We start from the raw sequence: 144,179 nt of genomic DNA, 5'->3' as shown, positions 1-144,179 counted from the left end.
TAGTTGATTTAGTCTCCTTACAATAAAATTTTTGATAGATCCATGTCGGATGTCTTTGTTTGTCCACATATGACTTCTTGTGATAAGTGTCTTTTTTTTTCTCCAGATAAGGATGAGTCTACGCTATAGAGTTTCAGACGGTTATGGAATTGTGGACGGAAGCGCAGCTGCTAAAGCATATGAGGTATAATTGGAATTCGAGTTGCAGATTTGTGCTAATTGCACCAATAACATATTTCTGTAATAAATGACGCGTACTGAATACATGTCACCTTACTGTACAGATATATCAGAATTCACGTTATTATCGTGGCTTTGTTTTCCAAGTAATTAATGATAAACACTTTAAATTAGGGTATGCACTCCAATTGTTTTATAACGCTTACAGGGGAACCTAATGATGAGGCAGCCTGTATTTTTGTATGTTTATATATGTATTATTAGGATTTCTTTATGTAAAGAATGACGAGGCGAAGTGAAGAGTGAAGAAAGCAGCTGGGCAGGTCGAGGATGTCTTTCATTCTCCCTGTGTGGCCCAGAGTATATGGCCCAGCTGTGCTGGCGTTTGAATGAGCCACGCTCCTCTTCTGCTGGTTTAACACTTTCACGGGAGGCGAGGGCGTCTGTCCGCTCTTTTCAAAAGGGAACTACTTCACCAGAAGCTGTATACGCACCACTCACGAGAATACTCATCACCTCCTATTAGCATAGAAAAACAAAAATGGCAGATTGAGAGGTGATGGTCTCTTTGCGGCACTCAAATAGTACATGCTATGTTATAAGAAGAGGCAGGACCTGATTTATGATTGAGTTTGAAGATTAAGAATGCTCCATCATTCCCGTCTTTACTTACAAGGGTAACCTGATCAGGAGGTGAAGATATCATCCAGGTGCCTGCCTAGGCCATTACTGAGCAGAAAACACGGTGACCGACATGTCTCATGCATTTGTCGATACACACTCCATTTCGACACACTGCTGTCATTTGCTGGGAGGCAGACCAGGCTGTCTGGATCTTGGAGACGCTTGATGTACGACACGAGAGGTTGAGCTGGTCACTGTCATCGCAGTTCAACGGTCCATCTACACTGAGATGCAGCCAAAAATCCTCTCAAATGTTCCTCTAAGTCGCCTGTTGTACGATTTTCCCTCCAATTGCCCTAGTAACATTCCAACGTCACCTACTGTAAGGGAATAGCGTGCTGTGAAATACGAATATAGCACAAATCAGGCTTCGTCTGAATAAAAGCGTATTTTGCTTGCAAAGTCAGTACTTCTTCTTTGATAGGTTAGGTTATTTATATACATAACTGTATTATTTGCGTGCTTCTGTGTGTTTGTAGATTAGATGTCCACAAACACACACTCACACATTTAATATACACTGAAGCGCCAAAGAAACTGGGGTAGGCATGCGTTTTTAAATACGGAGATATGTAAGCAGGCAGAATACGGCGCTGCGGTCGACAACACCTACATAAGACAAGTGTCTGGCACAGTCGTTAGATCGGTTACTGCTGCTAAAATGGTAGGTTATCAACATTTAAGGGCGGTACGACGTCAAACGGGCCGACTTGGAGCATGAGAGACACCACAGGATATTTTAATTTCCATTCTCTATACTTTTACAAATAAATTCATATAACTTTGTCAGCGTGACCAGAAAGGATTCAGGATTCACACTCACAGCAGTGAAAGTTCAAAAAATGTCCGCAGCTCGTGGTCATGCGGTAGCGTTCTCGCTTCCCGCGCCCGGATACCCGGGTTCGATTCCCGGCGGGGTCAGGGATTTTCTCTGCCTCGTGATGACTGGGTGTTATGTGCTGTCCTTAGGTTAGTTAGGTTTAAGTAGTTCTAAGTTCTAGGAGACTGATGACCATAGATGTTAAGTCCCATAGTGCTCAGAGCCATTTTTTTTGAAATTTCAAAAACGTAACAAAATATTTTTTTTACGTGTTAGATTTCGTTATTTTTTCAATTACTATTGGCTGCATTCTTCGATGAATTTTGCACAGCATACAAACCATACTTACAGGTGTATGGCACTCTACAATTTACTTAATTTATGAAAAAATGAATGAGATGTTACATTTTAAACTTTATATTTTTACTACCGTTTTAATAGATTTGGGAAATTGTAGAGCTTTACATTAAGGAGTTTGTGTTTAATAAGCAGTGCAAAATTCATCGAAAATCTCTGTTACTTATGAAGAAAGCAACACCTATAGCAACAAATGCAGCCAATATTAAGTGAAAAAAGGATGAAATTTCACATGTAAAAAAGTTTATTTTGTTATTTCTTTTAACTTCAGTTGCTATGAGTGTGAATTTTGAATCCTTCCTGTTTATGCTGACAAAGTTTTATGAATTTATTTGTAAAAATATAGACAGTGGTAATTAAAATGTCCTGTGGTACCTCTCCTGCTCCAGGTCAACCCGTTTGTCGTCCTATCCCCCTTTAAGCGAGTTTGAACATAGCGTTACAGCCGGCACACGAGCGACGGGACACAGTATCTCCGAGGTAGTAGTGATGTGCGGAATTTCCCGTACGACCATTTCACGAGTGCACCACGAATATCAGAAATCCCATAAAACATCAAATCTCCTGCAATAACGGGACCAACGACGACTGAAGAGAATCGTTCAACGTGACATAAGTGCAACCCATCCGCAAATTGCTGCAGATTTCAATACCGGGTCATCAAAAAGTGTCAGTGTGCGAACCATTCAACGAAACATCATCGATATGGGCTTTTGAAGCTGAAGGTCCACTCATGTATCCTTGATGTCGGCACGACACAAAGCTTAACGCGTCGCCTGGACCCGTCAATACCGACATTGGACTGTTGATGACTGGAAGTATGTTGCCTGGTCGGACGAGTCTCATTTCAGATTGTATCGAGCGGATGGGTGTGCACGGGTGTGGAGACAACCTCATGAATCCGTGGATCCGGCATGTCAGCAGGAGACTGTTCAAGCTGGTCTAGGTTCTGTAATTGTGTGGGAGGTGTGCAGTTGGGATGATATGGGACCACTGATACGTCTTGACACGACTCTGACAGGTGACAACTACGTAAATATCCGGTCTGTTCACCTGCATCCTTTCGTTTCCATTGTGCATTCCGACGGACGTGGGCAATTCCAGAAGGACAATGTGACACCCAAAAGGTCCAGAAGTGCTACAGATCGCCTCCAGGATCACTCTTCTGAGTTCAAACACTTCCGCTGGCCACCAAACTCCCCTGACATGAACATTATTGAACATATCTAGGATGCCTTGCAAAGTGCTGTTCAGAAGAGGTCTTCTCCCCCTCGTACTCTCACTGTATTTTGGACATCCCTTCCCTCCAGCACTACTTCAGACATTAGTCGAGTCCATGCCAGGTCGTGTTGCAACACTTCTGCGTATTCGCGGAGGCCGTACACGATATTAGGCAGGTGTGCCAGTTTCTTAGCCTCTACAGCGTAATTATACATATAGAGGGACTAATTTGTATTGTGTCTGTGACAAGTGTGTTTTTTCAATACTACTTCGTGTTAAACACTACACGTGTGGTGATTCTTAAGGGCCGGCCGCGGTGGTCTAGCGGTTCTGGCGCTGCAGTCCGGAACCGCGGGACTGCTACGGTCGCAGGTTCGAATCCTGCCTCGGGCATGGGTGTGTGTGATGTCCTTAGGTTTAAGTAGTTCTAAGTTCTAGGGGACTTATGACCTAAGATGTTGAGTCCCATAGTGCTCAGAGCCATTTGAACCATTTGATTCTTAAGGTGGGCTATAAACAGTCTCTCCGTTGTTTGCCCCTTTAACTTAGTTTAGATGCTCTTTTACTATGTAATCTAATTTATCTGTTGTGGTCTACGACGTGTGTTTTTCAGCGACAATCCATGTCAAATAACACACCAGGCAATGGTATTTACCAATTGTTATCATTTTTTTTCTTCTATATTATTGACCACTGCATAAATTGATTTTCTAATTAACTTTTTATGCCCACACAGCCAATTACCTTTGTAGATTCTCGATACTTCTTGTCCTTACACTGTGACCTCTAATGAATTATAGTTCAATTTTTCTTTATACACTTTTAATTTTTATTTGTCGTTACGTTCAGTATCTAATATCCTTTTGTGAATGATTATATGCTTTGTAGCTTCTTTTAGTAGTAACATCTGGAGACTTGTGTATCATCTTTTGAATCTCATAACCTTTATGCGCCGGTTCAACAAACTTATTGAACCATAATTATTTGTATACATTTTAAACTTATTTTTTTGTCCATGTAATTGACGTGTAATTCGTTTTAGACATATCGAGAGTTTATCCTTACATTCATAGCCAAAAATTTATGCATTGTAAAGACATTTGTTTTAGAGTAGTTATAGTTTTGCGGCCACTGTGAAAGAAACAAATAAAAATTACCTTTTTTGAAAAATGCTTGGATCTAACTTTCCACTACAAAGTAAGTTCCAGCATTTTTCTTTTCGGGGCATAGGGTGATGATAGATATGTCGGATTTCTCTCATATCTTTTTGCCTTTCTGAGCTACTCATTTGCTTTTCCCACTCGCTAAAAGTCTGCAAATATAACCAACATCTTGGAAAGGAGCGTGTCATTGTACTCTTATGGTGTGCGTGATTTATAAATTATAATCTGGATCCATACTCCTGACTCCTCTCCTAATCCAACTAATATGAAAATAAAATCCAAAAACGAACGACAAAGAGGCAACTTAATGAAAGGAAGACACTCACTCGTGTCTCACTACTTGTATCTCGAGCGAGACACTTGCCTGCTGTGATTACAAGCCGTTTAAGACTGTTTTCCATTATTAATTTTAGTGTGAGCATAAGCATATCAGAAGTAATTGCAAATTGTTAATTCGTTTTAATAGAATCTAGGTAGATAATTCGATACTCCTCTTAACAGTGCAAGTCATATTTTTATTGTAGTAACAGTGTCTTCCGTCTGTGTACGACCGAATTCTCACTTGAGTTACGTGCCAATAACGGCAGAGCAGCTTGTTGTGTCCTTCAGGCAATGCAGACCCTCACGTAACGTATGCAGGACCCTCCGTCTTGGATGGTCGCTTACAAGTTCCTTTCAAACCCACCAGGGATCCGTAATGGTTTTAGCTCAGCAGAACACACGCTAGAGGACACTTCGATGATTAACGGTGGAGTTACGCCTCCGTCACATGCACTGGCACCAGCCACGAGGAGACAACTCAGAGACTGACATACACCGACGAGCCAAATCACTGTGATCTGTTTAGTAGCGTGTTGTTCCACTTTTAATACACAGTACAACAGAGGGTCTGCTTGCCATGGGGTCTACAAGTGCTTGACAGAATTCCAGAGTTATGTGGTACCAGACGTCTACGCACAGGTAAAGTAATCCCGCAAATTACGGGATGGTGGTTTACGGGCACGCATCTGGTGGCCGATATGTCTTCCAGTGGGTGTATATCAGACACATTCGCTGGCCAAGACATCAAAGTCAGTTCACTATAAATCCCCTCGAACCACCGTAGCACGATTCTCACCTTGCGATACGGACAGTTATCCTGCTGGAAGATGTCACAGCCATAGGGAGAGACTTCGAGCATGAAGCGATGCAGCTGGTCCGCAATAATGTTCATTGCTGTCATGATGCCTTCCATTACCAAGACATATCCCACGAAAGCCCAACTCAGTGTACCCCATAGCATAATTCTGCCGTCACCGGCCTCCATCTGTGGCGCGGTGCATGTTTCGTCTGGATGACGACGTGTAAGGGCCAAATCATCGATCTGGTGTAACAAGAACTGCGATTCACTGGATAAGTGACACTTTCTATTGGACCACGAGGGAAACTCAGTGATGCTGCACCGCTACATCGTAACTGATGATGTCGTTGGGTCAACACAGGAACACGGTGGAATCGTGTGATGTGGAGCTCCATGGTCAACAATGTACTTTGAACAGTGTGCTCCGAAACGCTTGTGCCCGCACCAGCGTTGTAATCTGACGCCAGATCCGCCACAGATCGCTGCCTAGCCTGGATTACATAGCGGGAGATCCTCCGACTTCCACGTTTTGTGATGAAACGTGGTCGTCCAATACCATAAGACCTGCTGGTTATGGTTCAAATGGCTCTGAGCATTATGCGACTTAACATCTATGGTCATCAGTCCCCTAGAACTTAGAACTACTTAAACCTAACTAACCTAAGGACATCACACAACACCCAGTCATCACGAGGCAGAGAAAATCCCTGACCCCGCCGGGAATCGAACCCGGGAACCCGGGCGCGGGAAGCGAGAACGCTACCGCACGACCACGAGCTGCGGACCCTGCTGGTTATTTCACCATCCTCCAACCACTTTCCACAGGTGTTCACGACTGTAGTACGCCAAAAGACGACCACCCTCATCCTTTCCAATCGCAGGGCCATAACAACTCTTTGTCAGAACCGCTTTTATCAGCGTATTTGCAGCCGGTGTCTTCGTTGTAATAACTCGCCATTCGTCTCTCTTCCGCTTGCATTCTTTGCTTACTGCGTCACGTGCCCGCAGCACCACCAGGAGTTATTCAGTCTCGCTGTGGACAGTGGTCAAAATGATCTGGTTCACAGGCTACACAGGCTTCCAGGACCGGTATCGTGACAAAATTCTTCTTAATGTTGTACCGCTTCAGTGTATAAAATACATTAAAATACAAACTTAAAACCACGGTTTCTACCGTATTCCATGTGCCTTCTACTTGCGCCGTGGAAGGCTGTTGTAATATGGTCGAAACGCTGGTTTTTAAGTTTATAATTAAAGTATTTTGCAAGCTGATTCGGTACTAGACCCAGAAGAATTTTAATCATCACAACTTAGAGACTGGCGATGTGATACGCGAACGACAACCTAGCCGGCACCAGCTTACAGATGGCAGTCCGATGACCGTCTAGGACGTTACATCTCCAGCAGACTTGGCATAGCCAGAGGTGTTTTCAAGAAACGTCAGAACTTCTATGGTTTATCTGAATGGTAGAGGAAAACGCGAGCAATTCTTTATCGTCATAGGCTAACTGCGAGATGAGAACTCCCATTGTCCCCTAATATATGGCGTGGATCTTTCTGAGGTTCATAAGAGGAGAAGAGTCAAATAGTAAGTTTTCTCTCTTTTGAGAGGTCATCAAGTAACCATTAGCCCTGTTCGACAGACTGGGATTTACGGCGGAATTATTTTTAGTGAGACGCAACAGTTAGGGAAACAAAAGAACAGAAAGCATTCGGTTTGGGAGAGCGGTGGGTATGAGTATTCTGTTTCAGCGAGTAGCGGAGGACGAATGGGATTCTGATTCAGAGATCGATGGAGAGCAGTTTGCGAACGTTAGAAATCCGAGAGGGCAGTAGAATAGTAAGTGTCCTCGCGGCGGTGACAGAATTTAACTGATGTTAGCAGCGTGTGAAGTTCAGGAACCGTGCGATCAAGTTAGAGTCACTCTACAGCCGCAGCCATTGTTCTTAATTTTATGACTTCAACTCTTTTGTAATTCTGAATTCACCGTTTGTTACAGCGAATGTTGAGTTACCAAGCGTTGCTTGTTTCCTTGGCATGTACTGACTCTACTGTATTTCTAACATCTCCTTAATGGTCATGGCTGAAGCAGTTATTTCTGCTACATCATGCAAAGGCGATTCAGTCACGATCTCTGGCAGTAACGCATCTTTTACAGTGTTTCTCAGTAGCTTCTGAGCCCAACATATAGTCCCACGCCACTTGATTATAGAATAATCAAGGCCATCGGCCACACTTACGAAAGGCGTTCAATAAGTAACGCAACACTTTTTTTTATGAAAGCAGGTTTGTTTTATTCAGGATTCCAGTGCACCATATTTTCCCCAATCTTTTGGCTACCAAACTCTGTTTTTCAACATTATTTCCGTTCAATGCGATGGCCTTACGCTACCCAACTGGAAAGGCCTCTATGCCCGCATGGCACCACCAATCTACTGGTCGACGTCGGAACCAACGCCTTGCTGCATTAATAGCCTCCCCCTCATCCACGTACTGCTTCCCGCGGACGGCATCCTCGATTGGGCCAAACAGATGGAATTCGGAAGGTGCGATATGGCGACTGTAGGGCAGATGATCGGCAATGGTGCAGTCAAAGTTTGTGAAATCCTGTCGGGTGCGCAGACTGGTCTGCGGCCTTGCATTGTCGTGCAGAAGAAGTTCCTTTGCCTATGACAGTCTCCGATACTCTGGTCTTCAGCCACAATAAATTCAATGACAGCTCTCTGCTTGGAACGCACCTCCGTTACAGACGCCATTTTGAAGGCTACATACAGCGCTGCCTCCTATCGGAACTTCGTGAACCAATAGGGCCTGAAGCTAGAAATTCCACGATGTTCCATAACAAGTTCCACAATTTTCCAACAGAAATTGGCCGAGAAGGAAGATGTGTTGACTTATTTATTGAACGACCGTCATATACGTCAGGGACATTGCTTCTTATGGCAGTTCCGTGGTGCGAATCTTGTTTTAAATAGAAGATTGCTTCCAATCACGCTATATAACTTAGGATTTATTCCTTTACTTTTGTGCTAATCATTGGTGGTCACGCCTCTGGCAGTCCTAGTACTGAATCATTAGTTGAATAAAACAGCGGCTTATGTAGTTCCCCCTTAACAGACCACTTTTTTATTTAGTATTAACAGCTCTTCTGAAGAAGAGAAATTTGTTAACATCAAGTATAGATTTAAGTGTCAGGAAGTCGTTTCTGAAAGTATTTGTATGGAGTGTAGCCCTGTATGGAAGTGAAACATGGACGATAAATAGTTTGGACAAGAAGAGGATAGAAGCTTTCGAAATGTGGTGCTACAGAAGAATGCTGAAGATTAGATGGATAGATCACATAACTAATGAGGAGGTACTGAATAGAATTGGGGAGAAGAGGAGTTTGTGGTACAACTTGACTAGAAGAAGGGATCGGTGGGTAGGACATGTTCTGATGCATCAAGGGATCACCAATTTAGTATTGGAGGGCAGAGTGGAGGGTAAAAATCGTAGAGGAAGACCAAGAGATGAATACACTAAGCAGATTCAGAAGGATGTAGACTGCAGTACGTACTGGGAGATGAAGAAGCTTGCACAGGATAGAGAAGCATGGAGAGCTGCATCAAACCAGTCTAAGGACTGAAGACCACAACAACAACAACAGCCCATCTTTCAAAATACCTTAAAATGAAGAAAGCTCACATCTGTCCTAGCACAAACGTTACATAGTATTCAACATAGTTTGCTGCTTCCAAGGGAAGTATATGCAAAATCATTTCCATCCCTAGACGCACAAAATGTTTAGAGAACAGAGGTATTGTAGTGCTATAAATCGTGCGTTTATAAGATTATCGATGTCACTGAGTAAGTATCTGCTTCTTTGGAAACTACAGAAACCAGAAGTGCCGCTCAAACTCTGTTCCATGCATTGTGTGATCACTGGGTTTTGTGATTTTAGTGATTTTAGAGTACTGCCTTAAAAGATGTCAGCCATACTCAAAAGTATTTACAAATTCTTGGAGTCAGTTTCGGAATGTATATTACTAAGATGAGAAGTCCAAAGCTCTTTTCGAAAGAAAAGAGAAATTATCGGCTTGTTGACGAATTACTTTGACTTGCGAAGGACAGACGTGACGAAATCGGCATTCCTGCGGAAAAGTGTTCAACTATCAGGATGAAGATACTGCTGCCTGTTAAGAAAGCTACAGACAAGACTCTGGCTTTGCACCATAAACTGAGAAGGTTATTGTCAGACAGTACACCGACCTGGTTCTGCAAGAAATCGTTTCACGTTGCAAAAATGGCTCTGAGCACTATGGGACTCAACTGCTGAGGTCATAAGTTCCCTAGAACTTAGAACTACTTAAACCTAACTAACCTAAGGACAACACACACATCCATGCCCGAGGCAGGATTCGAACCTGCGACCGTAGCGGTCGCGCGGTTCCAGACTGTAGCGCCAGAACCGCTCGGCCACCAGCGGCCGGCGTTTCACGTTGCAGAACCATGGAACGTACATATACATTTTGTGGTTTCACACTGCAGAAATCAATTAAATCTGATTAAAACCTCAGAAACTCAGCTTCCATGGCCGTAAAAAGCTAAGTTGACAATAGTGATGGGATTTCTGAAGAGGGTAGCCTTTCAGAAATTCCTCGCCTAAGGAAACATCGGCAAGGTGTCAAAGCTGACAAAGAAGAGGCTCGTTCTTGGATGTCTTTAAGATTCTTACAGTTCTTGGCCGAATACGAATTTTTCGAATGGCTGCCCAATCTCTTTTGGCTTTCAGATTTTTCTCAGCTTTGCATGATCAGTTGGGCCATTAATTTTACCAAATTTAGAGTAAATAATTATTTTAGGTGCACTAGGACTGAAACACAGCTCTCTAGTTTGGAAATTTTGCCAATCGAAAATAGTACACCCTAAGTTATTGATTTTGATAAGATATTTTCAAATTTTGCAGCATAAAAAGTTAGAAATCAGAGATTCTATGACACGTGCTAGTCACGTATCATTTATAAGATCTTTGGTTATCTTTTCTCTCTCTCTCTCTCTCTCTCTCTCTCTCTCTCTCTCTCTCTCTCTCCCTCCCCCTCCCTCCATCTGAACACGCCTCGGAAGACCCAAAGATACCGAACGGCCCCCATTTCATCCTCAGCCAGTAGTCGCCACTTGATGCAGATAAGGAGTGTCATGTGGTCACCATATCGCTCTCCCAGACGACGTCAGTTTTCGTGACCCGAGGCGCTACTCTTCAGCGAAGTAGTTCCTCCATTGGAGGCCTCACAACGGCTGAGTGCACCCGGGTGGCCAACAGCTCTCGGCAGACCCAGACGGTCACCCATCCAAGTGCTAGCCAAGGCCGACAGCGCTTACCTTGGGCGATCTGAAATGATCCGGTGTGAGCACTGCGGCAAGGTTGTTAGCCTGCTTCGTTAATAATCAAAATGTGTGATTTATAAAAATGCATGTACTTATTTGTTTCCATTCATAAAAATGTTCACACAATAGTTAACATTAGTTCAAAAATTGCTTCCCCAGAAAAGCTATTTGTGTTTTCGTGGGGTTTGTAGGGGGGGTAGGGGAAGGGGAAGCGTGAAAAGTTAGAACTCTGCACAAGGTGCCAAACTACCTAAATACGCCATACCGTTGCAACTCCGTACACACGTTCCCGTAATTCGTAGGTCTATGTAATGTCATTTAACAAGCGTCACTGAAGGAAGAATTCACAATAGCTGGAATGCATGTAGAGATACCGAGTAATGGTAGCCAGATTGCTTAACAAATGATATCGATGTTCTTCAGTACCTGGCCCTGACCTACCAAAATGATATACTTGTGAAGTTGTACAACGCTGAGATGACAGTTACTTTGCACGAAGCAAAAAGTTCGACGATCTACTGCTGGAGACCACGATTGGCGAGAGAAATAATTACTTTTAGGTACGTTTAACATCACCAGCATGAGGTGAGGAAATGATGCACCAGAGCGATAACGATCGGTCAGTCAAAGCAGATATAATATCCCACTAAATGCAGTGATACATTACACAGACCAACGATGGAAAAACTTTTTCCCTGAAAATACCTTCTTTAGGGCGATAAAAAACTGTATCACCCACCATTCCTTCACATTTTACATTTAAATTTATTAAATTAAGCGATTTTTTAAAGAATTTAACAGCTTTTATACAGGGTGTTACAAATAGGTACGGCCAAACTTTCAGGAAACATTCCTCACACACGAAGAAAGAAAATATGTTATGTGAACATGTGTCCGGAAACGCTTACTTTCCATGTTAGAGCTCATATTACTACTTATCTTCAAATCACATTAATCATGGAATGGAAACACACAGCAACAGAACGTACCAGCGTGACTTCAAACACTCGTTGGATGAACCATTCGCAGAAGTGTACCCGTGGAGGCCAATCAGCTGCTGATAGTGCCTGCACACGCTGTACATGGTACGGAAACAACTGCTTCTCCCGTAGCACTCTCCATACAGTGATGTGGTCAACGTTACCTTGTACAGCAGCAACTTCTCTGAGGCTGGCATTAGGGTTATCGTCAACTGCAAGAAGAATTGCCTCGTCCATTGCAGGTGTCCTCGTCGTTCTAGGTCTTCCCCAGTCGCGAGTCATAGGCTGGAATGTTCCGTGCTCCCTAAGACGCCGATTAATTGCTTCGAACGTCTTCCTGTCGGAACACCTTCGTTCTGGAAATCTGTCTCGATACAAACGTACCGCGCCACGGCTATTGCCCCGTGCTAATCCATGCATCAAATGGGAATCTGCCAACTCCGCATTTGTAAACATTGCACTGACTACAAAACCACGTTCGTGATGAACACTAACCTGTTGATGCTACGTACGGATGTGCTTGATGCTAGTACTGTAGAGCAATGAGTCGCATGTCAACACAAGCACCGAAGTCAACATTACCTTCCTCCAATTGGGCCAACTGGCGGTGAATCGAGGAAGTACAGTACATACTGACGAAACTAAAATGAGCTCTAACATGGAAATTAAGCGTTTCCGTACACATGTCCACATAACATCTTTTCTTTCTTTGTGTGTGAGGAATGTTTCCTGAAAGTTTGGCCGTACCTTTTTGTAACACCCTGTATAGTTGAAATAATTTAAAAGGAGGTGTAATGAACGTAGATGACGTTGGTAGCACTGCTGAAAACCATTTGCTGTCAGAAAAAGGTCGATTCTTTTTTTGTGTTAACAGATGGTGTCTTGTTTACTGTCAATCTAACCTCACTTTACCATTTCCTGTACAAGTGCTCATTACAATGTCTGATCATGGTTGTAAACACTCTGATGACAGTTTTTGTTATATTTGTGGTGAATTTATGTTGAAAAACATAAAAGGAACATTACAGGCTTTGTGAAAAAGGTTTATCTATCATACTTTGGATCGGCCGGCCGAAGTGGCCGTGCGGTTAAAGGCGCTGCAGTCTGGAACCGCAAGACCGCTACGGTCGCAGGTTCGAATCCTGCCTCGGGCATGGATGTTTGTGATGTCCTTAGGTTAGTTAGGTTTAACTAGTTCTAAGTTCTCGGGGACTAATAACCTCAGCAGTTGAGTCCCATAGTGCTCAGAGCCATACTTTGGATCTAAACTTGGTGATCAAGATAAATCTTGGGCGCCACATAAGGTATGTCATGTGTTTGTTGAAGGTCTGAGGAAATGGTCCAAAAAGAAGAAAAATGCCTTTAGATTTGCTGTTCCTATGATATGGAGGGAGCCAAGAAATCATTCCGATGATTGCTACTCTTGCAGTGTTGATATTACTGGTCATAATTCGAAAAACAAGAAGGTAATAAGCTACCCTAGCCTTCCGACCACCATCCGACCAGTACGGCATGGCGTAGATTTGCCAGTTCCTGGACCATCAGATGATTTAAATTCTATTCCAACAGAAGTATTTTCTGATGTACACTCTGATTTAGATGAACCAGATGTTGATGAATTCCATTGTAATACAGAAAGTCTAGAGCCCAAATTGTTTACTCAGACCGAGCTTAACGATTTGGTCAGGGATCTGGGCTTAACGAAAGAAATAGCTGAATTGCTTGGCTCTAGATTAAAAGAAAAGAACTTATTGGCAGTTGGAACCAGTATATACATGTACAGAAAGAGAGAGCAGCAATTTTTCAAGTTTTTTCAACAAGAAGGTGATTTAGTTTACTGCTCAGACATTCTAGGTCTGATGCATGAGTTTGGTATTGAATACAAAAAGGAAGACTGGAGGCTGTTTATTGATTCAACCAAAACTAGTTTAAAGGCTGTTTTATTACACAGTTGTAACATGTACGCATCTATACCTGTTTGACATTCTTTACTCTAACAATACCACCACTTGCAAAGTAGGTTAGAAATCAGATTAATAATGTTGCTCACGTAGCATATGTTCGCTTTATCAAAAAAAATGGTTGAAATGGCTCTGAGCACTATAGGACTTAACATCTGAGGTCATCAGTCCCCTAGAACTTAGAACTACTTAAACCTAACTAACCTAAGGACATCACACACATCCATGCCCAAGGCAGGATTCGAACCTGCGACCGTAGTAGTCGCGCGGTTCCGGACTGCGTGCCTAGAACCGCTAGACCACCGCGGCCGGCTGTTCGCTTTATCGGGCAACAACAAAGTTATTGACTGTGGATGGTATCGTCAGAATGAAAATAATGAAGTCACTGTAAAAAAAGTCAGTAATTTTAGCACTTATCTTGGATTCCCACGTAGATTTCGTCGAAGTTGTTATGGCTCATCTTGTTGATTCTAGGGTGATTCCACTTTGACTGCTAGAAGGTCCAGATCTGTATTTTAGCAATATTTGAAGACCTAACAAATGCGTTTTTCAGGAAATTCTTAATGATCAAACAGTCCCAGATCAGAACAATGATATTGTAGAAATAATTTTTGACTTGGTGTTCACGATCCACATTTTTATTAAACTTCTTGTAAATTCACATATACTTCTTCTTAATTGTCAGATCATCAAGAAAACAGTTTTGCGTCAATCTCCATATATTTAATTTCCACTTTAACCAAGCACAAGACTTGACTGTTCTTTTACAAAGCGAAAAACAACTTCACTTCTCCAAAGTGAAAGAAGACTGTTCTGCGTGCATTCGCGCCAAAAACGGTTACAAGTAAGTCAAAGATTATAATTATTACTGTTTACAAGTATTTTCTGATTTTTCTAATAAATATTTATTGCATTACCGAATTACTTCACTTCACAGACACCATGTATTTTCCGCCATGCAATCCCGTTCTTACCAGATTGTACCAGATTGATGACAAAAAAGAGGTATGTACATTACAGTAGTCGTTAACAAGCGGTATTTTGGAGACAACGCTCAGCCATTCTCATCAATTATTAGCTCCATTCGGACATCCTGGTACATTTGTGGGCAAGATTGTGACTCTTCTTTCTCTAATTCTAGCTAGATTTGGACTTATATTCTGTCCTATATTTTGTAAGCGGACAAGGCTTTCATATATATTTTCAACATAGAAACAGCAGTGAAGTTTACATTTTAATGGTTTACGTGACTGTGTGCTGCCCGTGGTTACAATAAGAGTGTTGCACTTGATTCACAACAAGATAAGGACTCCTCCGATGCTCGTTACAGCAGCTGTCCTTCATTAGGTTGCAAGCCGTCTAACGAAATTTTCTCCTTGATCACTATGTAAATGAACAAATTAATTGCCCAGTTGCCCGCCTGCAGTCATCAACACGACAAGAGACAGGTTATTTAGCCCGCACTCGTCATACGGCTAGAGTGAGAAACGGTTAAACCATTCATGGAAAGAGAGTCATAATTGAGTTGCGCAGATCGGTTACATAACTCACCCTCATTTAGAAGTAATGAAGTCAGCGAAATGTCCCAGCGTAACGCGGCAGTGTGACCGGTAATGGGGCTGAAAATTTCCACAGTAGGCAGTGCGAACCGTAAGAACGCTGTCTCTCTCTCTCGTGGTCTAGCGAGAAACCTGCAGTCCCTAGCAGTGGCGAGAAAGCCCGCAGGCGAGGGAGCCTTCTGTTGTCACAGCCGCGCGTTATCATCGAGAATGGCAGAGTGCTGTTGGCGTAGACCTACTCGGGATTTTCCACTCTCCTCTGTTAATGCTCCGGACGGTGGTACCAAGAAATAAGAACTGTACTTTCAGGAACGTCACTGCCCTCGGGTCGACTGTAGCGTACGTTTGCGAGAAGGACCGTCTCGCAGTGGAAAGTTTAGGGTTTCAATTTTTTTATTCCCTTGCGCCAGCAGAACACAACCAACGAACTTACAGCTGTTGATGGGCGCATACGTCAAGCTTACTGAAAATCTGTTCCAGTTGTGTACGTTCATTCCTGTGGCTCTGCTTCTCCGGTAGTTACTACTACTGTCTACTGATTCGTCTGGGAATCTCTCTCTTGATGATCTGCTCGTCGTAGGCTGCATCAGTGTCAGAGGAGAAAACAAAATAAAAAGACAGGAAATACGCTGAATTTGTGTGAAGTTCACCACCACTTCATTTTATGTTTACTTAGCAAACGAAGGAATTGAGGTGAACATTTAATCTCCCATCGACGGTAAGGTCATTAGAAATGCAGCATTGCCTCCGATTTGGGTATAAATGATTGTATCTGTAGATTCCTGTTTCGTATTAATCACAATTTCCTAGTTAGCAAAGCTCCAATAGAAATATTTTCATCACTTTTATCACACTCTCGTTATCAGAAACTTTCGAATACCACCAAGGAAAGTACAATGTTCAGTCACAAAATTTTATAGCTTCAACAACTATTTGGATAAAAATATTATACATAAATCTCACAGAAAAATTCTATCTCCTTTCCGTAATATAATATGTCGAGCACCTTCTTTTGATGTGGTTCAAATGGCTCTGAGCACTATGGTACTTAACATCTGATGTCATCAGTCCCCTAGAACTTAGAACTACTTAAACCTAACTAACCTAAGGACATCACACACATCCATGCCCGAGGCAGGATTCGAACCTGCGATGGTAGCGGTCGCGCGGTTACAGACTGAAGTGCCTAGAACAACTCGGCCACACCGGCCGGCTTCTTTTGATATCCCAAAACTATAAAAAATTAATGGTCTACGTGGCACGTTAAGAATAATTCGAACGGGTACGTCTTCGGGTGACCGTTTGAACTGGCGAGTTCATTTGTACACACAATATTACGACAACTGATGTAATCATCTTCTTCAGAGACATCTGAATCACTAACCCGGAAATGTACTATTAATTAATCACGCCGAGGAAACTTTAGAAATAGTATGGTTAATCCTTGTTGTGCAGCCACGAATGTGTTTCAAGACAGCAGGTGATCTATGGCTAAGAACTTCGACAATTTTCGGGAATTCTTTACGAACTATTATCAGACATATCAGAGCGAAATTTATGGCAGTTGTTCCTGACAAGTCTGATGAAAGTAATTGCTAAAAGCTCTTACTCTGATTTGACGCAAGAAGAAGAACCTTTTTGCAACCATAGTCGAATAGCTATGATTTTGCGTGTATCCTCTCAGAAAGAGATACGTTATTCAACGACTTAGCAAGAATACATAATTTCAGCCACTTTTCTATCACTCTGTTCTTCTCTTTATCATTCTTCTTCATGATATTCCTCCAAATATGATACCGTATCCTGTTTTTGAGTCCACAGCTCGTGGTCGTGCGGTAGCGTTCTCGCTTCCCGCGCCCGGGTTCCCGGGTTCGATTCCTGGCGGGGTCAGGGATTTTCTCTGCCTCGTGATGACTGGGTGTTGTGTGATGTCCTTAGGTCAGTTAGGTTTAAGTAGTTCTAAGTTCTAGGGGACTGATGACCATAGATGTTAAGTCCCATAGTGCTCAGAACCATTTGAACCTGTTTTTGACGTTTACGTATTTCTGGTGTCATTACGCTTGCTGATGTTTGTTTCCCTGCCTCGACGCCTTTTGATAATTATTTGGGAGCTCTAAGCGTTATTAATAACCAAGTCCGCTGCCTTAGAGATATATGATTTTGATTCTAATTGTTTCTCTGCGATATACGTCGCTACTGTATTTTGGACTATTTTACTATCTTACTTAGTTTTCCGTCATCTGGTGCAAGATGCTGCCCAGCAGCAGAGCTACCTATTACCCATACCGATAGTGAACCCTTGAGGTCTCATTACAACTGTACTTTCTCCCTTACATTTGTCCTTGATTTTAGGTAAATAAAAATAAATAAATACGCAAGGGAAATTTTCGTCCCAACAGCAATGCCAAATAAATGATTTGTAATGAAACATGTACGAAGATGTAAGTAGGCTGAGCCATATTGTAATAATAAAGCTGTGTTTCCCAGTTAAATCAGATTTTAGGCGTAATGAAAAATCGGCAACAGCTGACAGGTGACAGCATTGCGTCAAAGAAAACAGAGACGGATCTTTAGATTTATGATTGTCAGAAATGAAAAAATTGCTATGGTAATTCGTATTCTGTACTGCAATGTCACGAGTGTTTACACATGCAGAGTGTGCTGGCACGATGTACGTCTACGGTCATTGCAGTGGAAATGTGTCGACTCTTGTTCGAGAATACCAACGATAGCTTCGTGAGTGAAGGGTATCCATAAAAGAAATCAAAGATTTACGACACGATGTGTGACTGAATCTAACCCAAATGTCCTTGTCGTATCGAAAATACAGGATGAATAAGAGGTAAATAAAGTCTAGCAACTGAAATCAGCCCAACGCACAGCAGACAACTCATCGTTCAACGTACATCAAATCATCGAAACCAGCACATGGAGCACCTTGGCCGGAATTTTAGGGCAGACAGCAGAAATTTTCTGAACGAGTTACTCTGATACCATAGATTATCATTACAAATCGATGTTTACTCGTGACACTCTAAACAACTGTCACACCACTCAGACAGGAGTAGGTGCAAATTCTACCACTACCTAGAACAGGAATCTTTAACATGGTCTTATTCAATGAGTGAATAATATCGTTTATTATACTGAAGCGTCAAAGAAGGTAGTATTGGCAGGAAAGAAACTCACTTGTCTGATAGAGTCCCTTTACGTTTCATTCGGTCATTTGTACAGTATCTCAATGAAACTTCTCGTTTTCGATCCTCGTTGACCTTCAAAGACCTTACTGTTACATATCATTGTATTCGTCTTGATAGCCGCTATCATAAAATAAGTACCAGACTGTGGCATCCCATTTAAAGAAACAAAGTTGAACTTCATATCTCTGAAGCGACCCCACGTATCAACAAAAAATCAACGCCATGTTATGGCCCCCTTTGTCTTATGCAACTTTTGTCCCACAAACTTTTCAGCTCCTATCATACTGTAGGCGGCATTCTTCGTGGCAATAGTTAGTGACACACTGTATAATACTAGCAATGTTTGTCAGGTGTTTATATGTGCGGAACTTCGATATATATACTGTCAATATTTGAAGTAAATTCGTCAAAACTTTTTGAGATTTAAGGTAACAACTTTTCCCCTTTGTATACTACATACATGTTCGTGTATTACATATATTATAAAATATGTCCTACGTCCCTCCAGTTGCTTGTCCGTGTAAAAATCTGAAGTTAACTGGCGAAGATATTTTAGAAATTTGTGGTAACATTTTCTCTTTATAAAATACAGATATAGTTTTTTACTGAAAGAACATTTACTGTATGTCCGCCCGAAAGTTGAGTAGAGTGTCATGTAAAATTTTTGATAACAGTGTTTCGCTTTTATATATTACGCATATATTCATATATTAAAAAATATATAGGTAATGTCCGTTTGAATATTTATTAGAGTAATGTGTGAAAATTTGAAGTAAATTAATGAAGAACTTTTCGAGACTTTTTTTTTCTAAAAAACTTTCCCATTTACACACTATATACTAATGTGCAATATAAATTATAAAAAAGTTTTTAGCCTATGTCTGTTCGCAAGTTTATTAGAGGATTTGTAAAAATTCTAACGTTTCGAGATTTTTGTTGACGACCTTAAATTACAACTTCTCTTCATTTTTAGGTATAGATTTTATAGTAAAATTTTTATTCAGAGACGATGGTAACCTCATAGTCACCTCGATTCATAATGACACCAGGTCATTAAAAACTTTTGATACGTGGTTCTTAATAGGATGTGTGGCCACCACGAATGTCAATGTACGCTCCGCAACGTGCTCCCACGCTGGTCGCAAGGTTGGAAAGATGTTCTTGTGGTAGGACATTCCATTTCTGTACCAGTGACGCTGACAATTACTGGATGAGCGCTGGTGCATGTGGAAGTTCTGCAACACGTCTCCCCAACGCATCCCACACGTCCTCGATGGGATTTAAGTAAGTGGAACGGGCAGGTCACTCACAACATTTGTCGAAAATCTTCTTATTCCAAGGAACCTCCACCTGCACTGTTCGATGTGGACGCGCACCGTCAGTCATAAAAATGAAGTCAGGGCCGACTGCATCCGTGAAGCACGTGGGGAAGGAGTACAGTGTCACAAAACGTTGACTAGTAAGTGTGCGTGTTGAAAGGTTTGGAGGTCAGTACGACTATGCAGCATTTTGCCTGTCCAGACCATAAAACGTAGACTACGAAGACGATCATGTTCGTCAGAGTTGGACGTACCTTCATATGCCGAGAGTGGGAACATGTAGTGCACCAGAGGAAATTGTCCAATATGATCGGTTTGGAGGTCCAGGTGTTATGGTGCGGGGAGGCTTAATGTCACATTTGCGCGCTGACTTCGAAATCCTTGAACACGTTATACTTACCAGTCAACTAATTGTGACACTGCGCACCTTCACCATGTGACAGTTTTCAGGGGTGGATTCGGCCGTGACACCATTTTCATGGTTGACAATGCGCGACTCCATTGGACAGAATAGGGGTAGGAGCTCACGTAACAAGACGATGTTCGGCGAATGGACCGGCCTGCCCGTTCCCCCGACTTACATCCCGTTGAGCACATGAGGGATGCATTGTGGCGGCGTGTTGTGGTGCGTCCCCATGTACCAGCGACCATCCAGCAGTTGTCAACCACGCTGGAGGAGGAATTGGGGGGGGGGGGGGAGGTTGTTTTGGGGAAGAGACCAGACAGCGAGGTCATCGGTCTCATCGCATTAGGGAAGGACGGGGAACGAAGTCAGCCGTGCCCTTCAAAGGAACCATCCCGGCATTTGCCTGGAGCGATTTAGGGAAATAACGGAAAACTAAATCAGGATGGCCGGACACGGGACTGAACCGTCGTCCTCCCGAATGCGAGTCCAGTGTGCTAGCCACTGCGGCACCTCGCTCGGCGCTCGGTGAGGAGGGTTGGAAAGCCGTGTCACAATAACTCTTTCCCAACCTTGTGGTCAGCTTACGAGCACGTAACGTAAAACACATTGCCGTCCGTGGTATCACACACCCAATTAAGTACCAAGTTCTGCCTTTTGTAACGTGCAGGGGACCATCATAAATCGCGATGACTTCGTCGTAATTCTTGTGTTCAGATAGAAATGTCATTTCCGTTAGTCTCATCGTGTATTTCTTTCAGTTATCTTCTGTAATATACTCTACCATTTCTGTCTATGTATAGACAGTTAGTTAGTTACATGTTTCATAGATCATATGAACGATTCTTTTATCTAAATGATAATAAACAAGTTAGTTTACTGGGCATATATATATCTTTACTACTAACATTAATGAAAACGTTATTATTTTATTCTTACCAATGTAAGTACACTTAAAAACAATTTTTGCTTACTACAGAAATTTTTCAATTGAAGGGAATGAGTTGTCCAGGAGGAATGGTTTTAAATTATATTTAAAACCTACTTCGCTACCACTCAGACATTTTATGTTATTAGTTAAATGCTCAAAAATTGTTATTACTGCGTACTGAACTCCTCTCTGAGCTACTGACAGCCTTAACAACGGGTAAATAAGGTCATTTTTCCTTCTAGTGTTGTAGGTACGTACATCACTGTGCTTCTCAAATTGTTATGGATTATTTGTGATGAATTTCAGTAGTGAAAATATGTATTGTGACAGTGCAGTTAATATGGCTAGCTCCTTGAAAAGGTACCAACATGACGTCCGTGGGTGAACACCACATATTATTCTTCCTGCTCGGTTTTGTACAACCAATCTTTCTAAGTGATGAATTACCGCAGAAAATATTTCGTCTCTTTGACAAGAACGTTGGAAGAACGAGGGTGATTTCTTCTGCAGTAAGTCTTAAAATTTAAGCAGTGACTGGCTTCGAACCCAGGGCTCCTGACGGTTTCATTATCAGTCAAAGACGCTAACCTTTTTCTTTCCTCGTCATTGTTTGTTGCAGTTGGTCGTGGTGGACGTCTCAGGACACCCGTCGAAGTTCATCGTTGATCTATTCACGCAGTTTTTTTTTTTAATACAGAGAACAGCCAGCTTTCTGATCAAACACGTTGAGCTACCGTGCGGCGCTGCTAAGCCACTTTAGAGTGTGTTGGTAACATACTGGGTTACCGAATTTCAGTATTCACTGTTAATGCTATGTGAATATTTGGGCTGATTCCCTAGGAATACACGCATGCTCTTTAAATCAACTGCATTTCGGAGCTCTGATTCCCAGACCACCATACAGCACCATAACCACAATCATTTGAATAGCTCGGTCGCTAATGAAATCCATCTCTACAAGATGGCACAACGTGGCACTACACAAAACTGGAGCTAATAGCACAAGCACATAGGGGACACAGACGACAAAGATCTGTAAGTCATCGGTATTGGTGATAAGTTGAGAAAACCGTCCCGAAACACATGTGCTACAAAACACCTCTGTTTCCTGTGCGTGTACCCCGACATCAATATGGGATATGATCACCATGCACACGTACACAGGCCGCACAACGGGTTGGCATACTCTGGATCAGGTGGTCGAGCAGCTGCTGGGGTGTTGTTGTTGTGGTCTTCAGTCCTGAGACTGGTTTGATGCAGCTCTCCATGCTACTCTATCCTGTGCAAGCTTCTTCATCTCCCAGTACCTACTGCAACCTACATCCTTCTGAATCTGCTTAGTGTATTCATCTCTTGGTCTCCCTCTACGATTTTTACCCTCCACGCTGCCCTCCAATGCTAAATTTGTGATTCCTTGATGTCTCAAAACATGTCCTACCAACCGATCCCTTCTTCTAGTCAAGTTGTGCCACAAACTTCTCTTCTCCCCAATCCTATTCAATACCTCCTCATTAGTTACGTGATTTAGCCACCTTATCTTCAGCATTCTTCTGTAGCACCACATTTCGAAAGCTTCTATTCTCTTCTTGTCCAAACTGGTTATCGTCCATGTTTCACTTTCATACATGGCTACACTCCATACAAATACTTTCAGAAACGACTTCCTGACACTTAAATCTATACTCGATGTTAGCAAATTTCTCTTCTTCAGAAACGATTTCCTTGCCATTGCCAGTCTACATTTTATATCCTCCCTACTTCGACCATCATCAGTTATTTTGCTCCCTAAATAGCAAAACTCCTTTACTACTTTAAGTGTCTCATTTCCTAATCTAATCCCCTAAGCATCACCCGATTTAATTTGACTACATTCCATTATCCTCGTTTTGCTTTTGTTGATATTCATCTTATATACTCCTTTCAAGACACTGTCCATTCCGTTCAACTGCTCTTCCAAGTCCTTTGCTGTCTCTGACAGAATTACAATGTCAACGGCGAACCTCAAAGTTTTTACTTCTTCTCCATGAATTTTAATACCTACTCCGAATTTTTCTTTTGTTTCCTTTACTGCTTGCTCAATATACAGATTGAATAACATCGGGGAGAGGCTACAACCCTGTCTCACTCCTTTCCCAACCACTGCTTCCCTTTCATGCCCCTCGACTCTTATAACTGCCATCTGGTTTCTGTACAAATTGTAAATAGCCTTTCGCTCCCTGTATTTTACCCCTGCCACCTTCAGAATTTGAAAAAGAGTATTCCAGTTAACGTTGTCAAAAGCTTTCTCTAAGTCTACAAATGCTAGAAACGTAGGTTTGCCTTTTCTTAATCTTTCTTCTAAGATAAGTCGTAAGGTTAGTATTGCCTCACGTGTTCCAACATTTCTACGGAATCCAAACTGATCTTCCCACAGGTCCGCTTCTACCAGTTTTTCCATTCGTCTGTAAAGAATTCGCGTTAGTATTTTGCAGCTGTGACTTATTAAACTGATAGTTCGGTAATTTTCACATTTGTCAACACCTGCTTTCTTTGGGATTGGAATTATTATATTCTTCTTGAAGTCTGTGGGTATTTCGCCTGTCTCATACATCTTGCTCACCAGATGGTAGAGTTTTGTCATGACTGGATCTCCCAAGGCCATCAGTAGTTCTAATGGAATGTTGTCTACTCCCGGGGCCTTGTTTCGACTAAGGTCTTTCAGTGCTCTGTCAAACTCTTCACGCAGTATCTTATCTCCCATTTCATCTTCATCTACATCCTCTTCCATTTCCATAATATTGTCCTCAAGTACATCGCCCTTGTATAAACCCTCTGTACACTCCTTCCACCTTTCTGCCTTCCCTTCTTTGCTTAGAACTGGGTTGGGTTGCCATATGAGCTCTTGATATTCATACAAGTGGTTCTCTTCTCTCCAAAGGTCCCTTTAATTTTCCTGTAGGCAGTATCTATCTTACCCCTAGTGAGACAAGCCTCTACATCCTTACATTTGTCCTCTAGCCATCCCTGCTTAGCCATTTTGCACTTCCTGTCGATCTCAATTTTGAGACGTTTGTATTCCTTTTTGCCTGCTTCATTTACTGCATTTTTATATTTTCTCCTTTCATCAATTAAATTCAATATTTCTTCTGTTACCCAAGGATTTCTACTAGCCCTCGTCTTTTTACCTATTTGATCCTCTGCTGCCTTCACTACTGCATACCTCAAAGCTACCCATTCTTCTTCTACTGTATTTCTTTCCCCCATTCCTGTCAATTTTTCCCTTATGCTCTCCCTGAAACTCTGTACAACCTCTGGTTCTTTCAGTTTATCCAGGTCCCATCTTCTTAAATTCCCACTTTTTTGCTGGGGTATAGCCTCCCATTCTTGCACCATTGCCTATCGGAACTCCTGAAGTGTCGTAGCGGTTTGAAGACGTGCAGCGATACGTCGACCGAGAGTATCCCAGACGTGCTCGATGGGGTTTAGGTCTATAGAACAGGCAGGCCTCTCCATTCGCCTGATATCTTTTGTTCCAATGTACTCCTCCAGGATGGCAGCTCGTTGGAGCTGTGCATTATCATCCAACAGGAGGAACGTGGGACCCACTGGGCCCCTGAAAAGGCGGACATACTGGAGTCGTTACAGTTCCTCTGTCAAAGACATGCAGGGATGTACGTGCACCAAACATAATCCCACCCCACACCATTAAACCACAACTCCATACAGGTCCCCTTCAAGGACATTAAGAGGTTGGTATCTGGTTCCTGGTTCACTCCAGATGAAAATCCGTCGAGAATCACTGTTCAGACTGTAGCTGGACTTTTCCGTGAACATAACCTGGGACCACTGTTCCAATGACCATGTACTGTGTTCTTTAAACCAGGCTTTACGGGCTCTCCTGTGACCAGGGATCAGTGGAATGCACGTTGCAGATTTCCAGGCGAATAAACCATATCTGTTCAGTCGTCTGTAGACTGTGTAGATCCCGAGCAAGGCTATCTGCAGTACTCCGTGGCCGTCTGCGGGCACTGATGGTGAGATATCGGTCTTCTTGTGGTGTTGTACACTGTGGAGGTCCCGTACTGTAGCGCCTGGACACGTTTCCTGTCTGCTGGAATCGTTGCCATAATCTTGAGATCACACTTTGTGGCACACAGAGGGCCTGTGCTGCGACCTGCTGTGTTTGACCAGCCTCCAGTCGCCCTAGGATGCTACCCCTCATAACGTCATCAATATGTATTCTTTGAGCCATTTTCAACACACAGTCGCCATTAGCACGTCTGGAAACGTCTGCACACTTACTCGCTGCACCGTACTCTGACATGCACCAACACAGCTCTGCGTATGTGGACTGCTGCCAGCGCCACCGTGCGACGACCACAGGTCAGATGCACCGCATGGTCATACCCCGAGGTGATTTAAACCCGAAAACCGCCCACCGGAGCGTTTTTTCACCACGTATCAGCATTATCCTTAATTTATGAGCATGAGTGCATATATCCCTCATCTTTAATCATCATGTACTGAATCTATGGTACAAACTTCATTTGTCTCACAGTTGTCACTTTTTGTTTCAGTTTTCTATCACATTGTGTTACGCACTTGTGCCCAAGCGGAAGTGTTTATGAAGGAAAGAAATGTGTTTCCAAATCTACAGATATCTAATTCCGAGCACAATCTTTCCCAAAGCTAAATCGCGACTTCGTACTCTGGAGCAACATCCTGTTACTACCGCGACCGTAGTAAGCGCTTCCGCGAGACGACTTCCCTGTCATCTCTTGTGTTGTCTTCTTATCCGCATTCCGTGGCGCGCTATCCGGCTGTTTCCTCAGAGAGGCGAGCTGCGTTGCGCCAGTCCTCGGGGTCAGTCGGCTTGGCCGCCGGCGCGTCCCAATGCATGCACCGCACGCCGTTGCATCAGCGTCGCGAGCCGTGCCGGCCCTGACACCGCCGTCGTCGTGGCCGCAGGCACAACACTAATGCAACCGACTTTTAGCATTTCAGCAGCTTGTACGTACTCAGCCTGTGATTAAAACTGCAACACCACGAAGAATAGCAAACAACGAAATCTTACTTGAGATGGCTACACGGTACAGTATGATGAATACATGACTAAAGACTAAAATGATAGGTAAAATGGGTGGCCAACGGCGTTGTCGTAGTGGTAACACCGGTTTGCGTCAGATCAACGAAGTTAAGCGCTGTCGAACTTGTCTAGCACTTGGACGGGTGATCATCCACGTCTGCCGAGCGCTGTTCGTAAGCAGGGTTCACTCAGTCCTTCTGTGACCAATTTAGGAGCTACTTTATTGAGAAGTAGTGGCTCCGGTCACGAAAGCTGACAACGGCTGGAAGAGCGGTGTGCTGACCACACGTCCCTCCGTTTCCGCATACAGTGACGGCTATCGATGAGGAACGACACGGTGGTCGGTCGGTACCGCTGGGACTTTCTAGGCCTGTTGGGTCAAAGTTTATGATTTTGTGTGAATTAGGTGCAGAGCAGCCAGCTCTGGCAGCAGCAATGGCGGCTGGGCATCCAGTCGAACTGAATTTGGATATCAGACGTCGATACTCCGTTGATCCTGCGATGTCGGAGCTCAACAGCAGTGGATGGCGAGCGGTGACGTGTCAGTCGGTGAGAGATCAGTAAGTGCTATCCAGTGCAACAGCCGAATAACCTCTGCGATTCCATACTCCTAGATTTCCGGAAAGCGTCGGACAGCAGACTGTTACTGAAGAAACGAACGTAGAGAATAGGTTCTCAGATATGTGAGAGGCTTGAAGATTCCTTCAGTAATAGAACACAATGCGTTCTCACTGACGGCAAAGGTTTTTCAGAGGCAAGGGTGTCCTCAAGGGTGATCCAGGGACCTATGACAGTACCGCTCTTATTCTTTACTGGGTATTGGGGAATTCCAGTTACTAACTTCTAGGGCTTGTAGAGGGGAGTGTGTACATAATATATTGAACAGGAATCCAAATCCTGAAACGTCATCCAACGACGCTACCGAGCGTCAAAGTTACAGGCACCGGCGCCGGCAAATGTATGTAAACACAGAGTGATTCTGTGATGATGTTACAAACTATTTAGGATGATGCAGAAGGATAAATGTATCAATCTGAGGTAAAGGTCCCTCCACTGGAAATGAAAAAGTCGAAAGTTATTAGCGAAAACCGTTCTCATACGTCTGACAGGGAATACTGGTATTGTTGCCGCTAAGATTGTAGGGTAGGCAACCTTCAGAAGTGACAGTATGGACCAAAACAAGGAAAAAACCTCCAGTAAACATGGGCTGTAAAATGAATACCTGTGGAGCTATGAGCACTTGTTCATCTTCAAAAAAATGGTTCTAATGCCTCTGAGCACTATGGGACTCAACTTTTGAGGTCATCAGTCCCCTAGAAATTAGAACTACTTAAACCTAACTAACCTAAGGACATCACACACATCCATGCCCGAGGCAGGATTCGAACCTGCGACCGTAGCGGTCACGCGGTTCCAGACTGTAGCGCCTAGAACTCCGGGCGGCTGTTCATCTTCCCTAATGTAAAGCAGATGTCCTCTACTGAACAGGTCATAGTAAGGTATGCATTTTAGAAACCATATTTGCTAGACATTTTTTTCTTGTTTTGGTCCTTACTACCACCTCTGAAGCCGGCCGCGGTGGTCTAGCGGTTCTAGGCGCTCAGTCCGGAACCGCGCGACCCCTACGGTCGCAGGTTCGAATCCTGCCTCGGGCATGGATGTGTGTGATGTCCTTAGGTTAGTTAGGTTTAAGTAGTTCTAAGTTCTAGGGGACTGATGACCTCAGTAGTTAAGTCCCATAGTGCTCAGAGCCATTTGAACCATTTGAACCACCTCTGAAAGTTACTTACCCTACAATCCTAGCAACAACAGTATCCGTATGTGTATTCCATTATTGGGTTTTCAGGACGGTTTTCGCTTGTAATTTTCGAATCGTTAGTTTCCGGTACAGGTACCTTTACCTAACATTGATACATTTATCCTTGTCCATCATCCTAGAAATTTCGTAACATCATCACGAAATCAGCCTGCATATACATAACATTTACAATCGCCGACACCTATACCTTTGACGCTCTGTAGCGTCATTGAATGACATGGCTTCCTGTTCAAAATATTGTGTACTCTGCTCTACAAGTCCCGCTAGTTTCTAACGGGAACATACGAACACCCATTATAAAGGAGGGAGTGCTGAAAACCTATGCCTCCCAATTATTTACGTGAAAACTTAAAGTTTCCTCCATACAGTCGCAACTCGGCCCCATCATATTTTCATCTGTTTCAAAAACTTAAAGAACAACTTCGAGAATTCACCTTGACGATGATGAAGCGGTGCAAACACAGAAAGTTTGTACATCCATCAGCAAAAGACAAATATCCCACTGCGACGGTGTCAACAAACTGGTGTCTCGTTGGGAGAAATGTGTTCGTCGTCAGCGTAATGATGTTGAATAATAAGGATGTAGAATGTTACTAACGTTTGTTTTATTTAAAACGCTTTAAGTAGTTGCATATAAAAAGTTAGGGGGCATTACTTTCCAACATTCCATCGTACCATGAGATGGGCTTAATCAGCCAAAATTGTCATATAGTACTTGGCAGTAATGAGACCTTGCAGAACAGTTATGAAGCCCATGGCATACCAAGACATGGCTGTCCAAATCATCACTGAACCTACACCATGTTTCACTCTTGGGACGTTAACGCTGCTAAAACTTGGAAACTGTGTGAAACAAGACTCAAATTGTTTACTTTTCAGACACCGTCGTATATAAGTAACTTGATGCAAAGAGTGAGCATCAATCTGAATGACTGCACAAGTAAACGAGATGACTCGGACAAAATTTCAAGTTGATGTGATGAATGGCAGCTTGCCCTAAATGTAGAAAAATAGACGTTAATGCTGATGAGTAGAAAAAGCAATCCCTTTACGTTCGAAATCAGCATTAGTAGTGTTCTACCTGACCCAGTCACATCGATTAAATATCTAGGCGTGACGTTGTGAAGCGATATGAAACGGAACAAGCACGTAAGGACCGTAATAGGGAGGGTGATTGGTCGACATAAGTTTATTTGGAGAATTTTAGGAAACGGTGGTTCACCTGCATAGGAGACCGCGTATAAAAAGCTAGTGAGACCCATTCTTGAATACTGCTCAAGTGGTAGGGGTTCCCAACACGTCGGATTAAAGGAAGACGTCGAAGAAATTCAACAGCGGACTGCTAGATCTTTTTCCGGTAGGTTCGATCAACAAGCGCTTGTTACGGAGACCATTCTTGAACTCAAGTCGGAATCCGTAGAGGGAAGACCACGTACCTTTGCCGGTATACTATTGAGAAAATTTGGACAGTCGTCATTTGAAGCTGATTGTTGTACGAATCTACTGCCGCCAATGTAAATTTTTTGCAACGACCACGAAGATAAGATGCGAGAAATTAGTTATCGTGCGGAAGCATTTATATAGCCATTTTTCCCTTGCTCTACTTCGACTGGAACAGGAAAGTAAATGACTTGCAGTAGTGCAAGGTACACTCCCCCAACACAATATGATGACTGGCGGAATATGTAAGTAGATGTAGATGTACTGAAATAGGCCTGGGAAGCACGGGCATCATACCGTCTTGTGTTGTCTTGTTGTAATATAAATACCGTCTATACGAACCAGAAGTGATCTTTTTGAGCACCCAACGGCACAACATATCACGTCACACGCTGGTCTTACAACAGTAGACCCTATAGTGTCGTTGCGTAACGTTTATTTACAAAGAGAATGTTGATGATGTTACTCCCACTTACTTTGTGTAGTGTCCTGAAACATCAATCATTTTCATCTCCATATGCACAGAGTGGCTGGGCAACAAACGAACCATGACTTATAAGAGAACCTTGATGACAACGTTTCGAAAGATGTTGAGAGATGTGGTTTGGATTCCTTTAGAGCGAACGTGCAAAACACTGAGAATGTCTTCTACTACGCACTGGAGCACATGATCATTATAATTAAACTTTTGCATCTTGAGAGGGCTCCCTTGAAAAACGGGTGATCGTAGGATTATGAAGCCTTACGGAAACATTTGTAAGGATATGTGGAAAAGAAATACCGAATAAACCATTGAAAGAAACTGCAATTTCACATGACAGTGTAAAATTTGTGAATTACATACCACATTTACATTCCAAGTTATAAACGTTGCTCATTGTGACAATCATCTCTATCCATGACAGCCCGGAACCGCACTACATTGCTCTACTGGTACGCGAAACATCTCAGGGGGGATATTGGCTTCATCCTTCGCTATGCTCATCTTCAACGTCCAACTTGTGTTAGTGTACCGTTGATAAACCCTGTCCTTTAGGTAACTCTAAAGCCGGATATCACACAGGTTAATATCTCGTGATCTTTGTGACCACGCAGTTTGGAACGATCAACCAATGATTCGGTTTCCTCCAAATGTGTTACAGGGTAACCGAGCGACTGCATTAACAATGAGAGATTGAGCTCCATCGTGCATCAAAACAGTTGGTTCCTAAGCACCTCTCTCGTGTAGAGCGGGAATCACATGCTCGCGTTCACGCTGCACGTCCTTGAACCATACAGTCCGCAATTCTCAAAGAAAAATGGCCCAATCATTAACTATGCAATGAAGTCACACCACACAGCTGAGCGTTCACTTCAGCCTACTTCTCTACTGTTCCAGTCCTGAACGGCGCGCGGGAAAAACGAGCAACTGAATCTTTCCCTGCGAACTCTCATTTCTCTTTTTTTTTGTGATGACCATTTCTCCCTCTGTAGGTGGTCACCAACAAAATATTTTCGCAATCGAAGTTCATGAAAAAGTCCTGCCGCAACGACAAACGCCCTTGTTTTAATGATTGCCATCCCAATTCGAGTATCATATCTGTGGAACTTTCTCCCAAATTTCGCGATAATACAAAACAAACTTCCCTTCGTCGGAGCTTTTCGATGTCTCCCGTCAGTTCTATCTGATGTGGACTCCACACCGCATGTCAGTACTCCAGAAGACGGCAGACAAGTGTGGTGTAAGCAGTCTCTTACTAGACCTGTTGCACTTCCTAAGCGTTCTGCCAATAAATTGCAGCTATGGGTTGCTCTACCCGCAACATTATCTATGTGATTGTCTCAATTAAGTAATTCGTAATTGTAATCCCTACGTTTTTATTTGAATTTATAGCTTTTAGATACGCGTGATGTATCGCGTAACCGAAATTTACCGGATTTATTTTAGTATTCAGGTGGATGACATCACCCTTTCCATTACTTAGAACTCATTTTCACTTTTCGTATCATACAGATATCTCGTCTAAATCATTTTACAATTGGTTTTGCTCATCTAATGGCTTTGTAAGATGCTAAATTACAACATCATCTGAAAATAATCTAAGAGTGCTGCTCAGATTGTCGCTTACATCGTTTACGTTCAGGAACAGCAGAGAGTCTATAACATTTCCTTGGGGAACGCCAGATATTACTTCTGTATTTCTCAATGATTTTCCATCAGTTACTATGAATTGTGAATGTCCTGACAGGAAGCCACGAATCCATACGTACGCAATTTGATTAGATGTGGCTTGTAAATAACGATGTCAAAAGCCCTCTAGAAGTCCAAAAATATGGAATCAGTTTGACATCCCCCGTCGATAGCACTCATTGCTTCGTGAGAGTAAAGAGATATCTGTGTTACACAAGAGAGATATTTTCTGAATCCATGTTGACTATTCGTCTATCAATCTTTTTTTTTCTAGGTAATTCGTGATATATGCTCCAAAACCCTACTGCACGTCGACGTTAGTGATATGTGTCTGTAATTCAGTGGATCAATCCACTAAAAGGTACCTAAGTCACATGTCGCAACATCTACCCTTGCAAGAAACGTAAGAGTAAAGTCTAACTGAGCATCTGCATCACGTGGCAAAGGCTAATAAGTAATGTGATGTTTGTACGGATACCATTTCACAAATTGCTCACAAAACTTTTCGAACGGTGGACCATGGAATGTTCAGCTGTCATGACAGCTCGTGCTCTGCTTGAAGATCACACGTTGCGTCCATCATTGTCAGCCACGGCAAAATTGACTTCTTCAACAATTTGTGACGCAACTGGCCATAACCCGCTGCCAGAAGCAATCCCGAATCGCCAATTAATTCGAACATGAATCATGTTCTTCAACCCCGGTATAGAAAGAAGAGCTATCTGTAGTCCTTTAACGCACTGTTGCTGTTGTTTTGATAACCTGTGTTGACTGTTTGCAGCTGTAATGCATACCTCCGTCACCTCACCAGTACCGGCGCCCAACACGGCAAGTCATAACACTACTAACTACGCAAATCCTTCAGCTCACGGTTTGATCAATATTCTTAAAAGTAGGCTAGTCATACGCTAAACAGCTTTCAGTCCACAATGGCTCAAGTAGCGAAAATTTAATTGCAGCCACCTTGTACATCTCATCGTCTACGGACAAACCTCTGTCTTAGGGTCCGTCTGAGTGGCCAGTATGGCTCACTGCCACACATAGGATCAGCATTCGATGCCCCCCGCGGTTCAGGGTATTCCCTTGGTGTGTGTGCTGGAACGTGTCCAAGTATCAACCGAAGCGCTGCTTCAAGGAGAAGTTGTGGCTCTGATTTCGAAAGCCAGTTTTAATAACGGGGATCTTTCTTCTACAGTTGCTTGTCCTTCCAATACCGCTTGCCATTGCTTCCCTGTTCCCAGTTTCTGACGGCAGAGTTCGCTATTTTCAGTTGCGCCATTTGGTGACAACTGTTGTAATTCAGAAAAAGGCAATGTAGGGATCCACCTTAAGTCAGTGATGGAAAAAGGATGTCTCGAATGGAGAATGATACTCCTCAAGCAAAGACATTGTCAAAGGTCTTCTAATTCCTACGTTAACTTCCCTGTATAATCTTACCACGAAATTATTCAATGTACTTTCCTAATTTTGTGTACTAATTGTATCTTGAGTTTAATGTTTCTTTTGTACGTATATTCAGGTAGAGAAAGAGGTTCAAATGGTTCAAATGGCTCTGAGCACTATGGGATTTAACATCTGAGATCATCAGTCCCCTAGAACTTATAACTACGTAAACCTAACTAACCTAAGGATATCACACACATCCATGCCCGAGGCAGGATTCGAAACTCGGATCCAGACCGAAGCGCCTAAAAACGCTCGGTCACCCCTGCCGGAACCGAAAGAGGGTCATGCACATTAAAACAGGTAGTGAACCAAGTTGCTTAATTTAGCAGTTGCATGTGTTACTCACAACGCCACCTCGCAATCTATTACAGCTCTAGATCACCGTTTATGAAAAACATATGCCTCAAATGTGCTAGAATACTGTTATCATTGGTTTGGCCTGTATCACAATTAACCACGAACTGCGCTCTTTGATTATGGTATATGTTATAGCTCTGTGAAAAATTAGGGCCGCGGAAAGTGGCCGCGAGGCGTCATGTCACGGATTGCGCGGCCCCTCCCGCCGGAGGTTCGAGTCCTCCCTCGGGCATGGGTGTGTGTTGTTCTTAGCATAAGTTAGTTTAAGTAGTGTGTAACTCTAGGGATCGATGACCTCAGCAGTTTGGTCCCTTAGGAATTCACACACACACACATTTTGAAAAATTAGGAGTAATCAAGTGTAAAGGACTGGGAAAAGAAAGTGTCGCTAGGAAAATATCTTAATGTCTGTAATGACAGAAGGAAGCACTCTAAATAATGCAAACGTACTGAAAATTTAATGATGAAATATGTCCAGCTGAACAATACGTAAACTCGAAGGTCACAGCTTTCTATGTCTTAAGCTGAGAAATCGCTCTACAGTGCCCTAATCTGAGAACATCAAAATTTGTGAACACTAATCCGTGGTATCTTTTTTCTTTTTCCAGCAAATGAATGAACTTGAGCTTAGCTGTGTTCCAGAAGATATTAGTAGGTTATTTTGAAATGTGTGTACCTGTGTGTAACTTAGTAAGGTATGTCCAGGATAATGCGGAATTTGTCAGACCTATTTCATCAAAAAAACTTGGTGATACCATATTTTTCCGTATAAGAAACATTACAATTCTGTCACGCTGAAACAACTTCGTCCGTTATTTCAAAACATTGTTGTTTTCTTTGTATGGAAATTAAAATTAAAATTTTATGTTTTTTGCTTTATGTAATATTTATATGGCAACATATTGTCGCATTTCAGAATTTTATACAGAAATTGATGCAACACACTTTATTTCGTTCAGAAGATATTATAAGTATTTCCCTTTCTCTTATAGTGCACAGAAAATAAAATATTGGTACAACAGCGAACAGGTAACTGTGTCAACGCCAGTGTGTCTTATTTTAGGGGCTCTCCACTAAATTAAAATGTTTACCATTTTCGTTTAATCAATGGAACTTATGAGACACCATATAGCAGAGGTCTCATATAGTTTTATGTAATCATTTGCCTTTTTGGAACCCACGAGGGTCTCTAATTTTTCTTTGATGAAATGACCGATACAGCTACGTAATCAGATCGTCATCCAGGAGCGTAATGTGTGCAACGGAATTTAAAGAACTCTACAAGTTATGGGGCTCTGATCACTGTATCCTGAGCGGGTATCAATTAGCTTTTCTATTAGTCTGTGTGTAGCGATATGTTTACTTAACTGCCAATGAAATATCATGAAGTAAAATATATTCATGATTTGTTGCATAAAAGGGATATTACATACTGCAGGGATCAAATATTCATTATAAATTCTGTATCAGGTTGTACATAGGTTGTCAAATATGTGACACTGATTAACTGTTGGCTAGATTCTGAGGTAGAATTTAATAGTAATCTAATAATGCTGATTTACTCTTGTGGTTATCGTAACGCGAAGTTAAACAACAAATACGCAGTGATTTCAAGGTAAGAGGACGACAAAAAGTGAAGATAAACATATTTCTGGGGCAGAGCAACCAATCGATGGTTCGCTACTTCCATAAACTTGACGAGTTAACACGTCTATACTGCCCTATCATTGCTCCAATGTGTTCTTATCGAAATAGGCCGGATTCGGGTAGTGAAAGGGGAGGAGATTAGGATTTCACGTCCTGTCGGCAACAACAGACGGAGCACAAGCTCGGATGAGGGAAGGATGGAGAAGGAAAGCGGCGGTGGCGTTTTGAAGGAATCGAGTAGTAGTAGCATCAGCTCGGAGTGTCCCTCCTCTATCCTTACAGTCGGAATCTCATGTCTCCTGTCCCCATCTATGGAGCTGAAATTTCCTCTTTAATCTCCCCAGGTTGAATCTGTCTTCTTCCGTCTCCACCTGTTACGTGTGGAAACATAACTGGTATCCGCCTGTTGGAGGTTTTACGTGTGTCTAAAATTTTTTCGCCCTTTTACTGAATTTAATGTCAACACTGGCCAACAGTATACTTTTGTAATGTCTTCCATCCTCTCTCCAACTGCTCTATAAAACTATTCTCTCAATCAACAACATTACCGTCTTTGTAAAGGTTTTTGTAAATTACCGCTACCAGTCACAAACTTCGTCAACCATTGTATTACTTATTTATTTAGCGATATGTTTCGAGGTAAACCTCATCTTCAGGCTAAATGGCATTACAAAAACAACCTTAAAATAAGGCCACACTGATGTTACATACTCTTTTCGTAAATGCTGTGGTCGTCTTTTTCTTCTTGCATGGCAGCCTCGTAATGATGCGCTGGGGTGCCTCCATTTCCGTGCCTCTCCTGGTCACTGTAACTAATTGTCACTATCATAACAGTAACTTAGAAACACGATCACAAACAGTTCTGTAGTGCAGTGGACAAGATGAAAAAATGCCATTTAGCCTGAAGATGAGGTTTACTTCGAAACATGTCGTTCAATAATTAAGTAATACAATAGTTGACAAAGTTTATGACAGGTAGCGGTAATTAAACAAAAAAGCTTTACATATTTCTTGAGACAGTCACGGTCGAAAAATAGTCAAAATGGCTTCAAATTATTTTATTACTGCCTTTCATAATCTAAAATGTGAGACACAGGGCTTATGTCGCAGGCCGAATACCAACGCGGGATCCGCCGTTCCTGACGTTGCGTTTTCGCCGCTGTGAGAAAAATGAAAGGAAAGAAAGTGCGACCCTTTTGGCGTCGGCTTGATGGGCTACCAGCTACGTAATAATAATTCAAACTCGGCGATGTTTTGGGTACTCTTTCGAAGATGTTATCTATGGCTGAACTCAATACTTTTGCAAGCCTGGAGTTGCCCACAGCCCTTCTCTGAAATACCTCACGACATCAGAAAAGTTTTTCCCATTAACCCATTGGCACACGGGGGTTGAGGGCACAAGGCACCATCCTTCCGCTCTCTCCTGGCCGTGAGTTTACTGTCAATAAACGACACCATCTTCTATGTCCCAAGGGAAGAACCCTGGTATGGCCAATGGCCTCCTTCCAGTGCTCGGTACCCATCATCATTACAGCATGCAGGAAACCCATTTGGAATATAGAAGCATCGAGAGTTATTAGTGCCATTCCAATCACTATCATATCCCACATTTAAATTCCAACTGCAGTTGATGCAGTTAATTGTTATGAACATACTAATTCATGGCATCACTTCTTTCATAGGTAAGATATGGATAGCTGAAATTGTCAGCCACCTCTCACGTCTCACTCCTTGCGATTCAAATTTTGCACAGCAGTTGTCATAGTCAAAAACTGCTAGTATGGAATCTCCAAAACAAAATTCTGGAAAGCCCTTGCACATGATCCATAGGTAGCGGGGTGGTGAAGAGTAGGGGAAATGGGTAAACATATTATCCTTGGCAAACCAAAAAACATACACACACACACACACACACACACACACACACACATATATATATATATATATATATATATATATATATATATATATATATATATATATATATGTGTGTGTGTGTGTGTGTGTGTGTGTGTGTGTGTGTGTGTGTGTGTGCATGATACTGAATGCAAATTATTCGTACTTCGTGTTACATTCAATCTCACGGACATTGCCCATAAAAAATTCTAAATAACAAACGAAAGTAAAATAAAACTCCACACATTTCTTTGATAAACAGATTCACATCTTAATGGAAGGCAAAATCTGTTACTTCAATATGTCTAAATATTTCTGGTATCATAATTTCATTGCCTGTTTCATGAGATAAAAGATTAGTGACATAACAACCAGCCATACTTACATATTATCTCATTACGGAATTTTATAAAAACAGTACCTGTATAACAATTATTCTTACACCAAGAATACACAAGAATTACATGATTAATCCCAACAAGCAGAAAATGAAACATATTACTACATAAACACATTGTAATTGGAGGAGAAGTCCGTCTGCTTAGCTGCGTGGTAACGTGCTCGCCTCCCATGCAAGCGGGCCCGGGTTTGATTCCCGGCAGGGTGGAGATTTGCTCCGCTCGGGGACTGGGTGTTGTGTTATCCTCATCATCATTTCATCCTCATCACCGGCGCGCAAGTCGCCCGATGTGGCGTCGTATGAAGTAAGACTTGCACTTCGCGGCCGAACTTCCTCGGATGGGGGCCTCCCGGCCAACGATGCCATCCTCTCATTTCATTTTATCTACTGGAGGAGAATAAAAAAATACTTTATATGAACACGCTGTAAGTGTCAATGTTACTATTGGGGACCAAAATTATACAAGAAAGTGATATTAACACAAACAATATACCATCATCGTCAGTGATCAGTGTCCAATTGCGAATGGTAATTAATGTAAACTGAGAACATAAATGCTTAAGAAAACCGTCAGTTCCTCATGCACTTTCATTTTTATGCTGTGTCGCAGTAAAAACTTTAATTCCCCATGCAATGTGAGATGTTATGATTGGGGGGAACTGGGACACAAGACTACAGAAAATCGTATCCTTCAGTTGTGGTGCACTGACACCCAAATGTTATTTTAAGCTTCAAAAAAATCCCTACTACATTTACAGTTGCAATTAAGCCGGCATTGGTACCACAATCTGAGTGTAAGTGCCTTTTATGCAACGGACTCATATGGACAAAATGTGTCACACGAGTTACATACAAGAATGAAAATGACAAAATATGATTCAAGTCGTAATTTCCATAGAAATGCATAAGCACACCAACATCAAGAGATCAAACATTCTCTCTTCACCTGGTGTGAGTGACACTTGTGAACATCATGTGGTAGTTATGGCAGGCTGCACGTTCAGTTTCATTCGCAAGAACAATTTTTCATCACTGGCACACGAATTTATGTAGAGCTAAAGAGTTTATTTTGAGGAGATGGCAGATTCCCGTCACTTGTCGTCAGCTGTGCTCCTAGAATCTAGTCGTCTTCGCAGCATGACCGTGGGGGAGTCATCCTTCCTTCATGACGACCACCCATCTGGGAGTTAGGTTTTCCTCGTCTCATATGTCGACAGTTAGGTGTAAGCGTGTCGCATAGGTGGCGATACCAGTTCTCATTTTTGCGTCTGAGTTGCCTGACAGGGTTGGTTGGTTGGTTTGGGGAAGGAGACCAGACAGCGTGGTCATCGGTCTCATCGGATTAGGGAAGGATGGGGAAGGAAGTCGGCCGTGCCCTTTCAGAGGAACCATCCCGGCATTTGCCTGGAGTGATTTAGGGAAATCACGGAAAACCTAAATCAGGATGGCCAGACGCGGGATTGAACCGTCGTCCTCCCGAATGCGAGTCCAGTGCCTAACCACTGCGCCACCTCGCTCGGTGCCTGACAGGGACTGGGTTGCAGCCAGCTTATTGTCCCTTGTACAGTGCGACCATATGTGGAGTCGATTTACGGTCTTTGGCTTCTTAGTGTTTGTGTCTACACTGTGTAAACCCATGAAGATGCAGAGTAGCTCACAGGAGAGTAAAAATCATGAGATAACGTCTAGTAGTGCTGCCTGACGTAATATTGCTATCTAAGTACATCTACGACAGAACATGGTTTGCTGTTCAAAGCTGCATTGTATGGCTGAAACCAGACGACCAGTTCTCGCTAGAAAAATCAATTATTCATGCCTATCCCTTTACATAGTGCTACCATGGGCTATAGCTGGCTGAATTGATGCTCTCTGTGAACAAATGGTCTCTGTTGTTCCCCTTTGGGATTTCTTGATGTGCCTCGGCAAAGCTGTAGTAGCCTTGTGCCACCCTTCCGCAGTGGAGCGATGTCAGCTCAGACTGTGTGCCACCGCTTGTGTAGTGGCGTGGCCACCTGTTGGCCCAGCTGATCTGCCAATGCTGACATACCCTCTTCTCGTACCAGGGGCGCCCCGTCATCTTCGTGTTGTGCTCCGTGCCCAACTCATCCCCTCCCTCTCTGCATGTGAGAACAGCGCAGCTGAATGACTGCATTATGTTGACCATAGGGCCTCTACAGTCAGTGAGCACTCCTCTCTGCATGTCCGCCACTGCTATGTCATCACATACCATCCATTGCTTTTTTACTTTTTACCTTTACATATAGTAACGGCCGTTCGTGGGATTGTGGATAGTTCATATGCTTCTCCGATCTTTATAAGGTCTTCCTTCTCTCTCCATCAACTGCGTTATCGCTTCTACTTATATGCATATATTTAGCCACTTACACTGAGGTGACAAAAGTGATGGGATAATGATATGCACATATACAGATGGCGGTAGTATCATATACACGAAGTATAAAAGGTCAGTGCGTTGGTGGAGTTGTCATTTCTATTCAGGTGAGGCACAAGAAAAATTTTCCGGTTTGATTATGGCCTCACGACGGGAATTAACAGACCGAACGTGAAATGGTAGTTGGAGTGAGATGCTTGGGACATTCCTTTTCGGAAACAGTTATGGAATTCAGTATTCCAAGATCCACAGTGTGAAGAGTGTGCTGAGAATACGAAATTTCAGGCATTATCTCTCACTGCGGACAATGCAGTGGCCAACGGCCTTCACACAACGACCGAGAGCAGCGGCATTTTCTGTCAGTGCTAACAGACAAGCAACAATACGTGAAATAACCTCATAAATCTATGCGACTGTGCGAGATGGCGCAGTGGTTAGCACACTGGACTCGCAATCGGGAGGATGACGATTCAAACCCGCGTCCGACCATCCTGGTTTAAGTTTTCCGTGATTTCCCTAAATCACTTCAGGCAAATGCTGGTATGGTTCCTTTGATAGGGTACGGCCGACTTCCTTCTCCATCATTGCCTAATCCAATGGGACCGATGACCTCGCGGTTTCGTTTCCTTCCCGAATCAACCAAAGAACCAAATCTACGCGGTCTGTTCAAAAAATTCCGCAACTTTGTCCACTAAACTTTTCTGCGGCTATTTTTTTTCTTATTTTGAGTGGTCTCCTTCGAAATACTCTCCTCTACAACCAAGCGCTGTTTCCATTTCTGGAAGCAGTGTTGGCACGCCTCTTGCTGGTTCGCGGGAAGCTGCATCTGCGAATTTTCTTTTATCTCGCCTATCATTTCAAATCTTCGTCCTTTTATCGGGATTTCAACTTTGGAAATAAAAATAAAACGTCCGCAGGGACCAGGTCTGAAGAGGACGGAGGATGAGGCAGATCATCATTTCGTTTTCTCTGCATTAGCCACACACCATCAGGGATGAATGCGCAGGTGCATTATCGTGATGCAAGTGCCACGAATTATCTCACCACATTTCAGGCCGTTTCCATCTCACATTTTCTTACAGGCCTTGCAACACGTCCAGATAGAACTATCAATTGTCTGTCCCTGTGGCACGAATTTATGAGGAATTAATACTTCAATGAAAACTATTAGGATGGCTTTCACATTTGCCTAACCTGACGAGCTTTTTTTGGTCTTAGAAAATCTTTCCCAATCCATTTTGAACCTTGGTCTCAACATCATAAACGTAGACCCATGTCTCATCACCTGTTATGATTCTCTCAAGGAACGTATCATTCTCATTTGCGCAATCCATAAGCTCTTCACACAATGCATTTCAAAATGTTCTATCAGGATTTCATGACATGATCCACCTGAAATGTTACATTCTTCTGCAATCTCTCGGACAGTCAGTCTTCGATTGGCACGCATAATTTCGTGGACGTTCCAGACATGTGCATTGTCTCTTAACGTCGAATGGTGTCCTGAACGAGGCTCATCTTTAACTTCCGTCCGGTCATATTTTAACCATATGAACCATTCCTAACACAGAGTAAGGCTTGAGCACTCATAACCGTAGGTGTCGTGAATCATGTGATGTGTCTCTGTAAAGGTTTTCTTGAGATTCATACAAAATTTAATGCATCAGCATTGCTCCTTTAACTCTACAATCTCGAAATTCGCAAGCTGTGCCACACAACGTTCTACTCAATACAGCACTGAACAATAACTAACAGTAATACAAAAATGCAACTTCCGACAGTTACACATTAAACAAAGGCGTGTGCAGGGATACCAACCGCATTTCGCTCCAACACACTATTGGCGCGAAATTACGAATGTTCCGGAACTTTTAACAGGTCTCGTACGTGGGACATAAGACAAACGTATCCGTTAGCTCAGTGGGGCGAAATTTGGCGTTAATGAGCTATGGCAGCGGGAGACTGACGTGAGTGCCTTTTCTAACAGCACGAAATAGCCTGCAGTGCCTCTCATGGGCTGGTGACCGGTTTCAGTTGGTAAAAGCTCATTTTAGGATTCGAGAGTGGCGCAGACCCGATGAAGCTATTGATCCAAGGCGACAAGAAGGCACTGTGCAAGCTGGTGGGGGCTCCAATTGTTGCAATTGGGCATTGTTTCTTGGAGGATCTGCCGTTTCGTCATATCCATAATTCAACTCTCAAGAAAGTTGGTGATCTAACTGGCAGTGCAGCCTTTGGATCGCAGCAGCCGTGTGTGGACGTGAATTGTCGTGCTGAAAAATCACACCACTTTCCTGTCTTAGAGTTAGAAGGAGCACAGAAATAACAGCATGGACTGTCTAGTGAACACTGGTAACTTTACCCTGCTAAACACCAAATGTGGGCGCGAGTTGTAACCGATGGCCTCCCACATCAAGTAGCGAGGGAAAGGACTTGTGTGTCGTGAGTGAATGCACTTTGGAATAGGCAACTCATCCGATCTACGCCATATGCAGCTACGTCTATCACTTGCACACAGACAGAACTGAAGACAACACAGCGCCACTCCACTTCCCAGTCGACTAATTTACATCAGAGTAGCCATGCTTAGCGGCTTCGTGCTGTCAGTGATTGGCTGACTAGAGGTACACGTGATGTTAATCTTGCTGCAAGAAAAGTCCGCCGCACAGGGAAGCCGCGTGGTCTAGGGCGCATTGCCACGTCTCGCGAGGCTTCCCCCATCGGAGGTTCCAGTCCTCCCTCGGGCATGGGTGTGTGTGTTGTCCTTAGGTCCGTGATGACACAACACATGCCCAGTTTTCATCCGTGGATGATGTCCGGTAGGCCCCCGCTGCTCGCACAACTAGTCGATGTTAACGTGTGTCTGTACTATGCAGACGTCGAGAACCCGGTTCCCATGTGTGTGGGAATCTTCCACAAACCACTGTTGGAAGCAGAGACACACCAGTGCCACACTGCGCCCAACACGTGTGGCAGTCCTTCTATCAAGCTTCCCACAAACTGTAATATCCCACCTCCTTCCTTCTTCCAGCTATTGTCCAATTAAACAAAGCCCAGTCCAGGTAATTAAAATGCAAAGTCTTCATAAAGATTTTGAGAGGAGCGAAGATTACAATAAACTTCCAAGTTTACTTAGCTTTTCATAGTTAGATAGCTCCAGTTCTTCTTCTCTAGTGGTCTCTTTCTTGAAGCTGAAAACTCACATCAGGTCCTCACGGCTGGCTTGAACTAAATAAATTTGAAGATTGTTGTTTCAGAATTTTTTTTTAAGTCAATATATTTTCTCATATTTCAGTATGTCACGCAGTCTTTTGATTTTTCACATTAACAAAGCCGAAATTACATTGTTCACACCTATTAAACTAAAATAACTTGTATCACATCAGCGGAAAGCTTACAATTGTCTCACTCTGTAGAAAAAAAAAAATATTCCAATGGGCTTACAATTCATCTTAGCAAACGATTCACAGTCAGGTCTCCTGAGCGCCATTTGATCGCCGACGACAGTGACAAATTTATCACTAACACTATAAACACCCAGTATGCACATTATATACCCTGGTACAACTGAACATAGTCTCTGAGGTTGTTGCATTTTCTTTTACGGTAGTGTAGAGTACACACATTATAAATACTTGATATTTTTATCAGCCATTACATCTGTGTTATTCATATTTCACTAATTGAAAAGACAAATACATTAGTTTAAAAGCAGACTCGACAACGTCAGCACAGAAACGAAGATTAACGATCATGATGTCATTGTAGCAACTATGGTTATGAACGTTAACAAACCAGTCAAGAAGGCTAGGAGGGTGTTTCTGCTAGACAGAGCAGATAAGCAGTTGTTAGCATCTCACTTAGAGAGTGAACTGACGTCACTTAATTCCAGTAAGATGTACGTAGAGGGATTATGGGCAAAGTTCAAGCATATTGTAAAATGTGGTCTGGAGAATTATGTATCCAATAAGTGGAGAAAGGATGGACAAGTCCCACCATGGTTTAATAACGAAAGTTCGAAAGATGGTGAGGAACTCACAAATGACGACAAGCAAAGATTAGTCATATCTTAGCAAAAGATCTGGCAGAGAGCGCGATAAAATTCTGGTCCTATGTAAAATCGCTAAGAGGGTCTAAGGCTTAGATCAGTCTGGTATGGCCGTTGAAGATATCAAAACGGAAGCCGAAGTTCTAAATTTCGCGTTCTAGGAATCGTTTACGCTGGAGAATCATACAAACATACCGTCATTTGACCATAGAACAGACTAAGGTATGGAGACATAGTAATAAATATCCCTGGCGTAGAGAAACAACTGAAAGATTTGAAAGCAAGTAAGTCACCAGGTCCTCACGGAATCCCATTGCGGTTTTACAAAGAGTACTCTACAGCATTGGCCCTTTACCTAGGATGCATTAATCACTGATCTTTTGCTCAGCATAAAGTCCGAAGCGACTGGAAAAAAGCGCAGGTGACTCCAATATATAAGAAAGATAAAAGAACAGTCCCGCAATAACTTGAGTTTGTTACAGACTCGAACATATTCTCGGTTCAAATATAATAAATTTGCTTGAGACTGAAACGTTTATGTCAGCACAATTTTAAAAAGCATCGCTCGTGAAAAACTAACATTGCCCTTTTCTCACATGATATATATCGAACTATGGATGAAGAGCAACCGGCAGGTTCCATGTTTCTAGATTTCCGGAAAGCATTTGACAAGGCGCCCAAAACAAGCTGGTAATGAAGGTACAAGCATATGGAATAAGTTCACAGATATGTGAAGGGCTTGAAGACATCTTACGTAACATAACCCAGCATATTGTCCTCGATGGCAAGTGTGCATCAGAGACACAGGTATCGCCGGGAGCCTCCAGGGTAGTGTGATAAGACGGCTGTTGTTGTCTATATACATGAATGATCTGGCGGTCCAGGTGGGCTGCTATCTGCGGTTGTTTGCTGATGATGCAGAGGTGTACGTTAAGCTGACGAAGTTGACTGACTGTAGGAAGGCACAAGATGACTTTGACAAAATTTCTAGTTGGTGTGATGAATGGCAGGTAACTCTAAATGTGGGGAAATGAAAGTTAATATGGATGAGTTGGGAAAACAATCTTATAGTGTTCGGATATAGCATTAGTAGTGTACTGCTTGACACAGTCAACAAGCATAAATATCTGTGTTTAACGTTGCAAAGCGATATGAAATGGAACGGGCATGTGAGTAATGTGGAAGAGAAGTTAAATGGTCGACTTCGGTTTATTTGGAGAATTTTAGGAAAGAGTGGTTCATCTGCAAAGGATACCCCACGTAGGACGCTGGTGAGACCTATTCTTGAATACTGCTCAGGAGTTAGCGATCCGTACCAGGTCAGATTGAAGGACATCGAAGCAATTGTGAGGCGGGCTGCTAGATTTGTTACCATTTGGTTCAAACAACACGTAAGTATTACAGAGATGCTTCAGTAATGAAAATGGGAATCCCTGGAGGAAAGTCGATATTCTTTCCGAGGAAAACTACTGAGAAAATATATAGAACCGGCGTTTGAAGCTGACTACCGAATTATTCTATTGCCGCCAGTATACATTGCGTGTAAGGACCACGGAGATAAGACACTAGAAATTACGGCTCATAAGGAGGCATATAGATAGTCGTCTTTCACTTGCTCTGTTTGCGAGTGAAACAGGAAAGGAAATGACTAGTATCTATGGATGGTACCAAATACTGTTTTGGTACTTCTAGTTCCAATACTGCCTTAATAACGACACATTTTCAAAAAACCTTTCATCTATTTCACCCCCCTTTGTAATTTCGAAAAATCCCTCCTTAAATGGCTCTACAGTATAAGATCAATACCCTCTCCAGATATCAAGTTTCTATCTTTAGCGGTTTGGGCTGGGTGACGATGTATCAGTCAGTCAGTGGGTGTTCTTTTGTATACAGATATTATTCAGATTGCGTACGACAAAGTAGGCGATGAACACCGGAAACGAATTCAGTAGTAGCTTGATCTGCACAATGATTATTTAATTGCGCTTTAACGTTAGAATGTAGAGAAAATGATTTCCGTCATTTACTACAGTTAAGTTACACACGTTCCCCATTTCGATTCGACTCGTTTCCGAACCGATAGGTTGTTTCCGGTCCGTTCAAGCTCACAGTCACACAATGCTCAATTATTAAGGGACACCAACAAATCCTGAAGAAGATCCCAGCAGCGGTATCGAATCACCGATCACCGATCACTGAAGAAGTTTAAAGAGGGATATGACGTGGCCTAACGACATGGAAGACTTTTTTCGTTCTTGGCACACTGTTGTCAACTGAAGTCATTCTAATATGCTCCCTAAACATTTGTGAATTGCGATAGCTGACTCTCGGTCTCTTTTTCTCTCGCTCTCTCTTCTGTGTCGAACTGAAAATTAGGAAAAGATGATCAGAAACAGTGGGTAAATATGCCAGCAACAATCTTTAATGCCAGTATATCACCGGTCGGCATATTAACTGAAAGCAGAAGCATGGGATGACACAGGTGACGGTTCGCGGATGAACTAAAGCAGGCATGAGTGACTCATACGTGAGAGATGTAATTGAAAAGGGGAACTGAAAAACTTTCAAAGTACCAACGACTGGTTCTAAGTGCCACTAAGAAAGTTTCTGTAAGTTGATAGTTCCAAAGAAGAAACAGCAACGAGCCACAGTCCATAATGCTGTTTATTTACAGAAATAGAGCCGCTATCTGTTTCCGGCTGCTATTCACTTGTATATTGCTCCATCTAACGAACTCGGCATTGCCAGGCTATTCATATAGTCAGTTTTCTACCAAAAACGAAAACAGAAATGAACGGTGTTTGTAGTGAAGTACTGAAAAAATTCATTTCTGTGTATTCGTGAAAACATCTATGAAATTATGAAAGTCATATAATGGAATATGTATAACATACATGAAGAGGCAAATAAAAGTGGCCCAGAGAACGTAGTTCCATGGTACAAAAAATCTCAGCAGAGGAAAGGAAATACAGTATTAGCCTAACTGTAACAGATGTTGAAAGTGACCATAATTCATCTCTTGGCACTTTTGGGCCCTGGCCAGTAATTTGCTGAAGGCGGTTCGAAGCTGAATAGCTGGAATTGCTGCAGACTCGTATGAAATGTTGTCTTGCAGTTCGTGAAGGCTATGAGGGTGGTTGCGTTACACCTTAGTCTTGAGAGATGGCCACACAGAGTGACCGCACACTGGCAGGTCAGGTGGCCCGAGTGGCCAGCTACGGCCGTGACCAGACTGACCTCTGCCAGCAACTCTGTCAGGCGTGAAGATCATCTACATTACTGGACATTAAAATTGCTACATCACGATGATGACGTGCTACAGACCGAAATTTAACAGACAGCAAGAAGATGCTGCGATATGCAAATGATTAGCTTTTCATAGCATTCACACAAGGTTCGCGCCGGTGGCGACACCTACAACGTGCTGAGGAAAGTTTCCAACCGATTTCTCATACACAAACAGCAGTTGACCGGCGTTGCCTGGTGAAACGTTGTTGTGACGCCTCGTCTAAGGAAGAGGAATGCGTACCATCACGTTTCCGACTTTGATAAAGGTCGGATTGTAGCCTATCGCGTTTGCGGTTTATCGTATCGCGACATTGCTGCTCGCGTTGGTCGAGATCCAATGACTGTTAGGAGAATATGGAATCGGTGGGTTCAGGAGGGTAATACGGAACGCCGTGCTGGATCCCAACGGCCTCGTATCACTAGCAGTCGAGATGACAGGCATCTTATCCGCATGGCTGTAACGAATCGTGCAGCGACGTCTCGATCCCTGAGTCAACAGATGGGGACGTTTGCAAGACAAAAACCATCTGCACGAACAGTTCGACGACGTTTGCAGCAGCATGGGCTATCAGCTCGGAGACCATGACTGCGGTTACCCTTGACGCTGCATCACAGACAGGAGCGCCTGCCGTGATGTACTCAATGACGAACCTGGGTGCACGAATGGCAAAACGTCATTTTTTCGGATGAATCCAGGTTCTGTTTACAGCATCGTGATGGTCGCATCCGTGTTTGGCGACATCGCGGTGAACGCACAGTGGAAGCGTGTATTCCTCATCGCCATACTGGCGTATAACCTGGCGTGATGGTGTGGGGTGCCATTGGTTACACGTCTCGGTCACCGCTTGTTCGCATTGACGGCACTTTGAATATTGGACGTTACATTTCAGATGTGATACGACCAGTGGCTCTACCCTTCATTCCATCCCTTCGAATCCCTACATTTCAGCAGGATAATGCACGACCGCATGTTGCAGGTCCTGTACGGGCCTTTCTGGATACAGAAAATGTTCGACTGCTGCCCTGGCCAGCGCATTTTCCAGATCTCTCACCAATTGAAAACGTCTGGTCAATGGTGGCCGGGTAACTGGCTCCTCACAATGCGCCAGTCACTACTCTTGATGAACTGTACTATCGTGTTGAAGCTGTATGCGCAGCTCTACCTTTAAACGCCATCCAAGCTCTGTTTGACTCAATGCCCAGGAGTATTAAGGCCGTTATTACGACCAGAGGTGGTTGTTCTGGGTACCGATTTCTCAGGGTCTATGCACCCAAATTGCGTGAAAATGTAATCACATGTCAGTTGTAGTATAATATATTTGTCCAATGAATACCGGTTTATCATCTGCATTTCTTCTTGGTGCAGCAATTTTAATGGCCAGTAGTGTAAATATGCTCCTAGGTTCGGCTGTCTGAATGGGCAGTTGCTCCATTCTGTTGGATGTAACTGTAGGTCTTTCCCTCCTCCGTTAATGCCGCAGCAAGTTCACGTGTAAAGGTATCCACTGCTCCGGGCCACTTTTATCTGCCCACCCTGGACAAATGTATAAGTACAGTTTCAAAATTAAGAAACATGATACCGGACAGTTTCCGTACACTGGGCACCGATGCTTCGCGTATCTACAACGCGATTTTGTAAACTTCTCTTTTTAAACGCTTCTTCCTAGCTTCTATAGCCGTTTGCTCTTCGCAGTTAAAAGCTGTCAAAACCGCTGCCAGGTGTCAGGGAGTGTATGAGTGTATTAGTAGTGGACATGTGGAATTAAGTAGGCTAAACAGGTTGCTGGCGGTTGCTTAGATCTGAGGATAGCCCAAAGTGATCGAAACATGTAATCAAATTTTAAAAACGTGCAACTGCGACGGAAAAAGTAAATGAGAAGTATCTTAATTATCTGAACGGTTGCTGAATCTCTCAAGACTATTAGGTCGAATATAGTGATTTTTTTTATGTAATCGTATTTATGACGTCATATTTCTTGCGCTACGTGTCGTACAATGATATATTTCTATAGCCACATTCAGCGAGATATGTGGATACTGGTGGCGAAAATTTGTTGCGAATACTGTCAGTACGGAGCGAGGTGGCGCAGTGGTTAGCACGCTGCACTCGCATTCGGGCGGACGACGGTTCAAACCCGCGTCCGGCCATCCTGGTTTAGGTTTTCCTGATTTCCCTAAATCACTTCAGGCAAACGTCGGCATGGTTCCTTTCAAAGGGCACGGTCGGTCTCCATCCCCACCCTTCCCAAAACCGATGGAACTGATGACCTGATGGAACACATACACATTTTATAATATGTATGGCTTTGTTATTGTTTACATCAGTTGTTGAAGAAAGCAGCCAACAGCTAATGCGAACAACAACAAACGTAATATAAACTCGAACAGCCGTCTGAAAGTGGACCTGTGTACGGAAATACTGTATTAGGTTTTTAACAAGTAAAACTGCAGTTAACAAAAACTGCTTTTCTCAGCTTGGCACAAAGACCATGCGTGAAAGACTTTCTCTACAGTTTGGCACCTGAATCAAGTCTAGGGAAATGCAATAGAGTATCGAGAAAGCAACAACACAGAAAACGTGTTTTGTGGAAAAATGGCACTTTCAACGTTTTCCTTTATAGACAGAACGTATTTATCCCCGGTCTCTAGCTGAGGACGCGGCTCGTTAGGTGTATGAAATTCGCATCACGCGTCGCCTTGGCAGGCCATGCAGAGACCTGCGGTCTGCTAGCGGCGGCAGGTCACGCAGCAACGGCCATTCCTATTCTCGGCGGCCACCCACAGCCAGGGGGACGCCTCACGATGTGACGCAAGGCGCTGTTCGTTACACAGCCTTCGCCCCATAGCCTCATCCGCCTCATTAAAGGAATCCTCGCCAACCAACATTGAAATATTTCATTTGCTTTTCTTTTATTCGCTATCCATAAGAACTACACTTAAATTCAGTAGGCCTACCTCAAAAGTACAGCTGTAGCAGTACATGTGTCCTTCCAAAACAAATTAATTTTTTCATACCTGTAGCTGTGTATCAACATAAACTTAGAAGTGTAGCCGCCTGGGGTGGCCGAGCGGTTCTAGGTGCTACAGCCTGGAACCGCGCGACCGCTACGGTCGCAGGTTCGAATCCTGCCTCGGGCATGGATGTGTGTGATGTTCTTAGGTTAGTTAGGTTTGAGTAGTTCTAAGTTCTAGGGGACTGATGACCTTAGAAGTTAAGCCCCATACTGCTCAGAGCCATTTGAACCATTTAGAAGTGTAATTCTGCACTCAAGTAATAGTTGCTGAGAGAATCAGTAACTAGTTGCTCGAAAAAAGAACGAAAAAAAATCCTCACCGGTTTGAAAGACCTAGTGCATTTCTTCAGAAAATTAGAATTATTTTGTCGTAAGCGAACGATGAAAATCAGCATTTGCGACTACAGTAATATTCTACATGCACCTGTTTACTTTTGACGCTCCCTAATCATGCACGCTAATCATGTGATAATTCTAATCTTCTGAAGAAGCGCGCTAGGTGTCTGAAACCGGTCAAGAAACAAAATTTCTCTTGTGTAACTGTTTATATTCTCAATAGCTACTCTTACAGCTGCTGTTGGTAACAAGGTATATGTACTAAACTTTGTCTGTTTTTCAAATTTGAAACTACTGCATTTTTCCTGTTTTATAGAAAGGTAATGAAACCCCATTGATGATGCTGACACTTCAGCGAAACGTGTCTGGGAAATAAAAGAAACAAGAAAAACTGTCTTCTGTTCAAGGCGGACCGTCTCCAAAAACCTATTAGTTTTGCTTCAATTTCAAGATGAATACCACAAAAGGTCGTTATTATAACTTTTCCCCTATGTACTTTTCATAAACTCTCCTTGCCTGAGGGATGTCTGTATTCCCTCACGAATGTTAAGCAAAAATGAAGCTGAAAGATGACTCAAAAAATGTACCTTAACCACTGTTTTCCTTGATTCTCGTACTTGCTTTCTCCTGACAAGTGGATCAACTGTTCCTCATTTATTTAATTTGTAATACGGCGGTCTTTGTTGAACTGATGCAGCCCTCCGTCATTCGTATGCCAAACTGTTCATCTACATTATGTACCTAGTAATCTCTGTTACTGTATCTTTTCCCGTCTCTTGATTCCTTTCTCTCTCTCTCTCCCTCTCTCCACGGTACAGTTGCGCCCGACTCTACCCTTGTGGTATTTCGATTACCTGTATAAACCGTGACAGTCCCCCAGCAATCACGGTTCGCAGAAATTTTAATGGAATGTGTTCTGCGAAGGTGACTAGCATGTACAGAGGATGCTGTGCACGCACACATGTCCGTGACTCAGCACTCTTAGGAAGTGGCCTTGCCACTTGGCCTTCAATATTGTGCACCTGTCTGAAGTCGCCGCTCAACTAGATGGAAGAGGAAGATATATACGAGCAAAGGAGGAAGCATATTTCTTCGAGGAAATACGTCTCCGGCTGTCTCGAATTCTAAGTACTCCGCAAGTCCAAACAAAGAATGTCGGCGATGTTTTCGTAGTGTAGTTCTGTTAGTATCTATTTTCAAGAACACGCACATCGTAAAAATAAAAAGAATAGCATACATATGCAGGGTTATTAAAGAAAAAAAGGAGCAGATTTCAAAAATTTATTTCACACAAACTAAAAATAATAGAAGCACACCTCCAACGTTTCTGGACAGAGAAAGGTTCTTACTTCAAAGTTCAAACGGCTATGCATCCGGTGTGAGCACCGAGTTTAACACTACAAACGTCAAAACGGTAGTCATCTCTTGCCATTCACGAAGCAATTCCTCCCTAGGTATTCAATTCACAGCTTCAGTAGTTAAATGTCGATGAGAAACAGCAAGCCTAGGTTTGACTAAAAAACAGCCAAAAATCGCAGAGGTAAAGCTCCGGTGATCTGTGAGGCTATCGAGGCGAAACTGATCCTTCGCTGTCCCTCTTGCAGTCCAAAATCTTGGAATAGTGTTATTCAGGTAAGGTCGCATCTAGATAAGAGATTCCTGTGAAAGTGTCCTCAATTAAAAAATGATTCCTTAACTTTGTTTACGGAATGGCAGTGAAGACGTTAGCGTTCGGTTTCCATCTTTCATGTAAGATAATTACCACACGATTTTCACCCTAAGAAAATCGAACATTGCGGCGATTATCTGTACGAGAAATATGGAAGTCTTCCATGTTCTCCATAATTGTAGTGCAAAATTCGTACCTTTGACGTAGTCGTCAGGATGCAATGCTTGAATCTAACTGCAGCTTGTACGGCTTCTGATGTAGACGGTTTTTCAGAACTAGTCCTACCGCTGGTAGAGGGACATGAACACCATTGGTTGCACATCTTGTAGACATCTTAGGTCTTTTTTTTAATGAAATAATTTTGAGTATTGAACTGCATTATTGTAAAGCAATTAACCTGTCGTTTCAACCAACTTGCAGTGATCCTGCCCTGAAGAGGCCCGCAGCAAGTCGGTCGAAATGTCGGCAGTTTAGTTTCTTTATTTTACTATGACACGTCCCGATACCCAAAATTATTTCATTCAAACTGATACCCACCGAGGAAGCCTACAAACATATCATAGGGCTTCTTTCGGATGTTGCACAATGCGCTCGATATTTTCATTCGATATGTGTGGACACCGTGCTCTTCCGTTTTGAGACGCAACCATATTCTATGAATTTTTGTTGCTCATGGGGAGTGGGACCTTTGTCGAACTATCAGGAAAATGCATGTAGAACATTATCAACGAATTCTATTTTTCCTAATTTCAGGACATAAAAAGATCTTTCCTGTTGTGACGTCATTTTGCAGCAAATAAGCATCAGCACAATTGTGGTTTTCAGTTGAACTTCTGCGAGGAAAGATATTCAATTTTATTTCTGTCTAGGAGCGTTGGAGTTGAGTTTATATCGCTTGCGGTTTTTGAGAAGTCAGTTCTTTAAATATGCTTTCTGAGTAATCCTGTATAGACTATCTGATCAATGCCCCCCCGGTTGTCCGTGCGGTCTAACGCTCGGCTTTCCGGACGGGAAGGAGCGCCTATTCCCCGGCACGAATCCGCCCAGCGGATTTGTGTCAAGGTCCGGTGAACCTGAGAGTCTGTGGATGGTTTTTAGACGGTTTTCCATCTTCCTCGGCGAATGCGGGCTGGTTCCCCTTATTCCGCCTCAGTTACACTATGTCGGCGATTGCTGCGCAAACAAGTTCTCCACGTACGCGTACACCACCATTACTTTACCACGCAAACATAGGGGTTACACTCGTCTGGTGTGAGACGTTCCCTGGGGGGTCCACCGGGAGCCGAACCGCACAATAACCCTGGGTTCGGTGTGGGGCGGCGGAGGGGTGAAGTGGACTGCGGTAGTCGTCGTGGGGTAGTGCACCACTGTGGCTGCGGAAGGGACGGAGCCTCTCCGTCATTTCTACTTCCCCGGTTAACATACAGTACAATACAATCTGATCAATAGTATGTAGACTCGTCAGTCTGGTGCGGTATTGACCACTAGATTTCACGAAAGACGGACCATCCAGTATAAAAGAAGCATGGAGTATTGTGTTCACAGTATAAAGCAGTATCAGCAGAATAGAACTCAAGAGAGCTCAGTGACTTCCAACGCCGGCTAATCTTTGGATGTCACTTTCGTAAGGAATGCATCAGGGACCCTTCAACCCTTATCATGTTGCTCAGGTCGACTGTTGGTGATGTGATGTGATTGAGAAATGGAAACGCGAAGGAAAAACCACAGCTAAATCAAGACCATGCAGACCTCATGTACTAACGGACAGGGGCAGGAAAACGCAGCAGGAGCTGGTTGTAAAAGATCTCATGAATCACTCGCGAGTTCCCAAGTGTTACCCGCAGACCAGCTAGGGACGAGTGCTGTGAGAAGGGAGTTAAAAAGGACGGGGTGCAACTGTTGAGCAGCTACTCAACGTTCCTTGAATCAGGCGTAGTGCCAACGGTGAAGTAGGAGGTTGTGGCTTTACATTACAGCGGTGTTGCTCGTAGTTATTATGTGGTACCCTTAGTGCCCTTAAGAAAACGCTAAATGCTACTGCGTACAGTAGAGAAACAATTCGGTGACGGTGGTAGTTTATGTCAGTATGACAATGCACCCTGTCATGAAGTAGCATCGGTGAAGCAATAGTTTGTGAACAACATATTTTGCCGGCCGAAGTGGCCGTGCGGTTAAAGGCGCTGCAGTCTGGAACCGCAAGACCGCTACGGTCGCAGGTTCGAATCCTGCCTCGGGCATGGATGTTTGTGATGTCCTTAGGTTAGTTAGGTTTAACTAGTTCTAAGTTCTAGGGGACTAATGACCTCAGCAGTTGAGTCCCATAGTGCTCAGAGCCATTTGAACAACATATTTCCTAAAATGGACTGGCTTAGCCAGAGGATCGACCTGAATCCAAAGGGACACCTAAGGGACGAGCTAGAACGTCGATTTCGCTTCAGACCGCTGGGTCCAACACCTCTACCTTCCCTGTTTTCGGCACTTGAGAACGAATGGGTTGCCATTCCTCCACAGGCACTGACACACGTCACCGAAAGTGTCACCAGCTGAATTAAACCCAGCATGAAGGCTAATGGTGGACACACCGCATATTAATGTCCACTAATAGATGTGCGGATACTTTTGATCAGATACTGTATAAAATATCAGCTGCTTCTATCAGTTTAGTGCTTTTATAGCCTACTGGACTTTTATAGCATGTAGATACGGTCTCACAACTGAAATCGCACAATTAGAAGTATTGGACCATAAATCAATATTCCACAAAACAAGATGATACCGTTTAACTATTTTAATTACGCTACTGGACATTAAAATTGCTACACCAAGAAGAAATGCAGATGATAAAGGGGTATTCGTTGGACAAATATATTATACTAGAACTGACATGTGATTAGATTTCACGCAATATGGGTGCATAGATCCTCAGAAATCAGTACCCACAACAACCACTTCTGGCCGTAATAACGGCCTTGATACGCCTGGGCATTGTGTCAAACTGAGCTTGGATGGCCTGTACAGATACAGCTGCCCATGCAGCTTCAACACGATACCACAGTTCATCACGAATAGTGACTGGTGTATTGTGACGAGCCAGTTGCTCGGCCACCATTGACCAGACGTTTTCAATTGGTGAGAGATCTGGAGAATGCGCTGGCCAGGGAAGCAGTCGAACATTTTCTGTGTCCAGAAAGGCCCGTAGAGAAACTGCAACATGCGGTAGTGCAATATCCTGCTGAAATGTAGAGTTTCGCAGGGATCGAATAAAGGATAGAGCCACGGGTCATAACACATCTGAAATGTAACGTCCACTATTCAAAGTGCCGTCAATGCGAACAAGAGCTAACCGAGACGTGTAACCAGTGGCACCCCATACCGTCACGTCGGGTGATATGCCCGTATGGCGATGATGAATACACGTTTCCAATGTGCGTTCACCGAGATGTCACCAAATACGAATGCGACCATCATGATGCTGTAAACAGAACCTGGATTCATCCGAAAAAATGACGTTTTGCCATTCGTGCACCCAGGTTCGTCATTGAGTACACCACGGCAGGCGCTCCTGTCTGTGATGCAGCGTCAAGGGTAACCGCAGTCATTGTCTCCGAGCTGATAGTCCATGCTGCTGCAAACGTCGTCGAACTGTTCGTGCAGATGGTTGTTGTCTTGCAAACGTCCCCATCTGTTGACTCAGGGATCGAGACGTGGCTGCACGATCCGTTACAACCATGCGGATAAGATGCCGGTCATCTCGACTGCTACTGTTACGAGGCCAGTGGGATCCAGCACGGCGTTCCGTATTACCCTCCTGAACCCACCGATTCCATATTCTCCTAACAGTCATTGGATCTCGACCAACGCGAGCAGCAATGTCGCGATACGATAAACCGCAAACGCGATAGGCTACAATCCGACCTTTATCAAAGTCGGAAACGTGATGGTACGCATTCCTCTTCCTTAGACGAGGCATCACAACAACGTTTCACCAGGAAACGCTGGTCAACTGCTGTTTGTGTATGAGAAATCGGTTGGAAACTTGCCTCATGTCACCACGTTGTAGGTGTCGCCACCGGCGCCAACCTTGTGTGAATACTATGAAACGCTAATCATTTGCGTATCACAGCATCTTCTTCCTGTCGGTTAAATTTCACGTCTGTAGAAGTCATCTTCGTGGTGTAGCAATTTTAATGGCCAGTAATGTATTTTGACACAGAATTTTTCATATCAACAACATTTCCGTCTGTTGGCAACAATAGCGCAGGCAACCATTTGATACCCCTTAATTCGGCAGGTCCACAAGGAAGCACTAGAGTAGCCGTGGAGTGTCACTCAGGTCAGTAGGTACCGAAGTACAGGTACTTTTTTAAAGTGCTCAACAAACGTGCGAGGCAGGCGCTGAGGGTGTTAGAGGGACACATTGCTCTTTTATTCACGCACATGTCAATGACGCAAGCCCTCCCACTCTCCTCACTGTGAGGCGGAAGGATGCCTGAAAAGCCTAAACAAACTTTAATGTTTCGGATCACATTCAAATTTCGTCGAATGGTTTTGAACTGTCCATTGTGTTTCCACCCAGTACACCAAAGCAAAATCTGCGGTCGCGCTGCACGCAAACAGATCAGATGACGTTCAGTGGGACTGCAGCTCCACAGTGCCCTGAAGCCGTAGGCACACGGAGCGAGTTAGCTGGCGTTGACGTGCAAGTATTCTGACGTCACTTCCTGCTATTTCTTCTGGAGGAACCATTTCATGACCTGAAACACAAGATAAGCTCTGTGATATTTCGGCAACGTGCCACGTAAGGTACAACCAATAGGAAGCGAAAACGCTCTCTATGTCACAAGCAGAATGGAAGACGCCATACTGTACTCGTCGTCTTCAGTAGAAGCCCATAGTCGTTCATTTTATGTTATACGTTAAATCCTATGAAGATACGCTGTTTCTAAGCACCAGCACGCGCAGTGTCTTGAAAACGAATCGTTATTCGTTCGATTTGTTGTAGTAAGCTGACGGGAAACATCATATTGGTGGTAGAAGAATTTTCACGTTATAACTCGCGTGTTATGAGAGAAAGACGTTTTAAGGCAATGAGCCGTTGAAAGAAGTTTCATGAAAGCGTATCATTCTTGCTAGTATTTGTTGTAATTAAATATTAATAACATTTGGAAACTGAAGCCTTTAGAACATTGTATTATAAAATAAGAGATAAAGGCTGTCGCATCATTACCGTAGAGTAATTGGTTGAAACACCCCGATCGGGAGCCGAGGTGTGGAGCGGTAAAGAGTTCGCGTCCCGCCGCCCTCAAAACTTTTTTCCTTTCTTCTACCTTCGCGTTTTCTGAAAGACTGTCGGAGTTTCCTATGGAAACGCGACTCTCTAATTGTCATTTTTTGTGCCTTTGTCTCGCATTGTCGTCGGATATGCACTGAAGAGCCAAAGAAACTGGTACACCTGCCTAAGAAGTGCCACAGCACGACGTGGTATGGACTCGACTTATCTGAAGTAGTGCTGGAGCGAATTGACGCCGTGAATCCTGCAGGGCTGTCCATAAATCGGTAAGAGTGCGAGGGGTGGAGATCTCATCTGAACAGCACGTTGCAAGGCATCCCGAATATGCTCAATAACGTTCATGTCTGGAGAATTTGGTGGGCAATTGAAGTGTTTAAACTCAGAACAGTGTTCCTGGAGCCACCCTGTAACAAGTCTGTACGTGTGGGGTTTCGCATTGTCGTGCTGGAATTTCGCAAATCCGTCGGGATGGACAATGGACATGAAGGAGGCAGGTGATCAGACGGAATGCTTACGTACGCGTCACCTGTCAGAGTTGTATCTAGACGAAAATGGCTCTGAGCACTATGGGACTCAATATCTGAGGTCATCCGTCCCCTAGAACTTGAAACTACTTAAACCTAACCAACCCAAGGGCATCACACACATCCATGCCCGAAGCAGGATTCGAACCTGCGACCGTAGCAGTCGCGCGGTTCCGGACTGAAGCGCCTAGAACCGCTCGGCCACCGCGGCCAGCTGTATCTAGACGTATCATTGATCCCATATCACTCTAACCGCACACGCCCCGCACCATTACAGAGCCTTCACCAGCTTGAACAGTCCCCTCCTGACATGCAGTGTCCATGGATTCATGAGGTTGCCTCCATACCCCTACACGTCCAGCCGCTCGATACAATTTGATACGAGACTTGTATAACCAGGTAACATGTTTCCAGTCATCAACATTACAATATCGGTGTTGACGGGCCGAGGAGATGTGTAAAGCTTTGTGTCGTGCAGTAATCAAGGATACACTAGTGGGTCTTCGTCGCCGAAAGCCCATATCGACGATGTTCCGTTGAATGGTTCGCACGCTGACACTTGTGATGACCCAGCATTGAAATCGTCAGCAATTTGCGGAAGGGTTGCACTTCTGTCACGCTGAACGATTCTCTTCTGTCGTCGTTGGTTCCATTCTTGCAGCATCTATTTCCGGCTGCAGCGATATAGGAGATTTTCCTCATCTCCACGGTACACTGGTGAAATCGCCGTAGGGGAAAATCTCCACTTCATCGCTACCTCGGAGATTCTATGTCCCATCGCTCGAGCGCCAACACCATGTTCAAACTCTCTTAAATCTTGATAACCTACCATTGTAGCAGCAGTAGCCGATCCAACAACTGCGCCAGACATTTGTCTCATATAGGCGTTTGCCGACTGCAGCGCTTTGTTCTGCCTGTTTACCTATCACTGTATTTAAATACGCATGCCTATACCTGTTTCTTTGGCGCTTCATTGTACTAGTATATATCCAAACTCTGAATGAAAAAGCCACGATGACATCGTATTTGGCCAGCTACCGCACTGCACAGCCGACTGAAGAGCACACTATTACTGGGAATTTAATAAAGCCATGTGTGGCAGACATAACACAATGTACACTCAATGAAAAATCTTCAAAGTATCTTGGAACAGTATCACTTTCGAACGACAATGTATATTTATTATGCTATTTGTCAGCTCATTTTCGGCAATAAATAAAAAGTAACTTTAATAAAACAACACTGATACGATATTTATAAGGGTTGTCTTTCTCAGCGTGTTACTTGATGCGCTTTAATCTTTATGTTGATATTATTTCCTGTGCCGATGCGAGGAAAGGCGCCAAGAATGGCAATTACAGGGTCACATTTTTGAAATCTTGTAATTGTATCCCACAGTGGTGAAGGATTGAAATTTACGAATTAACGATCACCCAGTCCACAGCAAACAAAAACCAGTTCGTAGTCTTGTAACCGTATGAGTCGACTGACGATGCGGGACTGGTCATGTTGCTGACAATATCCATATTATCATTCACTCGAAGAAGAGTTGCTTATGTGCGCATCGCTGCCACTAACATTTCGTGAAAAGACATTTATCACGTTAACAATTTCTTTGAAATAAACCACCTCGACTGGGACGACTGTATCGATATTTGTACAGATGGGGCCAACGCAATGGTTGGTAAAATAGCAGGAGCGATATCTAATAAAAAATAAAGCGCCAACTGTAGTTTCACCACCCATTGCATCCTGCATAGACAAGCACTCGCAATAAAGAAGATGTCGTCAAATCTAAAGTTGGTTTTTGATGAAGCAGTAAAAATAATCAGTTACATTTAGTCACGCCTCTTCAGTCCCAATAATGTCAGAAGGTTATCTCGAGTTAAGACTTCATCATTCGAACAAAGAACTGAATTACCAACTTTTATGACCCATAGTCGTTAAAAAAAAAAAAAAACTGTTTCGGTGATGAGAACTGATTGTTTGGACTGGCTTCCTTAGCAGACATATTTGGGAAAATTATGAATTAAATGTATTTCTACAAGGAAAATAGACAACAGTTTTCAACAGTAATAACAAAATAACCGCCATAAAAAATTAGATTTTGTGATTGTTGGTGTTAGCAAGAGATAACCAGGAAGCTTTTTGACTCTGATTGTACTCATTGGTGAGAAGGCAGAACTACTACTTGAAGCTAGATTTTTACTCGCTAGTATGTAATCAATAAGAGTTCTATGGCGTCGCGCAGACTCTTTTTAAAAATGTATTGTTATTTGGAGTTCATTAAAGGCGACACTCTCTGTTTTATTCCATTGTTACTAATGGCACGTTCTCTATTGTTGCTGGTGAACTGGTGGATGGGTTCTTTACCCATTCTTGTATTTAGGTCTCCTGCCAAAATGAGATGGTCAGTGTTATTAATTTTATTCAGATGTTTCTGTAATTCTTCGTAGTGCGTAGCTTCCCATATTTTGCCTGTCATCACTTCCATTCCACTACATACTCTTTGCTCAGCTGATAGTGTACTGTTAACAAATTATTTAGGCGTTTCAGCTTCTTTTTAGCTCTGTAATCACTGCTATATTGATATTAAAGGTATAATCTTTGAGTATGTTGCTAAGCTCGGCCTAATTTGTTCCCAAACACTCCACGTTCCACACTGAGTATGTCATCTATTCCAAGTTTCATATTCTTTTCCTTGTCTGGTGGTCATCCATTTTCCGACTATGATCCGAAGTTTATCTTGAGGCTTGTGCGTGTAGCATAATCGCCCAAATGGAAGACCGGGCTTTGTCTTACGGGTTTTCTCCCTTAGAAAATCTGGCTTCACGTCACCTGAGGCAGCCTTTCTCCCCTAAAGAAGCTGAGACTAAATAATGAAAATTAAAGACACCATGGGGCCTCGCAGCTTAATACCGTCATGGTCAAAAAAGCAAGAGTTGGCAAAGAGAGGCCGAAGGAAAGAAAACAGAAGAATTATAAGTAAGTGGAGACACTGTCAGACGTAGGTAAGAGCCCATGTCGTTTCCATCAAGATACTCACAGGGAGCCCCTAGGGGCACTACGCTTTGCCTGGTGTCTCACCTAATGACCAGTCTGGCTTGGGTGACCCTACTAGGTGCATAGCTACCACCAGCATAGCTCAGACGGTCATTGAGAAACACAAACCTCGTCACCATGTTAAAGTGGCAGTCCATGGGGAGTCGGAACCCGAGTATTTTGGCGTATTTGAGATATGAGAAAATTCGGTTCTAGTCAAAAACTGGTAGTAGTAAAGTCTGAATAAAGATCTCTTCAGAAGCAAGGTTGAAAATATGCTGAACATATGATAGAATGTACCTCATCATGAAATGTATGCGGTACATAACAAATCGTATGAGCAATCAATTATTAATAGCAAACGAAATGTTTCTGAAAGTCGAAAAGAACTGACCAATAGATGTACACTTCGATCTTCAATCACTCTTAATAGCCAAGAATCGGCTGTAGTCAGAAGACGTGAAAGAGAACAACAAATGATTGTATACTATAAAACTCCAGGCTCTAGCCGTCTAATTAACGTAGAATTATACACAGCGCGACAAAAAAAAACAACTGAAGCACTTACAAGATATGGTCGTATATAAATGTAACTTCGTGCAAGTGCATGCCGTCAGCCGATTCCGACTCCTTTGTGACAGGTAGAATTGGTCTCCAGATTGCATTAGTGCTGCTCCTGTTTACTGTTGTTACCTGATTTGGTAGTTGATGCAAGGGGCGTGAAGTTCAAAAGGGGCTCATTGTGGATCTCTGTTTGGCTGGCAGGTTGAATCGTGCAGTATCCAGATTCGTTGATATTGGGATGCGACAGTCGCCTGACACCGGACTGCGTGGGAACGTGAGTACATACATACTCCTTTTTGCACGTTGATCCTTGTGACTGAAGGTGATGGGGGACTACAGCCGTTCACTTATGAAAGGAAATGAAACACTTACAGCCGTCCTTGTGGTGTCATTTATTGCATGGCTACCAGTTTCGGTGCTTCAGTGCACCATCTTCAGGCCTTAGATGATGCAGAGGGGCTTAACGCCATCTATTGATGGTTGTAGTGACAACATACAGGTAGTCTGCGAAAACCAGTCACAGATGTTGGCCACTGATGCATAGTGTATACGGATGGTGTGAACCCCGTATGCGTCAGCTAAGGCCTGAAGATGGTGCACTGAAGCATCGAAACCGGTAGCCACACAATAAATTACGGCTGTAGGTGTTTCATTTCCTTACAGACATGCTCGGCGTGAGTACTCGACCACGTCTGACCACCATATTGCGCTCCAAGCACATCGCAACCCATCACATCTGTGTCCACCATCCAAGAATAAGTAATGGACACCTTGGAACATTCTGTGCCATACTGCACTATCTGTCGGAGACTAGTAGCAGCTGGACTAGGGAATTACCGTACCATGCGTAGGCTGTCGTTGACACCAATACACAAACGGCTGAAATTACAGCGCTGCTTTGACCGGGATGCATGGTCTGCTGATGAATGGCCTCGCATTGTTTTCAGTTGTGTACTACTCTGGATCAATATCGTCGGTGAGTTTGACGACAACCTTGACAGAGCTCCTCCATTCTGCCAATATTTTGGAGAGGCACCACAGTGGTACCCTTGATATTCTGGTGTAGGGGAGCCAATGAATATGAATTCAAGTCATGGCTTACACCAACTGAGGAAAATATGACGGCACAACGGCACGTCCAGCTCACTCATGTGTTACCTCTCTTGCGAAAATACCGTGGGGCCATTTCTCAACAGGACAGTCCTCGCCGATACATGGGAACGTGTCCCACAGAAAACGTAGGACCATATAGGACGCCAATTACGTCCCAGTGCCAGTATGCACGATACCAAGGGCCAATAATAACAGTTATTGGTCAGCTTGCCTTATGAGAGGATACAAAGGCTTTATGACACGCTAACCAACGGAATCTGTTCTTGTTTCCAGACCTGGAGGTGTGGAATGTTATAAGTGGGCCGTCGAATGCTACGACATTCTTTGCGAGTTCGATTTTGCAATCACTGAAATAACACCACGTACGTCTCAACTCGTGAAATTTCATTTCGTTTCGTCTTTTCTTTGTGGATGCTTCACGTTCCTTGTCCTGCTGCTCTCATGGGGTACATCCTCCTTGCGTTTGCGGCTGCCTCATCACCGCGTGGAATATTTAACACAAGTGGCATCTGTAAAAGCTGCCCTGTTTGTTTCCGGCGCTGTCTATCTGCTGTGGCTTTCTCCATCGGACCAATCAGCCGCCTGCCATCGCTACATAGCTCTGTTAATGGCCTGCCATTACCAGCCCACCGATCGCTCTCCAGATCTCGGCTCGCTTCCTGCTGACGCACACCTTCAAGAAAATTTCGTGCTTTCGGTCACATATTACCCAAGAAACCAGGAAAATTCAAGTGTAAAAGCTGAACATCTCTGCCCCTCAACCTATCAAAATCACCGGGGAGCGATTATGTTTTAAAACGTTTAATGTTTTCCTGACGTCCACAGCAGTCTTCGTTAACTTCGTCTAGCAAGTTCTAGACTCGTTCGTTTGCTGCTTTGCCACTGCTCGTTACAACGAGATAAAATCATGTTATCCAATTCTGCGCCTCTGATTTTTAACGCAAATTCAAAGAAGAGCTTACCATATCACTGATATTATTTAACTGTATGACTTTATGGAACACCATGATAATAAATATAGCATCTCATTCAATAGAAACTAATTGACACTTCTGTGCAAGGTGAAGCACGTACATGCTGAAGTAGCTCAGCGTTACAAACAGAATCCAACCAATCTATGGGGACACGATAAAGGCGGAAACCGGTTCACTTGTTTAAACAATGTAAAAGTCAATACAACTAGGTTAACTAAGAAAACTATGATCGAACTGCCGGCCGGAGTGGCCGAGCGGTTCTAGGCGCTAAAGTCTGGAACCGCGCGACCGCTGCGGTCGCACGTTCGAATCCTGCCTCGGGCATGGATGTTTGTGATGTCCTTAGGTTAGTTAGGTTTAAGTAGTTCTACGTTCTAAGAGACTGATGACCTCAGAAGTTAAGTCCCATAGTGCTCAGAGCCATTTGAACTATTTTTTATGATCGAACTGTGAAATGTTTAATTTCCGCCATTGACATAACAGAAAGATTACCACTGGCCACAACAATGATATTTTCGCTATTATATGTGTACAAAAATATGTGTTTAAGAAAGTATTGGTAGTTACGTTAAGAAATATTCAGAGTAAACAAAAGGAAGATTGAAATAATTTTTTCCACTAGTGTACAGACCACAAGGCAAAATAACTGTTTTCTTGTAATATGGGCCTACAGTTTTTATAATTATTTTAAAGGTTTCATCTTGCTTCCAGACTTTAGAATTTTACTTTGCGATTGCTGTTTCGGCACTAAGCCATTTTCAAGCATCTGCAAATCATAATAGAACGTAATGAGAACAATTTACAACGGAATTAATAATAGATACAATCCGTTTAGTAGTTTCTTGTCATTCATACACCGTACTTACAAGACTTTGACACGTGGGTTTGTATCAGGCAGAGATAACAACGTAATGCACACAAATGCACATAAACTAGTCAGCGATAGTAATCAATATTCCATTTTATGTGCTACGATTTTTAGTAGACTGTTCATATGTCACACAACTAAAACTGTGCACTTAGAATACTGTGGAGTAAATGTCTAAAACGCAGTGAGTAATTATTTAAGGCGGTGTAAATTTCAATTTTTTATATAAAGTCCGTTAATCTGCTTTTCTCTGCCCTGTGCAGTACCTGTACAGATTCCTCCATGATATTGGTGTTATGATTGTAGTTTCGTAGAGGTGCACTAAATCAAGATTTGTGTGCTTTCTGAATCTCTTGGGAAACATCTACCTTTTTGCCGCACAAATATACTTCCACATTCGCCACATTTGATTTTATAAATTCCTGATTGTGAAAATGTTTTTTCTTTTTTTGTGTGGGTTATGTGTCCGATTATTGTCCCTACTTCACTGTTCGTGCTAAATCCGTTCCGTAGCTTAGTTTTATAGAAAATTATCGATTATTGCGTCTGATATGGCACCATGAGCCAAAGCAATGTATTTCATTTTTCCTGGTTCTGCTTCTCTAGTTCATGTTGTTTCTTTATCCATATTGTTCATTTTATTATGTAATTTGGTAGCATACATTTTATTAACCTTATCAGTATTGTAGACGTTATTTGTTGCTATATGTTTTGATATACACTATTCTTCGGTTATTTCGTTCTGTTCTCCTGGGATATTAATATTTTATTGGTCATGAAGTGAAAGAAGACTTTCCTATGCGTTTCATGGTGGTACGAATGATCTGATGATAAATAATGACAAGAGTCCCACAAAAAAGTGCAGGAGCATCTCCATCTTTCTTCAGGGTTCGAACAATATGTACATCGCATGGGGGAAGATCGGGGCTGTATGGAGTATGTGTAAGGGCTTCCCAGCGAAACTTCTCCAGCATAATGGAAACAACTTGCCACCAAAATGCCCGTCCATATGTTGGCAATGTTGTTTCGATTAAACTGTAGAAGTTTCGCTGGGCCCTTACACATCCCCCTTGCAGTCCCGATCTCTCCCCATGCGATGTACATATTGTTCGAACCCTGAAGAAAGAAATTCGTAGCCGTCGATTTACGTCGAACGAAAATGTGCATGTCTGGGTGCAATCATGGTTCCGTAGGCAACCACGACAATTTTTCCATGAACACATGGACTCTCTTGTCCCACAGTTAGAAAAATACATTAAGAACTGTGGCGGTTACTTTTGTAATTTTTCCCACATGTATCGTCTTCATTTCACTGGCCCAAATAGATTTAAAATTCTAGATTATTTCCAAACAGTAACTCAAAATGCCCGCCTCCATAACTGAATGGTCAGTGTAGATAGCTGTCATTTTGAGGACCCAGCTTCGATACCCGGTACAGCCAAGGATGTTTTGGTGGGAGGAGTAGTACGGGATGCACTTAGCCCCTTGACCGAGCAGCAACGGCTCCACGGTTTGCAAAGTCGACAGAACGGGCGGCAGAGCGGTATGCCCCTGCATACCTCATCAGCAAGACGCTGCAAGGCAGAAGATGACCAAGACGGCAGGTCGACACCCCTCGGGCCCTCGACGAGGAGCTCGTTTAATAACTCAAAATGTCTTTATATCTTTCGCTCCCTTAATGTTAGTGTTCTACATCTATGCCTACATCTATACTCCACAAGTGGCTGAGGGTTCTTTCTATGCCTCTGTCACCTGCCGCTTTTCCTGTTCCAGTCGTGAATGGTTCACGGGAAGAACGATCACTGGTAAGCCTCCGTGTGAGCTCGCAGTTCTCTAATTTCATCTTAGAGGTCTTTTTCGTGAGATATACGTATGAGGAAGTAATATATTTCTTCTAGAAGCGTACGTTCTTGGAACTTGTGCGTTCTTCTTTCATCTTAAAGATCAGAGGGTATAGGTTCCTAGAAAAATCAGCCTACGCGCATCGCGCAAAAAAACCATGATGGCAAAATTAGAGAGATAAGAGGTCACAGTAAGGCCTTCCAGCAGTCGTCCTTCCCGCAAACCATTCACGACTGGAACAGAAAAAGGAAAATGTGACTGGTTCACAAAGTACCCTGCGTCACACATCGTAAGGTGGCCTGCTGAGTATAGATGTAGTTGACACAGAACAAGAACGTAGCTTTGACTGACCCCTTTAATAATCTAGTCAACAAGACGTAAAGCACCAGTCCTTCATGCTCTTCATAATCCACTGCTGCCTGACATTGTTGTACTTAACTGCTTGAATTTTGTTGAAATATTTTCCCGTTTGAAGACGCATTATCGTGAAGTTCAACGTTCACGTGGTAAACCGGAACAGAAGAGAATCTAAACGTTTGAGACGTGGGGCTGAGCAAGGATATTGAAAATTTGGTGGACCGATAAGGTATGAAATGAGGAGGTTCTGAGCAGAATCGGCGAGGAAAGGAACATGTGGATAACATTGACAAGAACAAGGGACAGGACGATAGAGCATTTGTTAAGATATCAGGGAATAATTTCCTTATTACTAGAAGGACCACAAGAGTGTAAAAACTGTACGGGTCGGCGATAGGAGTATATCCAACGAATAATTGAAGACTTTGGGTATAAGAGCTGCTCTGAGACGAGGAATTGATGGCAGGATGCATCAAACCAGTCCGAGGACTGAGAACCCCAAGAAAATATGAAAGTTCAGTGTCCATTTAGGATTGGAAATCAAAGTGTAGTGAATATTCCATAATCGTAACAAACGTATAATGTATAGTGCTTTATATGTGAGATTGCTGACTTATACGGAGTGGTTCGTAGTTTGGAAAAAATCCACTGACAACTCAAATAAATAGGAGAAAAGAAATTGAAAGACATATCTCCATGAAATGAAGGTGGCTGTTACAGAGATACGGACGAATGTACTTCTCCAGGAGAAAGATCAGCTCCCGACCCATTGCTGACGTGAAGTGGTTACTTTACGATATTCTACGGCTCTGTTATTACTAGCCAGCACCGCAGGAACACTTCCCCTTAACTACGGCCTCATAAAAAGAAAGCAAGACTCGCGCTACGTACTTCCCCACCTCTCTTTATATTGATCTCTTTTTCCTTTCTTTTCCCCCTCTCTCTCTCCTTCTTTCTTCGTCACTCCCTCTCTCTCTATTTATATTATTACTAACGGAGAAACCTGGCGTTTCCCCGGTAATTATTTATAGCTGTGCGTCCACGCCCGTACCAGGCAGCGTGCGACCTTGTCCTTAATGTTCATGACCTCACATCTCCTGAACTAAGTGTCGTACAACGCTATAATGTGGTAGGTACATTTAGCTGCAAATGTGGATATTCTCTGCAAAATGTGTTGCGAATAAAATTAGTAGCAAAGAAGTAATTGATTTAAAAGTCATGCATGATGCGACAATTTTTGACGTTATATCTCCTGAACTATGTGTCGTATAGTGATATAATTTAGCATCCGCCTGTAAAATGTGTCGCAAATACACTTAGCGGTAAAGAAGTGATAAAAATAATGTATTGCCTCATGCGATACTATTACTGCACGAATAGCGGCAAAGTAGTAAGCGATAAACATTCTTCCTTTCCTCGTTTTGTAGGGGCTGTAAGCGACAAAAAATTCTGTAATGGTTTGAAATTATGTGTAATTTGAAGTTGTTAAGTGCTCTCACTGTCAAGTAGTGGACGAAGGAAGTCAGGGATGTCAATTATCGCAGGCTACGCTTCTTTTTCACTCCCATGCCTCTCATGCCTCTGACAGGTAGATGGTGCTTTTCCCTAAAGCGATTGTCTCCTGACGGTAAAGTATATGTACACCAAGTTTGGTTGAAATCGGTCTACAGACATACATTTTTATAATACGTATGGATTTTTGTTACCATCTGAACTAAGTATCAGCTGGTTAGCCGCAGGTGGTAACACTGTACAACAAATCGAGAACTCTGCTCTAAGACACTGCTCTCCTCTCAGGCAGTACGATGCCCACGCCTGCGGTTTCCATGAGGGTCATCAGCAACCTAGACAGAGAAGCTGTAAACCAGCAAAGCTCCGATGCTTCCCGCCAGGCACGAATTCCCATCTGTTGTACTTCCTCGAAGAAGCACCGTCGGGTTATCGAAGTGAAAGACACACAGGAACGCTGCCGAGCTTCTACGTTTTACAGATCCTTATCGCCTTTCTGAACGCTAAAACATTTTGTTACGCCTGATGAGTACACCCGGTATTTCTAAGCGTCTATGCACCAGAGCCTGCCATGACATCGCTTATCTTTTGAAATAGATTTCAGTCGGACGAAATGTTCTGAAATACACGTACATTCGTCATTCGTTTGGGATGGGATGTCATGAAAATAAAATTTGGTAATAAATAATTTTGTGTACAACCAGTCATTTTCTGAAGATGAAATATAATGTCTTCGATACAACGAGATGGAACGCTTTTCACTCTAATTCGACACATTTTTACACATTTAAGATGATGGCATGTGTAACGTTTCAGTAATTAAAACTTCCGGGCTAATTTCCACAACAGTAAACAAGTGTTTACTATCACTGTAATAACAAAGCCACAAAATGAAATGCAGTGAATGTGCTGTATTGCAGCTAAATATTTATTTGAATGTAGTACTACCTGCAACACAATTTCAACATCGGGTCTCTCAACTAAGAACACTAGCCAAGGTATACAATTCCTTTGATGGCGTTCTGAACAACTACCGAACCCATGTTACAGTGTCGACTAACCCAGTTTAATGTGTGTTTTGCTCTGCATAGTCCAATAGCGTCATCAATAAAATCGTGCCAACATCGTGAAGTTCCCAACATTAGTATCGTCACTTTCATGAGTGCAATTAACAGTGAAATGAATTGATTAATTTCTATAGTTAATGTAATACAGTATTTATACTTCGCCTGTGGTATTCTTTAGACACAGAAGCCAAGCAAAAGTGTTTATTCAAAAATTTAAACTACAGCATACAATAAGTTTCGTAAGTTGTGGTGATCTGGGTATGAGTTAATACGTCATAATTTCGAGATTACTAATACATTGCAGTTACCTACCTGACTCGTATTGTTTCAAAAATTTCGTTTTTGAACTCTGCCAATATTGCCTGTTGTTGCTGTTATTGTTGTTTATGAGAACCAAACAACTTTTCAAATTTGACTTCCTTTGTTTTATCACTTCCTTTGATCACCGTAAAGACTAGGAATATCATTCCTACTAGTCTAGTTACCTAGAAATATTTCGTGTGGCTATGAAATCAGTAACTCCGTTCTAAAGACAGATTCGCATAACACTGCTACACTGCTGGCCACCATAAATGCAACACCAAGAAAGACAAGAGGTAGCACAACAAAATTTATTTTGTAGATAACATGTTGACCAAGTATCAAATGATTACGTTTACAGACGTCTGTGACATGTGGTTCCTGCCAGAATCAGTAGCCAGAGTAGCCGCCATTGTTGGAGATCACCGCTGTCACACGTCTCGGCATTGAGTCAAAGAGACGTTGGATGTGTTCCTGGGGTACAGCAGCCCAAGCAGCTTCCACACGTTGCCAAAGATGATCTGGTGTGGCAGCTGGGGATGTAATCTGGGTCACTCGTTGAGCAACCATGGACCACATGTTTTCTATCGGCGAAAGATCCGGAGAGCGAGCCGGCCAGGGAAGCAATTCAATCTGGTTATTGACGAAGAACCTTTGGACAATGCGTGCCACGTGTGGTCGCGCATTATCCTGTTGAAATATGGGTGTGGCTGAGCCCTGAAGGTAAGGAAGGACAACTGGCTCCAGCACCTCGGATATGTAGCGCCGGCTATTTAAAGTACCGGCAATGCGTACTAGAGGCGTGCGAGAGTAATATCCAACACCGCCCCATACCATAATGACCAGTGTGGCGGTGCATAATGCAGCTGTCCAGCATCCTCTCTCCACGGTGTCTCTACACCCGAATCCGACCATCGTGGTGCTGCAGACAGAAGCGTGCCTCGTCAGTAAAGACAACGTCATTCCATTCTGCCGTCCACATCCGTCTGTCATCACACCATTGGCGACGGAGACGTCTGTGGTTCTGCGTCAATGGTAGACGAAGCAATGGACGTCTTGCGGACAGACCACTCTGCTGTAAACGGCGTCGAATGGTACGCGCAGACACTGGATGATGCGTTACAGACGCAATGTGCTGTGCTATGGTTCGGGATGTCACTGAGCGATCCGTCACTGCCATGCGCACAATTTGCCTATCAGCACGTGCGGTGCACCGAGGTGAATGCGATCGACCACGTCGGTCCGTCGTACCCTCCTGCATCCAACGGTCACATATCCGCATTACAGTTGTTTGGTTTCGTCCAACACGACTAGCGATTTCTCTGTATGATAATCCACAATCTCGGTAAGCCACTATCCTTCCTCTGTCGAACTCGGATACTTGATCAAACGATGTTCGCTGTTGTCTACGAGGCATAACTGATCGTCTTGTGAAACAACCACAAGGTAAACACACGTACCGAACGTACACTCGTCGAAATCGACAAGCCTTAAATGGCGCTATGAGGTGGCGCCACAGGCGCGCGTGATGTGCGTCTGCGCTGAAATTCTAATCAGTTGCATATCTCATCGCTGCAAACCCATGGTGTAAATTTCACTTGATTCGGATGCTTCCTTCAGGGTGTTGCATTTACGGTGGCCAGCAGTGTACTTGTGTGTTAGTGAAGCCATTCTAATAATTTAAACATAAACATTCGAGGAGAGATTAATTTAATACAGATACACAACCCTACTTGAAGTTGGAGACTGATGACTATGAGGTAAATGAAAGCTTAAACAAGAAAGCTTAAACAAGAATAGCTGTCTGTGACACACCCCAACGTTTCTTCCTAGTCTGGTGACTAGAAATCGTCCTGTTTTTTTTGTTTTCGTTTTTTTTTTTTGTTTTTTTTTGTTTTTTTTTGTTTTGTTTTTTTTTGCTTTCGTTTTAATTTGCAGAAAAAACTGGTGCTCTGAATACCTGTTGCAAAAGGAGAACCTTACACAACTGAAGTTAGGGCCGATTTTTGCAACTTTCAACGGAATCTAGTCTTTCCTGCAGTTCTTAGTATTCCGTAGTACATTTTAAGCTTTTACAGTGTACACGATGCATGGTGAATCAGCAAATAAGCTGTAATCGCAACACTAACAGTTATTTAGAGTGTAAAAAGCTGTTGTTATTTATGGATAAATACACTCTATGTAATAAAACGACGCACCACCAAGGAATTATTCTAATGGGACGGAAATAGGTGGATGTGATGTGCATGTGCATTTTCAGAAAAATTAGATGATTTATTCAAGAGAAAGAGCTTCACAAACTGAGCAAATCAATAGCGCGTCGGTCCTCCTCTCACCATTATGCAAGCAATTATTCGGCTTGGCACTGATTAATAAAGTTTTTTGTTGTCCTTCTGATGGATATCGTGCCAAATTATGTCCAAATACCGCGTTCGATCGTCGAAATTCGGAGACATTTGAAAGGGCCTGCCCATAATGCTCCAACCGTCCTGAGCTGGGGCAAGGTAGGGTTCGGCAAGCAAGAAGACAACCAGTAGAGACTGTCTCCGTGTGCGGCGAGGAATTATCTTACTGAAATCTAAGCCCAGGATGGCCTGCCATGAAGGGCAACAAAATGGGGTGTAGAATATCGTCGACGTACTAATGTATTGTACGGGTCCTGCTATGAGAACAAATGGCACCACTGACGATCACTTCTGGCTATCAGGGCGTACGGCGGGCGTCACTCAGGTCGGTACCCCACCGCTGTCCAGGGCGCCTCCAGACACGCCTTGGGCCTGGAACCTCATCGACTGGAGCAGAATTGTCTCCAGTGATGAGTTCCACATCTAACTGAGCCCCGGTGACCAGCGAAACGTGTCTGGAGGTACCTCCCTCCTTATGAACTACTGCACCACGACACCTAGCAGCTTTGTTCGAATTCTCTATTTCCGCAGATGGATGGAATCAGCGAATGTAATCACAAGATCATATTTTTATGGTGAGTTGTGGTCGCGCGGAGTGGCCGCGCTGTTTGACGCGTCATGTCACTGATTGCGCCGTGCTTCCTGCCGGAGGTTCGAGTCCTCCCTCGGCCGTGAGTGTGTGTGTTGTTCTTAACGTAAGTTAGTTTAAGAGACCGATGACCTTATCATTTTGGTCCTTAGGAATTCACACAAACACATTATGGTTAGTTATGTTGTGTTGGAACACGTGAGGCAATACTGACCCTACGACTTATCTTAGAAGAAAGATCAAGGAAAGGCAAACCTACGTTTCTAGAATTTGTAGACTTAGAGAAAGCTTTTGACAATGTTGATTGGAATACTCTCTTTCAAATTCTGAAGGTGGCAGGGGTAAAATACAGTGAGCGAAAGGCGTTTTACAATTTGTACAGAAAGCAGATGGCAGTTATAAGAGTCGAGGGGTATGAAAGGGAAGCAGTGGTTGGGAAGGGAGTAAGACAGTGTTGTAGCCTATCCCCGATGTTATTCAATGTGTATATTGAGCAGGCAATAAAGGAAACAAAAGAAAAGTTCGGAGTAGGTATTAAAATCCATGGAGAAGAAATAAAAACTTAGAGGATCGCCGATGACATTGTATTCTGTCAGAGACAGCAAAGGACTTGGAGGAGCAGTTGAACGGAATGAACAGTGTTTTGAAAGGAGGGTATAAGATGAACGTCAACAAAAGCAAAACGAGGATAATGGAATGTAGTCGAATTAAGTCGGTTGATGCTGAGGGAATTAGAGTAGGAAATGAGACACTTAAAGTAGTAAAGAAGTTTTGCTATTTGGGGAGCAAAATAACTAATGATGGTCGAAGTAGAGAATATAAAATGTAGACTGGCAATGGCAAGGAAAGCGTCTCTGAAGAAGAAAAATTTGTTAACATCGAGTATAGATTTAAATGTCAGGAAGTCGTTTCTGAAAGTATTTGTATGGAGTGTAGCCATGTATGGAAGTGAAACGTGGACGATAAATAGTTTGGACAAGAAGAGAATAGCAGCTTTCGAAATGTGGTGCTACAGAAGAATGCTGAAGATTAGATGGGTAGATCACTTAACTAATGAGGAGGTATTGGATAGAATTTGAGAGAAGAGGAGCTTGTGGCACAACTTGACTAGAAGAAGGGATCGGTTGGTAGGACATGTTCTGAGACTTCGAGGGAACACAATCTAGTATTGGAGGGCAGCGTGGAGGGCAAAAATCGTAGAGGGAGACCAAGAGATGAATACACTAAGCAAATTCAGAAGGATGTAGGCTGCAGTAGGTACTGGGAGATGAAGAAGCTTGCACAGGATAGAGTAGCATGGAGAGCTGCATCAAACCAGAATCAGGACTGAATACCACAACAACAACAACAACAACAACAACAACAACATGTTTGCAGCAGAGATGTGACTCGCCAATATCCTACAATGATGTCTACACTGTGGTTCTAGTTCACGCAGAATACTTCATGGTTGGCGACCCACTACATCTGACGCCAGCCACTGATAGCTGATATGGGATATTCCCAAACAATAAAGCTTATCATGCCAGACTATTTGTGTGCATTCTCCGTACCTTACATTGGCCGGCAAGTGGGTATGCTCAGACCCTTTGATGAAGATAAACTTTGTATAAGGAGACCAGTTCAACGCCTACCACTCCCACATTACCACAGTAGAGAATTTTAAAGGTAAACCACAGCACAGATATAACGAACATCGTAACTATCATAGTGTACCGATCTGGTGATAACCTAAGTCATTGAAAAATAGCTGCATTGAGGAGAGCGCTCAGCGTCTTGGGATAGTTCATTATTTAATTATTTACATGTCGTCTACAGTATAATTATGATTTCTCGTTATAATCTGGAACGTGTCAGTTTATAATTGTGATCCAATTTCTCAGTGAAAAATATGGCAACATGCTGACTTTTTACATGATTTTCTTTAACATTAATCTTAATCTAACTCACCTCTTTTTGTATACAGTGATTTATACTGAAAATATGTAGAGTCTCTCTTTCTATATATATATATATATATATATATATATATATATATATATATATAAACACTTTCTCTCTCTCCCTCTCTCTCTCTCTCTCTCTCTCTCTCTCTCTCTCTCTGAGACACACACACACACATACACACACACGTATTATTATTATGAAACATTGTATTATTGTGCATTCTAAAATTATTATGCGAAATGGAAATAGTTGACAGTCAATAATGATACCACATTTCCATTGTACTTCGTTTTGTTTTCTTCCTTTGATACCTGGTACAGTAGAGGTCCATTATGAAACATGAAATAGAAGGTTATGGGAGTCGCTAAATTGTGAGGCAAACCGCCAAATTGATTTGGTTATGTGTGTGATTTAATGAAAAATTTTCAGAAGGTATTCGTCAGTTCTATTTTCAGCTGATCACTCCAATCCCTTATCATTATGAGCTCATCCGACGCTAGCAATATGAGGACCCAATAGAAAAGGGCGTAAATTACAATCACTACGGACCTTCTGTAGAGCTTGGTGTTGCAGAAGCTTCGCAAAGATTTATCTCCTACAAGAAAGCAAAAAAAGAAACATTCAGCGTAAAGGACAGCAGTCGGTCGCAGAAATCAGTAAATTTTTGCATATCTAGATTTCGACTTCGATGCATTACCAGGAGTTATAATCATGTCGGAACATAAACATGTGACAACTGATGCAGCATTTACGTGGAAGCCATGTTCACCACCGTATCCAGTGGATTGCAGATTAGTTAAACAAGAAAGTTTTTGGATGAATAACACATGTTAAGAGTTTTAAAGGCCTTTTTTATCAAAGAAAGGGAGAAAAAAGTGAGCGAAATAAGGGTACGTTTTGAAGAACGCAGAAATATTCTTGACATACATTGTACGATCTTACAAAAATATGTGATTTAATAAAAGAGTTTTCCTTGTAATTTTTTGTTTAATGTTTTGCATTTATCCCAAGGGACTCATACTAGAATCGGAACTTTCTTACTCAGATTGTGTAAGCTACTATGAAACAACTTTTTGTGTTATCCATAGCACGTCAGCAATTGTACAATAAATAAGTGAAATACGTGGTGTAGTAGGGGGTTCGCAAGTTTTTCCTACGGCGTTATACAGGGTGATTCAAAAAGAATACCACAACTTTAGGAATTTAAAACTCTGCAATGACAAAAGGCAGAGCTAAGCACTATCTGTCGGCGAATTAAGGGAGCTATAAAGTTTCATTTAGTTGTACATTTGTTCGCTTGAGGCGCTGTTGACTAGGCGTCAGCGTCGGTTGATGCTAAGATGGCGACCGCTCAACAGAAAGCTTTTTGTGTTATTGAGTACGGCAGAAGTGAATCGACGACAGTTGTTCAGCGTGCATTTCGAACGAAGTATGGTGTTAAACCTCCTGATAGGTGATGTATTAAACGTTGGCATAAACAGTTTACAGAGAATGGGTGTTTGTGCAAAGGGAAAAGTTCTGGACGTCCGAGAACGAGTGATGAAAATGTAGCACGCATCCAGCAAGCATTTGTTCGCAGCCCAGGAAAATCGACTCGCAGAGCTAGCAGAGAGCTGCAAATTCCACAATCAACTGTATGGAGAGTCCTACGAAAAAGGTTAGTTATGAAACCTTATCGTCTGAAATTGGATCGGCCGCCAGGCAGCCCGTGACAGAGCACTTCATCACTGGCCTCCAAGAAGCCCTGATCTTACCCCCTGCGATTTTTTCTTATGGGGGTATGTTAAGGATATGGTGTTTCGGCCACCTCTCCCAGCCACCATTGATGATTTGAAACGAGAAATAAGAGCAGCTATCCAAACTGTTACGCCTGATATGCTACAGAGAGTGTGGAACGAGTTGGAGTACCGGGTTGATATTGCTCGTGTGTCTGGAGGGGGCCATATTGAACATCTCTGAACTTGTTTTTGAGTGAAAAAAAAACCTTTTTAAATACTCTTTGTAATGATGTATAACAGAAGGTTATATTATGTTTCTTTCATTAAATACACATTTTTAAAGTTGTGGTATTCTTTTTGAATCACCCTGTATTGTAACGTCATTTTGGAAGCTCTATGCCGTTATTATCGGCACTTAGTCTTCTTTTTCTTTTTTTCCTTTGTGTGTCAATAAACTTAACGAAGCTTTTATGAAATAATATATACTACAACAGTCACTTATTACTAATGTCTTACTAGAACGGCGCATTTCGGCAGCAATGAGCCACATCGGGTGCATTTACAGTACTTTTACATTGTGCTTAGTATGAAATGAGGTTAGTTTCCTTTGTTGTGTGAGCCAGTGGGGTCATCTGTCGGAAAAGATGCCTTTTCAGGTAGATAAATATGTTATAGCGGGTGCATTGTGAGGTAAGCATGATTAGTTATTTTGTCAGTGCATTTTACTTACATTTCTGTTGGTAATTTCTTTGTCTGGCCCCCAGAGCGCATTGTAAAAAATGCACTAGCAAAATGACTAATCATGCTTATCACACAATGTACACATTTATCTTCCTGAACAGAAGTCTTTCTCGGCAGATAACCTCACAGACACACACGGCAAAGTAAACTTAGCTCACTCTAAATTAGTTACAATGTAAAAGTGACTGTGCAGCATGTTGCTGAAAACGCGTCGTGCTAAGGAAGTATTAGTAAGAAGTGAGTGTTGTAGTGTACATTATTTCATAAAAGTCTTACAGGACAGGCGCAGCCCTCAAATAACCTCCACATGAGGTGTATAAATTTAAGTTAAATTTAATAAATACGGTAGCCGTCATTCCTTCCCATGAAGACATTCCTTGTAATGGAATGGAAATACCGTAAAACAACAAGAAACAAACTTTTGAGCTTGATACTGACTGATGACAGTCTCCGTGGTAGCGAATTCGTCTCCTGCCTCTGGCTTTAGCGTAGTGTTACTTTCTCTCTCTCTCTCTCTCTCTCTCTCTCTCTCTGTCTCTCTCTCCATTTCTCCCTCTCTTTCATACGCTGAAGAGCCAAAGAAACTGGTACACCTGCCTAGTAACGTGTAGGGCCCCCGCGAATACGCAGAAGTGCCGCAACACGACGTGGCGTGGACTCGACAAATGTCTGAAGTTGTGCTGGAGGGAACTGACACCGTGAATCCTGCAGGGAATAAACTTGTTGTAGCTTGGAGTCAAAGACATAACAAATTTTTGGAAGACATCATTTTTACGCCAGTGACTGTTATAAGTTTTTATTGCACTATTGCAGTTTCATGCTTAGTCCATTATGAAGTGCTGATATTATGGCTTTAAACCATGTCAACGTAATGTAATGCACAATGGACATGAACGGATGCAGATGATCAGACAAGATGCTTACGTACGCGTCAGCAGTTACACACGTATCTAGACGAATCAGAGGTCCCATATCACTCTAACTACACACACCCCACACCGTTACAGAGACTACAACAACTTGAATAGGCCTCTGCTGACATGTAGGGTCCATGGATTCATGAGATTGTCTCCACACTCGTACACGTCCAACCGCTCGATACAATCTGAAAAGAGACTCGTCCGACCGGGCTACACGTTTCCAGTCATCAACAGTCTTATGTCGGTGTTGACGGACCCAGGCGAGGCGTAAAGCTTTGTGTCGTACGGTCATGAAGAATAAACGAGTGGACTTTGGGCTCCGAAAGCCCATATCGATGATGTTTCGTTGAATAGTTCGCACGGTAACGCTTGTTGATGGTTCAGATTTGAAATCTGAAGCAATCTGCGGAAGGGTTGCACTGCTGTCACGTTGAACGATTCTCTGCAGTCGTCGTCGATCCTGTTCTTCCATAGTCTTTCTCCTGCCGCAGCGATGTCGGAGATTTGATGTTTTACCGGATTCCTGATTTCACGGTACACTCGAGAAATTGTCATACGGGAAAACCCTCACTTCATCGCTACCTCGGACATTCTGTGTCTCATCGCTCTTGCGCCGACTATAACACCTCGTTCAGGCTCACTTAAATCTTAATAATCTGCCATTGTAGCAGCCTGACCCAACAACTGCGCCAGATACTTCGCGTTGCCGATCGCAGCGTCATATTCTGCATGTTTACATATATCTGTCTTTGAACACGCATGCCTACACCAGTTTCTTTGGCGTTTCAGTGTATAAGGGCCACACTGTGCTTTGTTGGTTAATGATATGTAACGTGCTCTGCGCTTTGTACGTGCTTGAGGAAGCAAACAGTGAGCTACTAGAGGATTTATATGGCCACAAATCACGCCACGAGATTGACACAGAACGAGGAAATTACGGCCCTGCTGTATCCCATTTGTCGCAAGAGGAGCACTGACGTATATCAAACTCTTAAGTCGCGGGGAGCAACGGAGGAACGCGCGAGGGAGGAAGCGGCGCCGCCTCCTTCCCCCGGAGCCGCGACGAGGGAGGGGGAGCGGCCTTGGGTGACGTCACGCGGGCAGAGTTTAGAGGCTGCGCGGGGCGGCTGGCGCGCGTGTCGTTGGCAGGTGGCGGAGATGGCGGGTCGTGGGTCGGCGTTCGCTGCCGCTGTGGCCGTAGCTGTGGCGCTCGCAGTCGTCACGTTCGCCGGCGCGCAGAGGCAGCCCCTCCGTGAGTACTCCAGCCTCTGCGGCCTCACTGGCTCAGAGGCAGCGCGGAACATCACAGTTTGTGGTCTCTTGTGCATTGTGTACGTTCCTTAGGTATACGTCTAAGTGATTACACGATGACTCTACGACACACACCAACTTGTTTCTCGGAGTACAAACAGAAGCATTTTCAGATTATTTCTCTACCGTTCTGTTCTCGAGCAGCACACGGGGAAATGATCACCTAAACCACTACGTGCGAGATCTCATTGCTCCTCCTCCGTCACTGTGGTCATTTCTCCCTATCTATAGTCTGTTAACTAAGGTCAAGCTCAGTTTAATCAGTAGAAAAACGTATTTCACAACCAACAAAAACTTATAGACGAATCACACTGAAAAAAAGAAAAATGCAGTTGCCATTAATAATACATCCAGTCACTCGCAGCGCCGATAATTACTTGGCATCCCCGAGGCGTACTCGAATCGAAGTTTTCCGGGTATTCGCGTGAACGAGACCAAATGCGTCGAATTTGCGTTGACAGCTGTTTCAAAGCGAATTTTGCTTGCTCTTGATGTAGTGTTAAGAATGAGTTTCGTGAAAAACGGATAGTAATCGTTTTTTTCCACTTTTGAAGTCATTTTACGGATTGAGCCACTATCTTCAAAGTCATCCTTCTTTTTAACCATTTTACAGCGTCTTACGCACTTTTGTACAAATGACGTTGATTTCCCGATATATTTAGACGCCAAGGTATGACTCATTTTCGGACCTTTGGAATGGCTAAGGAGAATCACAGCCTCAAAAGCCGACGAGTAAGCTGCACTCATGTCTCTTCTTGTGTGTCGCACTCAAGAAATGCTTTAAAGGACGCTTTAAAGGATGCATGAAGGACGAAGGTTCCCTCTATTGGGTTGTAAAGCTACTGAGGCAACATGTTTTACCATCTGTGTGTAATGCCGACCACACTCTTACTTCGCCGGACGAGGTGGTCGAGCGGTTCTAGGCGCTATAGTCTGGAACCGCGCAACCGCTACGGTCGCAGGTTCGAATCCTGCCTTGGGCATGGATGTGTGTGATGTCCTTAGGTTAGTTAGGTTTAAGTAGTTCTAAGTTCTAGGGGACTGATGACCACAGCAGTTAAGTCCCATAGTGCTCAGAGCCATTTTTGAACACTCTTACTTAACAGACTGTAAGTGGGAATCAACAAAATATTTCGGCATTCGTGTGAGAATATTTGTTACTAAAATTTCATGAGAAGATCTCATTACCATAGCGGCGGCACTCTCTCCCTTATTTCGTGATATTACAAAACGAGCTACCCTTATTTGAATTTGTTTGATGTCTTGCGTCAATCCCATCTCAAAAGGGTCTCATACAGTGCAGTAACATTCCTAAAGAGGTCGGACAAACATACTGGAAGAAGTAAATTTTTGCGTCTTCGGAGTGTTGTGTTCCCCAGTTAAATCAAAAATTTTTGAATTTGTACAATATATGTGTAGTCGAAATTTAACAACATGTTTTTAGTACTCGTGTTGAGAGCCTCACACTTTGTATCGTTCACTGCCAAATGTCACTTTTCGCACCACGTAGGCATCTCGTCCAAATAATTTTCTAGTTCTTTTGATCTGATGATTTTACTAGACGATGAACGAGAGCATCATCTGTAAACAATATAAGAGGTCTACTCAGACTGTCTCCTAAATATTTTATATACATTAAGAATAGCAAAGGGTCTATAAAGCGATTTGGCGAACCCCAGATATAGCTTCGCTTTCACTAGATGAGTTACCGTCATCTTCTATGAAGCGTACTTGACTGTCGTGATCTAATGAAATTCAAAATCATACACATGGGTGTTTTGAAGTATTTTTATACGCCATAGAACTTAAATGAATGCATGAGAAACAAAGGTCAGGACTGCCCCAACGACAGCTATTGGGACCAGTCACTCATCTTCTCGATGTAAATGATTAAACAGTGTGTGCTTCTACTTCTACAGGCTGCTCGAAAACAGTCTGAAAACCTTGTAAGGGTGCTGCAGGGTATATTGAGCTGAGTGGGAACTGTTAAGAAAAAAATTCGATACCTTGCGCCATTTCAATCAGCATTGAAGTAAGCTAATCAGACCGTTGCGCGAGCAAACGGAAGCGCTCCGCCAAATACCAATTAGTGTCAGTTGTTCTCCTAATATAGACGCTACAGGACGAGACCGCTCAACTTTTGGCTCTGGTTCGATTCTTACTGCCGCCCCATGTCCAATATCTGTGTCGCCTGATTGGTTAACTTCAATGCTAATTAACACGGAAACGGCGCAAACTTATCGAACTTGTATCTTAACAATTAAAACTCAGCACACCCACCCTGCAACATTCTTACAAGCATTTCACATTGTTTCTGACCATCCTCTATTCTCCTCAACCTACCTTTCGTGTCTGATTAAGGTTTCTTTCTGTACCCGCCCTACTTCCTCCTTTCCTGTTGCAGTCGCGAATGGTGTGGGACAGACTGTTGACAAATCTCAGTGTAAGCTCGAATCTCTATTTTTCGCTTCCTAGTGTTTTCGCGAGATATATATGGGAGAAAGCGACATCTAAGTTGAATCTTCAAGGAAATTACACTCTCAGATTTTTAACAGGAAATCACATCGTTATGCGCAGTTCCTGTGTTGTAACGCCTCTCACTCAACTTAAGAAATTTCGCGCTTATTAGACAAACCCATGACAAAGCGCAGAGTCCTTCTTTGGATCTTCTCCATTTCCTCTATCAGTTTCATCCGGTAAGGGTCCCAGACTAAGGATAAGGACCAATAAGTATCCGTCGAAGGAATGTTTTTGTTGGCTCCCTTCTTCGTGGTTGCTCTACTCTTTCTGCGTTGTCTTTCTGTGTGACAATGTGGTTGGGATTTCTTTCTATGAATCTCAGTTTGGTATCTAATTTTTTCGACGATTAATTTTATGTGGTCGTTCCATTTTAATTAGCTACGTATACATACTCCCAAATAATTAGTGAGAGCGATTGTTTATAGTGTGTGTAATCAAACAATAACGGTCCTGTCCTCATATTTATAGGCAATATGTTACATTTGTTTATGCTGACGGTAAGGATTTGCTTCAGACTGCTTGATGACTACGCTGTCCTCTGCAGAAAAGTAACATCTTTGAGTTGTAGCAGGCAATTCCATATAGAATTAGACAGAATTTCTATTTCACCTTCAGAATGATGATTTACCATAAATGTGGAAACACAAAAGACGTAACCACGAACAGTACGATGCAGAGTGTCCAAGAAGGAATAATCAGTATTCAAGGATCTGATAGGAACGTTCATTCAAAGAAAAATAAGTTCAGTAAACAATAACTCTAAAATGCATACATCAAGACCTATTAGCACTTCTTCTTCTCTTTGTTTGATAATGTGAAACAAATATTTTTTACTGAGAGCCCTTTGATTCCCATCTTTTGCCATGTCGTAGTATGAACGAAAACAAGCAAAAAAAAAGTCCAGTAAATATGGACTCTAAAGTGCATACCTTAAGAGCCATGAGCACTTACTAATCTTCCCTACTGTGAAACATATCTGTACTACTGAACAAGTGCTCATAGCACTTAAGGGTATGCATTTCAGAGTCCATGTTAACTAGATAACTTTCCCTTGTTTTGGTCCATATTACCTCCTCACAAAATATAGAAACCAAGAGTTTGCAGTAGAAGAGACGTGTTTCACGGTATCGAAGATAAAGAGGTACTCATTGAAGGTAAGCGTTTCAGAGCCCATGTTTACTAATCTTCTTTCCTCTGAATGATGTTTCCTGTCGTGTCCCTATATACTGACCATTCCTCATGCTACACACTATATATGTAGTAGGTTCGAGTGGCAAAGTCACGTTGCTTGATTATACGGATGTAATATTAACAAAGCAACAAAAAGTAGTGTGGACATATAACATCTCTTTTGACGAGGGTGAATGGTAGATTATGAATCGCTGCGATGTCACTGCGAAAGTGTACGACTTCTGCAAAGGAGACTAAATGTATTGTTTATTTTTTAAGCTGCCCTGGTGTCTATGATCATCACCTTTTGGGGTTCTGGGAAGATGTAGAAGGAGTTCAGAGTTTTGCTGCTATAGATGTGACTACGTTACAACCGTTCAGTTCTTTGGCATACGGCGACACACGGGAAACTTACTAACGGAAAGGGCAAAAAGACGGTACGACTATGTTTCTCACGGTAAAAGTGACCGAATACGTAATGAACACTAGCGTATTACTTATATTGAACACAACGAGAAGACGAGATATATTAGGATGCGTTTGGGGTAATATGAACTTACCCTCCATCCAATCGCGAATGGTGATAAAGAGAAGCGTAATTTTTAATTGTTATCACCTATGCGCTGTACAATGCCTTGTTGAGTATTTACCGAGTGGTTTAAACATAAAGGTGGAGCTTCGAAATGAGGCGAGCTGTTCATCCAACGAGCCGTGTTTTCAGACCTATTGTCTTCTCTTGGTGTCTGTCGTGTACCAAAGGGGTTAGCAGTAGTGGAATATTCTGATGGACGTCCAGCTAGCTTGAGATCTTCGAAACTCAGAAGAGTGTTCCCGGAACCACTCTGTAGCAATTCTGGACGCGTTGCGTATCGCATATCGCATATCGCATTGTCCTGCTAACTGCCCAAGTTCGTCGGAATGCACAATGGACATCATCATACAGGATGCTTACGTACGTGCCACCTGTCAAAGTATCTAGACGTATCAGGGGTCGCATATCACTCCAATTGTACACGCCCCACACCATTACAGAGCCTTCACTAGCTTGAACAGTCCCCTGCTGACATGCAGGGTCGATGGATTCATGAGGTTGTCTCCGTACCCCTACACGTGCATCCGCTTGATACAATCTGAAACGCGACTCGTCCGACCAGGCTACACGTTTCCAGTCATCTTATGTCGGTCTTGACGGGCCCAGGCGAGGCGTAAAGCTTTGTGTCGTGCAGTCATCAAGGGTATACGAGTGGGCCTTCGACTCCGAAAGCCCATATCGATGATATTTCGTTGAATGGTTCGCACGCTGACACTTGTTGATGGCTCAACATTGAAATCTGCAGAAATTTGCGGAAGGGCTGCACTTCCGTCACGTTGAACGATTATCTTCAGTCGTCGTTGTTCTCCTTCTTGCAGCATCTTATTCCGGCCGCAGCGATGTCGGAGACTTGATGTTTTACCGCATTCCTTATATTCACGCTGAACTCGTGAAATGGTCATTCGGGAAAATCCCCACTTCATCGCTACCTCGGATATTCTGTGTTCCATCGCTCGTGCGCCAACCATAATGCCATTGTAGCAGCAGTAACCTATCTAACAACTGTGCCGGACACTTGTTGTCGTTAACGACCTCAGCGCCGTATTTTGCTCTTTAAATATCTCTGTATTTGAATATGGATCCCTATACCAGGCGCTTCAGTCCGAAACCGCGCTGCTGCTACGGTCGCAGGTTTGAATCCTGCCTCGGGCATGGATGTGTGTGATGTCCTTAGGTTAGTTAGGTCTAAGTAGTTCTAGCGGACTGAACACCTCAGATGTTAAGTCCCATAGTGCTCAGAGCCATTTGAACTCCATACCAGTTTTTTGGCGCTTCAGTGTATTATAACATAATGCACGTACTCAAACGAAATGCTCCTCTCCATGGACATACAGCTGCAGTGGTGTCCTTGAAATACAGGGCGAGGCAGCTAAGACAGTCCATATGAGATATACCTAGCATGACTAAATAGATCGAGGTGCTGTTTTCACCGAGTTATCGCAGACAATGTTTTATAGTTTATAATCGTCGAATTACGACACCGACTTTTTTTCTAATGGAACCACATAATTTTTTCTTACACTTTTGAAATAAACTTCTAGAGAATTTCAACGACACAACATGTATGGGACTTGATGAAACAGTGTCGAGATAACAGCACCGCAAACATTGTCCCACCGTCAGGAGAACAAATTCCACAAACCGTCTGACCTCTTGTACCAAGGACAAGCAAACGCATACCTCAAGTGCTATTCTTGTGTTTGCCCGTGCGCTTGTAGACCATCAGTCTGTGTTCTGCAGAAATCAGATAACTTGCTCGTAAAGCTGTTGAGAAATTCAAAAAAATATACGACAGTCGAAAAAGTGAACAACGTTCACGGCGAATGTTGGCAAATTATTAGAGCAGGGGTGTGATTGTATGCTGAACAGTATCGTTTGTGCCGACCACTCCCGATCCGTCCTTGCAGTTGTAAAAAAATAAATAAACAACTAGGGACTGAAAATGTAGAGAATAAAAAACGGACAAGAGAAAACGAGAGCAACTGATGAATGAAATGAAACGAAACTTACATTATAGGAGCAGTAACACACAATGCTAATGTCACTAACCAAAGTGTAGCATTGTTTCTACAGTATCACTTCTTAGCATATAGCAATGCTGAAGATCAAAATTTTGAGCATTTGGTATGACAGTCTAGTTCTCCGAACGCTACACTCCATCGCACCATCGCATTTCATCCCCTTCATATTTCGCTGTATCTACAGCTTCATAGCAGTGACTTCTAAAATTGGTTACATTTCTCCAAATGTTATGTACGAAAAGGACAAAGTGATGCAGCGCATCTGAGCAAAATGTTGTTTAAGGAAGAAGCATCGTTTACAAATCATAGGCTATGGCAAATTATATGTTGGTAAAGCGTTTTGGTAAGAAGCACGATATAAACTAAAAACAAGAAGTCAAATGTGGGTGTACCCCGCGGCCGTAACAAAGAACAGTCAAAATTCCAAGATAACTTATGAATGAACATGAGCATAATGAGTAGTATGTTCCTGAGTTCACTTTACTTGCTGCCTAGTGGGGCAGCATGTTTCTGCCATCTCTACTGCGGCCGTCGCCTCATATTACATAGCGTACCCCTCTTAGCGATTGTCTCAGCAACCCTTATGCCTGTCAGCGACCTGTTTCAATCTCACGAACACCGCCTCTATAAACTTTCAACCGCATTTATTTGAAGTTGCACGTCGACGGGCGCGAGCATTTTTCGCAAAGCGATAAGTGACGCAACTCTGATTTCTCTCCAAGTACGAACTATATCGTTGAACCAAGCATCTGAGCATGTCCATATTAAAGACGTCACTCCTTCCAGAGAAATACTTCTCATTGCTACGAGTGTTTAAACCGGTTTCTTGCTCAGCACCTTCCAGGGGGGAATAGTTACTGCCTACAAATTTGCTGCACGGCAGAGAATGCAAGCATGTAATTATAAATATTTCGTTTCGCGAAATGACTCTTGTACTACGAATCTAATAAAATTGTGAGAAAAATGTGCATCCTCTTCCATCTTTTGTTCTCCTTATTTTTCAATTCTCCTTCTACTGCAATTCGTTCTCAGCTTTCTTCCTCGTAAATCAGACTGTAAAAACTCGTCCTTCGAAAATGTCATCGATTTCCCACTATTTTGTATCCATCAGAATTTCATATTTTGAGCAATCCGAGCAATTGAAGACTATTGTCGTTTTTCTGATTTTAATTAATTGTGTTATGTACCTTTCTGAATAAACAGGCATTTCTTTCTATGGAAACTTTCATTATCCCCACATAATGCCTGTCACTCTAAGGTATGCACTCGCAAGTGTCCTCAAATGCCACGTTTAAGCACTGCCATTATTTGCAGTGGTAACTTCTTTGGTGTCCATAATTTACGCTTACACAACAACTCTGAGACTACCAATTCACGTCAGAAAAGAAGAGGCATCGAGGAGAGCACAGTAACTAGATTGGCATTACTTAACTGAAAAGGCTCATTCGTGCGCTTAAGTGTCTTCAGTTTACTTCCTAGTTTTCCACTAGTTAGCACAATGCTAAAGTAGCTGACTTTCTTTATTTATGATTCAGTACTGATAAAAAGATGAGGATGAGTAATTTATAACATTTAAAATCGCCACTATTGCAATCCGTCCGTTTGCAATTGTCCCAAACTTCTAAACCCTATCTACGTCTTCGTATATCAAACAGATTTCTTGAACAATGACTATGAGCCTTCTACAACAGTTTCCGCGGATGTGCCCTTTCGTCTTCCATCGACTTTGAAATTCATCGACTTAAAATTCATTTCTTTATGAACGAGAATTCTTCGACCATTGCAATTTCCAGGTAACAAATCCAGCACTAAAAACATATGAAAGAGATGGTGAAAAGTGACAAACAGTCACACAGAACATTACAGTAACGAAACATTTGGAACGATGATTCCTCCATCATAAAAATAAAATCTGTCGGCTATAGTTAAAAATAAAGGTCGTCAGAGACGGAGCATAAGTCCGAACAGAACAAGGATAGCGACTGCAAAAAGTTGTATCGTTTTCAAAATCTCCATTGTATTAGCTCAACTCGATTTGGGATACTACACGTAAGAAGAAATCTGTATAGTACTAAAACACTTAAATGCTACTTGTTTTTCTAAGCAAACAGTACCTGAAAGGACAAGCGTAATTGCGGAGCATAACTCTAGATGTCAGGGACATACTCCGGATGTCATTCTCTGTTCACTAACATTCTGTCTGTCTCTCTCTCTCTCTCTCTCTCTCTCTCTCTCTCTCTCTCGCCCGTCTCTCTCTTTCTCTGTGTATATATACACACATCTGTCTCTCTGTCCACAGACACGCACAAGCAACGCAACCATCCACCCACACAAATACACAGACACACAGAGACACACACACACACACACACACACACACACACACACACAACTGCAAAACTACAGGCGTGAAACCCGGCAGTCAACGAAGAGTAGGAAACGAGGTCGTACGTGAACAATAATTTATCGAGAAAGTTGCGGTGACGTACAGTTTGTGGTTGTTCTAATGCTTTAAAGCCAATAAATACCGACGGAATTTACTACCGTAGACCAGAGAGAGTGGCTGAAGCAGAAGAAGAGAGCGTCTGGAAGAAAAGTTACATAGACATAGGAAGTATAGCGTCACGATAGCTTATTCTGTTGGGGTTCCCAATGTCGGCTTTCATGAACACGGGGCATACTTTGAAATGCACCTGTAATTTGTAAGTTCTTCTTCTAATGCCTGTTTGGCTCATTTTGTACATCACTGAGCTCATGGGATGGGTAACAATCTCACGCACACCGGAGAGATGCATTGCTTTACAGATTATGTTCACTGCTGCTGTAGATTAGCATAGTTCACGAATGTTGCTGTTGTTGTTAAAATGTTGTTATTGCGTACATGTTGAAAACAACTGATGCCGTTCTTAAAACTAAGAGCATTGCTTGAATGTTTCAATGCTTAGCCTCGTAGATGAAGTGTGCGAAATGAGGACAATGCAATGGTGACACAAGATCGATTGTAAATCTGGCAATAACCAGACGTCTAATCGTTAAATGAATGTTAAGAACCGTGGGAAAAGATGTCTAAAAGGAGTCTTGAATTCCTGTCTTAAGCACCCTCTAAATGTAAGAGGGCGTGCTGAAAAGTCATCCCTCCGAATTTTTCATTCTATTCTAGAGATCGCTTGAGGTACTATCTGTCTCGCATATTTATCGGTCGACTTTTCCAATTTCGCTGACACAAACTGCAACCATCTGCCGCTAGAGTGCTCCAAATTCTAACATGTAACAAGGCGGTGGGTAACATAACAATGTCGGTCCGTGAGAAACAGTGTGCTGTAATCCCTCAGAAAAGTGAAAGCACCAATTGGAAAAATTCGCCCACACCTGGAGCACCATCTCTTTCAACAAAATGGCGGACAGTACATGAGTGCTGCGACCTCTATAGCAACCCGACACCTTGGGTTCACTGTCATCAGTCATCCTCCATACAGTCCCGGCTTCATCTCGTCCGATAGAACACCTTCGAGGACTTCACTTTGATAGTGATGAAGCGGTGCCTCAGACATTCTACTGTGAGGATATCGACAAACTGCTCTCTCGTTGGGAAAAATGTGATCGTCACCAGAGTAATTATGTTGAGAAATAAATATATGAAGTCCAAGAACAAATATGTAGAACGTTAGTTTGTTTTATTTACGAAAAGCTTCAAGAGATTTTACATAAATAAATCATAGCCTTGTAGATTAAGGCTTTCCTAGGCCGAAAAAAGTGTACAGTACCGTCTTCTGCTCAATGTGTGTGGATTTACGGATTTTCTCATCTGCTATTTCGTATTTTTGCTTTCTTCCTAGCCCCTCTGTCTGTTTCATTTTCCACTCACGAAGGAAAGATACGAGTTTTCGTTCCGTTAATTTCGCAAGCGACGCCGGAGGGTCAGATCGGCGGCAGCCGGGCGTAATGTGTGTGCGTGTTTCCTCACCCTCGTCGTTGGCATTGGCGCGCCACGGCACCTGTTTGTCACGGCAGAGGAAAACTCCGCGTCAAAACAACTCCGCTCGGCCGCTGCAAGTGATCTGCGCCCTCATATTAAGGGCGCCAACAGGATGTTTCTGGCTTGAGCCTGCAGGAGTCCATTAGTAGTATCCTCAATCTCAAATACTCAACGTAACATGTTAAACCGTATTGGCTTATCCACGAACTCTCGTGATGAAATCGTGCACCTTTTGTTGCAAGCATCGATCGATTTGTGGTCTTCCTCTCCTTCAATATGTCTCAACTAAAACTAGCCACAGTGACTACAATGACTTAGGAATTTATCATATATGATCTGAAAATCTAATTTAAAAAATGAGTAACAGACGCAAGATATTTTAGCTGAGCGAAAATAAAAATGTGTTAAACTGAAATATCCACAACTTATTTTTAATGGTGTATCTCTTAGCAGCATAAAACCTTCTTCCTGTTTTATAAAGTTAGAATTTCACAAAACACAATTTCTCCAATTACAGCTTCCAACGAAATCAGTAGAACAATTCTGATATCAGATTGGATTTCAGTATAATTTTAATGAATGAAGTCCCTTTACATGCTACACGTAGCTTCGAATAAGAGGGACGCCCAGTAACCAATGCAACAAATTTTTTACTCGCGCAGTTTCGGTTGAAAAATACGGATTTCGTTGTGGGACATCGAGGAATATTCGTGCTTCAGCGCCTATAGTTTCATGAAGTTCCAGTTGGTGGTGGCGCTATATGTAGCCTTCAAATTGGCGTTCGTAACGGAAGAGTGTGCCAAGGAGAGAGCTGTAATTAGGTTTCTTTGGGCTGAAAACCAGAGCATCGCAGGAACTCTAGGCGTTTGCAGAATGTGAATAGAGACCTGCACGGTGGGTCATTGGGCGAGGCGTCTGTCACCATTGCAACAAGGTTGCGCAGACCTGTCCGATACCAAGCGTGCCGTCCGGCCGAATGCACCCTCAGGAAAATGAAAAAACTTCAGTGTGTTCGTCAACACAAAAATATGCAAACGAACCTCTCCTTCTCCATGACAACGCAAATTTGTGCACTCGAGAGGAGCCGGCCGCTGTGGCCGAGCAGTTCTAGGCGCTTCAGTCCGGAACCGCGCTGCTGCTACGGTTGCGGGTTCCAATGCCGCCTCGGGCATGGATGTGTGTGCTGTCCTAAGGTTAGTTAGGTTTAAGTAGTTCTAATTCTATGGGACTGATGACCTCAGATGTTAAGTCCCATAGTGCTCACAGCCATTTGAACCATTTTTGAACTCGAGAGGAGCTCACAAATCTTGGTTGGACTGTTCTTCCACATCCACCCTACAACCCGATTACCGCATCTTCCGACTTCCACCTGTCTGGCCCAGTGAAGGATGAACTCCGCAGGAAGCAATACGTGGATGACGGGGAGGCTGCTGACGCAGCAAGGTTGGTTGGTTGGTTTGGGGAAGGAGACCAGACAGCGAGGTCATCGGTCTCATCGGATTAGGGAAGGAAGTCGGCCGTGCCCTTTGAAAGGAACCATCCCGGCATTTGCCTGGGGCGATTTAGGGAAATCACGGAAAACCTAAATCAGGATGGCCGGACGCGGGATTGAACCGTCGTCCTCCCGAATGCGAGTCCAGTGTCTAACCACTGCGCCACCTCGCTCGGTGACGCAGCAAGACGTTGGCTCCGATCAGTAGAGTGGTGCCATGAGAACGTACAGTTCCTCCCAGTAGGGCCATCGCATTGAATGGAAGGGACCTGAAAATAGGATTCTATAGCCAAAAGAGGGGGCAATAATGTTATGTATTGGAATCCTCAATAAAACCAACTTGCTTTCAGAAAAAATGTGTTGCATTATTTACTGAACGTCCTTCATACCTAGTTAGCAATGGGTAATACATACCTGGTAGTTCCTGCTAGAAAATGGTAAGATCCAATCTCCTTGACTTGGTTCCGCTTCATAATTCCATTTGGATGCTGAGACGATGTCTTCGACAGGGCCACAGGTGGTTTATTCAACACACCTTGATTTCCGGCGATATCGCTTCGAACGACGTCTTAAACATTGCGACAGTTTTTTTTTTTTTTCCTGAGAATACCGAGATCGCAAGCAGTTAACTCTGGCAGTATCCCTATTTACTCACAATTACTGTATTGAAATGAGTACTGTCAGGCACGTTAGAGGGACCATTGCGGTACTGTGTGTGCATACAGATATAGTGACCAGACGAAGTGAGAAAATATATTACTTTGGTACTTTGGTCGTGACGCCAATAAATGGTATAAATTATGACTTGCGCCAACATCCCGCCATTTTGAAAAGACGTGCGTTTTCCTCAACAGTGAACAACGATGAGTGCACAGTCACTTAGAGAAGGGATAGTTGTCTGTTAGTAAATGCAAATCCTGGTGTTCGCCCAGAGTATATAGCGGTAATTGCAACATGATAGAAACATTAGTTTACTGCACAAAGAAAAAAATTAATTCATTTAACAAAGAAATTTAAAAAATAAGTTAATAACACTTTCTCAGAATTGCTAAGTCTCATCATGTGTCAGACAAATGTATCAAAATCATTAAACGTAAGGTAACTAGGAATTATTGGTATTAAGGCCATCTTGAGAGTAAAGAATGTAAACAAAAACCTGATCTAGAACTCGTCACTAACCGCAGATCCTTGTCACCATAGCATTCAGAAAGCAGTCGTTAAAAAGTATGAAATGTATGAAATGAAGATACGAAGTATGTAACTCTGCAATCAAACATCTGTTACATAATCTCATTGATGTTCACAGGAGATTTTATGTGGATGGATTGTAAACGGTTTCCACTTCACATACTTCGTTCGCAGTATAACTACTTTCAATTCGTAGAAGATATCGAGCATATCAGATACGTACATTTGCTTGCTTCGTCATACGTCGCTAGAAACCCAGCTCTGCATCCCTTCGTTTGTCACGGCATAATTCGCATTTTAACGCTTATACGAGGATGTGCTTAAAATTGATGCTTCCAATTTTTTTTTGTGAAAACTCAGAGCATTTTAAATAACATAAATGTTATGAACGTTTACGTCCTTATTCTTCACGTCTACATATTTATTTCTTAACATAGTAACCCTGGCGACGAACACATTCCTCCCGAAGAGAGACAAAGTTGTTGATACCGTCACTGTAGACTGTTTGACTTTGTTGACGGAGCCACAACCTCGTCTTTAATTGCACCGCTTGATGACTTTGAAAGTGAAAACGTCAAAGGTGTTATTTCAGTTCGAGAAACAGATGAAAATCGGATAGGGTTTAGTCGGAACTGTATGGAGGATGATCGATGACAGTGAACTCAAGGCGTCGGCTTGTTTGCAGATGTCGCAGCGCTCGTGTGTGGTCCGGTACTATCGTGCAAATCTAGATGTTGGTCTATGTGTGGACAAACAGAATTTGATACACGATAACAGCACGACATTTCTCACGCAACGGCATACGACTAGTTACGTTACACACCTCCATTTATACCCTGAGCCGCGCAGGATTAGCCGAGCGGTCTAGGGCGCTGCAGTCATTGACTGTGTGGCTGATCCCGGCGGAGGTTCGAGTCCTCCCTCGGGCATGGATGTGTGTGTTTGTCCTTAGGATAATTTAGGTTGTGTGTAAGCTTAGTGACTGATGACCTTAGCAGTTAAGTCCCATAAGATTTCACACACATTTGAACATTTTTTTATACTCTACAATGTGGAGCTGCGTCTAGCGGCAGAGGACGGCAAATTTGTAGACATGAAAAATAAAGATGTGGAATAAGACGAACGTTCGTTTTATTTAAAAAACTTTTAGAGTTTTCACATTCGAAGGCATTACTTTTCAGCACTCCCTCACGTGAAGATACGAACCGCATTAAAATGGAGGTAAACATGCACCATCACTGCAACACAGAATATTCAAAGAGTAACACCAGTCTCGTTCTTGGGGGGAGACAAGTGCGCTGCGGTACGTATCTGCGTAGGTAATGTAGAACGGGGACAAAAGCGAAAGTAAATACCAGGAGCAAAAGTAATTCGGCAGGAAAGTCCAGATCCCTTCAAATGGAGAAAACCTTCTGTTACGGATCTTCTGAAAGTCACAGCTATTTGTGGAATGTATTTGAGGTTTACGGATAGAGCATTAGCTACTTAAACTGTTTTCAGACACACACACACAAATGCGCGTACGCACGCACGCACATTAGGTATTGCTATTCTGTTCAAAACAAGCCATTCTGCATGAATGCGGGTAAAAATGTGACAAAGGAACCATCACAGAGTTTGCTTGTAGTAATTTTGGGAAACCATAGATCGCTTAAATCCGAAATGATCAAATATGAATCATCATAAGTACGGTTTTTTATATAGCAGTAGAATTTTCGCGAGATCTCGAAAGTAGTCTCCCTGAAGAGGGCTACCTCATAAGAGTAGATTAAAGCTTGGTAGTCATATTTAGTTCATGATATGTTCACTGAAATGACGTTGGAACTGACTTCGCTCATGTATCACAGTCTTTTTCGTCATACCATTCTCTATACTACCATATGGAAAGTACAAAATCTGATACATTATGTGATTTCCACTTCATTCTGATAACATATTTTTCTGCGTGGAAGCGACAGCATGTGTCCTTTGTGCTACCAGAGCAACGTAGTGCCCTGTTTTTATATTACGCAGAACGCCATTTCTAGGTTTAAACTTTGCAATAATTCCGCGTTCTGAGCCTCGACGTGCGGTCAGGTCCGACCGAACGCAGTGTCATCCTCTTTTAGTGGCGTCGTTGGATGCGGTGTGGAGCAGCATGAGGTCAGAATGCGTGGTGTATGTTCTTTCGGACATAGCCGAAAGAACACACGCCACGCATTCGTATGATTCGCCTAGTGGGCAATGGATCCACCTTCTTCAGAGCGAATGCACAAATATGTCCGACCTCCTATGGGAATCTCTGAGTAGCGAGCATGGAGGAAATGGACAGGGACTTCGGATAGGTGGCACTCGATGGGATTGCGGATCGACTGTGTGGCGTGCTGAGACAGTCTACGCAGCTCTAATAACGCTGCGTCACGGATGGCGCAGTGATTAAGGCAAGTTCCAAGTAAGGTGGAGATCCCGGCTTCGAATCCCGGTCCAATACAAATTTCCACCCGTTGTCGATGCGGCTGACAGCCGTGCTTCCTTTCCTTTCTTCCCCTCTCCACCTTCAGTTTACACACAACTTCTACAGACTCTTCCGATAAGTGTACGCCTTGTATCTGCCTTCACAATGGCTAGATTTAATAGCAGTATTGTCCAACAATCTCCATCACATCTTCTTGTCCATTTTTGCACTTAACATTCCATTTATTTATGTACAGGCTGCACGCAATATTGGCCATCTTCGTCTCTCTCTCTGCATTTTATAATAATGTATGATGAACGTGACGACTCAGTAGACACCTGGGTCGCCTGGGATTTGAGAAAGGTTACAACTACTGTAATACTATGAATGATTCATTCGTTTTAAAAGCTTTGTATTTTTCAAAGAGTTATATGTACAGGTATGATTGATGCATTAATAGAACCAGGAACTCACTTCGCAAACCTAAAATGTTCTATGTGGGCCCCTCTGGCCACACGACACACGTCCAAACGGAACTTAAGTTCGTTCCATAACTTTGCACCAATATCCTCTCAGTGGTCACCGCAACAACATTGATGAGATTTGTGAACTGCTAATGTATTCTTGCCAGTGAGGGTACGTAAACATTGTCCTTAATATACCCCCAAACGAAAAATTCACTTGATGTTAGGTTAGATATCTTGCGAACCACGGATGAAGGGTATCAGACGGATGCCATATTCCTTGACTTCCGGAAAGCGTTTGACTCGGTGCCCCACTGCAGACTCCTAACTAAGGTACGAGCATATGGGATTGGTTCGCAAGTATGTGAGTGGCTCGAAGACTACTTAAGTAATAGAACCCAGTACGTTGTCCTCGATGGTGAGTGTTCATCGGAGGTGAGGGTATCATCTGGTGTGCCCCAGGGGGGTGTGGTAGGTCCGCTGTTGTTTTCTATCTACATAAATGATCTTTTGGATAGGGTGGATAGCAATGTGCGGCTGTTTGCTGATGATGCTGTGGTGTACGGGAAGGTGTCGTCGTTGAGTGACTGTAGGATAGAAAATGACTTGGACAGGATTTGTGATTGGTGTAAAGAATGGCAGACTTAGGGGTAGGGAGGGTGGGGGTGGGAGGGGCGGGGGCCAAAGAAACAGAACCACATCATCTTCACCATTACATCCAATCCAGCAAAGCACAAGGTCGTCGTTAGGTAGCGACTAACATCGATGATCCAGTGAGGGGGTGCCTCGTCTTCTTGGAAGGCAGTCAGTTGTGGAAACAACTACAACTACAGCATATCGCCGTATTAGGTGTCCGCCAGTGTTTTCACAGAAGAAAAACAGCACAGAAAGCATTAACCATCGGCGAATCTCGTCCTTGCGCCACAATTTCATGAGGATGTTCAGTGACCTACACTCTCAAACTGCGGCGGTTAACCCTTCCAGGTAACTAGAAGGTTGCTCCGTCAGTGAATATCAGACTGGAGGTGAAATGTTCATCCTCAAGTACTTCCTGAAATGTGATGCAAAATTGAAGGTAAAGGTCATAATCTTCCGGCTTTCATTGTCACGCGAGCTGCAGACGGTGCGGTTTGAAATACAACCACCGTCTCAAAATCTTCCACACATTTTGCTGCGGTATTCCTAGTTCTTGGCTATCGCGGACCCTTGATTGTTTTGGACTGCGTACGAAACTTTCCCTCGCCCCTCCACGGGTGCATCTGGCACATTTGCTCCACCGGTACTTTTCCGTTTAGGGAGAAAACTAGTGTCCCTAAACTGCCGGCAACAGTGCATAATGCTCCGTTTAGATGGCGGTTATTTTCATAATTCCTTCTGAATGAAACCTTCACAGCTGTAACGAATAAACAAAACGCGTACTGCAACACACAAAAACTCTTTTTCTCCTGTGTCGCCATTTTATCAAGCAGTACACTCCTGAAGCCAACTCGTAGGCACAATGCAAACTGGCTGCGCTTACCGTTCTGTCCATGCATCAATATTATATTTGTACATGTAATACTTTGGAAAATGTAGAAACATGAAAAAGAGTGAAACATATATAGTAGCCTTGTATATCTGCTACATCATTAATATAGTTCAAATACATTACTTTATTCATGTTTATTCATCGGACATCGCTTATGCCACGAATATGGACTGCATATCTCCATATTAGGTATGCTCGTGCGCCTACTGCAACAGCACGTTGAAAGTCACTTAAATCTGCCATTGTAGCAGCAGGAACCGATCCAACAACTGCGCCACACACTTGTTGTCTTACATACTCGTTGCCGACCGCAGCGGCGTATTCTGCCTGTATACATACCTCTGTATTTTACCACGCATTCCTATAGCAGTTTCTTTGGCGCTTCAGTGTAAATTTCAACCTGATACAGTCGGTTCGACAGATAGAGACACGGACGGACACCAAAGAGATGCTATAAGGATTCATTTTTTACCGATTGAGGTACGGAACTCTAATAAGAAGTTTAAAGGGCAGTTAAGTTTCCTCAGCCTCATAATTAAAAGGGTCCCGGAGAGCTACCAACAATTTTGGTAGTTTCTTCGTAATCGAGAGCAGACTGCCGACTGGCTGCTGACGCTCGTCGCAGCGCACGGTCCACACGGTTTACAAAGCGACAGCCCAGCCACCCCTCGCCCTCCAGCAGGTTTCGCGAGGCGAAGACGCAGGCGCCTGCGAAAGGCGTGCTGACGTCAGAGGTGCGGCCGCCTTTCCAGCCGTGCAGAGCGGCCGGACTGCGTTCGTTCACCCGCACCCGCGGCAGAGGCGAGCAGCGGAGAAAGTGAAGCCGCTACGTGGCCGCGACGCTCGCAGGCGCCAGACCGCCGAGCGACCGCGATCGGCTTGGAATTTCCCCCGACAGTATGCGCGTCGGTGCAGATACGGCACGTCTCACCGGAATATTTCCTCTGCTATACGCGCAACTGCAACTTTCTGCTTCCTGCTGCTCCTGCTCGGCAATGAAACTGCTACATCGCGGTGTCACTATATCACAGGACAGAAAGCATCTCAATTAAGACACGTCGATAATTTAAATCATTCACAAACAGAAATGAAATAAAAAAACTTTGAAAAAAAAAAAACGTCAAGTAATTTGAGAAATAATTTGTCTAAAAGTAGGAAATAAAACTTATTCGACAGAGAAACATTTGACGCTACGTGCAATGAAATTCAAAATCATGAACAGCAAATTACGCTACACGGTCTACATACTCCTGAGGTGATAAAAGTCGTGGGATATCTCTTAATATCGTGCAGCACCTCCTTTTGCCCTGTGTAGTGCAGCATCTCGACGTGGCATGGACTCAGCAATTCGTTGGTGTCCTGCAGAAATTCTGAGTCATGCTGCTTCCACAGCAGACGATAATTACAAAAGTGTTGCCGGAGCAGCATTTTGTACACGAACTGATCTCTCCATTATTTACGATAAATATTTGATGGATTCATATCGGGGGTGACGGTGGCCAAATCACTCGCACGAACAGTCCAGAATGTTCTTCAAACCAATCGCGAACAATTGCGGCCGGCCGGCCTAGGCGGCCGAGCGGTTCTAGGCGCTTCAGTTTGGAACCGTGCTGCAGCTACGGTCGCAGGTTCGAATCCTGCCTCGGGCATGGATGTGTGTGATGTCCTTAGGTTAGTTAGGTTTAAGTAGTTCTAAGTTCTAGGGGACTGATGACCTCAGATGTTAAGTCCCATCGTGCTCAGAGCCATTTGAACCAATTGCGGCCTGGTGACATGGCTTATTGTCATCCAGAAAAATTTCATAATAGTTTGGGAACATGACGTCTATGAATGGCTGCAAATAGTCTCCAAGTAGCCAAACATAATCATTTCCAGTCAATGACCGGTCCATTTGGACCATACGATCCAGCCCACTCTATGTAAACACAGCCCATACCACTGTGGAACCACCACCAGCTTGCACACTCCCTCTTGACAACTTGGGTTTGCGCCACACTCGAGCCCTGCCATCAGCTCTTACCGACTTAAATAGGGACTCATCTGACCAGACCGCCGTTTTTCAGTCGTTTAGGGTCCAGCCGATATGGTCACGAGTCCAGGAGAGGCGCTGCAGGTGATGTCGTGCTGCTAGCAAAGGCAGTCGCGTCGGTCATCTGCTGCCATAGCCCAATAGCCGCAGATTTCGCCGCAGTATTGTCGACATACTCTTGACACTGTGGACTTCGAAATACTGAATTCCCTATACATATATATATTATTGTTTGTTGTTTCAGAAGACCTGCATGCTTCTGGTCAGTTATTGTTGCACTCTTTACAAAGTGATGAATAACGAAAACACCTTTTGCATCCCATAGAACGCTTGACCTGAATAATGATCAGAGCAAAAAGATATCCATGATAAGATTAGCTGACAACGTTGCTATCCTCACCAAAGTACAAAATATGGACGGCCAAGTAGTATCGTACACTGGTTGCAGAACACGTCCAGTCTTTCATGGCGATCATGTCTCTCGACTGTGGCGACATTTTTCAGCAAGATAATGTGCCATGTCACAAGGTGAGGAGGGTGATGGCGTGGTTCGAGGAACAAAGTGGCGATTTCCAATTGGTTTGCTGACCCCCCAGATAACCAGATCTGGGAAATGATTGAACGTGGGGTCAGAGTTCATCACCCTCCTCACCCTCCTTCCCACAATTTACGGAAATTAGGTGACTTGTCTGAGCAGATGTGGTGTCAACTCCCTCCAGCGACTCCCTCCAGCGACCATCCAAGGCCTCAATGCTTCCATGCCACGACGCGTGTCCGCTGTTATCTGTGTCGGAGGTGGACGTACCGGCTGTTAGGTAGCTGGTCATAATGTTCTGGCTGACCAGTGCATAATTTTGGTGAAAAGGCTGCCAATTTCCATCCACAATTTCGAACGGTGTCTCAGTTCTGGCACTTTTCTCTGCAGCTATGGACCAATACGCATTTTGGTTGATTCCACCATTGATGTACTATCCCGAAACTACTTGTTTGTCTTCGTACAAAAGAACTTCACCCTTCCACACCCTTCATTACCGAAATCTACGATTTTTGACGTGTAGAAGCTGTATTAGTCGTATATCTAGAAAATTCAACTTCTTGTGGTGGCTCTTTACATCAGATGAATTGTTAACATGATACAATATGCCTGAAACACGGAAAATCTACAAGTCGGAAGAGAAGTAAATCGATAAGTAAACGCCTTACGTCGCGATGACTGCAGCAGAAACTCATTTCGATATGCAGTACGTATTTCGTAGTGATATGGAGTCATAGTTTGACTTAGTGGAGAGCTGTTGCCTGACAGACAACGGGTAGCAGACTTTGGAGTACGAGGGCACCGGCTGCACGGCGGTCAAGGACGCTGAATGACTGGGCCAAGCCGTGCCTGGTGAGGCAGGCCGGGCCGGGCACACAGCGCGCATGCGCCGCAGCCGCAGCAACATTCCTTCCCAGCCAATCAGCCAACAGGTAGGCTTACGGCGGAGGCTGCTCACCTTCGGGACTCGGCGTTCTCAGGATGCCGCTGATAGGACCGCAATGGAATTCCGAGGACACTTGATCAGGGTTCGCTTTATCTACTCCCCATTTCAGTGCATTAGCCCAAGAATTCGAGCCAAGCCGAATAGACAAGTACACTCTAATAAGCACCATGAATGATTTATCCGTATTGAATGGAAATTGGTAGATACGTACATTTACAGACAATCAAATGATTGCAATTTCAGAAAGACTGCCAAAGAGAAAGAGCTTTACAAATTGAGCAAGTCGGTATTGCTCCACCTCTGGTATAAATGCAAGCAGTTATTGGGCTTGGCATTCATTTATAGAGTTATTGGATGACTCCATGATGGACATGCTGCCAAATTCTGCCCAATTGGCAAGTTCGGTCCTCAAAATCTGGAGCTGGTTGATGAGCCCAGCTCCAAATCTTCTCATTCGGGAAGAGATCTGGCGACGTTGCTGGTCAAGGTAGGCTTTGGTAAGCACGGAGACAAGCAGTATAAACTCTCACCTTGTGTAGGCGCGCGCTATTATGCTGAAAGGTAAGCCTAAGATGGCTTGCCATGAATGGTAACAAAACTGGGCGTAGAATATCGTCGACGTACTTCTGTGCTCTAAGAGTGCCATGGATAACATTCAAAGGGGTCCTGCTATGAAAATAAAAAGCAGTCCAGACCATCACTCCTAGCTGTCGGACCGTAAGGTTATCTCTAACGTCTCCAGACGCGTCTTCACTGGTTATCGTCACTCAGTTCGAAGCGGGGCTCGTCCCTGCCGACAGTTCTACTCCATTCAGTGAGATTCCAGGGCGAATACGCCCGACATCACTGCAAACCGCCTTGCTGTGCGGAGCTCAATGGTAATCGGCGCAAGGGGCGCCTTCACCTCAGCACCCTCTTTGTGAGCCGCCTATTAACGGTCCCAGTGATCAATGAAGCGCCACTTGCACGTCGGATCGATGATAATTATGAAAACGGGGCTCTCGCTGCCTTTCTGGCGATTTCTCGGTGCTCACGTTTTGTCGTCTCTCTCTAGGTCAACAGTTTCCTTCCTGCGCTGTGTTTGGCCATGGTTTACCCATTCGTGCCAATATCCTCCAATAGTGGCACCGCTCCTATTCAAATGTCGAGCGATTCCCATATTATTCCATTCGGTTTCTTTGAGCCCAACTAAACGTTCTCTGTGCATATGTTGTTCACGCACCTGACTCTGAGGCGTAGTTACTGTCCATCCGAGGACATGGAATGAAATTCCCAATGGTATCGAAGTGTCCCTTGTATACTATCCCTACTACCTTCGAGATGAAACTGCCCTGCAGGGTCACACGTGCATCCTTCGGCGGTTAAAGTTTATTATTTTATATTTTCCGTCCATTCCTGTGTGAACATCAGTTTGAGATCAATTTGCATAATTCCTTCGTGGTGCGTCCTTTTTTTCCTTTTTTTGTCTTAGAGTGTATAAATTCCTCATCAACACAAGAGCTGAAACTATGTGTGCATAGTACCTTAGCTTCTTTCTATATACTTTCTCATTGTAAAAGTTTGCCCTAACTCTTGGTCATTTCACACAGATCCTCTTCCGTTTCAATTACTAAGTTAGTACTTGTGTTGTGTCTGACATACTGATATGGATGCAAAGAACATCGCTATAGGTTTACTGTTCAGAAAGAAACTACCATTTTATCATAGTTTAGTGATGTCTGCACAAAAATTACACAGCAGTGGGGAAAGAATTTGGCAGCGTGTGGTGGCATGTACGAACACGTAGGTGACTATTTAGAATACAAGAAAACATACAAGCAATACGAAAGGTTCCGATTTAGCGCCTCATCGGCCACCGTGATACTGGAGACTCAGCAGAAGCTCAAATTGGGGAAGGAAACCGGCAAAGCTCTTTCGAAGCAACTATCCCAGCATTTGTCTTCTGTGGTTTAGCCAAATTACGGAAAACCTAGATCATGTTGGCTGGGTAGAAATCCCACGTGGCGTCCTGCCGAATATGCAGGGCGTGGACAAAAATATCAAAGCAACAAAAACGCATTACTACGCGTAACATGGTGCACGAAAGCGCTGGCATTCAAAACAGCTTCCTGGTGTCTCGGAATGGATTAAAACTGGCCCCGTGTAGTTTTCAAGGAAATTTTGTTCCCTTATTCCTGCAAAATAATGGAAAGTTCAGGTAACAATGTTGGAGGCAGATACCGATCACTCACCCTTCGCTCCTTAGTAGACAACAAAGGCTCAATAACATGCCAGGGGAGATGCGACATTTCATCCTGGTGCTCACAAAACCAGTCCTGGACGATGCGAGTAGTGCGAACAGGGGGCCCTGTCCTCTTCGAGCACAGCACCACCACTGGGGAGCAAACGTTGTACCATGGGATGGATCTGATCAGCCAAATGGACACGCAATCCTTGGCAACAAGGCGACCTCGCCGAGCACCCGCGGAATACCATGCATGGCTGCCCATATCATCTCCAAACGCCCGCTGTGTTTCAGTTTTGGCACGTAAACTCGGTTCGAAGAACGAAATAGCGTGAAATAACACTCGTACCAGCAAAAGACTTTCTTCCACTGCTGTATGGCTTCGTCTCTACTTTTTCCTGCTACGGGCATTTGAATCACTGATGAGGGCTTTTGTAATGTCAGCTCGTCCTGCAACTACGCGTTTATGTAACTACCTTCATGTTGTTTTGGTGTTGACATGTTTCGCGAGTGTGACCTTCAGTTATGCAGTGATTATATCAGCTGTCGTCCACTATTTTTCGTCACAATATTTTCAACGACAGTTTGTCACGATTACTCATCACTTACTTTCGTCCGCATTGTGACTTAGCAGATGGTGTTTTTCAACTTCCCTTGTATGGGATATAAAGCTTCTATACGGTGGTCCTTCAAACGCCAAACACTTCGGTTACTTGGTTACGGAAGCACCCGCAATACGAGAACCATTAATTTGCCCACCTTCGAAACATTACGTCTGACGTAATGGTTCAAATGGCTCTGAGCACTATGGGACTTTGAGGTCATCAGTCGCCTAGAACTTAGAACTAATTTAACCTAACTAACCTAAGGACATCACACACATCCATGCCCGAGGCAGGATTCGAACCTGCGACCATAGCGGTCGCGCGGTTCCATACTGAAGCGCCTAGAACCGCTCGGTCACTCCGGCCGGCCTGACGTAATGCACTGTAACCTATGCTCAATACTGTTCTGATCATGGTTGACATTTGCAACGTATTAAGGGCATGGTGCCGTTCGTAGTCAAATACAACAGCGTAACCTGCAGGCTTGGCTAGCACCTGCCTTTATGTTCAAACACGCATTTCTTACTATGTTTCCATATTTTTGTCCAACCCCTAAAGGCTAAATGTCTCACAGCAGCGCTGCATCGCTCGGTAGTATAAAAAAGCATTCTATCACCAACCACTTCGAAATATACCCAACACAATCTGCCCTTCAGCGCATAGAATTTTTAAAAGGATCACATACGATAATAACCAGTATAAGAACCGAAAAAATTGTATCCACGTGGGGCCATCGAATCATGGCGTTCACTGACCATTTTCCACAAGTACTTTTAGTGCCTTTGGTGTTGACATTGCAGTTTACATCATTTACTGGAGCTTCTCACATCACAACAACGAAGAACTCGTTCGCTCTATTGTGTTGACTGGACACTGGAGTGGCTCAGTTTTATTTAGACATGAGAAGAAGTTCCTCTTGTTTGCAGTTAATTGGTGTATATAGTACTTTGGGTGAGTGTTTAGAGCTGAGAAGTGATTGTTCTGCTGCTTGATGACATGGAAATGTCTCGACAGTTGATGGAGTGACGTCTACTGGTACAGTTCGTTACAAATCATTGAAGATCATGTCTGAAATATTAGTGTATTTATCAAATCTTTCAACATCAATAGCCCCTGTGAGTTGTTTACCAGTAACCGTTCGTTAAAAGTGTACGTTTTCAAATGGGTAAGTTTGGTGAGCCATATCTAGACCTTTTTGTATAGACATACTATCTGCTACGCTTGACGAGTTTCTTCTACTCCTCTCCCTTCGCTCGCTGCTCATATGAGTCGTCATCTGACTAAATTCTTCACACGAGTTGTACGTGTACAATGGACAAGAAAGAAGTACACACTATACGTACGAGCTTATTGATTTCGAGCTGTTTCTGGCCCTGCAACACTAGTTCGATGTCTTGTTTCAACAGAACAAAGCATCTTTAATGGAATATAGTATGCTCTTCCTGATGTATGACTACTGCCATATCCAGCAAGATGTTCGAAAATCTCTCTCACTAAAAACGTAGGGGACACCTCTGGAAACAAAACTGTGTAAAGTAAACTTTCAGTATTTTGTCCTTGCAGCTTAACTGTTTCCCTCAATGTCCCTGTTCACCATTATCTGTAGTTAGTCTTTAAATTCCTAAATTTATATTTATTACAATACCCTCAAATTTATTAATTAACTCATTTACATTGTAATTAACATAAAATGTTAGTGCATCCTCCATAATCACTTACAAGAGAAAATTGCCAGGTATAAATAAAAGATCTTGATGAAACTGGTAGATATGCAGAGGATTTAAAATAATACAGTTCTTATGTTTTCGTTTTTGCCCAAGTTCACTTTTAAGGGGTAAAACACACCCCAAAAGGTAACTTGGTGCATTAGTTTAACAGGGAGTATGTTTGAAACCATGATACAAAGAGAAAATGTTAAAATGTAGCTAACGTTATTGACAAATGTATAATCAACTCTGTAATATTTTCAAATTTTTGGAAAAACCCCACTGCCATTAATTAACTCTGAACAATGAAGGCCTTAGTTACAACATAATTAAAAGAAGCATTCACACCATATCCACCTATGTGTAATAAAGCTGTACACAATGTGCTATCACACTATTTTCAACATACCTAATTAAAATATTTCAGCATTCATTAATATTCTAATTATTTGTTTTAATTATTATTGTTTTATGTTTTAAATCATTATTTTACTCTTTAGATTCATATTATTTTTAGTTTAGAATTCAGATTCCCAAATTTCGATAGTTTAAAATTACGAGTGACTTATTATTTTAATGATATTCCGAAAATAAAGGATTAAAAGATAATGCCTTTTTATACCATGCACATAAAATGAATAAAATTCCTTTGCATCATACACATGACAGAGAACACAAGGTAAAACAAAATTCAGCTGGATTCTCAAATTTTGTCAGTGAGAACATACCATTTTGAGAGTCATGCACAATGTTGGAAAAACTTTGTGAGAATATTTTCACAGAGAGCACTGTTCAATGGTTATGATGTTAATCTCCACATGAGGAACAATATGATCAAGCTGCAGTCATTAGCACATAAACAATTCTCTTTGTCTGGCTTTTCCAGTGTAGTGAAATATGCCTGGTAAAATTCAGAATATTTAGAGTATTACTGACCACAATTTGAGAAACCTGCTGAATTTTGGTTTAAATTGTGTTGTCTATTGTGTCTATTGTGAGATGAAATTTCGTTTATTTTTATGTACATGGTGCAAAAAAAAACAACTTTAAACCATTTCTTTGTAGACAATCATTATTGTAATGATTTTGTACCACATTCATTCATTACTTGTTATTCTCCATTAGAAAAATATATATACAAGGAATGCTGATCTAAAAAACAAAAATATCAAGAGTGTTAAATACAAAATAACAATTTAAATCATAAAACAAATTTAAGTATATCAAACAATTATAATAAAAATGAATATTGATATATTTTAACAAGGTATGTTTAAAGTTTGCCAAAATCACATCATGTATTGCTCACAGATAGGCTTTTCGTCTACGGCGTAATTCTGGTGTTACTTTAAATTACCGTTTACGCACCTTCAACTGGACGACAGCATACAGCGCAAACTAAATCGGTGATTTGGTTGATATTCTATCGACATACAAAGTTTGGTACCGATCGTAATGTCTGACATCTGGAGGTTTGGGTGTCAGCGCTGCTAGTCACAGCCTTTGAAAAATAGTAAGGAGAGGCACGAAGACAATGGAAAAATAGATGACGAGATATAACTTGGACTTTTTATGGATACCAAACCATACCACAATAGCTTTTGATAGACAGACCATCCATTTAACAACAGCTGATTCAAAGGGATTCTCAGAAACAGAACCAGTCGGAGGTCTGATCTTGTACTGTGATTGAATACATTGGTAAAATGTCTACAAGTTCTTTACTCGTATTAAATGAATGTGGCGCCCCAGTGTCCAGCTAGAAATTTCTTTAAAACCCTGTTTCCTCCAACACAACGTAAATAGATGCATTACACAAAGTTGACTTGCGTTGTATTCAGTTGTGGAAGTTCTCCTTTCATCTGTTCAGTACGATTGCGAATATGAATCTGTTAGAGACGTAAATAATATAGGGTGTAAGGGGTATAGGTGCAGACGTTTCTATCGATGACTAATAACGGTGTACTGGACAACATTATGCCAGCATTTCCATCACTTGCAGACTAATAATTGTAGCTGCTACAAGTCGCATATTTTTAGGTTTGTTATTACCTACAAGTATCTGTGGCAAGAGCTAGCCATTAGTGGTTGTTGATTGTTTTCCCTGGGCAGCAGGTCCGATGAAGAGTGGATCCGAGGACGCAAAATGGTTAGTCACTGACATTCATATTCCACCTACTGCTGCAGTTACGACCATACAGAAAGCATCAGGTCGTAAAGTTTGTGACGTGTTTGTGCAAAGACTGTTCGAGAAAAAACACCAACACACTTACATGTGCACGTATTAAGGTTCCACATATTAAAATATCTGCACTTATATCTGTTACATCCTGCATATTCGTAGCATGTTGTAAATATAAATATCATAGCACGTAAATAGTCCCTCAACAGAATTAATTGTGAGTCCAGTTTGCTTGAGATTACCCACACTATTCGGAAACGCTGTGCACATAGACAGATTTATCATAGCATGTCAAATTATTGTGTAGTTTTTCTTGTACTCTCTGTTTTCTGTTGTACTTAGTACAAATTCTACTTAGTACAGGTGTAATCAGAAAAGAAATAAAATGTATGAAGTTCAAATGTACACTAAACCTGAATAAAGGACTCGCCATCTGCCATGTAGATGACCTTCTGCAAATGTGTATTAAAGTATATATGGGGTACGGTAAGCGTGTGTGATTTTCTGTATTTTTGTTTCCATCTAATGTTGTCAGTAGATTGTGTCCTCACTTCTACCTTCATTAAATTCCGTTTTCTTCTATAATGTACCTCAAAAGATTAACTCCTCTGCACATTTGTGCCCATACTCCAGCACAGCGAATCCTCCAATTTAATGTAAGGACAATAAGTTTTATGTATGTAATCACTAATTACTTCGGTTTTGCTTTCTGTTACAGCTTCGTACATTCACGTCTGCAAGAGGAATGATCCTAATATCAATAATTGCGTCAAGAAGTCTGTGGAACAAATTCGACCCTATTTAGTAAGAGGTGAGTCCATGATGTATATGTGACATTGGTGTATTATAAGGATAAGAGTGCACAAATGCATACTTCAAAAATCCACGAAGATCAGTCAGTGACTAAAATCTTTGAATTTGCTGCTCCTTTGATTCACAATAACATAGACTGAAATTTACACGACACATAATCACAATCGTGGAGAAAAATTGTTCCGAATTTAAAATACACACTTTAAAAGCTATGAGCACTTGCTAATGTTCGTTACTACGAAACACATCTCTTCTATTGAACAAGTGCTCATAACTCTTAAGATATGCACTTTAGCGCCCATGTTTACTGCACATTATTTCCTTGTTTTGGTCCGTACTATCCGTTCCTAAAATATGGAAAACAAGGAGCTGTGTTTGTTTCCAAGCATAGAAGATAAACAAAATACCTATAGCCCTCAAGGTATGTATTTTGGAGCACGTGTTTACTACATTTTTTTCTTGTTTTGGTGTGAGGAATCTGTCCTCAAAGTCCGTAAAGGGAATTCAGTTAAACCCTGTATAAAGTCTGTGACGATGTACTTTGGTTTTAATTCAGTGTGCTGGCGCGTGCCTAATATACTATCAGTACAATTGATGTCTGCAGTGAGTGTTCGGTCGCCCTCAGTTTGCCAGCTAACGGCGTTCGCCTTGCATCTTCGGTATAGGTACAGGCCCAGTATCTGCCTCTAGTAACATTCACTGGATCAACTAAAATTCTTTGGCTTTTCACGAATGTGAATCGGGGTTTCACTGTCAGCGTTCATGGATTCTGTCGTGATCCATCCCCTAATATGTACGACAATGCTGGTCATTCCTCAAACGCTGCAATCCTGCCCTTTGATGAAGTGACGCGAATATATTTTCAACCTAGTGTCAACCCCGTGTCCTTACTTGGATATAATTTGATGAATGGTTCGTTTTAACAGACAATACAGGGTCCAATCACATTAAAGTGACCACCGCCTATTTTCGCCGTGAGTGCACTCATTGTCGTCCTGTGGACGTGGAGCGATTTACCTGAAGTCTGAAAGGGCATGATCATTGGCATTCGGGCAAAGGGTGGAAGCATTTGCGAAACGGCAACGTTTGTAATCCGTTCGTGTACCGCTGTGGTTAAAGTACACCGTGCATGGCAAAATGGCGCTGCCAAAACAGATGAGGCAACAGTGTGTACCACGGACCGTAGATGACGGGGGTGAATGACGGCTGCGGAGATGTGTACGGGCGAATAGACGTGCAACTGTTGAGCAACTGACCGCCCATATGAACCAATGAGCTACCAACAGTGACTCCTCAACGACCGTTCGGCGACGTTTTTGCGTATGGGCCTCTGCAGCAGGCACCTGGTTCACGCTCCCGAGTTGACTGCTGTTTATCAGCGACGAAGGCTGGAAACTGCACGCCAGTACCGCAACTGCACGTCCACTGAGTGTCGACAAATGGCCTTTGTCGATTAATCACGTTTTATATTCCACCTAACACTTGGTTCAAGAATCATAAAACACGGTTGCATACATGGAAGAAGCCTGGAGATACTAAAAGGTATCAGATAGATTATATAGTGATAAGACAGAGATTTAGGAACCAGGTTTTAAATTGTAAGACATTTCCAGGGGCAGATGTGGACTCTGACCACAATCTATTGGTTATGAACTATAGATTAAAACTGAAGAAAATGCAAAAGGATGGGAATTTAAGGAGATGGGACCTGGAAAAACTGAAAGAACCAGAGGTTGTACAGAGATTCAGGTAGAGCATCAGGGAACAATTGACACTAATGGGGGAAAGAAATACAGTAGAAGAAGAATGAGTAGCTTTGAGGGATGAAGTAGTGAAGGCAGTAGAGGATAAAGTAGGTAAAAAGACGAGGGCTGCTAGAAATCCTTGGGTAACAGAAGAAATATTGAACTTAATTGATGAAAGGAGAAAATATAAAAATGCAGTAAATGAAGCAGACAAAAAGGAATACAAATGTCTCAAAAATGAGATCGACAGGAAGTGCAAAATGCTAAGCAGGGATGGCTAGAGGACAAATGTAAGGATGTAGAGGCTTGTCTCACCAGGGGTAAGATAGATACTGCCTACAGGAAAATTAAAGAGACCTTTGGAGAAAATAGAACCACTTGTATGAATATCAAGAGCTCAGATGGAAACCCAGTCTAAGCAAAGAAGGGAAATCAGAAAGGTGGAAGGAGTACATAAACGGTCTATACAAGGGCGATGTACTTCAGGACAATATTATGGAAATGGAAGAGGATGTAGATGAAGATGAAATGGGAGATACAATACTGCGTGAAGAGTTTCACAGAGCACTGAAAGACCTGAGTCGAAACAAGGCCCCGGGAGTAGACAACATTCCATTAGAACTACTGACAGCCTTGGGAGAGCCAGTCCTGACAAAACTCTACCATCTGGTGAGCAAGATATATGAGACAGGCGAAATACCGACTTCAAGAAGAATATAATAATTCCAATCCCAAAGAAAGCAGGTATTGACAGATGTGAAAATTACCGACCTATCAGTTTAATAAGTCACTGCTGCAAAATACTAACGCGAATTCTTTACAGACGAATGGAAAAACTAGTAGAAGCCGACCTCGGGGAAGATCAGTTTGGATTCCGTAGAAATATTGGAACACGTGAGGCAATACTGACCCTACGACTTATCTTGGAATCTAGATTAAGGAAAGGCAAACCTACGTTTCTAGCATTTGTAGATTTAGAGAAAGCTTTTGACAATGTTGACTGGAATACTCTCCTCCAAATTCTGAAGGTGGCAGGGGTAAAATATAGGGAGCGAATGGCTATTTACAATTTGTACAGAAACCAGATGGCAGTTATAAGAGTCGAGGGGCATGAAAGGGAAGCAGTGGTTGGGAAGGGAGTGAGACAGGGTTGTAGCCTCTCCCCGATGTTATTCAATCTGTATATTGAGCAAGCAGTGAAGGAAGACAAAAGAAAAATTCGGAGTAGGTATTAAAATCCATGGAGATGAAATAAAAACTTTGAGGTTTGCCGATGACATTGTAATTCTGTCAGAGACAGCAAAGGACTTGGAAGAGCAGTTGAACGGAATAGATAGTGTCTTGAAAGGAGGATGAACATCAACAAAAGCAAAACGAGGATAATGGAATGTAGTCGAATTAAGTCGGGTGATGCTGAGGGAATTAGATTAGGAAAAGAGACACATAAAGTAGTAAAGGAGTTTTGCTATTTGGGGAGCAAAATAACTGATGATGGTCGAAATAGAGAGAATATAAAATGTAGACTGGCAATGGCGAGGAAAGCGTTTCTGAAGAAGAGAAATTTGTTAACATCGAGTATAGATTTAAGTGTCAGGAAGTCGTTTCTGAAAGTATTTGTATGGAGTGTAGCCATGTATGGAAGTGAAACATGGACGATAAATAGTTTGGAGAAGAAGAGAATAGAAGCTTTTGAAATGTGGTGTTACAGAAGAAGCTGAAGATTAGATGGGTAGATCACATAACTAATGAGGAGGTATTGAATAGGATTGGGGAGAAGAGAAATTTGTGGCACTACTTGACTAGAAGAAGGGATCGGTTGGTAGAACATGTTCTGAGGCATCAAGGGATCACCAATTTAGTAGTGGAGGGCAGCGTGGAGGGTAAAAATCGTAGAGGGAGATCAAGAGATGAATACACCAAGCAGATTCAGAAGGATGTAGACTGCAGTAGGTACTGGGAGATGAAGAAGCTTGCACAGGATGGAGTAGCATGGAGAGCTGCATCAAACCAGTCTAAGGACTGAAGACCACAACAACAACAACAACATATTCCACCAGACAGATGGCCATTGACGTGTAAGGCGTGTAACGTCTGAAAGCCAATACAAAAACCGGAGGAGGGACACAATGGTCTGGGGAATGTTTTTGTGGCGTTACCTGAGTGCTCTCATCCTTCTGTAAGGCACAGTGGATCGAAACAAGTGTGGATCTATTCTTGTTCACTATCTCCACAGCTACGTGCAGTTATTTATTCCTTCAAAGTTTACCAGGATGAATTTATGACACTCCGATGGCCACCGTACTCCATGCATTAAAATGCTATCGAGACTCGGTTGACAACCTCCAATCAGGCTATTCGCGCCGTAAATCCTCAAACGAGAAACGTAATGCAGCTGGCCACGGCACTGGAGTCTGCGTGGCTCCACATTCCTTTTCGACACGTTCCGGAACCTCACTGACTCTGTTCCTACACGTCTGTGCTGAAAGAGATGGTTATTCGGTTATTCAGACTTTTGACAGGTGCTCACATTAATGTGACAGGACATTTTACAGTGTGTCTGGTTTATGTTGGGTAAGTGCGGAGCGCTTGTAATTATGGTTACTGATATGAGACAAATATTTAAATTTAAACTAGCTTCAGTCCACACTCACAGATGTCAGTACTTTTGTAATAGTGCGAATATAGTTAGGGCCATTTTGGAACTTTCCCCTTGAAAAGTATTACTGTTTACATGAAACATCGTACAGGACTATTACTGTTTGTAATGGTGCACACGCATCTATTAACGTTAAATATTGTAGCTAGTTAAACTTTAGCATAACTTCTTTAGTAACTTCCTACACACATCTTTATTCGTGAGTTCAGTATCTGATATTCATTCTTTCATCTCATTTCCACTTCGTACTTATCATAGACATTCATCTCACCTTTAATATTCGCAAGTAGTGAATATAATTCAGTTCCAGTCGAGTTGATGCCTACCTCCAATCACGGCGCAGCCATCTAGCTCACTCGACTCACAATCGACTTGTAAACGCATGCGCGCTTAGTTTTAGAAAGTCGTATTGTCAGCACGACAGTGAGTCTCCCAAATAACTTGACGCCAGGCAAATACGGTACGCTTCCAACTGGGCTGCTTCGCTTCTCACAGATCTCCACCACTAAAGCACTCCTTCACAAACTCCAACCATGAATGGAATGGAAGAAAAACCGTAACGTTTGGGGCAATAAAAGAAATAGTCTCTTTAAGGCATCTCACAATGATTCGAAAAATAGACAGTGTGTTCGGAAATTTCCGTTACATACTTCTAGGACTTGTAGACTGGAGTGAGTAAATAATATTTGGAGCAGGTACCCATGTCAGGAAACGTACCGCTTTCCTTCTACGACGGTTTCAATTAAGATGTTTAACTCGTCGACTTCTGCTTGAGGAACTGAATTAGGCGTGACGCAGCACAATTATTAGGTAATAATTCGAAAGTAAACTTAAATAAACATCCATTTATCACTTAACCACATTCCTTTCAACTAACAAAAAAGTGGTTCCAATGGCACAAAGCACTATGGGACTTAACATCTGAGGTCATCAGTCCCCTAGATTTAGAACTACTTAAACCTAACTAACCTAAGGACATCAAACACATCCATGCACGAGGCAGGATTCGAATCTGCGACAGTAGCAGCAGTGCGCTTCCGTACTGAAGCGCCTAGAACTGATCTGCCATAGCGGTCGGCTCAATTAACACTTAAACATTACATGTTTACATTATTGCGAAACAAAAAAGAACCCAGCGTACTGTATCTACAGAGTCGTATAGATGAATTACAACAGCGGCTCGAAGTAGCGACAACCAGCGTTGTTACGAAACATTCTGGTACATACTCCCCATCCCACCTGGCGTTTCTTCAGTTTCCAGTGCAGCGGATCCTATTGCATATCAAGATAGGCACCTCTGAGACTTTTCACTTTCCGTCAGTAGATGTGGACGCTTTACACATCTGAACTGAAACCGTCATAGACCGGAAACGGTACGTTTATGGACATAGGTTCTTATTCCGAATAACAGCCTGTAGATGTGAATGTGTGTGCATGCATTACCAAGAGACATAACGTCTCGACGGGACAAAGCACACGTTCAGTTGGGACAAGAATGTAGTGTAAAATCTGCCGTTTTCTTTTCAAATAAACTGTTACTGCAATTACCTTTATCTAAGAAAACTACGGAAAATGTAAATGAAGATGTTCAGACGGCAATGTACAAGTACACCATCATTCTTCCGAATTCTGGCCGGAGCCTCAGCAACTGCACTATCTCACTCGGCAGGTGCTCCAAAACACACTTTGATCTGCAAACGTTTTCGGTGAAGTCTGGACGTTCCGAAACAGTGCCCAGTGTTTGGAGGCCATCCTCAGCACAGCCGGGCAGCTCTGTACGCCAGACACGGTACGGTCGAGTTGTGTGTGGGCCGACCTCGTCGGATGCCGCAACTGCCGACGGCAGCGTGCATACGAATCGCTATGTTACCTCACGACCCCTCCTCTAAGGTCGTCGTTTGTCCTGGTACAGACACCTCCAAGGAATTTTCAAGGTTATATATATATATAAACTTTTATGTATGACTACACTTACGTGACACAAGTAATGAGATACCGTATAATATCGTGTCGGAGCTTCTTTACCAGGCTTTCGTACACGAACTGACCTCTCGATTATCCCCCACAAATGTTCTATTGGGTTCATGTTGGGCGATATGGGTGGCCAAATCATTAGTTAGAATTGTCAAACTGGTGACATGGCGCATAGTCATCCATAAAAATTCCATCCTTGGAACATGAAACCCATGAAAGGCTGCAAATGGTCTTCAGGTAGCCGAACATAACGATTTCCAGTCAATGATCGGTTCAGTTGGACCAGAGGACCCAGTCCATTCCATGTAAACACAGTCCAGACCATTGGGGATCCGCTACCAGGTTGCACAGTGCATTGTTGGCAAGTTGGGTCCATGGCCAGGTGAAATCTGCACCACGCTCGAACCCTACCATCAGCTCTCTTCCATTGAAATCGGGAAGCATCTAACCAGGTCACGGTTTCCCAGCTGCGTAGGGCCTAACCGATATGGTCACGAGCCCAGGCGCTGCATGTGATGTCATGCTGTTAACAAAGGCATTGGCGTCGTTCATCAGCTGCCATAGCCCATTAACGCCAAATTTCACAGCATAATCCTACATGTACGTTCACCGTACATCCTACATTGATTTCTGCTGTTATTTCACGCAGTGTTGCTTGTCTGTTAGCACTTACAGCTCTACGCTCAAGCCGCTGCTTTCGGTCGTTTAGTGAAGACTGTCGGCCACTGCGTTGTCCGCGGTGAGAGATGTTGTCTCTGATTTGGTATTCTCGGCGCACTCTTGACGTTGTGGATCTCGGAATGTCGAATTCCCTAACGATTTTTGAAATACAATGCCCTGTATTTAGCTCCAACTACCATTCCGCTTTCGAAATCTGTTAATTCCCGTCGTGCGACCTCAATTCATCAGTCACCTGGAAACAACTGACAGCTCCGCCAATGCACTGCCCATTCATGACTTGTATACGCGATACTACCGCCACCAGTACAAGTGCATATCGCTATGCCATAATTTTTGTCACCTCGACTTAAATGACTAAATTTATTTTTGTTTTACATTTATTATCATGTTAATAAGGCGGAGTCAGATTCACTTTACGCACTCCACTTCAGTATCGAGCAGAAACAGATCTCTTCTTGCGACATGTTCACGACTAATAGGCTCTACAATAGCATTTAAGATGTCAACGCTTAATTACGACACAAGTCCTCCTCTGACCAAGAGAGAGTTTACTATAGATGGGAGTACAGACAACGCAACATTGAATTAGACATAATGTCTAATATATGTGGATTTTTCTTGGTGGCATCGAAGATCCAAACAATAATTTCTTGTCAGACTTTTCTAAGGAATAATATTCAGCTAATTTATCAGAGTGGCTGAACATGTGAAAAACGTAGTACTGCACACTGATGTCTCTCAAAAATACGCTGGAAATATTGGGTGTTGTTGTTGCTTTCCCAAACACTATGGATGGCTGAAATGTACAAGAACAATCTGCGGCAGATTTGTGAATTTACAAGTCCTTAGAGCGCTTTTTCACGTTAGTAACGTGAAGCCAAATTCAATTACAAGGAACATATTTCCAAGAGCATCCTAGTCAAATTAAGGTTCTTTTCATTCTTTTTAAAAAGTGAATTCTTGTAGTGCCATTACACCGATTTCCTATTACCCTGTCGCTGAAGTGAGCTGGCATGTTCCGTCCCCTGCCATAATGTAGTTCCATTGCGGAATGAACCACAAGTGCTATCTTCTTTGCAATGTTCGATCGGTCGCGAATTAAAACCACATTGAAAATCCGACGAAGCTTCGCACAGATGTGTTGCACAGTTTCTCTAGCATGCCCGTCGATCGTATCACGTCGCTCGTTTCAGTTGAGAGCGACCAGTGAACACGTAAAGATGCGTGGAACGATAGAGTTTCTCGCCAAGTTTGAAGTGCTTGCTGTCAACCGGTACCTTCATGCTGAGGCATTACGTCAGATTTCATGACCACACAGAACCTAACCGTCATGCATGACATCAAAGTGCAGCAGTGGTGCGGGAACTTTGAAGCAGGACGTACAAAGGTTCAGCATACGGATGATCTTGTTCAGCGAATGGATCAGGTGATATGAGAAAATCTTCTACGAAAGGCAGTACACAACAAACAAAGAGGAATGTTGTTTTCAGGCATTGTTCTTCTATATGATATTGCTCGGCCGCACACTTCAACTGCAACAAAGATGCTCCTGCAGAGTTTCCGATAGACAATGTTAGACCACCCACCATAAAGCCCGGACTCGGCTCTCTCTTATTTTCACCTCTTCGTTCACATGACCCTTTGGCTATGGGGACAGCATTTTGGCACATTCATCAAGCTGCAGACCAGCATAGGGAACTGGCAGAAAGCACGGGCGCCTGCCTTCTATGATAAGGACATTGTAAAGTTGGTACAACGCTACGACAAATATCTAAGTCGGAGTGGCGACTATGTAGAGAAGCAGCTGGAAAGTGTAGCTAAATGTTTCAAATAAAATAATTTTTATTTTCTCTGTGCTTTCCATTCCGCAACTGATCGGGCATGGAAAAAAATAGACCTCGTATTTCACACAGAATCAACTATTTCAAAGTTAGTGGGATCCTGACTCGATACAGATTATCGAACATTTTGATGTCAAACTTCTATTTATACACTTAGTAAAATAGTCACAAAGGATTCAAAAAATTATGATAGATGTGATTTCATATTTACTGAGATAACATCAATTTTGATTTCCTTTTCGAAATGGAACTATGATGAGAGTATATTAGTTCTTGATTTGGTGATTTCGTTTAAAATAATAATGAGAACTACTTACTTTATTCATTAATGTAATGTTTGGTACATAATATATCCCTTGTTCCAACCAATAGAAAATTTCACAAAATTAAGACTAGGAACAAATGCAAATAATATGCAGGACACTTCTTAGCTTCACAACAGTCGGCACTGTTGCTTCTGCACCTACGTTATAACACTGTTATTTCGAATGCGTTGTTATGACGCAAAGCCTCGTCCGTTGAAGCTTTTTAACAGTACTAATATCAGACGAAATTATTAACGTCTCCTCGAAAACATACCCGCATATAAATACTGTTCGTAGATCTCTTTTTTAAAAAAAAATCGGCGTTAATCAATATCACGTGAAGCAATTCTTTTTTAAAAGTCATTGTTCAGCCAAAATATTTACTAGTTAATAACGATTCAGCAACTGATTTGCGTACGTATTAAATTCCATCTTATTTTACTGCAGTACTGTCAGGGATAGCACACAATTTATCAATTGCCTCTAATTTCTGCAAAGCGTATTTCCACTAAGAATGGGAGGAACACCCAGGGGCGTAGGTTATTCAACCTGCTAAATGCACAACACAAGCACCAAAATTTTGATACATTATATTGAATCTTCGCATCGAGCATTGCTGCTCTGTGGTGAAAACCGCACACTACTGTCAGAAAAACATAACTCATGCCTGTATCCTGTTAGGATGACAAGAACACTTGTTACTTAAAGAGCAGGACGTGGTTGTTACTGTGGGTGAAGAAGCCTTACTAATACTTTTCGTATTTCAAAAGACATTTGAAGGGAATACTCACCCTGTACAAATAACTTCTCTTCTTGGTTAATTCGAATTGTTGATTTATTTTCAAACAAATTTCAAGTTAATCGCATTTCATCAAGACTAGGAACATGGAGCAAACGCCCTCTAAACCAAATGGATGAAAAACTCTTGATAACAGATCAGATTTGATAAAAACAGAAACAAAAACAAAAATATTTATCAGGATCACTACATATCCGCAAAAAGGTGCTGTAACAATGGGAAAAATGTATCATTTCCAGTGTGAACTTCTGGAGAATCAACCTTATTTAAAAGATTTGGGCCGGTCGGCGTGGCCGAGCGGTTCTAGGCGCTTCAGTCTGGAACCGCGCGATCGCTAAGGTCGCAGGTTCGAATCCTGCCTTGGGTATGGATGTGTGTGATGTCCTTAGGTTAGTTAGGTTTAAGTAGTTCTAAGTTCTATGGGACTGATGACCTCAGAAGTTATGTCCCATAGTGCTCAGAGCCATTTGAATTAAAAGATTTGGCAGTCCTGAGTTCCACCCGTTCCCGTGTCCAAACGTATCTAGATCTGGAAAGCGTTTCAAAAAAATATGATGGCAGTCATGGGTCGGTACTTCTCGGTTGCCAGAGATCCTACAGATGTAAATCCTCTGCTGATGTTACGCAGGCATTCCTGAGTTCCACGTGCCGTCCATCGAGCCACTGGAGCTGAAGGAGATCATTGCGACGGGTGGTCCCACGCTGCGCATCACGGCGACCAACGTGCGCGCCTATGGCTGCAGCGACTTCACCATCAACCGCATGAGGTGAGTGCCGCAGGCTTTCTCTTCCAGTTCTCTTCCATGCAAGGCCACCTACACTGTGTGATCGAAACTACCCGGACAACCTTTTGAAATGTGGAGCTGACCATTAAAGGTCACGAGAGGCGGACCTGCCAGAATAAAAGGATACGGGCCGTGTAGTGTTGTCAATGGAGGAGCAGTAACATCTACATCTACATTTATACTCCGCAAGCCACCCAACGGTGTGTGGCGGAGGGCACTTTACGTGTCATTACTTACCTTTTCTGTTCCAGTCGCGTATGGTTCGCGGGAAGAACGACTGTCGGAAAGCCTCCGTGCACGCTCGAATCTCTCTAATTTTACACTCGTGATCTCCTCGGGAGGTATAAGTAGGGGGAAGCAATATATTCGAGACCTCATCCAGAAACGCACCCTCTCGAAACCTGGACAGCAAGCTACACCGCGATGCAGAGCGCCTCTCTTTCAGAGTCTGCCGCTTGAGTTTGCTAAACATCTCCGTAACGCTATCACGGTTACCCTGTGGCGAAACGCGCCGCTCTTCTTTGGATCTTCTCTATCTCCTCCGTCAACCCGATCTGGTATGGATCCAACACTGATGAGCAATACTCAGGTATAGGTCGAACGAGTGTTTTATAAGCCACCTCCTTTGTTGATGGACTACATCTTCTAAGGACTCTCCCAATGAATCTCAACCTGGTACCCGCTTTACCAGCAATTAATTTTATATGATCATTCCACTTCAAATCGTTCCGCGCGCATACTCCCAGATATTTTACAGAAGTAACTGCTACCAGTGTTTGTTCCGCTATCATATAATCATACAATAAAGGATCCTTCTTTCTATGTATTCGCAATACATTACATTTGTCTATGTTAAGAGACAGTTGCCACTCCCTGCACCAAGTGCCTATCCTCTGCAGATCTTTCTGCATTTCGCTACAATTTTCTAAAGCTGCAACTTCTCTGTATACTACAGCCTCATCCGCGAAAAGCCGCATGGAACTTCCGACACTATCTACTATGTCATTTATATATATTGTGAAAAGTAATGGTCCCATAACACTCCCCTGTGGCACGCCAGAGGTTACTTTAACGTCTGGAGACGTCTATCCATTGATAACAACATGCTGTGTTCTGTTTGCTAAAAACTCTTCAATCCAGCCACACAGCTGGTCTGATATTCCTTATGCTCTTACTTTGTTTATCAGGCGACAGTGAGGAACTGTATCGAACGCCTTCCGGAAAATAGCATCCAACTGGGAGCCTGTATCTAATATTTTCTGGGTCTCATGAACAAATAAAGCGAGTTGGGTCTCACACGATCGCTTTTTCCGGAATCCATGTTGATTCCTACAGAGTAGATTCTGGGTTTTCAAAAACGACATGATACGCGAGCAAAAAACGTGTTCTAAAATTCTACAACAGATCGACGTCAGAGATATAGGTCTATAGTTTTGCGCATCTGCTCGACGACCCTTCTTGAAGACTGGGACTACCTGTGCTCTTTTCCAATCATTTGGAACATTCCGTTCCTCTAGAGACTTGCGGTACACGGCTGTTAGAAGGGGGGCAAGTTCTTTCAGAATGGGTCGATTAAAAAAGTTCACTGACATCGGCCGTGGGTCACTCATTGGATGAGATGCGAGTAACAGATCCACAGGATCGTTTCAACCGTTCTAAAGTTGCCCACGTCACCTGTTGTTGAAGTGTTTGTGAAGTGAGAACGCGAAGGAACAATCACAACCAAACTAAGACCAGGCAGAGGTCATGTACTGACGGACGGGGATCATCCCACATTGCACAAGGTTGTTGTGAAAAACCGCATGAAATCAACGGAAGGAATCACTCATCAGTTCCAAAAGTGCTACCAGCGATCCATGTAGCACAATGACTGTGCATAGGGCATCACAACTCAAAAACCACAAATTTATGTAGTCATTGCTAAGTGCCGCCCGATGGGCTGTAAACAGTAACGCCCCTGGGCAGTGGATGACTGGTATCAAGTAATTTGGAGCGATCAGTCGCACAATACCCTATGGTAATCCGATCAAAGTGTTCGGATTTGGCGAATGCCTGGGGAGCTTTACCGGCCATTTTGTCTTGTGCCAAGAGTATCGACGGGGTGGTGTTACGGTATGTGAATGTTTTTCGTGGTTGGGCTGTGGACCTGTTATTAAGCTTGGAAAAATTCTAAATGCTGAAGGATATGAACACATTTTACAGCATTGTGTACTGTGTACAGTAGAGGAACACTTAGCGGACAATGATTGTTTGCACCCTGTCGTAAAGCAGCTTATGCAAGCGAGACCATGGTTTTGGACAATAACATTGCTGAAATGGACTGGCCTGTCCAGAGTCTCGAGCTGAATTCAGTGGGAGAGTTAGAATGTCGACATCACTCCAGATCTCAGCGTCCAACGTCACTAACTGCTCTGGTTTCGGGTCTTGAGGATGAACGGTTAGCCATTCTTTCATTGACATTCAGACATCATTTACTTTTTACTTTTATCAACAGGGTGTCCCAGGAGCTATGGTCAGTATTCAGGGATGTGACAAGAACAATAATTCGAATCAAAAATGTGTAGTAGACATTGGCTCTGAAATGCATAACTTAAGCTTAGGAGCTACGAGCATTTCTTCATCTACGATACTGTGAACATCTCTTCCACTGCAAGCTCTTTGCCTTCCATCTTTTTGGAGGAGGTAGTATGCACCAAAAGAAGAAACAGTTGTCTGATACAATCGGTTCTAAAATGCATACGTTAAAAGTTATGAACACCTGTTCAGTAGAAGATATGTGTTTCACTGTTGCCAAGATGAACACATGGTCATGGCTCTTAAGCTATGCACTTTAGAGCCCATGTTCTATGCACATTTTTCCAGGTTCTGGTCTATGGTAACACCACTAAAAATATGAAAAGCAAAAAGCTTGCACTAGAAGAGATTCTTTTCACTGCAGCGTAGATGAGCAAGTGCTTGTAACTCTTAATATTTGCATTTTAGAGCTCATACTTACAGGACTTTTTTGATTTGAATGATCGTTCTTGTAATCGAAGATTTCTCCTTGGACATCCAGTGTCAACTGTTATAAGTATACGAATACTTTATTGGACAAGATTATCGGAACCAAACTATTGATGGTAGACATACTGAATAGGAAAAGGAATTTAATAGAAAACCATAAACTTATTACGGAAGTACAAAATTTTCTAGACAGCAAGGACCAGAAGGTGTGGTCGATGTTACTGATGTTAAGAACAAGAAATATGACTACTGGAAGAAGCAAACAGACTTGGTAAATCGACCGGAAAGATCAAAGTACTAGTAATTCATGATCTTTTACTACTGACAGCTAGCAGTGTGTTATTAAACTTTGTTCTCACCTCTACATCACCTCTGGAGTGAGATCTTTAGTTATGAACGTATCGGACTCAACCTAACATGGGCAGCATATTGGCTCCGAAGCGCAAGTGCAAACACCAGTCACTGGAGTCGAGTTGTTGCAGGCGGATGTAAAGCATCATATGAAGGCGTGGTTTCCCATTTACCCATTTAAACGATACACAATCAGCGCATCTACTTAAAAAATACTGTACAAATAAACAACAGTATTGTGAGCTTAAAATGAAAGGTAGCCATACTAACCTTGAAGATGATCCACATCAAGGACGACCCAAAAATGGAGCTATAGATTAAAAAAATCGACTGAGTGCACAAATGGGATAGGTCAAAATAGCCGTTACATGATGTATTCATCATCTGATGACATGCTTGTCAGAAGAAAGAGTGGAATTCTTTTGTAGGAAGTGTAACAGTGATAAATGTTTGTACAAGAATTATACCACGTTTTCTGAACATCTGACCGGAACAAGATACAAAAAGATTCTGTACAGCGAGGTAAACATTTTGAGTCCAATGTAGAAATTAAGGCAGCTATAGATAGCTGTTCTGCGGAGCTTCCATTATTGTAAGCATGGAAGCTGTTCCTTTGAAAAAGATTGGCTAAAGGTTGCAGGAAGTGTACTGATCTGAAAGGGGGCCACTGCAAACAGTGAGTGCCGTTTTAACTTCGGACACGTTCCTCCAACGACAGGCCATTATACTTTCTCGTCTTCAGTGAACGTGTGTTGCACAGGAAACACGTGGATATATCAGTATCTTTGCTGAACCCCGTTACAAAAAACGAAAACAGCAAGATTACTTATCATTCGTTGGTACTAATACAGTGAGCTATAAATGTCAACCGCTGTAGACCACGATGGCTGATACAAGCTATACTAATGGTAATGTTTCTCCCTTCGCAGTGTAGACATGCGCAGAGACAAGTTCGACTTCGGCATTGATCTGCCGCACCTGCACATCGTCGCTCGCTACCAGGTGCACGGCCGGATATTGCTCATCCCTATCCATGGCTCTGGACCAATGAGGGGCAACTTCAGTAAGTAAAATCACGACTCTCAGTTATAAATGGGTTCAATGTGTCATCGTTATAGTTAGTACTTTTGTGTCTGCTGGCGATGCATAAGATTCTGTAAACATGGAATCGACAGTAACGTTTTTCTCTCTGTTTACTGCCTTAGTGTTAATTAATTCATGGTACTAGTGGAATGCAAAGAAAAATTATTTCAGTGCTCAGTCAGTTTGTGAATATTTTTCACTGAAAGTATAAAAGTAGTCAATATTCGTTTCATATATAAAGAAACCTGACTAAATATAAATAAAGCTGACTAAACAAACCTGTTAGCCACAAACTTTCGTGTTGTATCTTCTCTTTTTATTCTTGTATATTGCTAAAGATGTTTGACGTTCACTGATAATGTTTGTAATATTATGAGATTTTATCTATTTATTTTGGCATTTGGTCGTAATGACCATAAATCGTTCTACACATTGTAAGGTATTAAATATACTGCAATATTTTATTCTCATAGTTATACTACATTTTTGTTTAAGTGAACATATATTCACACGGAAGTTTATCTATTATGTTATACACTGTCGCACTGTTCGTACATAAGAAACGGTCGACACTGGTTGCTAGTCGTTGTCCAGATGTCACTAAACCAATAGCTTTTTTTGTGACTACCATTCTATTTACAGTAAAAAAAGCACTTATTTCAAAGCTGAAACTGCTATTCAATCACATTTACAACATGAGGACTCAATAACTTTAATTCGTTGCGGACGACTGGAAAGTGAACCGAGATTGAATCACATCCATATGACTTAATTTCTCGTCTGTTTTGTTTATAAAGGGTAATCAAGCTTTTTGAAGAATACCTGCCTGAAATTATGCATATTGTAATGTGGATACATTACATCTGTTTTTCAAAGGCTCGGTTTTTAACTATACCGTTAATTTAAATGAGCAGGGTAAAATTCCTACAGACTTTGAGGAAAACATTATGATCCCCATTCCAAAGAAGGCAAATGCTAAAAGATGTGAAAATTATAGGACGCTCAGCCTAGTTACTCAGGCCTCTAAAATAGTAACCTCAATTACCCTAAAACGCATAGAACAAAAAGTCGAAGCTACACTCTTCGAAGACCAGTTTGGATTCCGGAAAAATAGAGGAACCAGAGAAGCAATATTTGCTCTAAAACTAATAATAGGGAAACGACTAGATAAGAACCTGACAACATACATAACTTTCGTAGATGAAGAGAAAGCCTTTGATAATTTTTAATGGGATAAGATCTTTCAGGTACTCAAAAAAGTAGGAATAGACTATAAAGATAGAAAAATGATATGGAACCTGTACAAACACGAGACAGCAGTTATCTGTGGACGGACAAAACAAGAAGAGGTGCAGATACGGAAAGGTGTCAGACAAAGTTGCGCACTATCCGCTGTTATCTTTAACCTATACATCGAAGATGCGCTGAAAAAAGTAAGGGAAAATTCACAGACATGTGTAGTAATTCATGGCCAACGATTAGACATGATTAGACATGCCGATGATATACCTGTCCTAGGTGAAAGTGAAGAAGATCTTGTAGTCCTACTGAATACAATGGATAAAGTTAGGGGGAAGAATATAATGTTGTTGTTGTGTTATTCAGTCCTGACACTGGTTTGATGCATCTCTCCAGGCTACTCTATCCTGTGCAGCTTCTTCATCTCCCAGTACTTACTGCAACCTACATCCTTCTGAATCTGCTTAGTGTATTCATCTCTTGGTCTCCCTCTACGATTTTTACCCTCCACGCTGCCCTCCAATGCTAAATGTGTGATCCCTTGATGCCTCAGAACAAGTCCTGCCAACCGATCCCTTCTTCTTTGCCTGTTGTGCCACAAACTCCTTTTCTCCACAATTTTATTCAATACCTCCTCGTTAGTTATGTTAACTACCCATCTAATCTTCAGCATTCTTCTGTAGCACCACATTTCAAAAGCTTCTATTCTCTTCTTGTCCAAACTATTTATCGTCCATGTTTCACTTCCATACATGGCTACACTCCATACAAATACTTTCAGAAACGACTTCCTGACACTTAAATCTATACTTGATATAATATGAGAATTAATAAAGCAAAAACAAAAGTAATGGCATGCGACAAAAAAGATCAAGTGAAAGTCCAAGTTCATGTAGGCAATGAACTGCTTGAACAAGTTGATAAATTTACTTATCTGGGCAGTAATATTCCCAGGGATGGAAGGAGCAAGGCAGAAGTGAGAAGTAGAATTGCTCAAGCAAAGGCTGCTTTTAACAAGAAGAAAAACATCTTAACATCTAAGAGCGTCAGCCTTGAAATCAGGAAAAGATTTTTGAAATCATATGTGTGGAGTGTGGCTATGGGTGTGAAACATAGACTCTCGGAACAGAGAAAGACCAGAAGCTAAATTCTTTTGAAATGTGGTGCTACACACGCATGCTCAAAATAAAATGTATCGACAAGGTCACAAACGAAGTGGTTCTAGAAAGAGCAGGTGTGAAGAGAAGCTTCTGGAATTTCATTGTTAAAAGAAGAGTGCAATTTACAGGCCATCTGTTAAGACATAAAGGACTCCTCACACAATCATAGAGGGATATGTCGAGGGAAAAAGACCAAGAGGAAGACCACGGCTGAGGTACATGGATCAAATCGTGAAAGATGTGGGATGTAACACCTATAAAGAAATGAAGATAATAGCTGAAAGACGCACAGAATGGAGACAAACTGCCATTGTAGCTGTTGCAAACCAATCCTTCGATTGACCACTATAGAAGAAGAAGAAGATAATTTGAGATCATGAGGTTGTCATATGTTCATTACCTCTTTTGATAGTCTGTCCATATACATATTATTTCTATACACAAGATATCTATTGGTCAACGTCGTTGTTTTTATTTCTAACTTCCTGCTTGAAATCCAAAGTAGATTTATGAAATATCCCCATAATAGTGGACGAATGCAAAAGTCAAAAGAATTCTGGGTATCTAATATTACCAGAGGAACTGAAAAAGTGCTCAAACATCAGACTGTTTAGCAATTTGCAATGCACTGGAAATTGAAATAAGAGAAATACGCAACATAGTAGAGGAGTAGGACGTTTTTAACTGAGTGGAAAGATACTGAAATGGTTGAGGAGATTAGGTGAAATTCTAGGAGTGTGGATATATTAATCTTAATTCGATAGTTCAAGATCAAATGTAGTCTACGTGCTAGATGTTTGTTGACCTAAGGGGCGTCCAACGGATTCAGCTACCATCGCCGCTCACAGCGGAAGTCATGAGTTTGCGTCTTCTAGTAACGGTCTTCGTTGGGCATATGCTCACCAAATGTAGAATCAGATGTCTGCAATGTCTAGCCAGTCCAGCGAGGACCAATAATTTTATACAATTCAGTACCACCTAATAAATTTGTCTTTTTTCTCAGTGTTTACTGAGCTGTAGATGTTTTTATATACACCACTCGCCATTAAAATTGATAAACCAAGAAGAAATGCAGATGATAAATGGGTATTCATTGGACAAATACATTATACTAGAGCTGATATGTGATAAAATTTTCACGCAATTTGGGTGCATAGATCCTGACAAATCAGTACCCAGAACAACCACCTCTGGCCTAATAACGGCCTTGAAACGCCTGGGTATTGAGTCAAACAGAGCTTGGATAGCGTGTACAGTTACAGCTGGCCACGTAGCTTCAACACGATACCACAGTTCATCAAGAGTAGTGACTGGCGTATTGTGACGAGCCAGTTGCTCGGCCACCATTGACCAGACGTTTTCAATTGGTGACAGATCTGGAGAATGTGCTGGCCAGGGCAGCAGTCGAACATTTTCTGTAACCAGAAAGGCCTGTACAGGACCTGCAACATGCTGTCGTGCATTATCCTGCTGAAACGTAGGGTTTCGCAGGGATCGAATGAAGGGTAGAGCCACGGGTCGTAACACATCTGAAATGTAACGTCCACTGTTCAAAGTGCCGTCAATGCGAATGCGTCAATGAACGAGACGTGTAACCAATGGCACCCCATACCATCACGCCGGGTGATACGCCAGTATGGCGATGACGAGTACACGCTTCCAATGTCCGTTCACCGTAATGTCACCAAACACGCATGCGACCATCACGATGCCGTAAACTGAACCTGTATTCATCCGAAAAAATGACGTTTTGCCATTCGTGCACCGAGGTTCGTCGTTGAGTACACGGTCGCAGGCGCTCCTGTGAAGCAGCGTCAAGGGTAACCGCAGCCATGGTCTCCGAGCTGATAGTCCATGCTGCTGCAAACGTCGTCAAACTGTTCGTGCAGATGGTTGTTGTCTTGCAAACGTCCCCATCTGTTGACTCAGGGATCGAGACGTCGCTGCACGATTCGTTACAGCCATGCGGATAAGATGCCTGTCATCTCTACTGCTAGTGATACGAGGTAGTTAGGATCCAGCACGCCGTTCCGTATTACCCTCCTGAACCCACCGATTCCATATTCTGCTAACAGTCATTGGATCTCGACCAACGCGAGCAGCAATGTCGCGATAAGATAAACCGCAATCGCGATATGCTACAATCCGACCTTTATCAAAGTCGGAAACGTGATGGTAGGCATTTATCCTCCTTACACGAGGCATCACAACAACGTTTCACTAGGCAACGCCGGTCAACTGCTGTTTGTGTATGAGAAATCGGTTGGAAACTTTCCTCATGTCAGCACGTTGTAGGTGTCGCCACTGGCGCCAGCCTTGTGTGAATGCTCTTAAAAGCTAATCATGTTCATATAACAGCATCTTCTTCCTGTTGGTTAAATTTCGCGTCTGTAGCACGTCATCTTCGTGGTTTAGCAATTTTAATGGCCAGTAGTGTATTTATTGTTTTCATACTACAAGTATTTTGATTTAATGATGCACAAAATGGACCGATATTGAGACTTCATGTTCAAAATAAGATATCTTTTTAAATAATTTCCTAAATAGTTTCCTTGAATAAATGGGTCTTATATATGTTACGTAACTAAATATTTTTCTTTCAGCTAACTGTAAAGGTGACGTCAGTCTCCAGGGTAAAAGGATAATACGACAAGGGAAAGAATACATGACATTCACTAATATGGATGTCCGCTTTCATGTAGGAAAAGGCAGCATTCATCTGGACAACTTGTTTGGTGGCGAGAAGCCATTAGGTAAGTTACGGTCCTTTTAGCTGTCCAAAATTTAGCTACAAAATTATGTTAATTTTGAAAATGCAGTTTTTCCCAGTGTATCTTGCTAGTAAAATCACTAAGGCGAGTGACAGAATCATCGTAAAGCAACGTTTCAAAGAGTTTTATACTCTTCATCTTCGCCTAAAGAAACCTAGTAGGCAAAGCACTGAATCGTTACTCTAAGACGTAGCTGCCACTCGGCTGGTAACAGGAGATAGATTCATCTCTGTAAATAATGGTTTGTTGTTCAACTTAAATACAGAAATAATACATGGGTACTCGTCTGTAAAGACTTATTTTAGCTATCTAGAGTCTGTCATCACATAACATTTAATTTCTAATTTGAGTTTTAGTGTTGTATGCTTGTCGTTTTTAATAATAATTCACAATATCTTGAGAATTTTTTAACGCCACGCTATCAGAATAATATCAGACAGTCTGCCCTTACACTTGAAATTGAATAGAAGCCACTCTGTCTTGTTTCTTTAGTGGCATAAGAACCTCATCAGTGTAGTGTCTCTACTGGGTAAGCTATATTTAGTCATCATTGTATCACGTACAAACTTACCTCTCAGTCACGAGACTTCCGACTTCTATGATGCCAGCAACCACCCTTTTTCTTCTGGATTTTTTTCCTCTCTACATATCCTCTCCTCGCAGTAAACTTATAAACCACCTCTGCCGTCCAACGACGAATATTATCGACGAAAATTATCACTTTAGAGCTCCTCAACAGAGCTTGTTTAACTATTCCTGGAAGCCTTGACATTTATCCCATTAGTTCCGCCCGTCCAGATAAGGGATTTCCATGAAATTTTCCCTCACCTATTCTTCAAGGCACATTATCATCTCGTATTTCAAGCGTCAACTGAACCTTTTTAGTTTTGTAGCTTTTGTGGCTTTACATGCAAAATTCCTAGTTTCTTCTCCTCATGTTTTGTCACTGTCCACATAAACACAAAAAATCAGAACCTCTATCCAAAATTTGCTGCAATATCTGATATCAATATAAATCTTTAAATTCAGGAAAAACATCGTCTGCAGCAGCCATTCACTGTAAGAATTACTTCATTTCTACTGCAATCTCTTCCACAGTTCAGATTGTTGGTTAGTCACTATTCGGCTTTGAGTTGATCTTGGTTACTTTTGTCTTTGTTTCGCTTATATTCAACTCATAACCTAACGCTGTCCATTCTTTTCAACAGTTCTCCCATACTTTTGGCCAAAAAAGTTACAGATCTCTTAACCTTAGCGCTGATGTCTGCTTCCCTGGTGTTTTTGCTAATGTGACTGGCGCTTTTACAAAGTGTATAGCTACGTTTCCCACACTTATTTATTTTGCTAATCAAAAAGTGATATTTAGTTGGTTAGTGAACTTATTGTCTAAAAATCTGAGACTTTGCATCTTATATTGATTGTTATCTGTGTCTGCTTGTAAGGTAGTGGAAGGTGATAAAAAAGAAGACAGGATCAAATAAATTTATACGAAGAGAAACGAAAGGGACGAAAAGGAAATGAAAGAATAACAAAGGGAAATGAAAGATCTGCAGCCACTAACTAAAAACTATTAGGAAGGAAACTAGTCCTTGGTTTTGTATTCAACAGGTGATGTTCGAGAGAAGTTTATAAGGAATGAAGAATAAGTTATTTTATAAATTCGCACGTAACACCAAATTCTTATTTATCGCGCAACAAACAAAGGCACTGCTACAGCATAAAAGTGCAAAAGTGATTTAACGCGTGAAAAATGAATATGCCTCGAATCAGTGACGTACAAGTAAACAAAATATGTTCAAAAGTGGTGAACTTCGAAATATAACGGTCGTTTTTGAAACTGAGTTCATACGCTAGGTAAAGTATTTCGTAAGAACGATAATGATCTCCACTTCGCTCTAGAATGACAGAAACTGGTAAATGAATGTTAATAAGGATAATCTTCATACAAAATGCCAAAATTGAATGTTAATATGAATTATGTTCACGTAAAATGGCTAAACCCAAAGTGCTATAAGATACTAACAACATCACATTTGAGAAAATGCCTGGAAGAAACTTCATTGGTGGTTGTAACTGATACAAAAAGAAATCTGCATGTACTCTAAGAGCATCAGAAGCAAAATACGTTGTCTAATCACACAAGCAGCAAAAGTTAAGAGCAAAGTGACTTCAAAGGAAAGAAGCCTTGACAGTTCACCACATTAAAACAGTATGTAAACTCACAATTTTACATCTAAGATAAATGGCTCTATGGCATGTAACACTGTGAGCCTATAGTGGTTGGCCTAACAATTTGTAAATTCAGTTACTTTCATCTACACCCTTGGAGAATGTGGAAATTTTTGTCACATTGATACACTTGTTTTAGGTAAGTATGTAGAAGAAGAACACACAAAGTTTTTAGAAGGTACATTGTTTTGTGATGGAAGTGAACTGATTCAAACAGGAAGACGAATGACTAAACATATACATGTGTAAAAAACCTAAGGGTGAAAGTGTGCCGCCGCCAAGTTAAATAGCTCGTTGAAACTTAGACCCTGCTAAGGAAGAACTGTCACAGTACTGTACAGAAGGTAATAGAAGGAATCGCGCAGTGGGACAAACAGAAATGACACTTTTATTCAAAAGTAACAATTAATCTGATGTGTACTAAACTTTATGACTGTCTCATCGAAATTACAAAATGTGGGGCCATGGTTCTTAGTAGAGAGCACGATTACCATGGACGGCAGTGCAGGCTCTGCAACGGGCTCCCACGCAGGTGACAAGGATGGTTAGAAATACTTGTGGCAGGTCGTTCCATTCCTCTACCGCCGCCGTTGACTACTGCTGGTTGATCACTGGTGTATCTAGACTCTAAATAGAAGTCGGGAACGACAGACCAACGCATTCGCCGAATATTCTCTCGCTCCAAGAGCTCCTCCGCCGGCACTGTTCGATGCAGTCGTCCACTGTCATTCATATAAACCAAGTCTGAGTAGAAGGTATCGATCAAAGGACGCACATGGGGAAGGATGACAGTATCAGAAAAACGTTGACCAGTGAGTGTATCGTATTAAAAGATTTGGAGATTAGTATGCCAATCCAACATTATGGTTCCCCGCACCATAACACTTGAATCACCGAAACTACCATGTTCGACAATGTTCGTGGGTGCATTACAAGTTCCCATTTCTCCCCTCACAAGGGTACTTCCTGAATCGCTGCTCGTTGGCCCAGTCTCTGTGCTCTTGGTACAATTACAAACTGTGCCGCCGATGCGCGGGTGTCAACGGAACACAACGAACTGGTCTTCGGGAAAAGTGTCTACCTCCATGCAGTTGGAGAGCCACTGTGGAGCGTGAAGTTGTGCGCCTTGCAGGCGTGTTAAATGTGGTTGCAATTGATCCTGCTGTTTGACGTGGATCACTTCCTGACTGTTGCAAAATAAAGCTGTCATCAGCTTGCTGTGCTCTGTAGGTGACTGTGGTCGATTACCTCCTCTCCTTCAAGCAGCAGTGTTGTTGGGGTACGCTCGCCATGCACGTGAAACAGTGCTGTGTGCCATAGCAAACTTCTGGGCTAAACTCGTCACACTTCACTCTTCTGCCAGTTGCCTGATCTGAAGTCATCGAAATGTTGTCTATGGGCCATGCTGTAATGAATAACACCACCACAGTACACCATACCTGCTCGCTGTGTGAAACACACTGTCTTTTCAGGTTCCTTCAACTGCTTAGTGTAGTGGAACCAGCACCACTTGGCACTGTAGTCACGCTGATCTCACGCCTTCTGACTTCCGACTTTCTGCACACGACTAGGAGACCTCTGAAAATATGCTCCCTCACTTTCATTCAGTTCCACCTAGTTGTTAATATGTTATGATACTTATCTATCTCGTCCAGTATACTGTTTGGGATGCTGAATACATTTAGCTAACTCTGAAAGGTTTGGAATATTATCACTGTGAATAATGAGTAACAGATTTCAGGTCCTGGATGACGTAATACACGGCAGCACATAAGGCAACATTAAGAAGGACGTAGTGCATCGCAGGAAATGGAGATGGAAAGGGGCTTCTGATATAACAGAAAATTGATTATGGTGACGCTGAAGAATATTCCTTTAGCAATGTAGTAGGCTACAGATTATCTGCATTACACCAGAAGTCTCTGTGATTATAACACTTGCATGTTAACCTCACTTTCGATTAAGTTTCGTTTGCTTTTGATATCCTCTGACTGAAAAATTACGCTTAATCTTTACAAAGGTCTTTTACTATGTGTCAATGCTGATTAGTTCGTGCTCGCTTCAGTTAACTCATTGACAACAATGAGCTGAGTCTATAGCTGTGAGGGAGGTAGAAAATGTTTGTTACCCGTGTACTGTAAATATTTTGTACAGCAAGTCGTACTAGTTTCGATTAGGAATGTTCCAACAATGAATCTTACTCGGTATGTTTTTGATGCCATTGTACTGAGCAATATCGAGACAACTCTAGTATAAAGTGTTCTTGACTAAGACATGTTATCCTAATGTTGTTACCAAAGTGTGTGTCACAACTTTCCTGCAGGTAAGTCAAAGCCAATGCCACCTAAAAGAAATTTTAGCATATTGAGAAGATTGTACATCAAACATTTCCTGATGAATATAAACTGTCCTACTTTCCTAACTCTGGAAATTTTTCGAAATCACGCACCACCTGACCAATCAGAGAGCTTCTAAGCCAAAAGACACAGCTTTTGCTCTCCACCAATCACAGCCCAGTATTTTATCGGCCATTACAAGAAATACGTAAACAGAAAAATAAAATATCTGCTTAGGGTTCTTTATTACTAGCAATCCATCTATTACAGTTTTAAGTGTTTGCATGTTAACAGGACTCACACTACCTACTAAAATAATTCCTGTGCAAAGCGAATGACAATTGTAGGAGCTTATTGTGAATGATATGACACTTTTAAATTAAATTTATTTACTCAAATTACATTTTTTAAAACTGAGCTACTAACCTGTGCAGGTTTTGAATCAATGAGACTGGTTCTAACAGACAATATTTCTCGTTACATTGTTCCCATTCTTTTAAACATTTCTCACGTGTTGTAAGGATTCAAAATTAACATTTGTGTGTGTTTGTGTGTGTGTGTGTGTGCGTGTGTGTGTGTGTGTGTGTGTGTGTGTGTGTGTGTGTGTGTGTGTGTGCGTGAGAGAGAGAGAGAGAGAGAGAGAGAGAGAGAGAGAGAGAGGCAATGATGCTTCAATAGCTAGATTACATTTGCATTAGTATATCTTTGGGCATCCTTGCGCAATTTTTGGTACATATTTACGTGCTAAATGTACATATATACAGTATCTTTGTTTTTACAAGCCATGTCTCCTTTCTATGACACCATCATGCTTCTCCCCTCTCCTAACCCACGTTCCCTATATCAGAAGTAGAGCAATCAGACAGCTTATAAGCCAAGAGACACATTTTAGATCTCCCAAACACAGACCATAATTTTAGTGACCATTACATTTTTTTTTTTTACTTGACACCACTTGGTCAGTCGGAGTTTCTAAGCTGAAAGGCACAACTTTTGCTCTCCTCCAATCGCAGCCCATTATTTTACCAGCCGTTAAAAGGAAACAACCAACTGCAATTCAGTACTTTGCTGGCCTCAGAAACGAAATAGTGCACCATATTTGTTCTCTCACCTCCTACTTAACCACACAGTTAAATATTTCTATATTTAAATTGTCTACATTGTTAATCAAGATAAGTAAATAATATCTGCAGTAACAGCACAAAACACCTATGACTCGCTCATTAGCACCATGATGTAACTTACAGATTAAGCCGTCATTGACAGTATTTCCATCTCTGTATTACTTATCAGTCATATGGAACTACACACAATGTTTATAACAATTTTACTTCCATGTTAAACATGTCTGTCGGAAACATATAAGGTATGTGACTTAAAGTAATTCCAAGTGTGTACGATTTATCAAAACTATGAATGCTTGTTGATGTCATGTGTAACAATGTTATTTCTGTGTATATAAGGCCTATCAATAACCCATAAACAATAACGACAATACTGGTGTAACTTCAGTGTTTTTATGTCTAAAACTCTGTTAAAATACAGGTGACACTACAAATGTACATTACAGGTTAAGATTCACTGGACAACAAGTGAAGTTTGATCTTAGTACCACACTTTCAAACACAATGGAGCGCCGAAATTAAATATTTCCAGACCTCAGTTGTCTGCATTATCGTTCTGTAAAAGTACAATACACTTGCGGCTAAAATAACATGTTAAGTCTAAATCACTCCAGGCAAATGCCGGGATGGTTCCTCTGAAAGGGCACGGCCGACTTCCTTCCCCATCCTTCCCTAATACGATGAGACCGATGACCGCGCTGTCTGGTCTCCTTCCCCAAACCAACCAACCAACCAACATGTTAAGTGGGCAGTGCTCCAGCAGCTGACTATTCCACTTAGGCCTAAATGACCCTATGTTACTGCTAGTACAAAAAGGAACGCAATCAAGGATCATTTTAGGAGCAAAGAAGATAATGCAGGAAGAAAAATAAAAATCGAAGCTATTAACTGGCTGATATAACTTTCTTTATTACTTTTGATCTAGGGCTTACCTATGGACACATTCCACCACCATGTTTATCCATAGGCATCATGTTTTCCAACACTGCAGCACAACACACAATACTAAAAATGGTATACTTAAATGAGACGTTTAATGCATTTTATCACATAAACTGCATATTTTCGTATTATGCAATATAATATCTAAATGCACCAAATATGACATGTAAACAAGGCTTGGCCAAAGACATTATTACGGACGAAAATCCGATCTTTGCACGGAAATAAAATTCCATGTAGTAGTTATTAAATCATACAAAGATTTCTTCTATAACAGTACAAAAGATATGTAACAGTACTATTGTGATTTAAGTGTCCTACAACAGTGAAAGTAAATACACATAGCTCTTGTATTGGCAGTAATAATGATCAGACTTTCATGATAAGCTGCACTTGGCAATGAGAAAAGTTTGGTCATTGCACAACACTTCAAAGAGACCAAAAATTGTCTGTACCATTTGTCAATATACCTAAGATTTGTTGTATAATATTACAAAACACACATGGCACTACTGATCCAACTTACATGTTAAGGTGCACCTGGTGAGAACTCACTTATGCTGTCACATAGTGGAAACTATATGGCTCTTTGGTGAAATAGAGCTTAGTGAACAATAGCTTTAACATCTCAATTTAATACACATTCACATAGGAAAGGAACAAGGGTTGCTATGCTTCCAGGGTTCTGTATTAAACCTTGTCCATCATTGTCTTTGACAGAGCAGTGTTTATCAAGTGTCTGGTCAAGTAGTATTTACCTATCACATTTGGAGCTTTTTCGTGTTATACTCACTTATCACGTAAAAAGGCAGTTGGGTGATACAATACATTAAAGATCTCATTGAAGCACACTGTTTTTGGTATGGTTGGTTGTGCTAAAGTGTCAGCAAAGTGATGCTTGTGGATAAACATGTTAGTGGAACATATCCACAGATAGGTCCAAAATCAAAAGTAATATTAGTCTGTCAATAATGGAAATTAATTTTTTTCTGTTGCATTATCTTACTACCCTGTAAAATTGTGCTTAATGAGATTCGTTTTTGAAGTACTGGTAACAGCCTCATTTAGTCCTACACCTAGGAGGAAGTAGCAATTACTAGTTCATTACCCACTTAGCATGTCATTTTAGCCCAATGTGTTTTGTACTATTATATGACAATAATACAGACACCTAAGGCATGGAAATACAATTTTGGCATTCAACTTGAGAGATTATAGTCTTGTTTCTGACGTCAAGTGTACGTTACCTTAAGTTACACAATAATTACACTCCTCCAGTAAATGAAATTTATTTTACCTAATATGTGTCTTTTCTGTAGAACAGTAATACAATCAATATAGATGTGGAAATATTCAATCTAGGGCTGCACTGTTCCTCACACCAAGTATGGTACAAGAATTAAAGTTTGCATGTTGTCCAGTGCAACTTAATTTGTAAGTTTGCTTAGTTGTGCCATGTGTATTTTGACAGACATTTTAGGCATGGAAATCCTGTCAGTTACACAAATATCGTCAATATCTTTATATACTTGACAGATATTTGAATATCACAAGCATTGTGTATGCTTGTATATTTTTCATAAAGAGCGCAAGCATGGATATACTACAAGCTACATCAGTATTCTCAATACCTTTATCTATTTTTGATAAATAAGAACAGTGTAGAAATAATATTGTGATTCTGAAAGTTTCACCAGTTATGGTTGGAATATATCAACTGCTGCAAATACATGGGTGTAACACTTTGTAGGGATATGAAATGAAATGTTCACCTAAGCTCAGTCATGGGTAAAACAGTGTAGATTCCAGTTTATTGGTAGAATGCCGAGGAAATATGATCACTCTACAAAGGAGATTCCTTCCAAATCACTGATGAAACCCATCCCAGAATACTGCTCAAGTGTGTGGACCAATATCAAATAGGACTAACTGGAGATATTGAACATATGCAGGGAAGGGCAGCACAGATGGTTAGGCTTGATTGATCTGTGGGAGATTGTCATAGAGATGCTGAAGAAACTGAACTGGTGGACACTCAAAAGTGGATGTATACAGTCCTGAGAAAGCCTAGTGACAAAGTTTCAGGAAACGATTTAAAATGATGACTGTAGGAATGTACTACAGCCCCATAATGTATTGCTCCCATGGGAATTATAAGGAAAACGTTATGTTAATTACAGCATGCACAGAGACATTCAAACAATCAGTCTACCTGCACTCTATACCTAAATGGAATGGGAAAATACTTAGTAAATGGTGCAGTGGGAGATACCCTTTAGCTGCACGGGTTTAGCCGAGCGGTCTAAGGCGCTGCAGTCATGGACTGTGCGGCTGGTCCCAGCGGAGGTTCGAGTCCTCCCTAGGGTATGGGTGTCTGTGTTTGCCCTTAGGATAATTTAGGTTAAGTAGTGTGTAAGCTTAGGGACTGATGATCTTAGCAGTTAAGTCCAATAAGATTTCACACACATTTGAACATTTTTGTAGGTACCCTTTGCTATGAACATTACAGTAGTTTGCAGAGCGTAGGTGTAGATGGTTCAAATATTGAACTTCGTTCATTGCCAAGTGTGAGGTACAGAAAAAAACCGAGTGAGGTGGTGCAGTGGTTAGCTCACTGGACTTACATTCGGGAGGACGACGGTTCAATCCCATGTCTGGCCATCCTGACTTAGTTCTTCCGTGATTTCCCTAAATCTCTTCAGGCAAATGCTGGGATGGTTCCTTTGAAAAGGGCATGGCCCACTTCCTTCCTCATCCATCCCTAATCTGATCAGACCAATGACCTCACTGTTTGGTCTCTCCCCAAAACAACCAAACAACCCAGGAAACAAAGATGGGGTCTGGCTATTTCATTTTAATGGCCAGTAAAATGATTTGCTGTAATTGGAGGAGAACAAAAGGTGTTAGTTATAGCTTAGAAGCTCTCTGATTGGCTAGCTGGTGTGGCTCATGAAGAAATATACAGAAATGTAATTGGTTGCTCAACTACTGGGCTGGGATTGGGCAAACGACAAGATTGGCATGTTAGCTTAGCTCTCTGTATGGTGTATTCCCAAAAAAAAGTGTGTGTGGCTTAGGAGAGAGAGAGAGTATGCTGACATCATAGAAAGGGGGCATGGCTTGTGATATCACAGGTACAGTATATAGACATACATTATACACCACATATGCCTTCACCTGAAAGTGAACCAGAATTTCGATAGCTATGCTACTGTTATGCTTCAGAGTTTTGTATTCTGAAATTATGACAATAATATAACTTTACAAAATGTACATCAGTTCTGTATTTTTTCCAGGTGAAGCTGTCAATAATGCCATCAATGCTAATTTTGGAGCTTTTGTGAATGAGTTAAAGCCATCTATTGAGCGAGCTCTTTCTAAAGCAATGCTGGAAATCTCAAACAGAGTGGTACATTCATACCCACAAGATGTAATATTTCCTGAGCATTGAATCTCGGAAACTTTTCCTCTAGTCGAGAAGAACATACAATTTTAGTGCGTGTTTTCATTGACACTATATACTTTTGGTCAAAGCCAAAAATTGACTTTTGTGGTGTGCACTGAACAAGAAAAACTGTGAAGAGATAATCTAAGTGTATAGATGAGACTTTTAAAATATCAGACTTCTGTGAAACATAAATATGAGAAACCAATACACGAAACACATCTAACATTACATGGTATAAAGAATAAAATCTTTTCCTGAGCGGCTGCAAGAATACAGTTGCGTCAGAATGATAAATAGCAGCTGTAAAGAAGAAAGCAATAAGTGTTATTGGTGCTGGTGTAAGGTGTCAAATACAGCTTAAGAGAACTATAGAGTAAGAACACCAAAGTCATACATGTCTCCTTGTACAATAAAATTTTATTGTCTCTGAGATAATTTATAATTCACCAGTTGTTAAACTGAGCTATAGCTGTTGGATTTATAAGCAGCAGCTGATAATTACGGCAAAACGTTTTAAAATGTAAATTTATTAAGTGTATTAATATAAGAATTGCAATTTGTAGAAACAGTAAAGTTAAAAATCTTGTATGAGCAATGTACTAAGCCAGTAAAAAACTTTTTGTCAGCTTTTAGACTGTGCATTTGCCGAGTGTCTGTAAAATAAAAAGCAGGAATTTTTAACTTTTTACACAAGCATTTTAACAGCGTACTTCTTAAACCATATGTCAGATATGTTAGTGTAGTGTTAAAGGATACCTTTCAAATACTCACCATCCTCCACATAACAATAATTTTACAGGTATGCCGTTATAATATGTTCAGGATAGCTGTATAATCAGTGCTAATGTGCTGATGTGCTGAATTGAAGAGTTTACTAACATATTCTCAAAATCTAGAACTGACCTTATATGCAAGTTGGTCTGGAATGTGATATATGTGAAAATCAGGTGAGGTTAAATATAAACAACAACAGATTGCATTATGGGGCGGTGGAAGGATATGCAACAAAAATATGAGCACAAACCCGTATTACCATTTTAGTGTATATACTTCATCTGGCAACAAAACAGACAGAAAAAAGGCTGTTACTTCTGGTGTTATGTGCATGACACAAAACTGAAAAATACAGGCACTAAAACGTAATGTCTGTTGCAGTATAAATGATTACAGAATGCAAATCATGATTTAAGATAGTTTTGTAAGCAATTCTAAATCATATTTTATATGTGTAAGTACTTTTCTTCTACGTACATACCACTGGGTTATCTGACTGCTCATTCCTGGGAAATAAACGACGTCTTTTAACAGGCCATATTCCACTTCTTTCCTCTTTCATAATCAGTTGAGAGAGTGTAATAAATTAAATATGTTGTAAAACATGTGGTACTAAATGGCAGCCTGTGTCACACTATAATGGTAGCCAAATACCAATAAAAAGTGAAATGATAACTTTATGGGAAGAGAAACTGACATGACTTTAATATAGCCAGCAAATTCTGGCACTTATATGCAGGTTCATTCACTTCTAAGAATCTTTTCATGAAGTATTTACTGTTGAAAATATTGAAATACCAATATCTTTTAATCTGTCAGGAAGTATCTTTTATGTATGTCTCGATTTACCTCACATATCTAAATAAGATCAAAGAGCAGTGTTCAGACAGGTATCTGCATTAAAAATAAAGAAAATTTCCTGATCTAGTTGTTCTTTTTTTCTTTATGGTAAACATCAAAGATAAATTACAGAGTGGAGGAAGATATCATAGTGATTAATACAAGGCACATGGATCCATGAGGAACATAATACAAGTTGCATTCTGCGAGTTGTGGCTTAAGGTTTGTATGGTTCCCCTAAAATCATTTTAGGAAACAGGAGTATGGTTCCATAACCAATCTAGTCCACATGATTTACCTATAGTTCTACATTTGGGTGGTACTGTGTAACTAATGACCTCTTTGTAGGCGATCACTGTATCCTCATTATACTTCAGCAGTGCATTGTATATATATAGTCTTAGCTTCATTATTTGACTATTTTTTTCCATTTTTGTGTGAGTGACTGTCAGCACCAGCAATTACAGTTGTTAGTCCTCGAAATATTCTCAGTTTTGACAAAGTTTCTGTTTCAGTATCTTCATACAAATCCAAATAAAATCCATCATACTATTTTATATATTTGGAAAACATATTTCTTATTTTTATCATTTCTGAAGAAGATTGCTAACAAACAAGGAACTATATTTCAAGTACTAATGTAGGAATGACTGTATATTCCCTAAGCATGTCAACAATGTGCTCTACCACTTGATAGTGTTTGAGAACTAAGGCATATGATTTTCATGTATGATAAATATCAAAAACTAAGTTCTTTCCAATGTTCATAGTTGAACTGTGAAAAATATAGAGCGATATCCATCAGAAAAATGGACGTTCGATATGTCATAATGAAATAAACAGTAATTTTATACTTGTTACGAACCAGAAAAAGAGAGTCTGCAAAAACTGTAAGGCGGTTAGAACTCTCTTACAAACTACCTAATTTTCAAGTGAAACAGAAGTTTCGAGTAGTGAGAAATTACTACATGAAGCGAAGCTGTCATCAAGAAAAACTAGACAGCTTCCGAATACTGATCTCTCTGTCAGCTCAAGAGCACAACTGCAAGGTGATTATAACAGTGGATAAAACAGAAAGACAAAATAAATATTGAGCGTTTTCAATACTAAAGTCTTAGCAGTGTTTACTAAATTTTCGTATTCAGGAAACCTGCAGAATGACATTTGTATCTAAAAAAATTATAAAGAACTTAACCCAGTGACATTTCGCACATTTAACGCTACTGGGACTACCAAAGTTTGTTATAATACTGGTAAAATGGATGACATGAGTAACAAAAACACAAAATCTTCAAAGATGGTGTCTGGAGGAAAATCATGAAGTTTTCCTAAGTGTTTCCTCAGATGATGGACTGCTAGGTTAAAAATAACAAACGTAAAATGCCTAAAATACAAAATCCTATACGGGAATAACGTCACCTCTAGTTTGTAAAAATGCTTGAACGAAAAATCCTTCATCCTTTCCTAAAATGAGAAGTTAAAAACTTTTACACGAAGTATTGTGATTCTAGATGATACAGTAAGATTGCTCCACCACAGCTGGTGTGATGGAGCACTCACTTTCATATCCCTTTTTTCGAGTATAAATTGCAAAAGAGTATTAGCTCCCATACTTTTTACTCAGGTAGAATATCTGAAGCTCAGCTCTTAATAATGAATTAGTCAGGTCAATATTTCGCAAGATCACTGCATAAAGGTGTGCAGCAATTTACTTGTGTACTGAATTAAGTTTTCAAGGTGTCCAGTGAAAAAATAAATCATTCACCATTCCGAGTGAGATTTGTGTAAAAAACAAAACAAAAACAATCGATTTGGAAATATCATATCCCAACAGTCTCGTGGCAGAAAGTTACACAATTCTGCGTGTGGAATTTTGTCATTTTTTCAATGCTGTCCCATCAGATATCTCGTACAGTACTCGTTAATACGAGTGTAGTTCTACCCTTTTATTAGTCAGTGGAATAGCTGTTAATTTTTGTTTCATAACATGTATCAACGTGCGGAGTCCTATGATAAAACATAAAACAACAAAAAGTTATTGTTTTATGCTCTAACCTCACATAAAGTTCTCTTACTTTGTAATTGTAAAAATTCTCCGAGGTGAAAATTAGTATTTTTAAATGCGTTTTGTTCCGTTACGATCTATTATCGTACACAACTCGCATTTTGTTTATGTAAAATTCAATCTCGTGTTGGATTTTTCCTATTCATTATATCTCATAACATTATAAAACACTGGGAAGAGCTGAAAAACTATAAATATATAAGATGTCAGCAAGTGAAAACCAGTTCCTTTTGTCCTACAATCGGACTCAGTTGATGTTTGTAACAGTGACCGTAATTGGGATGTCTTACATGTTAATGAGAACAATTTTGACAGCTGAATGGCGACCAGCCACGGCATACGCACCATCGTATCTCTCAAAAACAGGTTTTTCAGAGTTATCCACTATATCCGACACTTTTTTTTGAAGGGTTCCTTAGTAGTTTATCCAGGAATAAAGCATGATTCTTCGAGCTTGTCATGAGCGAAGCATACCTTTCAATTACATCAAATTGTGAAATTCATTAAATATCAAGTGCGTTATCTGTGGTGTCTGATGCAAAGTCGGTAATAATCATTTCTTTTATTACTCGCTCGTCGTAAACCCTAACCTACAGGAAATTAAATCATGTCGGGTATGTTTCTAAAAACTTTGAAAATAGTTGCTTTGGAAAGGTGATCGTTAAGCGCAGCATGGAATACAGAGAAGAGATCTGATGATTCATTAATGGTCCAACGCCCTGCCAAATCAATGTAGTCTAAAAGTCGTTGGTAAGTACCCCGTACCTTAAAGCCTTTCCACACATTTACAAAGCCGTTACTGACCTATCCTCTCTTCCTCAATATTTGCCTGGATATCGACACCACCCAGTTTCTACAGAGCCTTCCATATCTACTAACGCTATGTACTCCACATAAATTACAACATTTGCTTTCGCTGGTCTGCTCTAATTCATCAAATTTCTCTGTTTCCTGATCAACACTGAATATCTCCATAGATACTTCACATCCAGTAAACTTGAGTTCAATTACTTCATCTTTACCCACATAAACAGTAAAGGTGGCATACCACCAAGTCACCAACAAATCCAATCAATCCTACAGTTACCTAACCTCGCTGTTACCTCACAATGTACGTTTAATATCCTTCTATTCTAGGAGACAAAAAAATCCACACTGGTACCTGTCCTTGCTATCATATCCAACCCAGTCCTTTCTATCCTTCTTCTTATGTGGGTTTCCTTTTCCTTTCCACCGCAGTTTTTACATAACCATTGTCTGTTCTTCATCCTAGTTACCTTATGCCAAAAGCTAAGTGTCCCATCGATACACACCAATCCAACAAAACCATTCACTAACACCTGGGCATGTCACCACTCTCAGCACCATTGAATTCTTCCACTTCTGTCACATCTCTCCTGTGTTATTTTACAGCAGTGAAGTGCTTAACACATCTAAAAAGACTACCAACAAAAGAGTATACAATTTTTACATATTAAATATACACCTATCATTTTAATACTAATTTTAAAACCATGTAATTATTTTATGCTTGAAATATTTATGAACGACGAAATGATAGAGAACCTGATAACTGAATTAGTAATATACATCCTAAAATACCACGTAGATGGAGGCACGGCTGCATCGTGCTCTCTCCGAATGCATCGCAGAAAGTTATAAATCTTATTGGAAATTGTTTGAAATGATGGCTGGACAAACACAGTCCTACAGCTGTTTCAGTTGGGATTCGGAAAAATCAAAGGGATTGTAGATTATTTAACTATTGAAACTGAAGACATTTACACCACAGTAGAAAGAAACTAATACACTACAGCTGCCTTTCTTCACCCTGTCGAAACATTGAAAGTGTTCAAGCACGAATGTGGGTACGGAAGTTTAAAAAAACTTGTGGATCGCAAGATTAACGTAAGTAGATGCTCTTTCCTCATTTCGCCACTAACTCTGTACAAATATTGATCATCAAATTTTTCCCTGTCTTCATAAATTACAGTAAAGACAACAGAATAGTACTCTTCCTCACACATAGAAAATATCACGGATAAATGGCGTAGCACACAGAAGACGCACTTCAAAATGAGAATCATTTCTCCAAAAGCGTCTTGCAATACGTAAATCAAAAGAAAATCGTGATTGGTAGCATGAAAAGTATTTCATAATCAAAGGTATAGTCGACTTCAATGCCTCTTTGGCCAATTTACGAGAGTTGCATGGGAGAAACTGTATGCATTGCATTCGTAGCAATAAAGCGTTTTACGTCTTTGTCAATAAT

At 42.1% G+C, this 144,179-nt stretch overlaps 1 protein-coding gene across 1 annotated transcript; it reads left to right on the top strand.

Moving 5' to 3' along the window:
- The first annotated feature begins 79,145 nt into the window (after window positions 1-79,145).
- LOC126236998 (protein takeout-like) lies at window positions 79,146-138,860 on the top strand. Its single transcript, XM_049946723.1, has 6 exons — window positions 79,146-79,272; window positions 107,662-107,754; window positions 118,386-118,524; window positions 122,826-122,959; window positions 127,982-128,131; window positions 138,077-138,860. Exons 1-6 carry the CDS (start codon window positions 79,179-79,181, stop codon window positions 138,229-138,231), a joined length of 765 nt encoding a protein of 254 aa, XP_049802680.1. The 5' UTR covers window positions 79,146-79,178; the 3' UTR covers window positions 138,232-138,860.
- Window positions 138,861-144,179: the final 5,319 nt, after the last annotated feature.

This window comes from Schistocerca nitens, chromosome 2 (assembly GCF_023898315.1).
Source record: "Schistocerca nitens isolate TAMUIC-IGC-003100 chromosome 2, iqSchNite1.1, whole genome shotgun sequence".
NCBI lineage: Eukaryota > Metazoa > Arthropoda > Insecta > Orthoptera > Acrididae > Schistocerca > Schistocerca nitens.
This window is presented reverse-complemented; position numbering and strand designations above follow the sequence as displayed.

What these genes read in the sequence shown, in the direction of transcription:
- LOC126236998 (XM_049946723.1), top strand. Translation starts at nt 79,179, where the DNA reads ATGGCGGGTCGTGGGTCGGCGTTCGCTGCCGCTGTGGCCGTAGCTGTG. An exon ending in TCGACCCTATTTAGTAAGAG is followed by an intron (nt 107,755 to 118,385) that starts GTGAGTCCATGA and finishes GATGTTACGCAG; the next exon opens with GCATTCCTGAGTTCCACGTG. An exon ending in TGGTGGCGAGAAGCCATTAG is followed by an intron (nt 128,132 to 138,076) that starts GTAAGTTACGGT and finishes TATTTTTTCCAG; the next exon opens with GTGAAGCTGTCAATAATGCC.